Source organism: Ambystoma mexicanum, chromosome 12 (genome assembly GCF_040938575.1).
Source record: "Ambystoma mexicanum isolate Mex_15411 chromosome 12, UKY_AmexF1_1, whole genome shotgun sequence".
Taxonomy (NCBI): Eukaryota; Metazoa; Chordata; class Amphibia; order Caudata; family Ambystomatidae; genus Ambystoma; species Ambystoma mexicanum.
The window spans coordinates 278,880,372-279,024,550 of NC_090936.1; positions in this window are offsets into that span (position 1 = coordinate 278,880,372).

Consider the following 144,179-nt stretch of genomic DNA (forward strand, 5'->3'; position numbering starts at 1 on the left):
CTGCCACTTGGTCTGCCAGAAAAACCGGCAGATTCCAAGTAGTGCCGCAAACACTGGTAAATCGATCTGACGGTATTACCGGCACCAGTAATACCAGCAGTTTTTTTGCAGGTAGGGTGGCGAATATACCTGCAGCTTAGAGCTGGAAGTAAATCCGTCACCCGACTGCCAAACTTGGAGTGTGCTGGTGCGGTAGCGTGCCGATATTACCGCACTGGCACACTTGTAATGAGGCCCAATTATGCTTTACAAGTAGACTAACAAATGCTCTACGCTATCTGCCAACAGTATATTTTAGGCCTTTTTGCATAAAACTAACATTCCATCTTAAAATAAATTTCAATTAATTGTTTACAATAAAATAAAGCCATTTTATACAAAGCTCATATATTAAAACATTTAAAACCATGCCTAACATTTTGGTTAAAGAGATCATCACAGGCAATACCACAAATGTTAAGAATACATTTGAAAATGCAGAAGTGCCTAAATTGCTCTCAACATCTTCAGATTGGGCACATGTAAATTGCATATCTATCACAAAAACAAAAATACATCCAATCTGCATCTATCTTCTTTTCATGAAATACAAACAACAATAGTATTAGAGGAAACTCTTGGTCATCCACGTCCATGCCCAACTCAAATAATTGGACACATCAAATAGCAAAAATGTTTATGACTAGGGCATTTCTAATTGAGCATCCTCTCACATACCTCATAATTGGCTTCAATCAATAATTGTTTGCCTTTCTGGCTAGTGGATAGGTAAAAAGAAAATGTATTTAATACTCTATCACATTTAGGCAATGAGGACAGTTTGAGCCTTCACCATTGGACCAGTGAGAATTAGAAGATGCCAATGGCAATATGCCCAGACGTATCTTGGTAACAGAATCCTCAGAAAAACAGGTCTAATATTATTCAGTCACTCCCCAAACCCATTGTATTTAATAACCAGGTATTGCCATACGCATACCATCCTCTCTGCTACTTAAGGTCTGCTCCTTCAAGTACCACTCATCAAAAACACGAGTTATCTAACCTGTGGTATGCTTATTTATCAGTACAGGGTTTTTCCAGAAGTGCACCCACCAGGTTCAGATCATTGAGAAACTCCCTCACACACTGAAAAGACAGGGAATTTGCTCCATAGGCTCCTCTAATGTCTTCAAACAACCTCCTATAATTCGATAAAATGGGGAGGACCAAGACTTTTGCGGGTACAGGAAAATCTAGTCCTTAAGGGTACAGACAATGCCCAAATAACCCAATTCTAAAAATGAGAACATTGTGGGTGTACTGACTGGTAATCCTAGACGTTTATTTAAAAGCATGTTTTACTAAATTACCAGCAAGTTGACATTATCTATGCCCAAAATCTCTGCTACATGGTTAGTGTGATTAACCCAATGCAGTCATCACTGATTTCCTAGCAGTGACCTCCTCCCATGTGGCCAGGGAACGGCAGCTGCTACCTGATCCTGACCCTGGGGGCGGCTATATGAGGAAGGATCACATGGGGGGAGACAGTCTACAGGGAAATGTCATGGCTTCTTCGGGTGAGACATGGTATACCCCATTTTATCTTGAAAATAACCCTCCCATATCTAATAGCCTCATGACCTATTGTTATTAGCCTGCTCTTTCTCCCATGAACAATAGGGAAATCACCCTCTCCAGTTCCACCTACCATTCATACAAGAATCATTCACCATTTCGGACTACTTAAAATGTCTATTCAAGTCTTCTGAACCAATTCCAAAATGACCAAAGTACTGGGGCGGAGAAGAAGAATCAAGCAATGCAGAATGAGGAAAGCCCCAAGCACAGTGAGCATTCTAGTGTCTGCTCATATGCACCTGTGCCCGGGAAGTTTAAAAGGCAAGTTGAAGCCGGACATCAAGGTCTCCTGCCAGCATGAGAGAGGTGCGTCTCACCGTGAGTTTGAGGATACAGAAGGTCCATATCCAGCATGGGGGAACCAGGCGTCTTACCAATGAAGGAGAAGGCTGCTGGGCAAGAAGGACACACTGTGGGAAAGCCAGGAGCCGGCAAGGGACTCTTGGGCATTCGTAGGTGACCACAAGCAACGCTTTACTTACCGGAACCTGGAGCGAAGCGGACGCTGCAAGTGGAAGCTGCGAAACCCAAAGAAACCTGACAGAAGTGGTCGAAAGAAGGAATCCAACACAGGTGTTTCTCCAGTTGAACACGGGAGAACACAGGAACACCAAAGAAAGCTGGTAAATCTTCCTAGACGCAGTGGGGACATCGGGGCCTGTCAGCAGTCATGCCAAATGCAAGTGATTGAACAACAAACAAGTAGAAGAGAAAGAAACAATAAACTTTACATTAAAAAGGGAAATACATTTCAAATAAAACCCGTACAAGCAGATAGATGTAAATTGTGCGAACATAGGAACAACCAGGACTGGATAATATATACGGAGGACATGTTTGCAAACAAAGTGTGTGTGTAGCTATGGAAAAGGGCAGTCAGCCCATGGGACTATAAGATGCCCTGGCAGGAGAATACACCAGGCAGCCGTCAAGAGTGAATGAATATAAGAATCCCTGGCAGGAGAGTATACCAAGCAACCGTCACATGTATGTGAATCTAAGAAGCCCTGGCAGGAGAGTATACTATGCAACCACAAATGTCTTGTTTGATAAAATTGAAGAATTGTGTTGTTTAACAAAGAGGTCCAGAGAAGGAACATCAGGACCAGGAAAGTATTGTATGAACCAGTTGTTCAAGAGAGACATATTTTGCGGGCCAAGAAAGACACAAGGAACTGTTGAATGTAAAACTTCAGAGATATTATTGTGGGCCAATAATGGAACATGGAACTGTTGAACGTGAAGCTTCAGAGAACCAAAAGGAATCTAGGGGAAGAGAATCATCCTCTGGAGAAAGGACATATATCCTTGCAGAACTCTTGTGTTGTAGCTATTATTCTTTTGTGAATACTTTTTCCCAATCTTCTGAGGTTAAAGACATTTCCCATTTCATCTTAGAGTTCAGTTTTAGGATCAGAATAGAATGTTGGCAACAAAACAGTTTTAATTTTGGACATTCTGACACTGACACATCCTTATTTTCTGGTTCAGGTGGGGGAATTCCTCTTAGAGCAGGGCCAGAGTGGCATTTTCCGAACCCCTTTATTAACAAAAATCATGGCTAACTTGTGTCCGAGTTTCATTCCTGACTCCTCACATTAGCCACAGCAACTGCTTACACTCTATGGGCCTCATTACGACCCTGGCACTAATGGGTTAACAGCGCCGTAAAAGGCTGCGGCGCCGTTAACCCATTAGCGCCTTACTACAAGGTCCCTTTGCGGGACCCTACCTGAACGGCTGGTCTACACCAGCCGTTAAAGTAGGGACCCGCAAAGGGACCTTGGTGCTAAGTACGGTACCACAATTTGTGGTACACTACTTAGCACCTTCCCCAGTCCCATTGAGCCCTATGGGGCAAAAGTGGGAATGGGGAAGGGCCAATGTTCAATGGGGAATTACCGCCCCGCCAACCTTGGAATGGGGTGGTAATTCCCCATTGAACATTGACGGACTTGTAACGATACCGGCACCAACCATGGTGCTAATAGCGCCATGGTTTAGCGCCAGTATAGTAATGAGGGCCTATATGTTTCAATGGCCGGGCTGATCGTCTGTTCGCTTAAGGAGTTTCAGACACTCCTTACATCATTGCCTGTTCTAGCAAGGATCATCTCACTTTCAGCTCCTTTTGTTTTCCATGCATGTGTCTTGTTTATACATACACCAAGGTAATCAAAGATGTCTACTTGTTCCAGAGCTTCTCCTGCCAATGTCATGAAGGGGCTTAGGTTTTTCATCAACTTAATTTGATAAGGGCTCCAGAAAGGGCAGTACAATTCAAAGTCAAAGAGCAAAATGCAAGGACAACTTCATAAAAACATTATTACCCAGGAACAATTTTGCACAAATTTCAAATACAAAGAAAATCACGTTTTCCAATTAAACCAAACTTAAAAGGATGGATCAGGAAAACCAACACGTCCAACAACACAAAACCGATTCCTTATATCCACTAAACATCACTGTGAGGAAACCTTTTCCAACAGCTCAGAGAATATAGTGCAAGACCGGTTTCTGCAACATTCAAAGTTGAAAAGGTTAAAAAATAACTAAAGAGCTTGCCCTGGACAAAATCCAAAGTTTACAATCAATCAATTTCTTCATCTGAAAGTTGCATGTTACCCATTCACTTGACTACTCCTTTAAATAATATATAACCTACCTTATAATCTCCAAAAACACCATATCTCAGAGATGAACAAAACATTGCTGTCTATATTTTAAAAAACAGAATCCTACAAAATATCAGACGCCATACAATTTACTATATAGCGCCAGGCAGGGGGGATAAACAAAGGACCTGAGTCTCCTAAGGGTTTAACAAAAGAGCTGTGTTTGGTCCAAAAAGAGGGATGGTTGGGTTAAGGGTAACACAATTAAGATAGGTTTCCTTGAAAAAGATTAAGGGTTCAGGGCTAACCAGAAAAAGTGTGAAGGATGTTCATAGAGTATGGGCCTAGGCTCCTAACATGCATGAAGTCGTTAGTCCTAAAGTGTGACCAGGTGTCAGTTTGTGGTCAGGGTAGGCTCTTCTGACTGATGCACTCAGTCACTTACAGTTATGAATGTTGTAGGTTTATCCCCACTTGGCTGTTGGTGGCGTAGCATGGTCCTCTTGGGCAAAGGCCACTTGGAAAGCAAATTACAGGCTCTTTATTCACTGTCTGCCCTGGGCTGATTTTCAGGCCACTGTCATTATTGGCCCACGTCAAGGGTTATGTTTTGTGATATGACATTTGGTGTTCATTTCAGCCCCTCCAAAGTCAATGTCTGCTCTGGGTAAACCGCATTCATTGTGTGGTCTTGTATCTGTACGAATGTATTACTTGGACATATTAAAGATATCATTAATTCATGTGCAGTATATAGAGTAGCAAGCTGCATTTCGGTTTGTTAATATTAATCATATTAAAAAGAATAGAGTGACATCGGTTCAGGCCCCTATTTTAGCAATATTTGTAAAAGTAACCACATTGATTTTGGCCAATGATGGTCCGGGCCTAATTGATGGTTGTTCACGCATGTCAGGGGACACTTTTGCAAGGATACATTAGAAAACAAATCTCCCAAACTACCCCCCAAAAAATATATGTTGGACTCTTTGGCAAGAGTGCAATGCTTTGAGAAGATCAGGTGCAAACTCATAAAGTTGGAAGTGTGCGTTGGGCATTTGTAGGCTAGGCCACAAGAAGTTACACATTTTATCTCTAAATTGAAACCCACCCATTTTAACTATGATCCAATTCCAGCATATCTGGCTTGGCAACATACACTTATACTGATTGGGGTTATCTCCACCTTTATAAAAGTGTCTTTAATTCAAGGATGTGTTCCAAAAGGATGTGTTCCAATAGACCTTCAAATATCTTACCTTGCTCCATTACTTAAAAATACAATGCTGGATCATAATGTGTTAGCTAACTACCGATCCATTGCAGGCCTTCTTTGGCCTTCCAAGATGCTGGAAAAATCATTACAATAAAACTTCATAGCTTCTTGGAAGGCCATGGCATTCTTGACACCTATCAGTCAGGATTAAGGCGAGGGTACGGTACCAAAACTGCACTTGTCACTGTCTGGGATGACATTCTGAGGGCTGCCGCCGAGGTTGACACCATCATGCTGGTCATGCTTGATCTGTCGGCAGTTTTCATTACTTATCTCGAGACTGACCAAGGTTGCTTGGGTCTCTGAGGGATCCCTGAAATGGTTCATCTCATTTCTGCTGAACCGTACTCAGCAAGTTAAAACGGGCCTGCACTTCCCTGACTGCCTAACGGTCAAATGTGCTGAGTGTGAGAGAACTATTGAGATCAAAGTGGTCATGCAACAGGTCAAGCTAAACCCTATGCACATTCTAAGGTCTTCAATAGTTTAAAGTCAATCCAAATTGGTCTGAACCCAGCTGAGGGAGATTAATTGAACCTTTTTTTAAAGGGATTTTAGCCCGGCAGAGGGGGATCCAAAGTTGAACTTTTTTTGTTTATGAAAAGGGTTTGAGCCCGGTAGAGGGGGATCAAATGTTGAACTTTTATTTTTGCTTATGAAAAGGATCTGAGACCGGAAGAGGGGGATCCAGGGTGAACACCCAAGTTGAATATTGAAGAGAACATTTATGCGTTGTTTCTAGTACAGCAGGCCCTCTGTGTCAAGAGACTTGCAAGAAGCAAAGAGACTTGGACACAGAAGGTCTTGAACTGGGAAAATGGAACTGTATCCTGGTACCACAGAAGCCAGAGTTTGTACTTTGCTGAAGTGGCCGGCCTTGCCCCATGCTGAAAACATGGGGAAGGGAGGCCAAAGGCCCGACCACCCTGACATATTATTTTGTGAACACTTTTTTCTTTTTCATGAACATTACCCCACATTATTTGGTAAATTAGTGGTAAGGATTGGAAATAGGTTTTTTACCAAAGGCCCTTTTAATTTGACAAGACTCCACTACGACTGCATTATTATTATTTGATGGTCGTAGCTTGCTCCCATCTGTAGATTTAGGTTTAGATAGGCGTTTATCACACCCTTGCAAAAGTTCAGTAAACACCCTTCAACTGTGGTCAATTGTGTCTGTCTTACTATTGCCACAATGCGTTCCATACACAGTTTACTAATGGAATGGAACTCAGAGAACTCTAGGCGATTGTTACGCATGTAGGAACAGCATGGAAGCTATTCAGCATTGAACATTTCCTATTCCTATGCCTTGCCTATTTTGACATATGGAAAAGATCTTTAAAACCTTGGTTCAGGAATATGGGTACCGGTGTGGCTGGTGGAAAGGAATATGGGAAGCTCAACTTCCCCAATAGCGGTCCAATGATTTCTTCCTTAAGTATTTTTCAAAAGTGAACCAAAGAAGTGGTGGTAGACCCCTTCTCTTAAAGGCAAAAGCCCACAAGTGATTGGATGAATGATAGCCTGCTTTAGGGGTCGATCCCTATTCTTAGAGCAAATGGAATTTGCTTTCTGACATCACACCAAAAGTGCTTTGTGCTAAAGGAAGTGGATGGGACAGGAAGGAAAGATGGAGGCAGAGAAAAATCAGATGGTGGAACCTTACTCCAGCTGCAAAGAGCTACTTCTGTCTACACTAACCCCATCTCCTTCCCTCCTTAATAGGATCAAAGGCCTTTAGATATGTAGCTTCCGGTGTGAGGCTACTCCTGCTGTGGATGGGTGTGCTCTTTGATCCCTGTTCCATCGACAGCTTCCTGTGGGGTGAGTGTCTCTAGGGTAGGGTCTTATCTGCACTCACAAAGGAACAAGGAGAAGCAATACCCAAGGTTACACTCCTGCTAGCAGTGGCAAGGTGCAGCCTGTCTGAGGAGAATCCACATAATCGTTTCAACAGCTGAGCTGGCCTCACAGGGGTGACATGTGTGATATCAAATTGCTATGGCTGTAATAATAATGAGAAGTACCATCCGTCGTACCATAACTCAGGTATTGCTTACATTTAAAGATGTATCTGGGCGGGCGCTGTTGCGCGGCTGCTTCAGATGGCTGAGGCCTGAGAGGCTCTGGCCAAGGCCTTTCCATTATGTTTGTTATCCTGCACTTCTGGGGCCCGTTCTCAAACGGTGGATCGCCGGATGATCGTTGAAATTGTGCGGCACCCGCTGCTTTGGGTTTTGCGGCTGCGGGTGTGTCGGGTGCCGTGGGCAAGGAGAGGTGCTGGCTGTGGCCTCGCTGGTGGTGTTGGAGGTACAGGCGGGGGAGAGGGTGCTCCTCGCCGCTCCTTCCTCTTCCTCGCCACCCGCGGCTGCGGAGCTTGGGGCTGCATTGGATTCCTGGAGTTGTCGCCGGTCCCAGCTGGAGCGTCCTCCTGGAGTTCTGCGCCGGTCTGTTCGGCGCCACGCTGAGGCCGTCTGAGGCTTTGATGGTTCGGGCTTGGCCCCGGCCCCTCTGGACTACCGGTCGGGCGATCCTGATTGCGCTGCCCAGCCCCTGCTGCCTGAGGAGGCTCGTCGCCTGCTTAGCGTTGCACCGAGACTGGGAGAGACTTACCTGCAGGCTCATCCTGCGGCAGCTTGAGAGCTGGCTCACCTCATCTGGACCTGCGTACCGGCTGGAGCCATTTGGTTACCCGAGGTTGAGGTGAGGCGCGCCCCATTGTATCCTCCTGGCCAGCAGAGGGGACTCATTCCCTGCTGATTTCCACAACTTCTTTTTTAACAAAATTTTTAAAGAAAAAAATAAATAAAAAAGCTGGGGTGTGCTCCTAGTCACTTCCCGATTGCCTGGTCCTGCCCCTTCGGAGGGGGCCTGCCCCTGGGTGGGCATTCACTGATCCAGAACAACATTTGTTCCCCTGGACACTGAACCGTGCGCCACCTGGGACTGGGTCCGCCTTGGGGATGATCCCCTTACTAACATCACTCCAGTTGGCTGCTCTTTCTCAAACCCAGACTGATAACAACGTGGGACCAACGTACTCCCCCTTGAACTGAGAGATGTGGCTTCCCTTCTATTAACACCTGGCTTCATTATGGAGGGTTCCTGACAGCACTCCTCCTTAGGCACTGTAGCGGCACGCATCTCTTTCCTTTGACCCTGTTGGCCCCTGTCCTCACGAGGGGTGATATCTCTGACCGCTGATCAATTCTGTGGGGGCGTGGAGGATTGAGCTCCCCCCAGCTGTACACTGGCCATAACAACGACAACAAGCTGCTCTAACTGTATCGGGCTCGTGAGCCCCCGGAAACACCTCTGGCTGGCAGATCAACATGCAACCCATTGGCTCACTACTGGCACACCTGGTCCTGCTCGCGGGGGAAACGGTGCATAGGACCCTGACTGCCTGGGCTGCGTGGGCTCCTGTCTTGTGGGACGCTGCGGGGACTAATCCGCATTAGCCAACTGCCTAGATTGCGGGTGATTAAATCTCATCTGCACCTCCGACTGTTGCTGGCTCTGTGTCTCCCGGTTCTCGCCCACCCCACCATGGGGAATCACAAGAAACAGGCCAAAATGGAGCAGTTCACCCGCACCGACCATCCTTCTCGGCCGCCATCTCCCTCCTCAAGCCAGTCCCCATCCCAAATTGATGTTGCCACGCGGAACCAGACTTTGCTTGCTTTAAAGAGCAGTACTGATAGCCTGGGTGCAAAAATAGACTCCTTAACCCATAAGGTGGACACCTCGACCATACGGATCGACAAGTTGTGTGGGGGCATGGCTGAAGTGGAGCAGCGCATAGGGGAGAGCAAAGACAAATTTTCCACACTGGAGCGTGAGGTGGCGTATCTGCAACAGGCTATTAAAAAAATCACGGCCAAGAACGAGGACTTAGAGGGGCGTTCCAGACGGAACAACATACGCATACTTGGTGTGTCGGAATCCACACTAATTGACAATATGGAGAAATTCACAGAAACACTCCTTACTGAAATCCTGGACCACCCCCCGCTTACATTGATGTTCATGGTGGAGCGAGCACACCGTTCTCTTGCAGCGAGGCCTCCCCCTGGCACCATGGAACGCCCAATCATAGCCAGAATGTTCAACTATGGAGATTGTGATATCATTTTGCGCTCTGCCAGGGAGAGGGGGGAGTTGCGATGGGGCCCATCTGTGATTCGACTGTTTCTGGACTTCAGCCCTGAGGTCCAAGATCAGCGCAAAACGTTTCAAGCTGTTAAAACCGTCCTCAATTAAAGGGGATCAAATATGCAATGCTCTACCCAGCTAGGCTTCGTGTTCAACATAATGAGTCCTCGGTCTTGTTCACCTCTCCTGAGGCTGCTGAGCGCTTTGCCTCAGGCCTCCCCGACCCTGTGAGTCATCCGGGACGCTCTCCTTCTCATCCAGCCCAGCGGTGCCGATTAGACAAGTCGCAATGGTGATCGCCGATCTGCGAGGTTGCGTCCTAGTGACATCTCCTAATGACTTTGGAGCGCGCTGGCCGCCTACAGCGCTGCACCATCCCCTGCAGGCAATGCGGTTTGATTGTTAATTATGGGGTTTATGTGGGATTGGGGTGGGATAGGGTTGCCGGTAAGTTCTGGTTTCTGGAGTGGGAGGGTTTTGGGGAAGGGAGAGCCAAGGTTCTGGCTGGGTTGTTCTTTGTTCTGGGTTACCTCAACACTCAATGGGCCTTTTGACCACCCACACAGACAAAATGGGTCAGCATTTGTTGCATGCATATACCCTCCATCACAATGTCCCCTCGGCTGATATGTTCGCACATATGATGGGTGGGGGCAGGCAAATGGCACTTTCGGTCCTATCTTGGAATATAAGGGGATTTACCAATTCTAAGAAGACCCGCTTGATTGCGAATATTTGCAGGAACCATGGGATTAACGTACTTTGCATTCAAGAAACCCACCTTCCTAAGGGGCCCCCCTTCCTAGGCTTGCTGGGTGGGGTGTTCATATGTATGAATCGTCCTATACGTCCCATTCCAGAGGGGTGGACATTTACATTCACAGCTCCTTGCAATTTAGGTTACACAAGCAACTCAGGGATGACGAGGGTAGATTTGTGATTCTGGCAGGAGAGCTATATGGTCTTAAAATGCTGCTCATTAATGTGTATGCGTCGAACACTGACTCCCCAGAGTTCTTCCACCTGTGCGTGCGGCGCACATCCATAAATTCACAGGTTATGAGATTGTCTGGTCTGGTGATTTTAATTTGGCCCTCACGCTGGAATTGGACAGATCTGCGACTAGCCAAACTTCCCTCCCCCTGGCGGCTAAAGCCTGGGCTGCCATCTCCCAGTATCATGGCCTGTATGATGCATGGAGATCACTACATCCTGACACTAGAGAGTATACATTCTTCTCAGGGGTATATGGTAGCTGCTCTAGAATTGACTATGTTATGGTCACTCCCCAGCTCCTTAGGAACACTGTTGTGGCTTCCATCCTTCCTTGTACCCTTTCTGATCACTCTCCTTTTCTGGCATGCATTACCATCCTTACGGATTCCCCAGGTCATTTCAGGTGACGATTCAGGGCTCGCGCCCTGCAGGACGTGGCCTTCCAGAGATAGGGCAAGATATCCAAACGTTTTTTCAATTTAATGCAGACTCTATCCCAGATCAGAGTACAGTTTGGGAAGCATTTAAAGTTTACCTGCGAGGTTGTTGTATCTCTAGGGAGGGCGGGGTGCTTAAGGCCATTAGGAGATCCATACGAGTCCTCGAAGGCAAGATTTGGGAAAAGGAGAATCTGCAGGGCGAAGCTGATAGCCCTGAGCTCCGTCGTGAACTGCTGGCCCTTAGGGAGGAATTACTCCGACTGGCCGCCAGTGAGGAGAGATACATGGGGGATCCTATCCTTGCAAACACATATGGTGAAGGGGATCGCCCGAGCAAAACCCTGGCATGGGCCATTCGAAAGGAGCGTCAATCTACCATTGTACCCGAGGTCGTGGGGCGTGATGGAACCTTGATTAAAGACCTACAGGGAATTAACACGGAATTCCATGAATATTACAGTCAATTATACACGTCGCGCCCACACTTGAGGCATGATGAGCTGACCCAGTATTTGGTCGAGGTGGCACTGGGCTGGTTGGACTCAGAGCGGGGTGCTCTGCTCAATGCGCGTATCACTGAAGAGGAAATCCGCAAGGCTATAAACTCTCTTCCTAACGGTAAGGCTCCTGGGCCAGACAGAATCACTGCGGAATTCTACAAGGCATACGCAGATCTAGTCTTTCCCCATTTACTCACCATGTTCGACAGTGCTTTCTCAAGTGGTTCTCTTCCGGAATCCACAAGGTCAGCTTTCCTGACAGTGCTCCTTAAGCCCGTGCATAACCCCCGACAATTGTCCTCGTATCTCCCATTATCACTTATCAACACTGACAACAAAATCCTTGCAAAAATACTCACTGACCGCATCCTTCCCCACATGCCAGCTTTGGTCCTTCCAGACCAAGTGGTTTTATCCATAGCCGTTCCACTCAGTTTAATTTGAGGCACTTATTTACCTTAATGCACAATGACAATCCAGAGTTCCCAATTGCCATAGCGGCGCTCGACGTGGAGAAGGCCTTCAACTCTATCGAGTGGTCCTTCCTCTTCGAAGTGCTCCGCCGATCCGGGTTCAGATTGACGTTCATAGAGTGGGTCAAAATACTATACACCGCCACCAAGGCAGCAATATGCACAAACGGTATAGTTTCGGAATTCATCTACCCTATGCGGGGTGCCAGCCAGGGGTGCCCCTTTCCACCTGTCTTATTCGCTCTTGCAATGGAGCCATTGGTATGTCACATCCGGGAACAACACGCGTGCAGGGGCGTGGTGGTGCGTACGCACCTAGCTGTGATATCCTTATACACCGACGACATCTTTTTATTTGTTAAACACCCTCAGCAAAATTTAAGTCCCCTAACTCAAGAGGTGGTCAGGTTTGGTGAGCTGTCTGGTCTCGGAATCAATTGGACCAAATCGGAGGTACTCCCCCTGACTCCCTCCGTGCAACAAGCTGATGTGGGGGAAGGTTTTCCTTGGTGCCCACAGGCGATACGTTACCTAGGGGTGAGGGTCTCCACCATGCCAGATGTCTTATATAGGAAGAATTACATACAAACCCTAGAGGAACTAGAACAGAAGGTTGAGGCCTGGATACTACTTCCTTTGTCTCAAGCGGCCCATATTGCATTGTCTAAGATGGTCATCCTTCCTAAATTATTATATATTTTCAACAACGTCCCACTTTGGCCTCCGATGCGCTTTTGGGTTTGTGTCAGGAAAATGATGAAGAGAGTAGTCTGGGCTGGTAAAAAGCCTAGGGTGGCGTATGAAACTCTCGCCCGGCCGTACAACCAGGGTGGCCTGGAATGCCCCAATATGTTTTTATATTATCTCGTAGCATGGGCACAATACATCGCCGGCTGGAGTTCTCCGGGTCCTGAGATCCCACATAACCACCTTGCATCGGCAATCACCTCTCCTAACACACTCATGGGGTTGCTATGGGGCAACAGGAATCCCATTCCGAGGGGTGAGATTCAACCGCTGGCTTTAACATGTAAAGCTTGGGATAGGATTTGTCTGCTACTCGATTCCACTTCCTGTTACCACCCCTCTTTCCCGATCTACAATATATTTGGGGTCCCACTCACACATGAAAAATCCTTTAAGGAACTCTTTCTAAGACTGGGGGTGCAGACTCTTTGTGACTTAGTCCACAATGACCAGATGGTGACCTGGGAGGTGCTTAAATCCAGAGGCGTCCATAATTCAGTGTCTTTACTTTACTACTACAGGCTTTGGGGCACACTTAAGGGTATGTGGCCGGAATTCCCCTGTGCTCCCTCCCCTCATCCGGCCCTGAGCCTTATCATACAACCACAGTCACCTGGTAAGCTTGTGTCAACTATTTACAAATCGATTAGGGCTGGGACTGCATGTGGTAACCGTAGGCATGTGCGCACATGGCAATCAACCCTTGGAGAGCCTTTGAGTGAGGATCAATGGAAGGCAATTGGCATGCAAACCCGACACATATCCTTGAATGGCCGGTATAGGTTGATTCAGTTCAAATTTATCCTTCAGGCCTACTACTCTCCCGCCACCCTTGGCCAGTTCTTCCCTGGGAGATCTTTTGCATGTAAGAGATGTGGGAACACGGATGCAGACTTTTTCCATGTCGCTTAGTCTTGCACTTGCATTAGGCTCTTTTGGTCCGGCATAGAGGCGGCGATGAATGCGATGCTTCCCTCGCCACAAACGTATTCTCCGGAACTGTGGTTGCTGGCACTGATAGAGAGTTGCACTCGCTCGGAGAAGAAACTCTTAAGTATGGCCTCTGTGCTGGCTTGGTATCATGTAGCTAAATATTGGGGCGATCTAATCGGCCCACCGTTACTAAATGGCTGGAATTATGAACATATCGGAGCGACGAGAGACTGGCTACGCCTCCACTTTACCGGCCACCAGCCACCCTCTTGATTACTGGCATCCTCTGAGACGGTACATGGAGGATATGTCCTCAACGGCGCAATCCCCTACCCCCTCCCTGGTCCATGCTTAATAGTGCAAGACTGTGGCCGGCTGGCCTCCTATACTGGAGCCGGGGGGGGGCTCCGGAGTGAACAGTTCCTTCTCCTGTTGTATAGTGCTGACTACCTGGAATTGTATGACTATGTTGGGTGCTAATATATTTGTGTTGGGGTTGGGGGGGTCGGTGGGGGAGTCCGTGGGTGAGAGGTAATCTGTTGTTGTTGTTGTTTGTTTGATATTTGATAACTCAATAAAGAAAGTTGGAGAAAAAAAAGATGTGTCTGCCACCAGGAAAGTAAGCCCACAATTGTAGTCTTGATACAGGGGTGTATAGCTTCAATGCCGCACCTGCACTGGATAGAGTTGGCTGTCACTGCAGCTTATCAAATGGGCACTTGTGTCCCCTGAACCTGTTCTGTGCCACCGGTAGAGCAGACACTGCAGAACATGATACTGATACAGGAGGGCACAGGTACACATTATGCTTTTGGCCTAAAGATTATGAAAGGGGACACTGATCAGCAAATTTTACTTTCCGAGTTGGAACTACCTGCATCATTTTATTAATTAATAACAAAAACAAGAAAGGGCTTCTACACCCTTTCCAGATGGCAATTCCTCAGAAGGAGTGAAAGTAGAAGGGTGTGAGGAAGGGGACTAAGAGGAGATAAGTAAGGGTACGGCACATCAGAGGAGAAAAGAGTGGGACAGAAGGTGTGAAGGAGAGAGAGAGAAGGGAAGAGAAGTGGTACAGGAGTGGGGCAGGTGAGGGAAGAGAGAGGAGTAGTCAGATCAGGAAAATGCGAGGAAAGGAGCAAATGAGAGAGAGAACGAACCAGGGCATCAATTAGTGGCACAATTCTGAAAACATTATTTTATATTTGAGGAATGGCTAGGGAACCCTTAGGAAGTTCCAGAGGGTGAAAGATAGATAGGGTTTCTGTCTGCCTTTAGGCCCTCACCTATTGCTATCAAGTTTTAAGATAGTAAGAGTCACCCTGGGGATAAGGAAAACCAGAACTAGGGTGAGGGCACCCACGGGATGAGAAAGTGATGGCCCTTGCAGTGTTCCCACCTCAACCTTCCCTGAATGCCACACAAGATCGGTACATATATTTAATAGTAAGCCTTGGATTGTCTCCTAGTTTCTGTTGTTTATTAAGGCTATCTGTGACTTAACACATACAGAGGACACACACATATGACCATCAAACCAATTTGTTTGGTCTACCCAGATGGTGTGGATTTTTCAAAAAAACAAGCAACCAACTGAACATACCCATCCCCTCACATAAGCCATGCCTACAACCACCAACTGCATTCAGTCAGGCATTGCCACAAAGTCTGTGGAATACAATTAAGAAAAACACATTTAGTTCCCACTTGGGTTGCACGCAGAATGACTTCCGGGTTTCCCACGATGTCAAGGGAAACTATCCTTCAGAGCAAGTTAGAATTACAGTGCCTCACTCTGAATGGTTATGGGAAAGAACAGCAAGAGTGGACAATGTATCTGCCTGGTCTGAATCAAGGAAACAACCCTAAAAAGTAATTAGCCTGTATGGGTCCACCAGGAAGCACACTGTTCAAATATGGTGCAACGGACAATACACACAGACAAAAGGGAGAAAGATTGCTGGATAACTGAGCAAGTAAACTCTCAGATTGATCTTCTTAAGCATTTGACTGGACACAACTGCAAAACAAACCTTCACAGAACTTTCCAGGAAAAGAACTCGAAGGCAACATTAAATAAGTGATGGTTCAAAACAGGGAGTCAGACTTCGGGTTTAAGGGAATGAGTGGAATAATGGGGCAAAGCTGAAGAGGGTTCTGGCTTAGAAATCAGGGAGTAAGAGCATTAGCAAGAATACTTCAGATTAAGGAATTTAGCTGGAGAGTAGAAACTAAGTATTGGAATCAAGGACAGTGGGCAGAGAGCCAATGGATCGTAGGAAAAGGGACTGTCAGGGAAACGTGCAGAAAGAAACAGCAATAACAAGGTACAGCATTAAACTACTGTTAAAAGTAAGGGGGGCCGGAAACACATTAAGTGCTAGAACAAAGCGCTGCAGGGTACAGATGGTTAAATACTATTTTCCAAGATGAAACCCCAATGTTGAAACAGACAGCTGGCTGCACCTGAACCTTTCCACACAGGGTAGTAATATTCCTCCTCCCCTTCAGCATCTTCGCAAATGAAGGAACAGAAAGTTCCATGGACTTCTTTAGAGAGTCTGGCGCTGTTGTGTTATTTATAGTTTGATTTGTAGTCTGGGTGACTTCGTTTGGAATCAGGAAACCGTTTTTTCTGGATTGTTCGTGTTAAGGTCTTTTTCAAAGTGTGTAGGCATTACTTATTGTAGAAAGAAGAGTGTGCAACTAATATGTAACACACACACACGCACACACCTATGTCTAAAAAGGCAACTGTGAGTGAGGGTTGGTCATGGTGACCACTTTAGATACCCAACTACGTCAGAGAGAATGAAGGCTTGGCATTAGCTTGGGATGTGTGAAGCAAATATTCTGCTGAAGAGTCTAAGTCATATCAGCTTGAAATAAGCAGGAAAATGACTTTGAAGTGGGTGAGTGTTTTTCATATTGTTATTTTGGACACTGCCTCCACTGAGCATCGAGAATTGTTCTGCCAATCAGTGGGAAACCCCATTCACATCATAGAGGGATTATGCTGGTTGCAATGTGCTTCCTTTTCAAAGAGACTTTAGGCCGTTAAAACTACTTAAGTGATCTTGAGAATGTAAAAGAAAATTGCTATATTGTCTATATGTTCAAACTAATGCCAGTGTAAAAGACAAAGAGGGTAAAGGGAAGAAAATTAATTTGAAGGAAGCAGTACACTTTCCACCCAAATGCTAAAACATACTATACAAATGACATGGCAAACAAAGCTCTTCCGGCACGTAGGAATGTGGTCCATACGTAGGCTTTTTTGTGAATTTCGATTGGAAATTTTTTTTTTTTTGCGAGTACTGAAAAATGAAATTAATTTTCATAAAGTATTACTTTAAGTCCTACTGAATTTTGTCATTGATCATTATATTTTGATAACAAATGTAGGCTAAGCAAGCATACAGTGTTATTTATTTTAACAGTTTTATATATAGTGAGGCCAGAGCGCAATACTGGAGTCCAATCGGATCCCATTGGGTATTTGCAATGAATACATACATGTGGTAACATCACAATCGGAAATTGTTTTGTGGAGAGGACATTTCCGCTGCAAAAATCCAGGTGGTCTTTTAGCGAGTTGGAATTTTAAAACTCAGAATTTGGCAGTGCAGTAGATTTGGTGGTAATTCTATTGCTATTACTTTTTTACTGAACCCCTTGGTAAATCCTAATCAGGAGATGGACAACTCACTGTGTTTCGTATCCTTGGCTTTAGTGATATACCAAGACCCTATCTTGTCCCTACAGCTAAACTCCTTCTGCTAAAAGAAAACAAAGTTCAAAAGGGTGCTCGTCAGGATATCGCACAAAAGAAAATCTGTCTGTGTTGTGTTCTGCATCTGGTGCAAGTGACTGGAATCTTGAGATGGAATGTAGGGCTTAGAATGTTTACTCATGAGAGTGTTCCAGGTTTGTCAGTTGCAAGGATGTAAGCCCTGACAGAGGATGCCGGTGGGGGTCCTATGTCCCCTTTTACTTACCTGACTCTAAGAAATGTATATGATGAACCCTAAACTTAGTAAATGAGTTAACTGTTCACTTGGAGTGCAGAGTCATTTGTGGCCAGGGAAAGAATCCAAAACTGGCAACGAGGATGAAGCTGGCTGTGCTGGGGAAACAGCACTTAGGAGAGAACCCCCCCACCCCCTAAGAGAAGTGATCATCTCTCAGGTAAGAGCGCTGGATGGCTGTGAGGCGCTGCAGGCGCAGTGAGGGCAAGCGTGGCCCAGACAGTGGCACTGCAGAGGCAGTGGAATGCTGCAATGGGCAGTGAGGTGCTACATAGGCAGTGAAGAGGTGCTGCAGAGGCAGTGAGGTGCTGCATGAGGCAGTGAAGAGGTGCTGCAAGGGCAGTGAGGTGCTGTAAGAGGCAGTGAAGAGGCACTGCAGAGGCAGTGAGGTGCTGCATGAGGCAGTGAAGAGATGCTGCAAGTGCAGTGACGCTGCAAGAGGCAGTGAAGAGGTGCTGCAGAGGGCAGTAAGGCACTACAAGAGGCAGTGAAGAGGCGCTGCATGAGGCAGTGAAGAGGTGCTGCAAGGGCAGTGAGGCGCTGCAAGAGGCAGAGAAGAGCATTGCAGAAGCAGTGGTGCAGTGCTGTGCTACTAAAGGAAGAGGTGCTTTATGGTCCACTGTGCTACAGAGGCTGCAGGGGCAGTTGAAAGCTGCAAAGCGCAGTTGGTCTAATAGACTCATTAATTGAATTGGCATGCTGCGTTCATGGAACGTCATGGGTTCCTATTGTGATGCGGCGAGAGAGCAGCAGGAGCGCATCGTGAAGCAGAGCGGCATGAAGGGATAGGCGCAGCAAGCTGTGCGACTATTGTGCAGCTATGATGATGATGCGGTTAACAGGCAATATGGCCGGCAGAGGGTGGCATGCCATTGAATGACAGCATTACGGCTGGCAAGAAAGAAATGTTGGGAAACTGTCTTTCATTTCGTTCACCAGAGGGAAATAGGAGCGTGTTTCACCAAAGGTACTTGTGAGTGCTCGGCGCTGGCAGGAGGAGGAGCACAGCGAGAGCGGATAGCACAATGATGAAGTGAAAAGATGTTTTTATTTGTGCAATGTTAACGTATTAGCTTTAAGGGACTTTGTCTTCCCATGTGGGATTGAGGGATGCTGAAAAAGGGGAAAGGGCGCGGGGTGTTGGCGGCCCGCTGCTGATTTCTTTGTCCCTGGAGGGACGCCGTACTCCTGGCCACGCCCCCTCACCTACTTCTGCCGCGGACCCCAGCCCGAACGGGTGAAGCCCGCGGGGAAAGGGCGCGGGGTGTTGGCGGCCCGCTGCTGATTTCTTTGTCCCTGGAGGGACGCCGTACTCCTGGCCACGCCCCCTCACCTACTTCTGCCGCGGACCCCAGCCCGAACGGGTGAAGCCCGCGGGGAAAGGGCGCGGGGTGTTGGCGGCCCGCTGCTGATTTCTTTGTCCCTGGAGGGACGCCGTACTCCTGGCCACGCCCCCTCACCTACTTCTGCCGCGGACCCCAGCCCGAACGGGTGAAGCCCGCGGGGAAAGGGCGCGGGGTGTTGGCGGCCCGCTGCTGATTTCTTTGTCCCTGGAGGGACGCCGTACTCCTGGCCACGCCCCCTCACCTACTTCTGCCGCGGACCCCAGCCCGAACGGGTGAAGCCCGCGGGGAAAGGGCGCGGGGTGTTGGCGGCCCGCTGCTGATTTCTTTGTCCCTGGAGGGACGCCGTACTCCTGGCCACGCCCCCTCACCTACTTCTGCCGCGGACCCCAGCCCGAACGGGTGAAGCCCGCGGGGAAAGGGCGCGGGGTGTTGGCGGCCCGCTGCTGATTTCTTTGTCCCTGGAGGGACGCCGTACTCCTGGCCACGCCCCCTCACCTACTTCTGCCGCGGACCCCAGCCCGAACGGGTGAAGCCCGCGGGGAAAGGGCGCGGGGTGTTGGCGGCCCGCTGGGGGTGTTAGCGGCTCCGCTCCGCGGGGGATCTGACCCACTAGACTGGACTGGACCAGCCTGGATTGGATTGGGCTTGGCTTTTGTGGTGAGTCTGCTGTTGGGGTGAGCCTTAGGTGGGTCTCAGCGTTGGGGGAGCTGCACAGCTACGAAACAAACTTTGAGTGCCTTGGAACTTTTCTGTTCTTCTTGGAGCGGTCACGCAGGGCTTTCCACTATTCAATTCACATGATGGTTGGCCCTCCTAGGGACCCCTCCCTAGGAGCTTCGGACGAAGGAGAAATCTCTTCCCCTTTCTCCCCCCACCATCTGCTTCAATCCACTCTTCTTTCGAGAATCCAGGGTACTCCGGTCCCTCAGGCAGATCGCAAACCTATTGTGGGAAGAAGAATGAAAAGGGGTTTGCAGTGCACGGCTCCGGGGGCTGTGCAGGGAAGCGGAGCGTGTAACGGGAGTCTCTGTGGGAGTGGAGCACCTTTGGACACTGCCTGTGGGATAAAGAGTGCCGTAGAAGGAGCCTTTGGGGAGCCTTTACCTTTATATGCCCCCATCCACAGCCTGTTGGCAGGCCCTCTATCTCGGCCCTTTGGGACTTGTGGCACCATGCTGCCCCCTCCCCCAACTATCAGCTCGGCATGTTCCGCCCGGGAGGGATCTGCTTCTCCCTTAAACCTGCTTACTCCCGGCGGGGGTTTTGACTGTGTGGCCTCTGCTGATCTTCTGAATAATCTGGCTAATGGCTGTAAGAGAATCTCAATGGGCATAATGAAGTTGACCAGTGGTCCTGCTGGTGGTCCTGCCCCTGTGCCGCTGAACCTGCTGACCCCACCCTTGGTCCCTTGCAGCATTCCCTTTTTGGAACTGGCCCCCCTTCATTCAACCTCTGGCCCAGGCCCTGATACCCAAGTTCTGCACCCGACACTGGTTTTTCCCGAAGTATACTCATGTCCGCCTCCCGTGCCCATGACTCTGGATGCCGGCGGTGTGGCTATTGATGGTTTGGGGCCGGGCGTGGAGGTGAAGCCCAGCTCTCCACCCTGCCCTGGGAGCCAGCATATGCGCGGGGCTGGCTCTCTGTCTTGTCTTAGCCCTCTTAGGTCTTCCAAACCCCCCTTGAAAGGAGTACACTCCCCTTCAGTTCCACCTTCCATCGACTCCACCAAGCCGCAAAGTTGTCCCTGTCACCTCCTGCTCCCTGAGCTGGCTGAGGTCAAAAACCTTCTTCTTGTCCTGATTAAGAGGTTGTTGGGGGACAAAGGGGAAGGAGGTGTGGGAAGGGAAGGAATGGGTTCTCCAGGGGTCGGCCCAGGCCGAACGACTCCTGGCTTTGCAAAAGGTAACCACTCCTCGTACCCTGGACTGCCCCATGCCTATGTGGTTAGGCCTCCCCCTACTTTGAGGAGCCGACCAGAGGCAGCCCTCTCCCTAGCACCCCCCGAACGAAGGGAGACCAGTGAATGCACCGGATGTACAGACTTGGGGACCGAGTCCACACCATTGCGGAAATCCGTTAGGAGAGCCCAGGGCCCTTCACGCCGAGCGGGGAGGGAGGCCGGTGCCACAATCCCTGGCCTCTTTAAGCCTCTGTCTGGGCACCATTTACGTAAAGGTTGCAGTAGCTATAAGCTGTTCCTCCATGGTGTCCCAAAACTATCCATCGATTCAAGAGAACCAAGGGATGCCCTTCGGAATAAATGTCTTCATTGGCTGTGGACAGTGGGGGAATGTGGGTTTGTGTCCGGGGGCTCTTTGTTGGAGTGTATCAGACTGCCCAACTCCTCAGGAAAGTTGGATACTGTTAAATTAGTCTTTGGGGACGGCCAAATGGCAAGGGCCGTCTTGGAAAAGTGTAATGGTCACAGGCAGTCTTGGAAAAGTGGCATTACAGCCAGTTTATCTCCCATTCACGCCCACGTGTGGCACACCGTGGACACTCCTGGCAACAAGCCCCTCTCAGGGGCTAACCTGACCACCTTGGGTCTGAGGCGGTCTAGAAACCACCAGGGGTTAGGGGCGGGCGGGGCCTGACCACCTGTTTAGCAATCTGTTTGGGGCCTTTATTAGGGGGGCGGTCTTTTGCAATGCCAGAGGTGCCATGGGAAATGGTTGAAGTAAGGGGTTGGTGGGTTTAGACCATTGTCTCAAAGATCTGTCTAGGGTCTCTTTTGGAGGGGGTGGCATGTTCATATTGCCCTATTGTTTTTCTTAATGTTGTTTCCCTGTAACTCTGTTCCCGATTTGCATCTTTATTTCTAGAATTGTTTTTGCAGGATGTACTTTGATGGTCTTTTTTTTGGCCGAATAAAGGTGTTTGACTGACTGACTGACTGACTGAATAAGGGTGATGTTATGTGTGCATCTGACCTTATGGTGCGCAGTTCAGTTTATACTTATTTCTGGTAGCAATGTTTTTGAAATGTGACTGATGTGCTATTGATAGTGACGGCCCTTATGGATAGGATGGCTTGGGTTTCTGTATGTCAGTGCTGTGAGTGAGAGAGATTAGTTTGAGTGCATGTTGAGGTAAGGGAGTGCGTTGAGCGACATATTAGAAGTGATATATCAGTTGATTAAATTTGATTAGATAAATATGTTAGGTACATGTCTCCCTTTTTAGTTGTGTTATGTAGTTTAACATGTTTTTCTCCACAGAAGGACTTTTGGAATATTAATGCACGGGTGGTCTTTTGATGTTGATAGATGTTTGGAAGTGTGACAAGGTCAAAACTATTTCTGGATTTTCTGTTGTGCTGTGAATTGTTTTGACCAACCTTATGATTTTCAGGTGGGACTTTATTGAACACATTTTTGACTATTTCTATTTTTTTGATCTTGTCACCCACATTTTATTGCTGTTATGGTTGTCCCTATAGGGGGAAGATGTGTTGTGTTATGCATCTGGTGCAAGTGACTGGAATCTTGAGACGGACTGCAGAGCTTAGAATGTTTACCTATGAGAGTGTTCCAGGTTTGTCAGTTCCAAGGATGTAAGCCCTGAGTGAGGATGCCGGTGGGTGTCCTAAGTCCCCTTTTACTTACCTGACTCTAAGAACTGTATATGATGAACCCTAAACTTAGTAAATGAGTTAACTATTCACTTGGAGTGTCAGAGTCATTTGTGGCCAGGGAAAAAATCCAACAGTCTGCTATCTGGAAACCTGTCCTAGCCTCACTTCAGGCCCTACCACTATAAAGAAAAAGAACCTAAGTCAAACCGAAAGCTACCGTAAGGGTCTTCTCAAATGATAGAAGGATGGCTGATTTCTGCCCCCATCGTAAGTTCTCTATAGTAGAAGGGGCTTTTCGCCCGAGGATCAGTTCAAAATCTAGTATCAACAAATGTATTTAGGGCTTCCTCCACAGTATACAGTTCAAATCAAGGCTCAGCAAAAGTACTGTCTTCATATGTGTCTCTAGGACTCCGTGCCAGTAACACAGTTCGAATCAAGTGATCCACAAAAGTTCTCTTTTTCCTCCATAGATAACTCTTTGCCCCTCTTCAGAACCACTTTAGTTCGAACCCTACCCTGGGGTATTGGGTTTCACAACCCCTCTTGGGACTGGACTGCTTTCATCCCACTTGGGCCCCTCTGATTGTCACCCCGCCTTAGTGTCTTGGGTTGCACATCCCTTCTTGGTGTCACTTCTTTCTTGGCCCACTCTGGGTGCTTCTGGCTCTTACTTCGCACTGGGGTCTTGAGTTGCACGCCCTCTCTTCCATGCTTCCACGCCGGGCGTGTAGGCTCTGCCCCTTGACATACCTCCCCATATGAGGTCTCTTAGTCTGTCTTGTTATGGGAGCACCATCAGTCTCTACAGCCATGTGGGCTTCTCCCTTCCTCTCTTCTGGTGCTGTCACGCCGGTTATTTGCCAATTCCAGCGCTGACGTGGTGGGATTTGTCCCCATTCGCCACCTGCGTATACAATGGTGCGTAGGAGGGGTCAGAAACCACACCAGCCATCGGTACAACAAGGGGTAAGTCAATACACACATTAATTACCATGTAACATATATAACTATGGGAAACAGGTAAGCCCCTCGTGGGCTTCTTGGGTGCATAACCACGTTGCCCTGTGCAAGTGCCACATGAAGCAAAATGGAGAGATAAAAACGAAAAAAAAGAAAAAGACGAATTTAAAAAAAATCATACTACTTTACTTTTTAAACAAATGATTGCAGTTTGGCACTTTGTCATTGAATAGCAGCACTGGCCTCCATTCCAAGATGGATCCCCCCTTTTGGCTGTGATTGGGTTCTCTTACTTGTTCAGACCCAATCAGCAAGCTGACAGGGGAATGCCAGCCTGCCTCCCAAAACTCCTGACTGTGCCTGCCCGGGCGTTGTGGGCCAGTCTACTTTTCTCGAACCATCAATATGCATCTTGAGGCTTGGTACCTCATCCGGGAGGCCTTGGTCTATGGGACCCACCCCCCTCAGCTATCACGTAAGTATGGACTGTTTGCTCTATTGCCTGCAGCATCCTCCGGACTCTGTGCCTGTGCCTCTCCTGACAATCTCACTAATCTATCTAAGAAGGCACCTCTTTTCCCAAGCACCAGACCATAAAACGTTTCTTCCTTTGTGGGTTTACATTTCCACTGCCTAGACCTCTGCACTGTTGTGCTGCTATACCTGTAGACCAAAAAGAAATAGAAATAAATCGAATTTAACTGTGTTCACATCCTACGTTGGTTTTGCTGCTCTTTCTAAAATCGAGCTAGTTTAGCTATGTTCACATCCTGCATTGTTTTTGATGCTTGTTTAAAAATCGAATTTAGCTGTGTACACACCCTGCATTGGTGTTGCTGCTGTTTCTAAAATCGAGTTTAACTGTGCTCACTACTACATTGTTTTTGATGCTTGTTTAAAAATCAAATTTAGCTGTCTTCACACCCTGCAATGGTGTTGCTGCTGTTTCTTAAATCGAATTTAGCTGTATTCAAATTCCTCATTGGTGTTGCTGCTGTTTCAAAAATCCAGTTTAGCAGTGTTACATCCTGCATTGTTTTTGATGCTTGTTTAAAAATCGAATTTAGCTGTGTTCACATCCTGCATTGTTGTTGCTGCTGTTTCTAAAATCGATGTTAGCTGTGGGGACATCCTGCTTTTCATGGGAATGTGCTGACTGGTTACCCCCTCTGCCCTCTGTTCTGGTCTGTTATCTGTTCCCTCACTCTCTTAATTTCCCATTGTTTCTTCCCTATCCTGTTTGTGTCTCCCTGTGCGCTTGCTCCCTCCTTGCCTACCTCCCTCCACGTACCTCAACTGATCTGCCTGGTTTAGTGTACCATACTCTGTGCCCCTCACCATGACACTTTCTATCTCCCACATTTTCTCTAACTGCTTCTCCATCTCCTATCCTTCAACTCTCACTAAGTCTGGCAGGAAGAAACTCATGAAGGACATACTGGCCTTCCTATCGCTGACACCTACGTCAGTGCTCCTGCCAGAGAGACTCTCACCGACATCCTCTTTGCCGTTCCTTCTCCTGACCTATGGACTCTCCATATGGCCGCTCTGCTCTCTCCCTACATCCGCACACATAAACGGTGGTATCCACTGGGAGGCCCTTCTTGTCTCCTTTTCCACCTTCAGGGCCATCATAAATGTATACCGAAATGGTACCATCCTGGTACAATGGCCTCAACCCAACCTCTTACTTTTTTATAGGCTTCTTCCTAGCCTTATCAACATTCCTCTTTCCTCCTCATGGGTTTTCCTCGACCTACCTCTACGGCCGCCCAGGCTCTCTTGCTATCTATGCCTACCTTGGCTACCTTGCCTACCAACCTCACCACCTCCCTCACAACTCCCCCTTGTCGCTTTCAACTGTACAGGCTCCCTTGCCTACTCACACTACACTGACATCCTCGTCAACCTCTTCCCCCTGCTGCTCTGGCCACCCACTGCCACCTCATCAGGACCTCCATTGCCTCCTGCAGACCCTCCCACACTAGATCCCTTGCCATCTTCCAATATCCTGGCTCCCTTGCCTGTCTCCTCCTCACTGACACCCTTGTCATCCCTGCCTCCTCTGTCTCCTGCTACCCCTATCTCTCCGGCACTCTTGCTGCTTACAGGGGGACCTCTGTCCCTTGCACCCCCCGCCTCCTGTAAGTTCTTCAAAAGTGGCAACCTGCTCCATGTTGCCACAATAAACTCTCGCTCTGCTGTCAAGCACTCCTCCGACATCTACCACCTCCTTAAACTCCTGGACTTTGATGTTCTTGCTCTTACTGATGGTTCAAGGACAGCTCTGTCACACGTTTTGACACACTTCTCCCTGAATGCTACACGATCCTCTCCATACCCAGGCGCAATAGGCCAGGAAGTGGAGTAGCCTTGATCTTTATTAATTGGATCCCTGTTTCCATTATTCCCACTCAGGTTTACTCCGCCTTTGAATGCCTGGTCTGCAGGCTCTCTCTTTCACCTGTAGCCTCTCTTACTCTGGCCACCTTCTATCAGCCACCGGGCCAGTACACCATCTTCCTCTTGGAATGGGCTGACCTGGCCTCTTCTCTCCTCTCCTTTTCTTCCCAACTCCTCCTACTGGGGATCTTAACATCCGTCTTGACTCTCAGGACTCTTCAGGACCTTTCCGCAACCTGTTTGACTCCCTTTCTCTTTCCATTCTACCCTCTGATCTAACGCAGACTGCTGACCACACCTTGGATGCTCTCATCTCAACAGACACCCCACTCTCCATTCCTTTCACTACCTCACTCTCATGGACTAATCATTCTCTTCTCTCTTCTCACTTGAAGCTCTCTTCTACATTATCAATGGCACACCCACCTGCCTTAAAGGTCATCCGACCCATGAAAAGAGTGTCAGTGGCTGCCTTTGCCCCCACCTACTCTGCTCCTTCTACTGCTGCGGCTGACTCAGACCCTGATACCCTAACTTTCAGCGCGTCATCTCCAACACTCTTGACATTCTTGCGTCCTTAAAAGTAAGTGCAGAGCAGCAGAAAGGAAATGGGGATCTTCAGGTGCACCCTCTGACAAACTGGCCTGCCGCCTTCTTCAAAGGCAATAAAGACAATGTATTCGCTCTAAGAAAAGAGTCTACATTCAAGCCTGTATCTCCGCAGCATCTAACACGGCAGAATCTATCAAAGTCTGCAAGGAACTGGCCGACCCTACTGCAGCCGCATCCACTACTGCACCTACCCAGGCCCTTTGCTCGGCCCATTCCGCACATTTCATCACCAAAACACAGGACATCTTATCCTCTCTCTCTCGTCTGCTCTCCCTCCTGCACCAACAGCTCTTGGGCCCCCTTTGGCTGCCCCAACCCCACTCCCTCTTCTCTCCTCCCTTTACCCTGTCACACTGGATGCGGTAACTAGACATATGAATCCCTCTTCCAAACAGGTGGACCCATGCCCCTCCAAAACCATCAAGGACAATATTGACACTGTCGCTCCAGTTTTGGTCGACCTGTGCAGCCTCTCTTTCACCACTGGAGTTTTCCCCGTTCCTTTCAAGTACTCGCTTGTGCACCCTCTGCTCAAAAAACCCTCTGACGACCCGTCTATTCCGGAAGACTGTTGCCCAATCTCCATCACCCTTTCCTGTCACAACTCCTGGAGAAGCTGGCTTTCACTCAACTTACCCTCCACACTGAATCTGTTGGTGGTCTCCATTACCACAAATCTGACTTTAGAGCATCCAGAGGCACGGAATGTGCTCGTCTGAACACCTGTGAAGACCTGCTCTCAAATCTTGACTTTAACTCTCCCTCTGTCCTCATTCTTCTTGACCTCTCTTCTGCTTTCGATACGGTAAACCACAACATCCTGATCACTCATCTCCATGATGCCCTGGACATCACAGATCAGGCCATGGCATGGCACGCCTCCTTTCTCTCTGACCAGCCTTCCCAGGTGAACCTTGGGTCTTTTCTATCCTCTATCACTCTCTCTACTTGTTGTTTCCCCCTGCTTTTTCAATTTCTACATTGCCCCCTTGGCCAACAGGATCTCTACCTTTACCACTAACTTTCAGTGTTATGCGGATGACACGCAGCTCTCTTTCAGGCTACCCTCAGCCTCCTCCTCCTCCTCCTCCTCCTACTTGCTCATCCCTGACTGTCTATATGCAATTCAGTCTTGATGTGCTGCTAATGATCTCTGCCTGAATGCCAGTAAGACAGAGATCATCCTCATTGAGACCCCTGCTCCCGCTTTCCCACTTTCACACTGGCTGGCCTCTCTTGGCCCTGCGCCCTCACCTACCAATGAGGCAAAATATCTAGGAGTCATCTTCGACTCCATTCTCTCCTTCTCTTCTCACATCTCAGACATCTCCAAAAGGTCACACTACCAATTGCACCTCCACAGAGGTATTCTACATTTTCTCACCTTCCACCAGAGGCTCAAGACCTAGAGAGCCCTGGCTCTCTCTAGGCTGGACTATTGCAATAGCCTCTTTCTCAATCTTCCTACCTCTACTCTACGTCCCCTACAACTCTTCCAGAATCGTAAGACTTATCCTTCACCTCAAGCCCAGGGACCACATCTCTCCAGTGCTGAAATCCCTCCACTGGCTCCTGGTGGCTGCAAGGATCAAGTTCAAGACCCTCTGCATAATCCACAAGGCTTTCTGGGGCTTTCTGGGGCCGCGGCCTGCACTATCTACAATGCTCTCTTCCTAAATACTCGCCTTCTAGAGTCCTCCGGTCGTCCTCTTCGAACTCTCTGCGGGTGATCTGCTTTCACAAACACAGATTGTGGGGGTAAATCTTTATCCTCTGCAGGTGCCTCCCTGTAGAACAGCCTCCCTGCCTCTCTTTCCATCTTGAGCCGGAGCACCTCAAGTTCCGGAAACTCCTCAAGACCTTGCTCTTCTCTTCACCATTCTCTCTCACTCTCCCCTGCTAACCTCTGTTATTTTTCTATCCACCTTCCTTCCTCCTTCTCCTCCCTAACTCAGTTCAATTCTTTCTGACTGATTCCCTGGTTCACCTCCGGAGCTTTACAGGTCCCAGATCCCCCGCCAGTTTTTTGCCCTTGCCTCAGGCCCGCTGCACTATGTTCAGCATTACTTTCTGTCTTGTGTTTTTATTTTACATAAACAACCATGAACATGAACAATCCAATAAACATACAGCCAATCAATAAATAAGCAACGTATCACAACCAATTTAAAAATAATCATCAGCGTACTAAAAATAGAACCGGTAGAAGAAGAAGAGAGAGAAAAAAGGAAAGGAAAGAGATAGGAAAAAAGAGAGCCAATGTAGGAGAGAAGGACCAAGAAATTAAATTACATGAACCATACAATAATTCAATTATAAAACAACCAATGGACATCCTATAAATGACATACACACAGCAGTGCACAAGGATGTACATACATAGTCCCAGATCAAAGTTCAGTTTTTACCCATAGGTGTCAAGAAAACAGCCCCAGATGTCCCAAAACTTGTCAATGTCATCAGAAAGTTTGTAAATAGCTCTTTCATATGTCGAAATTGTAAGAAGCTCCTCCACCCAATCATCAATGTTGAAAGAATTACTCGATTTCCAGGACCTCAAAATGAATTTTTTAGCGACCATACATGCACGTAGCAGCCAAACCTTCAGTTTACACTCCATGAGCAGTGCAACCTCTTTGCACTTAACCATCCCCGCACCCTCGTCTGGAGACATGCATAACCTAAATGTACTAGGACTAGTAAGTTCGCCTGCCCTGCCCACTCCTGTCCTTTTTTTCTTTGCCCCCCTCCCTAGCTTGGTCACAACTGTAACACTTAATGCACTTGCACTAGGGGAAATGCTGTCAGGCCTAGTATGCTAGTTTTTTCTGTTAGATCATTCAGAAACTTCAAGGCCTAAGAATGATTACTGTACTACCTTGTTCCCCCCCGCCTTGAAGCACTTTGAAGTACTCCACCTGTGTATAAGCACTGTATAAATAAGCAATTACATTTACAATTACAAACCTGGGAAGAGGGAGGATGACACTTATCCCTATTTAGGGATGGCATGTCCTCAAAGGGGGTGTCACCACCAGTGGGATACCCATTGCACTGTCCCCTAGTGAGTGTTAAGCTGAGCAGGCCCAATGCCATAGTCTCAAAGAGTGTGGCTTCTCCTATGGGAGTGGTGGTGAAGTCCCTGGATTCGTCCCTAAAGGCAATATGATGCCTATACTGAGGGAAGAATCAGAAAATGAATGAATGTAAAGCGAGAGGACATGCAATACAACAAATCAAAGCTATCTGATGAATTTGGCAAAGTTATCACTTCTTTCATGGGGGAATCTACCCTGACATGGCCAAGGTGAAGTAGGTTCTCTATGACCTGAACTTTGGGGGCAGGAATGCGAAGGAGAGTGGCTTGACCAGAAGCTAGGTAGTTGAACTCAGAGTGTAGCCGTAGAGTTCTTCCTACCAATGTATTCCTTTGTACCCAGAAACTTAAACACAAAGGAATCAATTAATTGAAAGATAGATAACACCAGAGGAGACACTGGAGGCTGCAGAAGGAGAAAGATCAGTATCACCAAGAATACTAAATCAGAAATGTTCAAATCTAATCTTATAGGAGGTCAGACTGGAGATTAAACCAAAACTAAACAATGGCAAGCAGAATATAGAACAGAAACAAGGAGTTGCAGAAATATTACTGGACTTACCAAAGTTAGAGGATGATGGATGCGTAACCAAGGTGACACTCTGCACAACCCAACACTATTCCTAACGCACGACGGCACAAGGATGCCTAGACTGAGTGCAAGAAGTCTCCAGTCCAAGTGCCTGTCCCGACGAAACGAGGACGCCTTGCATTCTATGTTCCAAAGGTGGCAGTCTCCAGTTAGCGCGCAATGTTTTGGGGTCATGCAGAGTAATTCCCAGGTAACAACTTTCCTTCCTCTGGGTACTTGGTGTACTATTATTTCCAGAAAAGGGCATAAAGTGGAAATGTGGGTTCCCACAATCCGAGGAGAGTAGATGTAGCAGTCTGGGTTGTTACCGTGCTGACTTTGCCTTGTTGTATTCAGTAAACAGAAGAATGGTCGATGTGGCGGTCCAGGTCGTTACTTTGCTGCCTCTGCCTTGTTTAATTCAGAAGGGAGAAGAATGATTGATGCAGCTGTCCGGGTCGTTACCGTGCCTGACTTAGCCTTTTTGTATTTAGTAGACAGAAGAATGGTCGATGCAAGGGTCTGGGTCATAACCAAGGGAGTCTTCTGAGAGTAGGGTTACAAGGGCAAGGAAACAGGATTCACAGAAAGAAACTACCGAAAAGGTACACAAAAGCACTAGCCTGGATTCAAAATAAAAATCAGAAGCAGTGAGTGCGGCAACCCGGAAGCTTTATAACGGGTGGCTGCGAGCTCGCCTAGCCCCGCCTCTACGAGGCGGCGTTGTTAAACGGGCATAGAGAGGACGCCATAATCGCCATGGCAACCCTGCAGCGTTACGTTTCGGGGAGCGACAGAAATAGGAAGGAGGCCCATGCTGTGTGTATGTATTACGAGTGGATAGATCTTTCTTTTGGCATAATATGGATGATCTGCGCGTTTGACTATTCAGAGAAGGCACAGCAAAAGAATGCAAAGGCGGAGCTCATGCTCTAATCCTGACAGAGAATCATGGAGGTGGAGACGACCCTTATGGAGATAATGGTGACTTGCCAGAAAGGACATGCTATACCACTTTTTTTCCCAAACCTGGTCACTCTCTTGATATGCTACAAGGCCTTATAGTATGCTATAAGGTAACACAGCAACACTCGACCAAATACCAATCTGTAGGTCATTCCCCCAATTTCCCTTGAAAATAATCTTCCCATGTCTACTGCCCTCATTGCCCTGTGGAGAACAGAGAAAACCTTTTCTCCAAACCTGTAAGCTAACCTTCCAACATTGGTCTGCCTTGTGAAACCTATGAAGCTGCTTTCACCAGTTCCACCTATCAATCATCCAGGACTGATTTGCCATTTAAAACCATTGAAAATACTTTTTTTAAGTTCTTCAATTGAATCTTCAAAAATGGACATCCTTTCCCAGAATTATCGAAATACTGGGACAAGGAAGAGGGATCAAGAATGCAGACCTGAGTAGGTCACAAGCCCAGTGAGCACTCTAGTTTTTGTTCCCATACACCTGTGCCAGGGAAATGTAAAGAACTGAATTAGAGAGTCTACAGCTGCTGCCACTGCTGGCAGGAGTGACCTGAACCTCTCAGCGAGGTCCATGAAAAGGAAAGGCTAAGACCGGTGTGGTGGAGCCAGGCAGCCTACCAACGAAGAAAGCTGCTGCTGTAATAGCAAGACATGCTGAGGGAACACCTGGCGCCATCGAGAGACTCCTGGGCATTTGGAGGTGACCAAAAGCAGCGCTTCACTTACTGGAACCTGGAACAAAGCAGGCGTGTCAAGTGGAAGCTGCGTGAGACGGAAGAACGAAGAGAAAGTGGTCATGAGAAGGAAACAGACGGAGAACTTTTACCAACTGACCATGGTAGAATCCAGGAATGCCAACAAGATCTGGTGTGTCTGCCCAAAGACAGCAGGGACAAGGGCGTATCGGCGGCCACGTTGAATTAACACAAATGTAAATAAAATTACAGAGAGAGAAAAAGTGAAAAGATTGACTGTGAAAGGGGGAATTGAATCACAAGTAAAACACTTGGAATTATATAAATGCTTGCAGTGCAAGCACAGAAGATTCCCGAACAGGATAATATGTCAAGCTGACACATTATCCCATGAAATATACGTACAACTCTGGGAGAGTGTTGAGAGCCTGTATAGTAGAAGAAGCCCTAGCAGGAAAGAATACCAGGCAATTACAGGTGTGAGAAGCCCTACCAGGCCACTACAAGTGTATAAATACAAGAAGCCCTGGCAGGAGAGTATACCAGGCCCGCCATTACAAGTGTGTGAATCGAAGAAACCCTGGCAGCAGAGTTTACAAGGCAGTCATAAGAAATATACATGAAACAAAAAGGTTCCGAGAAGAACCATCAGGACTGTGGAAAGGATTGTATTAAACATATCTAAAGAAGTCCTGAGAAGAAATATCAGGACTAGAACTAGGAACTGTGTGAACAATATTTCAGGTGTACGGTGTACTGAGAAAGACAAAATTACAAAGCTAAACAGCTTTGTCTGACAGTGTTGTTATTGGTCAAGAAAGACACAAGAAATGATTGTGTGTGTAAAACATCAGGGAGTAAAGAGAAATACAGGGGAGGGAATCACTCTCTGGAGCAGAGCCTAAACACCTGTTTTCAATCCAGGGTCGCGGTACCTGCTGAGGGGGCTTTGTTACCAAGTGCTAAGGTAAGATGCAATCTTGACAGATTGTGACACCTAGAAGTGTCTGCATCCATTAATCAATTCCAGGAACTGGTCAACACCATTCAGGGATTTACTGCTGAGATGCAGCAGGTTAAAGCAGAAAACGCTAATCTCCGACAGGCCCTGCACAATCAAGACCCAATTCCACGGCATGCCTTACCTGTTTACTCAGCCAATGAAAAATTCCATGGAGACCCTAAAAAGGTAAAAGAATTCCTATATGCTTGTCTAGTTATGTTTTCTTTTCATCAGACTGATTTTCCCAATGACCAGGCTAAAGCAGGCTTTATAATAACCCATCTCACAGCAAGCGCATGAGCCTGGGCCACAGCATTGATTGTAGCTGCTGATCCCATCTTGGGCAGCTATGCAGCCTTTATTGATGCCTTTAAAGCCATGTTCGACAAACCCAAACTGACCTACACCAGCCATGACACCCTTTTTGATTTTGTACACGGTCCCTTTGACACCCTGGCTTGTACTACCAAGTTCCGACAGCTTGCCCAAACCACAGGTTGGCCTGAAGAAGCTTGCTTTACTATCTTTCGTAGGGGAATGAGCGACGACTTGAAGGATGAATTGATCCTACAAATGGAGTTTAGGATCCAAGAGAGGAAGGCTGAAAAGAAGCAAGTTCTAAGCATGCCTCGTGCCTTTCCTCCACCAATCCTGAAACAAAATGATACCACAGAACCTATGCAAATAGGATCCGCAAAGGGCCTGCTGTCAGATGAATAAAGAACCCGACGAAGAGTAAAAGTCCTGTGCATGTACTGTGGATCATCTATACACCTACTTTGAGACTGTCCAATGGCCCTGCTTAGGCGTCAGGGAAACGCCACCTCCTCTCCCTAGAACGGATTGCTGGTTTGTGAAGTGGTGAAACATCCCATATATTCTGCAGATTGGTTTGTTTAAGATTTGCCCCACATTTACACTTTAGGTCTTTATAGTTCATTGGGGGTTGCACTTTGCCTTTTCTGAATTCTAACAATTCTTCAATGGTGTTAGGTCCAAACTGCTGTTGGCACAGTTGGGGAGGTGAGACTCGTTGTTTAGTAGAGAGGGGAGAGTGGTGGTGAGGAGGGGGATGGGATAGTCATAGTCATGGTAAAGTGGAGAGGGGTGGAGTGGTATAGTGGAGAAGAGTAGTGCAGCAGAGAGTGGAGTGTAATAGTGGAGTGAAAGTACAGAAGAGCAGCTCCGTGAGAGGTACGGAACCGAGGAGGCAGAATTCCCAGCAAGGCAGGAATACTTAGACGGAGAATTACTCGGCGAGTAAACAAAGCGCTGACTAGTAGAGAAACAGATACAACGTGCTGAGACGGGGGCGTGGCTAGCATTTAAAGGCTATGCCGCCATGTTGGATGAGGACTAGACTGATGTGTCAAGTTCTCTGGGAACCATTAGAATCGGCAGGTATTCCATAACTTCCATGGGCGAATCCTGACACCTCTAGGGGTGACCCATGTAGAAGGGTCCATGGTAACTGCGGCCAACGAGCGAGGAACTATAACGAGAAATGTGTACTATTTCAAGAAAATAGACACCAACCAGCCGGAGGGGACTCTGAGGACGTACGAAGAGGTGGACCCAGAAGCCAACCAGCCGACAATGCCACCAGAGGAAGAAGGAGGCCTCGCCCCACCAGAATTACCTGTGCCGTCCCCAGATGGCAGTCGAAGGTACCCGAGCAGAGAAGGGCGCCAACGCCCCTCGAGGTTCCAAGACTACTTCATGGATCCTGTGTCCTAACAGGCTGAGAACAGTTTGTGTTAACTTATGTTGGGTTGTTGAAATGGTTATTGTTTAATTGTTTTCTTGTTTAAAGAAAAGGAGGGATGGTGCATAGTACGCAAATGTTGTGAGCATGCGCGAGCCTCGTTCCGGCTCGCGCATCTGTGTGTATAATAAACGAGGTCCCGCCATGGCAGTTGCCGCTGGGACCCCATACCGACAAGACGTGTCCTGCCTATGTTCACCTGGCATCTGTGTGTATGCGTGTGGGGCGGCCTGGGGCATGGATCAAGGCTAACACAAGGGTCAGATGAAGCAATGAGCAAAGGAGATCAAAATAGAATGTCAAATGTGTGAAAGAGAAGGTAGTTTCTTAGAATCAAGAAATGCTTTGTAAGAGGTATTCTCTTGGGAACTACTCTTGAAAAAAAAACGTCTCCTTTGAAACAGTTCTGAGAACAAACGTGAATAAATGGTTGCCCGCAACAGAAATCTAAATAGCTGCTTTACAAAATGATCAGTTTTACATTCATAATTAATCATTTGTTTTTTACCTAATGTGTTTTACATAGGACACACTTACATAGATTAATATTATTACCCAATAGAAATTGGACCTCGGAAAGATGAAAGGCTGAGTTGGCCTTGTCCAAATTTGAACCTGCGACCTGCAGGTCAAAGCAACTAGCTGTTTATTCCGCGGAGCCATCTCAACGGCTAACAATTGCGTTATTGAACACTACAGAACACAGCAGGGAAAATATACTGTTTTTTCGGTGACAGTGTCACATTTCTTACGATGCATCCATTACAGGAAAGAAAAATACGCCTATGGTATTTTTAGCAAACCACAATAATGAGATCCATTAACTGCCCCAGCATGACGTAAGTGCAGGCGCTAGAAATGCCACCCGAAAGCGAGACCATTTTCAGCAAAGAATAATGCCAGGGCTGTCGATGGAAAAAGAGATCACCAGCCATGACAAGTGTGCATTGCAGACCCAGGACCACTGCAGCAAAAGACACTGCAGTGCCATTTCCAAAGTGTGTGTGTCAACATTAGGCAACGGCCGCTAGTTCTGGCCATCCTAAGGCCATTGGACCAACCACGAGCTGATTTTGGCAGCAATTAGCACCGTTTTCAGACTATATTTTTTTCAGGAATTCGGATTATCAGTGGTAATGCAGTTTACCATCATTGGAAACCCAGCAATGTGAACTTTACGTTTGGTCCTTGTTGTTCCTTCTGCACTGGTACATCACGCCTATGATAGTAATTACCAAATGCCAACGGCGGGATGCCTTTTCCTGATGGAAAATGAGACACAATGAGACCGACCCTCTGCCAACAATTAGTGGCTACTGTGCCAATCTCTGGCCACTCATTACGCTGCACTGTTTGGTGCAGGATGCAGAGATGGGCAGGCCAAAGTGTGGGCTGCTTTCAAAGGAGCTGACACAATAAAGAATGGAGTTACCATTCACATGTTATTCGCATAGAGGAAAAGGAAACAGAGTTTTGTGTCACCTACAATATTGGACGACAGCCAGATAGTACAACGAAGAATGTGGACGGTCACATGATATCCCTAGCTTTACCATTACTACCACATTTGTTATACCTGCACTAGCAAGTTTACCAGTGGGCCCGCAGCCAACGTAGCCTATGCCACTATAACAATGAGGTAGGGTTACTGTAAGGCACTAAAGACGCCCCCTCTCTGGATAGGAAAATCTTACTCCGTTCCCTCAATCTGTCTCCTTATTCAAGTTGATCGTTCCCTGGTTCCCTGGTTTCACTGGAGGAGATTCTGATGTTAAAATCATCTTTGTGACAAGGCCATTAGCCCCCTCTAAGTGAGGGGAGGGAGGCCAAGGAGAAATCCAGAGACAGTTCTGCACCTGAGGTGGATGGTAGCAGTTCAAAGGGCCACAATTCCTGCACCCCCCCTTCTGCCAGCATGTTTTTATGCAGATCACTGTTATCTCAAGCCATGCCTCAATTAACAGATACTTGCCAGTTTCTTTCTATTTATTGTAGGAACCCCACATCATAGGGCTGTGATACCTCAGGGTCTTGGGAGCTACCAACAAATGCAATAAATAAATTAATAAAAAATACTGGTGTACCTGCAAAGAAACTGAAGTCAGAGCTGATCTAGCGCCGCACAACCAGCTAAAGACACAGCACACCTTAGCACATCCGATCAACATCCAGACTCCTCACCGAGGGAGAAGCCTGCGATAGACAGAGAAGAAGCAGCAACCATGTGGTCTAATACCTCAGCACATCACGCAGAGAACTAGTGACAGCAATCACAAGCCAGCATCTCAAACAGCGGGCGAAGCAGCCGGCTTCCGCTTGAAACCCTAGACCACCAGGCGCATTCAAGGGGAATTTCGACCCTTCCCACCTCTGTACTTGCTTGTGGGGGCCAAGACAGAAAGCCCCATAAACTGCACTTGGACATTTGCCCTCTGCGGCAAGCCAGAAGACATGTTTGAATGCAGTTTCCAAAAAGGGAGTTCCCTTCCTAACCAAACTAAGGTGCTCATCTATAGTCAAAAAATTAAAAAGTCCTCAGTCCAAACCTATCCACTAAACTGGCCCTACCACTTAGCAAAAACGTAAAAGAAAGCAGAGTGCCCGGCACTCTTGGTTCTTCGCAAAGTCATTTCTGGCTGTTCCAGGAGTTCCTCCTGGGTCTGGATCAAATGTTTAGCAGTACATAACAGATCTACTCAAAGAAAACAGTTCTTGTCAGTCCATCAAAAGTTCTTCAAAGTTTCTTAAAGTTTGAACAAAACGTCTAATTTTCCTGGAAAAACAAAATATACCAAACTTCACTAGGTGGAGTGATATTTGGCTGATCTCTTTCCATCAACTTGGTGAATCTCTCCCTCCTTTGATGAACTGTTGGTTGCCTCCACTCTCCATTTGTATCTGTTTTTCACTCTACTTATTGTGGTGCTTTGTGTGGGATATATTGACCCGCTCAACGGCATTGACTCCCATCACTGAGCTGCCTGTGCGCAAGAAACAGTAACCTGGCTGTGCTGGCTCCTGTGCGCACCAGGACCTCAAAACTGCTTTTGGCAGCAACAACAGAAAAATGGCTGCACCATTTTGCCTCACACACTTTGGGCAAAATGGAACAAGGGGACACACTGAAAAATAGGCCAGTGTGGTCTGAAACATATATGGAATCAAGTGGAAAGGAAAGCCTGCCATTGATGCAGAAGCCAAAATCCCCTTCAAAATGAAACCGTTTTCACCCTTTCAGAATGCTGCTGTGATGCCAATTTCATCTGTCATTCTGAAACCACTGTGAGTAAAAAGGCCCAGTGAAAACCAACTCTCAGAGAAATCAAAAGCAACTCTGTTTTCATTCGCACGGGAAACACGCATTTATTTCTTGACAAAATGTATCCAGGCGCAGCAGCTCAAAGAGACATTTTACCCTCTGAGCCAGGGCAATGAGAACTGTATCTATACTTTAGATAAGATTCCTGCTTCAAGAAAAATGACTAGAGCTGCCAAGACAGTGGCAATCTGAGGAGCTGCAAACTGAATTAAAGTAAGAAATTAAACAATTTAAAACACATAGGCTTGGGTTGCAAACTCTCAGAAACATGTAATTCCAGTTGCCAGCTATGAAATTCCTCCTAGCAAGGGAGATACACCCTAAATCCAGGACACTTAGGTGCAAAGTACCAGCTTGAAAAACTTTGAATGGGATAGGACAATGACAGTTCACATGCTCATCAGACATTCATCTTTGCTCCAGGCTGGGACAATAGCAGTCCTGGGACTCTCACCTGTCAAGAGTGAAGGGCAATAAAACCTTCAATTAAGAGAGAGGCCCCCCAATCCTGCTTGGAAGAAACTGCCAGTTGGTGTTAGCTGGGAAGAAAAAAAATGACTGACAATGACCCCATTTGTCTTAAGACTATTTTATAAAGAACTTTAAAAAGACTTATATCTCAGCTGTCAAAATTGGTAAAAATGTGGAATTTTCACAGTGTAAAAGTGGAATTGTGGGCTGTGTTTGAAAACTTGGTAGAATGTTGTGGCACACTCTGGATAGAAACAGTGATATATGTTGTATTGCCAGAAAAGCATCCATGTTGTAAATGTCAAATTGTGTACATACATCCCTGGGGTCAATTTGCACCTGTCTATAAAATTGGGGAATTGTGGGGCAAATCTTTAATGTGTAAAATTACCAAAATGTGTCATAAAGGTGACACAAGATCGCACAGACTGGAGGTTTGGACTAATCTGTGCTGCACAATATATGTAACCTGTGTATCTGATTTACTAAGAGGTGGCAACTGCATAAATATCTGTTTTTGGCAAAATCGGATTTTCAGTAAAGGAAATGTGGGAGTTTCTAGATACAGTAAAATTCACCTCATAAACATGACATCACTTTTCTGATTGTTAGGGAGAATTCTCCAGAATGGCTAATTGCCCTTACCTACTGAGTACCTCAGCAGCTTTGCTGGATTTCTAGGATTTAATTTTTTTACCTGGTAAGAGTGTGAGCCTTTGTTCCCACTCTTACATGTGTTTTGCTGTGTGTTTAACATTCTTGTGTTCATAGACTGTGGAGCCTCACCTACTCCATAGGCATCATCTTTTTACTGTGTATCACACATCACATTTAGTGCAGTGACACAAGGTTGTCTTTTTCAGACTTCCCACTTTAAACTCCATTTTCTGGGACTGACTACTGTCTCCCAGAACATGTAAAGTTGCCATTGACTTTATTAGTCTTTTTAAATTCACAGACCCAGTACAAACTATTTTACATAGAGTACTGGAAAGGGTTAATAGTTATCCCTTTTTGTCTGTCTCTCAATGAACATTATTTTGTTCCCCTTTCTTTAAGATTTGTCTGGTGGCAGTGGCATCTACCATATTTTTCCTATCGCGGTCTATGAAAAAACCGCTGGACCCCATTTGCTTTTATTTGGTTCCGGCTGGGTTTATTCGCCATTTCTTTTAGCAAAGGTCTTTCTTGTGTTTTACTTTGCGTGCCAAACCAGATTTAGTTCCTTTGTTCACCGTCCTTTGGCTGGCCTCTGCACAGGAGCCCTCCTTAGTCTGGGTAGACAGGATGTGAGGGATGGGTTTTAGGCCCCCTGCACAGGGTCTACTTGGAGACCCAAGGCACACTCTTGTTTGATTGGCTAGGTGACTGTCCAGCCAGGACAGCCTCCTTGCTGTGTGGTTGACATCCAGGCTGTGTGAATGAGGGAAAACTGCATAAAAAGCAGGTCTCTGGGACTTGGAAGTCAGAGTCGCCACTGGATCGAGAGACCCGAAGAGAAGCTGAAGGAAGAGGACTGATGCAACTACTGAACCTCCCGGTGAAGCCCTGCTGCTGGTCCGAATCTCCTAAACTTCGACGACAGAGAAGATCTGCAAGGAATCCTCTTCCCTTGAGCTGGTGGGACCAACTAGTTTGCCAAACTTCAAGCAAGGCCTCCCTCCCCTAGTCGAATTTGCTGTGCACAGCTGCAGTGAACTGGATAGCCAGGAGGACCAGACCATGTTTGGGTTTTAAGGAGCACACCTTTTATTCGTTGCTTTGCTTTGCTGCTGGTTTCTTCCCAGGGCAGTGCAGGACCCCCCAGTCTTCCTCCTTTGTGTCAGTCTGACAGTCACTTCAGGAATTGTGAGCCTACAGGATCTGCAAGGAACTGCTGCCTCAGCTACAGCATTCTTCTTCTAAAGAACTGTTCAAACCCGGTTGTTTGTTCCGTCCCACCGCGGTCAAAATGTTTCAAATCTTTCGCCAATCCGAGGGCTTGTTCTTCTCTACTCTTTTAAGTAACTTTTCTTCTGACCAACTTCGTTTCAAACTCTTGGAAAAGACTTAACCGCTAACTACTCTGAACTGTGTGATCCTCTGCAAAGACTCTGAACCATTAACATTGGCCCAGGCCTATTGATTTGAATCCTCATGGTAGTAAGCCTTTTCTAGATTGCCCTGCCTACTTACTTGTTGGTGCTGCTTAATTTTGTATAACCTTGTCTTTCCCTCCCTTTTTAAATTGCTGGAGTGCCATTTTGCTCACTCTTCATTTTGAGCTTACTTGTCCAGAATTGAATGGGTGCTGTGTAGTATATTAAGATTGTGATGTTTCTGCTGCTTGATAATAGTGAATTGTTTTATAACTGATTGTGTAAATAAATGTATATTCTTTTACTCAGTGACCTTGAGTAAGTGTTTGTTTCAATTGCTGTCCTTTGTGTAACTTCTGATACTGCTCACTTTACTCTTTAGAAAAGCCTGGCTGCTTAGCCATGGCTTCCACTTTACTGTGTAGTACAGGCTTGTAGGAAGGTGAATTTGTTCTTACACTTGTAGTCTTAATTATGTGTCGTGTTCCCAAAGGGTACTGTATATGATTCTGCCTAACACTGATATCCAACCAACTGTGAGCAAGGCAGAAACCATGCCCTTGCCCAATCCTATTGTTAGGGGTATGGGTAGTGAATCCTGCCCCTGTCATATACTGTAATGATGTCATCTGGCATTATACATAAGGTCCCCTGACTAGCACTCAGGACACACACTGATTCCTGATTCCTACGCCGGCGTCCTGTTCCTGTCTGTTCCTGTCTTCATCTTGCATCTATCCATCTAAACTCCAGATCCCAACTACAAGGCCAAGCAATCGCCGATCCTGCTTCAGCTAGGTCTCAATTCTAAAATAATCCCCATAATCAAGGGAAGTGCTCTGGTGTTTTGGGGAAGCATCTGGAATGTACCTGGCTTGCTGCCTCACACTGCTATCCTGCTATCCTGATGCTCTATAGGATTCAGTAACCACAACTGCCAGTACAGAAGAACTATCCTTTGGTATCCAGTCCCTGCCCATCTGACTCTGCCCCACTGAGTTTGTCCGGCTGCCCTGTGTTAGATCAGATCTGTGTGGTGATCCAGAGCGCTGACTGTCAGAAATCCAAACTAAAAGTGGACTGTGAGTATCAATAGGAACCATAGAAACATAGTAAACCTTGCCTTGCTTTGTTCCTTCCCAATCTCTAAGTCATCCAATCCTTATCCTGATAACTGTAATATTGTCACAATCATTCTTGAAACCCTGCCTTTAATTCCTTGCGCTAGTGCTAACTTCTTTAAGAATATGTCTTGTGAAATCCTAAACCCGTAATCCTCCCTCGGGTAATCGGACTGGGTCCACCAGGGCAGCACGGAGGTGCTAGAGTTGATTCTGTGGTTCATCTGTGGTGCTTACTGTGTCTCAATCTGGTAGCCTTGCCTGAATGCCCTAGTGTAGAGTGAAACTGTCCTTGTCAAAAATGATTTCTGTTCCTTTTTCACGCCTTTATTTTCCAAAAACGCACCTCACTAGATCTTGCATAACTCACTCAATTTAACAGCTAGAGACCTCATTTCACTTTCATAATGCACCTAGGATCCATCCCCAACCCGAAAATCGCATGCAATAATACACCCGTTTTTATTTAAAACTGTTTGGTTAATTTCAGGCGGGAATGAGCATTTTTGCTAAGTTTTACACGTGTTATTTTTACTATCAATTGTTTTAAACTTTCCATTCATTTTAGAATTGTATGCTTTTGCTCAATCTATTGCTTATGATTGCTTGTAACTTTCCAGTGTTGCTCCCGTAGAGAATTGTACTTATTTAAGGATTTTTGCACACATTCATTGTTTTATTCAGCCATTTCCGAGTGTCATTTTAACAGTGTAAGGGTTTCAGATCCATTTTTCTGTTTTTCTCTCTTGTTTGGGGAGGGAAGGTTGGATATGAATTTGGTTTCTTATTCCTCATTCCTGATTACCTGCTGCTTCCTTATATCTATTTAGAATTGCTTATTTGTGGGTTGAGGACTATTGCAGGGGGAAATCCTAACTTGAGTGCTAGCTTTCCCAAAATTCAAAAGCATCTCTATTCTCTGGTGTTGTCTATCTGTGTTGCTAAAGGGTTAATTTAAATGCATTGATCACATTCCTATTTGTTATTATCACCCCATTGGTGTGATTTTCTGGAATTTTAAATAAATAAATAAATATTACCTTTACCAACCAGCCTGGTTCCTGGTCCATTATTACCCGGGGTATTTGGAAAGAGGGTGTTATATTAGTTGTGTATCTCTCAAATATGGAACCTATAAATATAATAAAATAAGCATTTCAGTTGTGTGCTGCATACTTGGCTGAGACCAGGTTGTATTGCCTGATTGAAATACTTAACATTTGGCTCTGTCATAAATGCTTTGTTGTAACGTGTCTGTCTTACCTATCTCCCTGGCATGCTGTTCAGGATGTTTGTTTGCATGTATGACATAATGAGTGCCCAGAGTACGAGATGCTGTGTGAGTGAGCTGCTTTCCCTGCACTACTCTAAATTCTTTAATACACAGTTATGAACCCTTCCAATGGTATGTATTTTGCCTACCTCTGAAGCCTGAAAATTAGTTTCAAACAGGCTTAACATGTGGCTAACTTTGCACCAGACCTGGAAATGCACTGTCCTGCTGTTAAATCTTAGATTCCAGTTTAATGGCATCCACTACAGAGTGTAATTTGCTTTCTGACTTTGAGAACATTCAGACATAAAATTGCTCTTTTGGTTGGTGTATATATGTATATATTTTAAATGGAAACTCCTGGGCTGTTTCCAGCGCCATGTGGCTCTTTGTTTCTGGAGTGGCTCACTTTCTTGTTCAGGCCTCTTAAAAAAACAGAGCTTTCTACAAGTATAAATAAGAAAAAATAGGAATAACAAATAATTTGTCTTTCTAGAATTCATTACAATAATTGATAGACTCATTAAAGGTTTATCTCAGGCACACTTCAGGGGGTGAGTCACTGATTTAGTCTGTTCCCAAACACCTCAAATTCACAATACAGACAAAAATCTCTAAAAATAATAAGCCTCCATTTCGTACTATGGGCCTCATCACGACTTTGGCGGTAACCCTTTAAATCGGCGGTAACGCTATTAGCGCCGATTTTAAAGGTCCGTCGGATCACAAGTTCAAATACCGCCGGCGCCATTACAGCCGGCGCAAGTACAGCCGGCTGTACAAGCGCCGGCCATAACAGCGCCAGGAAACATTTGCGCTAAAACATCAGCAATCCCGAGTCCGGCGTAGGCGCTATTAGCACCAGAAAAGCGGCAGACAATCCGCCAAAAATACCTCCAGCAAAAAGCTGGAGGTAACAGAACACAGGCCACAGCAATAAGGGCCCAGGTGGAACCACTGCAAATCAGAGGCCTACAAAGGACCCACCCATGCACAACACACCCTCCCCAACACCATTACACCAGCAGGAGCAGGGAGGAGACAGCAATAAGGACCCAGGTGGAACCACTGCAAATCAGAGGCCTACAAAGGACCCACCCATGCACAACACACCCTCCCCAACACCATGCTGCCATTTGGAGCCGAGAGCCTTGATGTTGACTTCTACCTGCTGCGTCTGGAGCTACAGAGGCGAGCCAACCAGGCCAGGGCCCTGGGAGTGCAGGGGGCAGTGCGGATAAGGAGAAGGAGGAGGAGAGCAGCACCAGCAAGGCAGCCAGCCATCCCCAGGGTCAGGCCAACACCCTGGGCCCTGACTGATGGTCAGTTGGTGACAGAATATCGGCTGGACAGGGCAACCATCACCCAGTCGCTGGACACAATCCAGGGTGACATTGCAGCCGCATAGCCAGCAGCACGGCAGTACCTGCCCTAGTGAAGCTCGTGTCTGTGCTTCAATTTCTTAGGACTGGCAGCTACCAACATACCGTTGCCATGATGCATGGAATGGCCCAGTCCACATTCAGTGCCATGCTGGGACAGGTGCTTGATGCACTGTTGAATCATGGGAACGAACACATTGCATTGCCAGCCACACAGGCACAGCTGCACCAGCTGAAGGGTCAATTCTATGCCATTTGCCAAGTCCAGAATGTAATAGCAGCCCTGGACTGCACACATGTGGCACTCATACCACCCCAGGCACATGAGGCTGCCTACAGAAACCTTAACCAGTACCATTCCCTCAACGTGCAGATGACATGTGGTCCTGACCTCACCTTCACCCACTGCTGTGCCCGCTACCCAGGATCCACCCACGACTCCATGGTCCTGCGCAACAGTACCCTGCCGGTGTACATGGAAAGGCATCGAGGCCAAAACACATGGCTACTGGGTGAGTACAAATGTATACCATAAAACATGTCAATCCACAACAGATGGGGCCTGTTACAGAATCTATTATTCCCAATAGGCAGCAGCATTACTGCTGCATTCACATTCAAGCACCTTGCACGATAAACCTTGGACATGTACAACACAGCAGAACACACCCATGCAGGATGTAAGACATGTGGCGGCACAGTGACATATGGAAGCCCCTCCATAATAAAGCCTCCTGTGTGCATAGCACCATGGCTCCGAACACTGACACAGTACAGAAATCCCACCCTGCCCACCCGACAGTAATGAAATTCTAAACCATAAGCTCGCACATCCACAAACGCACCACACATAAGTAGGCCGAATAATGACAATGTACATCCCACGAACACTGTCCCCAAAATGGCCAGGGAAATGCATGGAGAACAGTACAGAATAGTGACGACCAGCAAATGCAACATTAGCCAAATGGATTTGCAATGACACATGAGGCAGCCACTTCTGTCATGCAGAAGTAGATGGAAGGGCCCCCTTATCCTGCGACAAGTGAATGAGTGCTGTTACATACAGATACATAGGCGTACCAAGTGGAGAGTACCCCATTGATTCAATCGTGCCCGTAGGACAGCACACTCCACAATGTTATAGGCCAAATGATGAAAATGGCAAAATGACACTGATGACAAAGCTCTGGACCCACTGGACTTACCTTGTCCCCATACCGGCTTTCTCTCCCCTGCAGGTGATTCTGGATATCCCCAATACACGTGGCTCATGACCCCTGTGCATCACCCACACACGGCGGCGGAGCGGGCATACAACCTTGGCCATGCCCGTACACGGATCTGCGTGGAGAGGGCATTTGGACTGCTGAAGGCACGCTTCCGGTGCCTTGACCGCACGGGAGGGGCAATGATGTATGCACCAGAAAAAGTTGGCTAAATTGTACTGACATGTGCCATGCTGCACAATATCTGCTGTTGCAGAAATGTGCCACTGCCCCCTGATGCTCATGTGCAGCCACCTGAGGATGGTACTGAGAGCGATGAAGTGCCAGAAAGTGTTGCACATGCACAAAGGATTGGGCTGAGGGAGGGGAGGTTGGCCAGACAGGACTTGATGATGGATTCTTTTAGAAATGGGTAATTGGTAAATTGGAAATATGTCACTTCAACATATAAATTGCATTAGTAACAATCACTACTGACCATGCATTGTGATTATTCTAAGGTGATTTATTTTCCGTACAACAAACCCCCCAGTGAACACCCAGCACACAATCCCCCCTCCCCCCAGTAAACACCCAGCACACAATCCCCCCTCCCCCAGTAAACACCCCCCACACAATCCCCTCCCCCAGTAAACACCCAGCACACAATCACCCCTCCCCCCAGTGAACTACCCCCAACTGTGCAGATAGGCACATGTGTCTCATCAGGGCACCAACAACGATGCCATGCACCACTAGGATGGTCGCGGGTGCTTTCCTTTTCCGGGCCCCTCTGGTGTGCGTGTCCTTAGGTGGCGCATAGACCGGCGCCTAGGAGATGGCTCTAGGGAACCCTCTGTGGGTGTGGTTGATGTCGAAGGGACTGAAGCAGTGGCCATCATGTGCTGTGGCATGAGGTTGTTTCCCTCCCTTGTCTGCTCAGCAAGTGCTGAGACTGCCTCCGTCAACTCCCTCACTCGTTGGCCAAAGCCTGTCAGGGCATCGGTACATTGTTCAACGACACGGCGTGTGCGCGCATTGTCCTGCGCTATGTATTTGCACCCATGCCGTATAGATGCACTCACAGCCTTGATGTGCCGGCCCTGCACCTTGGCCATCGATTCCACCATGGCCTGTTTGGCCTCAATAATGTCAAGTCGGCCCATCACTGCTGCCCCAGTGACAAAGGGCACCCCTGGTGTGTCATGTGGTGGCCTGCGACTTGTGTGCTGTCGGGGGTGGGGGAGGGCTGCACAGCGACATGGTGCCAGCTTGCAATGGGCTGCCTGGCTCAGAGTGCCGGTCTTCAGGGCTGCCATATGATGGCGTGTCCATGTTCCTCTGCGGTGTGCGGACACGACGCACAGGCACATGTCGCCTTTGTGCATGCTGTGTGCCTGGGCTTCCCTGGGGTGTGATCATCCCTTCGGCCTCACTGCTCCGGGAGAGTGTTGTCCTCCGGCATGATGGCCACGTGGAGGTGTTGCTCCCACGTCAGGCTCCGATCCAGACCTGTGTGCCTCAGCATCGGGGCTGTAACTGGTGGCTTGGGGCGAGCTGGCGGTCGCCTCCCTGTGGCCATGTGGCTGCTGCTGCTGTCTGGTGGTGCTGCCTTGGGGTGAAGTGGGTGTTGGCCTGGATCGTCTCCCTTCCATGCGGCCTCTTTGTGGGGTGCTGGTGCTGGTGGGGGCACGCTGCTGTGGGCGCTGTGTTGGTGTGGCCTCCTCCCCATCATCTTCGTCCCGTTGGGATCGACGTGTGCCTGTGGGGTACATAGGGTGTGGTTTGAGTTCAATGCTACATATATTTGTGTGATTCAGGTCATGCCAACAAGTGTGATTGAAGACAGTAACAATGACGCATTCAACTTGCATTCTGTTCAGTCGCCATGTGGTGCTTGTTGTGAGTGTGTATGGAGGTTCACTGCATGGGAATGTTGGAGTGACAAGATTGCATGCGTGGTTGGGGTGCACTGCGCTCTGGGTTTTGGGGATGTATTCATGCACACTCAAACTCTACGTGGCTGTCCTATGGCTATGGATGTCTATCCCCTGCCCCTGTCATTCATGCACTGCACGTGCAGGGTCATCTAGGCAGCACTACGGTTCAATGGATGTAGGCCTCACTTATTGGTGTATGCAGTATCACACACACATTTCTTCGCATTCATTCACTCAGGGTCTGCATGTGTGGTTCTTTCAGCTGCATGTATTCGGGGGTGGGACTCACCTGCAGTTGGGTCGATGCCAGTGCCTGCCTCCGCTCCACCAATGCCCTCGATGGTGCCAACATCTATCAGGGCTGTCATTTTCTCCTCCCAAGGTGTGAGTTCGGGTGGGGTTGGGGGTGGGCCTCCTCCAGTGGCCCTGCTTGCACTCCTGTGCTGTGACAGGATGCCACGGACTCGCACGCGCAGGTCGTTCAGGCGCTTGCGGCAATCCTCCCCATCCTAGGGCGCGCGCCCCACAGCACTGACCCTTTGGCTGATGGTTTGCCATATTTGTGCTCTGTGCTGGCCACTTGTTTTGCGCTGCTGCAGCTCCTCGTGGTGTATCTCGGCCTCCTCGACCAGTACTGCTAGCTCCTGGTCACTGAATTTGGGCTTTCTCACCCTGTCCAGGGCGGTCTTTCCCCTAGTGCGCTCCTGAAACATGTTTTGAGCTTGGATGGCGTGGATGGCTTCCAGGGGCTGTGATATCCGACGGATTGTGATTTCCAAGATGGCCACCGCTTTATTTCCTGTTCCTGTGGTGACACGTTTCCCGCGCGCTCATATCGCGATATGGCGGTAGCGCACGGTGCACCAGATTTAAAGGTTCGCGCTATTCGTGATAACTCCATGGACCGGGGCGCGTGCACGATAACTCATGATCTGGTGGATTATCCGCCGGGGGCCTTGGCGTTAGCGCTATTTACGTCTGGCGGATAATCCGTCGCATTACCGCCGAAGTCGTGATCAGGCCCTATCTATTTTTCTTTTCTCAAGTTGTAGTTTTTTTCTGCTGTTGTCTCTGTTACCATCATCACAAAACATTCCATTTCGGTGTCCTTGGTCACTTGACAAAATCCTTGTGCCTAAAATCTTGCGCACACTGCAGAAATATCTGACCATAGTAGTGTGCTGCGGTGTGTCTGTGTGCACTCTGCAGGTTCGAATCCAAGCAGGGCCAACTTAGCATTTCATTCTTCAAAGGTTGATAAATGAGTACCAACTCAGGTTGGGTGATAATGTATGTGTTTTCAGGTGCAAGCTCAATTTGATGATATTTAAGTTAACTTTTGAGAAAACAGTTGCTCCATTAAGCAAATGGGTCTGAATTTTGGAGCATAATGTCTTTCACACTCTATGACCACATTGGGTAGTCTCATATCGATGCTTATATATATTTGTTGGTCAGATCCTTTCTTGAGGACTGGTATGATTGTAGACACCCTAGAGAGGAGCCTGTTACTGGCTCAATTATCTCTTGTTCAATTAGGGTTTCCAGTTTTTTCTCTACTTGGGCTTGAATATTACATGGTATGCGTCTGTGCTTGAGAAGAGAGTTGGATTGAGGGGGTCGAGTCTATTAATTTTGTGCCACCACAAGAGTACATTTTCTGTTAAATGACTAAAATATCGATACTAATGCAGAAGTGAAGGGAAATGCCCATCCATCAGTTTGGCAGCAGGGATCACTGAGGAGCATCAGAGCCTGGGTGTTCAACAGCCTTCATGAGAAAGGAAGTCATTTTAGAGAATGTGTCAGTAATGACTGCAACAAAAGAGATGGGACCTTTATATTGAAGCCCCTCCCCACCTCGTACAATGGTATATTCCACAGGAGAAGGTGGCTCTTTACTGTGCATGCCAAAGCGCTAGTTCAGTTTGAGTAAAGAACCTTCAATTCAGTGGCTCTTTTATCTGGAGACTATCTCGAGATTTTTCTGGATATAACAGCCATTTTCTACATATCTTGCCATTGTGAATGTGCAAAAAATGGGTTGACTTGATTTTCTTAAATGCTTAATCCAAATGATTTATTAGTTTTATTGCAAGGCCAAATAACGGCTCCCTGGCCATTAATCCATTCCCGCCAACTAGCCTACCCCTCCCTCCAGGTCCATTATTTGTATTCCTTCTGGGGCACTTGACTCTGAAACCGGGAGAGCTACTTCATAGGCTTTCCAGCATGGTATTCCAGACTCCCACCTAAAACACAGTCCCTCATTTTTTAGGAAACATAGCCAGTGTCATTAATCTTCATGTCAAGAGATACCACATGATATTGTACTTCTGGGTAAACATGGGTGAATGCAGTTCCAGTTGCGTCCCCTAACATGAGGGGCTTAGGGCCCCCCACCCTCCTGACAACTTCCACTTTTGATGAGAGGTCTATTGTCTCTGCCGGTCTCAGCCACCGTGATCCATTTGCTTTAGTTCAAAAACCTTGCCCTACTGCACACAAACAGGCCAAGAGCCTGATGTCAGAGCTTTAGGGACAGACACACATGGACAGTCTAGTTCATAGTTCATGATATGCCTAGAGCAAGTAGAGGTAAAAGTGTACTCTAACAAAAGTAAGCTAGGGGAGAAACGAAATGACAAACACTTGAAACGAGAGAATCTCATGATGGACGGGTACATTACATTTATGACCTGGAAAAAAAAATCTTGCCTCCCCCCTTACTTCATGTTATTTTTATTAGACTGGCTTCTGCGTTTATCTTCTTCTGCTCCATGTCAATGTCATCAGCTCGGATAGGTTTATTCACAGATTCTTCCATTTATAGCACTTTGTTGTCCCCTACTGTTTTCTGAGAGATTAGGATTAATGGCTGGACATAATATAGCAGGGGTCTGTAACCTTTGGCTCTGCAGATGTTTTGGACTACAACTCCCATGATCCCGTGCCCGTGACTTTGCTAGCTAGGGCTGATGGAAGTTGTAGTCCAAAGCATCTGGAGAGGCAAAGGTTGCAAACCTCTGTAGCATAGCATGCATTGAATATCTAACATCACCACGTAAGATTTGGTTTTATATCTTGACACCACCGGTCATTTTAAGTGGGACTGGCCTTCGGGAGCCCTGTCGGGATATGATAATATAGTTAAATTAACTTTTGTTTCTTTATTTACTGCACAATGTGTACAAACTATGTATATATGAGACTGAATGGCTGTTCCTGTGATGCTCTGGTTATTTCCCTTTCTCCTCATCTGGAAGTGTAGGGCGACCACACACAGTATAAATCAGTACTGTACTTAATGTTAATGTGTTATGACTATGCTGGACCTTCTAGAAGTATGACCTACACGTTCCTAAGAGACATTAGTTCACTTTTGCCAAGGGACCCATTCCCAGTCCTCAAAGAATGAGCGGCAACGCGCTTGTGTCTTGGAAGCAAGACCAGCAGAGCCGCGCTTAGAAACCGAACTAGGGTACAATATTGGGTGTGTTATGAAAAACAATCAATTAAATAAATAAATGCAGTGCATTTCCTACTGCAGTCTTCAGGCACACACGCCCATTTAGGTCTGCCTGCCAGGGGCAAGAAGGAATGTCCATGATAGAACAATAAGAGAATCATACAGTTCTCAAAGACGTATCACTGCACACAAAAACATGCGTTTACTACTGCGAGAGCTTTGCAGAAATGGCAACATCTGACACACATATAGTGGTATCTCTGAACTGTCCATGAGCATTGGACATTCACTACACAGCCTTTAAACATTAATTTTCCTGAATAATGAAGGGTTTGCACCATTTAGTTTGGGCAGACCCTGCTTCAGTTATAGATTTATTGTAGTACTGGATTTAAGAGTAGATTTCTACATTAGAAAAGATAGAACCCGGTTTGACACAAGGTGGCTATTTCGATACAAGCAATGCTATTGAAAAAAATATATATTGGCATTTAAAAGGAATCGATTTACTTTTTAGTGCAGAACAACTCTGTCAAATAGATGCTTAAGAGTTTACAAGTGCGCTTAAGTGACGCAAGCGTAGGGTTTTTAACTAAGGACAGTTACAAATGTAAGAGTTGCTCTGTTCCTTTTCAATGGAAGCAGCACATTAGAACATCCAGACTAAACTTTCTCTGTGTGCACAAAAGAACTAAATAAAAGAAGTAACTCGAAATTGTAAATGCAAATAAGAAATCAAGACGATGCACAGGTGTTTTTAGCCATTGAAATATGGTACTGCCAGGGACGTCATTTTGGGGTCACCAGGGGTCTCCCTTGCTACCACTCTGGTCTCCCTTGCTAAGCCTCAAATAAGTTTACAAAACATTTTTTTTTTTTTTTTACAAATTGAAGCTCCTGGGCTGTGGCCAGTGCCATGTTGCTCTTTGTTTCTAGAGTGGCTGGCTTTCTTGTCAGGCTTCTTTCAAAAACAGGGGTAACACAGTGACCCTAAATAAGAAAGAATAGGAATAACACATTATTTGTCTTTCTGGAATTCTATACAATAATTGCTAGAGTCATTAAATGTTTATTTCAGACACGCTTCAGGGGGTGAGTCACTGATTTAGTCTTTTCTTAAACACCTCAGATTCACAATGTAGACAAAAACCTCAAAAAAGCATTTAGAGTAGAATAAGCATCCATTTCGGACTATATATATATTGCTTTTCGCAAGTCTGAGTTATAGCATGTTTTTTTCTGCCGTTGTCTCTGTTACGATCATCACAATAGGGTGGATTCCATTTAGGTGCCTGCGGCTTCTTGACAAAATCCATGTGCCTAAAAGCTTGTGTACAGTGTAGAAATGTTTGACCATAGCACATAAAGTGGCCCTTGATTTCATTGTGCCACAATGATTGCGTTGTTGTAATATGTCTATCTTGACTATCTCAATGGCATGCTGTTCAGGATGTTTGTTTGCATCTAGGAGGTAACGAGTGCCCAGAGTACGGGATGTGTGTGAGTGCGCTGCTTTTCCTGCGCTACACTAATTTCTTTAATACACAGTTATGAACCCTCCCAATGGTATATATTTTGCCAAACTCTTAAGCCTGAAAAGTAGATCCACACAAGCTTGACATTTGGCCAACTTTGCACCAGTATAATACAAAAAGGAGTCATGGGGTAACCATGCACTGTCCTCCCTGATATGCTGTATCACAATAAAGACAGAACAACTTAATAAAAAAGTTATTCCTAATGCTAGGTTCTCTTACAACTGAGTGCACGTCCCTATAAAGAGTCTATCATTCCCTCAGAGAATTTTATATCCCTAGATAGCGCTGTGGTTAACGCCTATGAAAAGTGAGGAATAGAAGAGAGACTCCCCCTAACTTTCTCACTACTTTCACTATGCTAAAAATATATGCGCACACACTGGAAGTCGACTAAATGACTTTATTTGTATCGCTTCCAGTATGTGTGTCTTAGTACTCTAAAATATTCAGAGGGATTATTTTCTTTTCAACTCTATTCCACAAATTACGGCGTGTGATCTTAAAAGTATATGCCTATAATATTCCAAAAACAGTCTGCTGTAGGTTAATTATCACCAAGCTCACACTAAACACGTATGTGGGTCTCGGGGCTGGGGCCAGCATGCCCAAGTCTGTTCTTTGTCAACCGGTTTCAGTGGGGTTTTTGACCTTTCTGTTTTCTTCAGGACATAATAGTATAATCTTTGCAACAGACCTGCAGATGAACTGTCCTGCTGTTAAATCTCTGTTACCAGTTTAATGGTATCCACTACAGAGTGTAATTTGCTTTCTGACATGCTCATTATATTGTAGCCGGTGAGCTAGCTATAGCCGGTAAAATAGCTCAGGGGGTTGAGCGCTTGCAGCTGCATGTGTGTGTGATCTGCAGGTTGCAGGTTCGAATCCCGGCAGAGCCAACTCAACCTTTCACCCTTCTGAGATTGATAAATAAGTACTAACACAGGTTTGGAGATATCGCATGTATATTTGTTCTATATAAAGCACTTAAACATAAGTGCTATATAATAGATCAAGACATTTGGACTTGGACATCTGCTTGCATTCACAGTAATTTGGTAATATGGGCCTATACACACTGATATTAACGATACAAATGGTGATGTATTCTTGTATGAAAAGTATATCACATTACAGTGATATTGTAACTATAGTTTCCGTAGTGTACTTATGTACAATGCTATGTGATGCCACTTCCTGTTTTGTCAAGTGGTGGAAGGTCATGTTCCATGACTTCCAGTGATGTCACTTCAGGGTGGGGTCTAATGGCATAACTTGCTGTGATGTCATCAGAGGTCGAGGATTGTGTAATGTCACTTCTGCTGCCCCAGGCATTTTGGTGAAATGATGTCCCTGGGTACTGCAGGCCTTCTTCCGGATGCAAAGCGTGCAAGGGATTCAGACGTCTAGTCAAACACCTTTAAACTTCTTGGTAGTCAAGTTTTAGATTAATCAAGATCAATCACACCATGTTCGCACTTTTCACCTCTTGAAATGGACGGGTGTACAAGACCAAAACAATAAAAGCTTTCAGCTAGTATCAGTACAGAACACAGACTGAAAACGGTATGGACAGCTAAAGACAGAGACATGCAACTGCCACAGAATTACAATGACAACGGACTGTTCGAAGGTTTAGCAAACAACTATATGTTTTTTTTGTCAGAGGAAGTTTAATGCTGTTCAATGTATTATGCTCATATGAAAAAATAATCAATTTCCCTATTTTGGAATGTGCAAAGTCAATATCCAGGAACATATAATTTGAGGCATCTTAATTACCTGATAAAAAAATTCTTGGAAAAATGTCACAACACAGTTTTGTCACTTTATATAATGTGGCTTTTGTTTTTATACTAACTTATCGTTTCATTAAGCTTTATTCGACGTAAGTCTTCAGCACACATATTAACTTATGTTGTTCAACACCACAGTGAATTGAGTCTAACCTTTAAACAAAGTAGAGGTTTGTATTTGTGTGTGCCCCGACTGATTTCAATGGGAGTGATGGCCTAGGAGCCGAGATTGACATGCATGTGCTCACTGACTTGTCATTAGGACATGTACCTTTCGACCTCAAAGTAAACACACTATTTTTGCACATGCAATACAATATATCAAGTGTCTATGAATAAATAAACATATATCATACTAAAATGTAATCTCACAATAATATACAAACTGCCAATAATTCATCCTATGATCACACACATATAACATTAGAATGTAAAAGGGTGCAATGTCATAATGGGTGTGTTAGTCTTCCTTCTCGGGAGCAAGCCCCAAAACAATATCACTTTCGGCAACCAATAAAATAAGGTTACTCCAATGATATAACACACAAAGCAATGCATTTTTATGATGCTGAATCAATTATATAATAGATCACAACAAGGCTTACTTGAGGAAATATTTTCATGACTAACCCGTTTTCCAATTCTTAAGGCTACGGTTAAGTACAGGTATAATGCCCTAGACACTGGCGGGTTACCAATTAAATTAAGATAAAACAAGGCAGAACTACATGTTCTAAAATCTGGTGATTTTAAGATACATTTCAAAGTTGTCATCTTTATATTCTTAAATTTAGAACAAAACTGAATAAAATGAAGCATTGACTGCTCAGTGTCCAGACAAAAAGAACCAAGTTATGGAATCTTGTTGACTATCCCAAATCGGCAAGGTTTTGCCTGTTGGGAGTTACTGAAATCTAAAACAAATGAATAAGTGCCTTCCTGAACCTTCGGGGTCTAATTCAGGTACTGCTCAAGGGGCACAAATCCATTCAGAGGATTCCTTTTGAGAGGATTAAAGGTCTAGGTTAAGCCAATTCAGTCAGGCCAATGTGTAGTCACTGTGTGATGAATATCCCTTCACAGCTACACTTCATAGTAGATACTGGACTAACGGCTTCTTGTGACAAGCTCCACCCCCACTGCGTAGTGTGACGCCACTGCTCTCAGCTGCTGCATTCACTGCGACGTGCCTTCTGCTGACCACCATTTCAGCCACCCTTGTGTTCAGCCACAGAGTTATTTCCTCCCGTTGACTAACTTTTCCCTCCATCCTTTGGCCCTGGACTAAGGGCTTCCAGCGAGCGATGGGCTACAACAGCACTGCTCCCAGATCCATATCGACAAGGCTGCATCCATATCGACAAGGCTGCTGCTGACTTCCCTCATCTGTATTTCTGTGTCTTTAACTTGTGAAGGCCCAAATCAGAAAGATTTGTGTGGCTGCAAATCAATTTGCCACAAAATACAACCAGCAAGAGTGCACTTGATTCACAACTAAACACTGAAAAAGCATGCCACATACGTTGCTGAGCAAATGTGCAGTTTGCATAGTCGCACATTGGGAGTGTGGCTGCAGAAGTGGGAGTAATCATGCGTGGGCCATGTTGCATGTAGGAAAGGCAAGTGTCAAGAGATTGGCATCTAAAGTACAATGCACACTAAGGTCAACACTCAAGTCCCACACACCCAATACTGATTAACTAACACATTTGCACCAATTGCTGGGAAATGTGCCTGTTTCAACTTACACCTGTCTAAAACAGGTGCACATTTCAAAAGGGGTAACCCATCTCATGTCTACTGTTGGAAAGTGGCTGCTCCAGCTGTAGGGGACGGTTCTATGGGATTACAGAGAATACATAACAGAGAATGCTTTTTCAGCGAAAATAACAACACTGACAAAATATCGAATTTATTTTTTTGGAGGGGTCCCCTAACAGGCCCCACATTTCTCTATGTGCTTAAACACACCCAAATCCATTCCCACCCATTTTAACCCTTTTACCCCAACCCCATATCTATTTTAAAACATGTTCAATGTTTTTTTCTCTGGTTTTGTTGCTCTTTTATAGCATTCTCTGTAACTGTATTCTCTATTATCACTGCATACCATAGTTGTCCATTGTCCTGCCGCTCAGGTGAAGGAGTAAGAGAATCTTTCGTCACAGACAAGTTGTACTTGGGATTCGTGATGAGAGGGGATGGTTTGGTATCACTTTCCACCACATTTCAATGGCCATTGTGCTGGGGTGCGAGGGCATGTTAATTTAACCAACATCCCATACACAGACACACATTGGAAGTTGCTTTTCCATTTCCAGTTCCATTTCCTAAGAACCAGTCGATCTAAACGAAAACTGCATTACAGCTGGTAATTTACAGGCCTACCAGCCATGCACACTTAGTGATTCCGAAGGTATTAATTTTCCTTAAAGGAAATGGGGAGGTGTTTGTGGCTGCAGCCTAAAGGTGCTGCACTTTAATGATAATTTAAAATCACTTTTATTACAAGATATTGGAGCAATATGCTACACTCCGGGGTCAATGACTAACAAGTATTTGTGATCCTGAATGTGCGGGGTCTCAACTCCACCCAAAAAACAACAGTCGGTATTAAGATTAAGGAAACTAACAGAATTGAGGTCCAATGTAACATTTATTCAGGACACCCACCCATCTGTTTATAACAGGGTGAAGGAAGATTGAAATACAGGGAGTTCCCGGTGCAATACTTTGCTTCTAGTGGTGAAAAGAAGCATGAGATGGCGATTCTGATCCGAGGAGGGATAAGGATCACAAGACAATAGATTTATAGAGACCTAAAAGGAATATTTAAAATGTTAAAAGGGTTCTGGAGGGACACCTTATCCCACTAGTATCGGTGTACGCTCCAAATGATCACCAAGATTATTATTTGACTGCTCTACTGGGGAATGTAGAGGGACGTTGTGAGGAATATGTGACGATTGGAGGGGATGTCAATTGCCTTATGGAGCTAGAGGAGGATAAAACTCTTCCTCCCACAGCACTCGATCTACGAAATAGACATGCTTTATGCCATGACTGTTTAGGGAAATGGGGTTGGTTCCGAGGGATCACTCCAAAATTGATATGATTTTAATCTCTTCCATGTTGGCCCCAATAGAAAACCCCTGGCCTGGATGACTTTGGTAACACCTATTATAAAACGTTTAAAACATTTTTGGTAAAGCGACTAATGCATGTATTTGATACCATTGCAAAAAGGGGCTCGGTTCCACTAGGCATGGTGCAATCAATTACTATTTTAGTGCTTAAACCGGGAAAGGACACAGGTGGTTGATCAAATTATCATCCCATATCGCTCCTCAATGGGGATGTGCAGATATGTGCCAAGGTATTGGCCAGGCATCTAATGTTGGTACTCCCGGATATATTACACCTGGACCAAGCAGGTTTTTTCTTGGAGAGATCTACCCATGATAATATACAGAGGTGGTTGACCTCATAGACTGGGGAGGAGATCAGGACAGCAGATATCTTTTGTGGCGCTTGATGCCCAAGGGGCGTTCAACAATATGGACTGGATCTATGTACCGTTAGAAGTGTTTGGGTTGGGACCCCGATTTAGAGATATGGTATTAGCACATTTTAATTCCTTGTCGATGAGCGTTAACGTCAATGGAGAACTTACTATGACCATCAACATGATGAGAGGCACTCCCAGGGTTGTCTGCTGTCTCTCCTGGTCTTTGCAATGGCATTCCAGCCACTTGCCTGTCTGATACAACAGGATGAGGTGATACAGGGCATAACAAATATGGATCAACAACATAAGCTAACGCTAAATGCAGACAATGTCCTCTTGTTTCTGGAGGATACTCGAAGGACATTAGCCCGGCAATGGAGACCCTGCAGCAATTTGGGAGGGTTTCAAGTTTCACAATTAACTATATGAAACCTAAAGTGGTTAATATTACTGGGGATCCTGACAATGTGAGAGGGTGGAAAGGGGAATTCTCTGTTAGGTGGGAAAACACAAGGTAGACCACTTGGGAGTGAAATTGATGGCGTACTATAGAGACCTTACTAGAATGGTCAAGGGAAAAGGGAATCAAGTGATGGAGAGATGTAGAGCAGGGAGCCATGTCTATTCCATTATATAAACTACCCTTCTTGGATGGGGTGGTGAGACATCCCGGCGGTAGGCTACTGGCCTTGACAAACTATTCATTAAAGTACAGAACTTTGAAGATAAGAAGAGTGACGCCTGTAATAGGGCCCTTGTTTCCGATTACCCACAACACAGAGTTTACTCTAGGAATGATTAAAGGCTACTTGGATAATTGGGAAAGGACTGGTACAATACAGCTGATTGACCTGTACAAAGATCCTTGACGTTTGTAGATTGTAACACTAAATACAAGATGAGGGAACTGGAACGATTTAGGTATTCTGAGATTAGTGTGACAGGGCCAGTGCTGTGGCCCTGTCAGGGGGAGGGAGACCCCCACCCCAAGGCCACCCCGACCACCGTGCACGAGAGCAGGCAGACCACCTCCACAACCCCACCTTACCTGCAGTAATGGTGCCACCATCGGGATACACTGCTGCAGCAGACCGTGCAGAGCAGTGGTCCACAGAAACCCAGGAGGTGCCCCAACGTGGCAACAGTGGCCGCTGACGGATGTGGCAAGGTTGTACGCAGTACCAGGGCCTGCTGTGACAATTAGAACACTGGCGCAGATCCAGCAGACTGTGTCTGCTGGAGCCTGCATGAACAGGAAGACCACTAACACACCAGGGAATTTTAATTACGCCACGATGGATCAATATTATAATACAAGGCGCATGGAGACCTTTAATATCCAACGTCCCAGCACCCCATTTGGGACCACGTTGGAAAGGTGCGGGACTTACAAGCCCTTTTAAGCCTTCACTTATCACTGGCTATGGCACACCTTCTGGGGCCAGGTAAGCTATTGGTTAAGGTAAGTGGCCAATCCTGGATGGAGTTGGGTATTTAAGTAGGTGCGTGTGAATTATTCTGTTTGGGTGAGTTTGGTGAGGACAGGAGGTGGAGGAGAACGTCTGAGAGGTGAGAGCGAAAGGAGTGTGAAGGCTGGTTTAAGGAGGGGGTCTGTTCAGTGTTTGTGTGTGAGAGGAGAGAGTGGGAGTAGTAGAGATAGAGTAGGAATTGCAGAGTGGTAGTGATAGTAGTGACAGAGGTAGCAATAGGAGATGGGAGTTAAGCTAGTAGGTAGTGGGAGCAGCAGAGTAGCGAGTGAAGGAAATAACCTGCAGTGGTAGATGGGAATAGAGGGCGGTAGTGAGCGATGGTGAGTAGAATATACTGACAGTAGTAGTAGTAGGAAGTAAAGGTAGTAAAGGGACAGTGTTAGTAGTCGAGTAAGAACAGTAATAGAGGGAGAGTAGGAGAATGGGAGTAGTTAGTGGTAAGAGTAGAGAGAGAGAATAACATAACAAGAAGAATAGCAAAAAGCAAGGAAGTAGAGTGGGTGGAAGGAGGGAAGAGAAGATAACAGAAGTAGAGGGTTAGTTGGTGGTAAGATCAATAGTAAGAAAAGAAATCAAAGGGTGGAGGTGGAAAGGCAGAGTGAGAGATCAGAGAGATAGTTACGTGATGGGAGGAGAACAACTTAAGAGACCAGTATGGTGCAGGTGTGAGAGGAGTGAGAGTGACACTGGGCGGAAGAAGAGACCATCCCTAACTCTCTAGAACAATAAGGGTGCTAGGTGAGGGGAGAGTTAGAAGACCCCTACGGAGTCAGGTGGCTAACGCCTTAGTTAGGCCACACTTAGCCCCAGGAAGAACGATAGACAGTAGGGGTCCCCTGGCACTAGTTACTAAACTCCCATTATAGATGCCTGCATTAGGGAGGCGGCGACATGGCCGGAGAAGACAAGCTAGAGAGGGACGGCCTTAGCATCAATTTTCATTAAAGACCCAGTAGACCTTGCAAGCCACTACAATCTACAGCCATCCTATCTGTTATACAGTTCCAATAAAGACCCTTGGAAATACTTTGAGAGTCAGAATTGTTATTTGTTGTGGGCCAACCCGTCAGATGAGGCACTGGATTACGAACGTGCTGGTGAAACGAGTGGGAAATAGGGTCCCTAGAGGTATCAAGTTATCACTGAAGGATGGTATTACACTGGGAAGGATTTCAAAATTTTACAAACTACTGGATAGGGATGCCCCGGAAGATAAACAGGCTTACATGATATGGTGGGAACCGGATTTGGGGGTTAACATCACACAAGCGGATTCGGAACACATCTGGGAAAAAGTGTATAGGGCCTTTAAATGCAGTAAAATTAAAGATACAATATGTAAAACATGTTATAGATGGTATCTTGCCCCACAGAGAATTAACAGGATCCCTCCTGATTCGTCACCACTCTGTTTGAGGGGCTGTGGAGAAATGGGTAGTGTGAGGGGTCCAAAATGCGAGACGGAAACGACGTTGAAGTTTTCTCAATGTTTACCATTTTATTAAAGTAAAAGAAGGGTGTTTGTCCCTATTCTAACAAGGATGTCCCTCCCTTGCAAACTAAAACTAAAGAAAGATGTCCTAGTGTCCAAATGTATGTGACCCTCACACTAATACATTTAACAAAATCATGCAAGGAAAATATATCTGTTTTCAGTTCAACAAAACAATGCAAAAGTCCAAACTTATAGTTTCTATAAAGTACTCACTGTGACCAGGTTTTGACTCCTTCGCCTGGACGAATTCAAGAAGACATTTTAATACGTTCTGGAACAACAAAGTTCAGTTCAATGGAAATGTCTTTTCTATCCAATACGACTTCCACTTTGGGAAGGTCGGGCCTCATTACAAGTCTGGCGGTCCGGAAATAAGGGTGCTGGTTGCAACGTACCGGCACCCTTTCCAGTCCCCATACAACAGGAATGCCTGCATGGGTCAGTGCTCCCGACAGGTCTGACCTGCCGGGAGCACCGGCCCCTGCAGTCATGGTATTCACTGAAGCACCGGCACCAATAGCAATGGGACTCCACAGGAATGGGGACTTACAGTTCCTACTGCCTGGCATCGCGGGCTGCCGGGACTTGTAATAGTCCAGTGGCATCGGTATATCAGGCCCAGAAACGGTGTTACGAGTTTGAGTTTTCTCTTTTACAAAACACTTCTTCAAAAACCAAAGCAACCATTACTTCCACAATCACAATTATTCTCTCGCTGAAATACTTTCAGCAGAGCAGCACCACAAATGTCTTTTGTGTTACAACAGTTTGTCAGGATGATAAATGTTAATAGTCTCTTTTCCACCACACTTTTTACCACAACCACATTTCTCCAAAGCCACTGTTTATTCCCTGCTCCACTCACATAAATCGTGTACATTAGATGGACTATGGGTGAGGATTGGTTCTTCATGTGTGCAGGTAACTTCAGTGTATACATATCTTTGTATGCAAGGGTGTGCATTGTTTGGCTGCATGATACATTGTTATGTGCTGATTGATTATACAGGGATTATACAAGGAAGGGCAGAGGGCGTGCATACAGTGGTGCCTGCCAGAAATGACACATTCATCTGTCAATAAGCAAACATCAAATGGAAAGTGCATGTCATAGTTATATTAGAAGTTAGATTTGCGATGGCTTGCCTTGGAAATTTGATCAGGCCATACATGTCTTTGTTCTTTGAGTTCTACTGCAATTAATGATGTGGAGCAGTGAGATATGATTTCCTTCGCAACTAAACGTACATCAATAACTGCATGCAAAATGTGAATCGTGCAGTAAGTGCCACGTGCAAGCCTGGATGCACTTTATTGCTAGAACAGTGAATCACCTGAATTGCATCGAGCAGGTTGAACTTTGGCCAATCTTTTTAGAAGTGTTTTCCAAACTTCCAGACATGGCTGAAAGGGAGGCAAATGATGGAGCTCTTTTTAGTCTTAGGCGGATTTCAGAGCAGCGTGAAGTCATTGCTGGAGGCAGGCTAAGGAAACTTAGAGATGGGGGTGGGGGGGGGGACTGTTAGAACAGTAGAACAACAAGAAGGGTCGGTAAGTGTCGGTAAGGACAGGTAGTGAGTAGTCCGGTGACCTAAAGTTAGATTCAGGTTTTTACGTATGAAGCACTGCATGTTGCATTCAGAGTGGGCGAACAGCGTGCGTGCCATCTGGTGTGTCTTTTACAAGAGATTATGCCTCTATAAGAAGCATGGGTGATTGCAAGATATACAGTGGCAATTGGCTTAGTGTGACACCTGCAGACATCTGGAGAAAATAGCAGTAATTGTTGGGGACAGGAGTGGAAACCAGGAATTCACTGTCATGCTGTAAGACCAAAAACTGAGAGAGTCACATTTGCATGATTTGTTGGGAGCAAGTAGCAGGGATTCAGGGAGAGGCTTGCTACACCAGTCAGAGAGAGAGTGACAGAGTGAGAGAGAGTGAGAGAGAGAGAGTGTGTGTGTGTGTGCGTGCGTGCGTGCGTGCGTGCGTGCGTGCGTGCGTGTGTGTGTGTGTGTGTGTGTGTGTGTGTGTGTGTGTGTGTCTGTCTTGCAGTGAGAGAATGAGACATATGCCATTGGGTGACACCTGGGAGGAGGACGGAGAGATGGATACCCCTGAAGGCAGCTTGTGGGAGAGTCGCACTGAGGTGATTGTGGTAGCAGGAAGTAGCAGAGACTTGGGGAGAAGGATGATACACCAGTGAGTGAGCAAACAACACATTGGGATAACATGTCAACCCCCAAAATTGGCAGAGGCACGCAGAGACATTCTGTTAATTGCTGTTTTTAACCCTGCAGCAGCACTTGTGGTGTGCACTGGGGGATGCAGGAAATTCATGTAGTCAAATGAAGGCATAATTTCACTCAGGCACCGCCCCCGCCACAAGTTGCAAAAAAACATCCACGAGATGAGAAGGTTGCATTTTCAGTTCCTTTTGCCATTGTAGGGGCCGAAGGGCCAGGGGAACAGATCTTACCTATAAATGGTCAGGGAATCACAGCATATAGTGTAATTGAAAAGTGGGAGGAGATTAAAAGTACTAAGTTTCCATTTCTACCGCCCGAACCACTGACAAGTCAGACACTAGTGATGAGGATGATGACAATGTGGATGATGATCAAGACAAATATTATAATGTATTATCATCCAGACAAAAACAGGCATTGCCGCCGGAAAGCAGTGATAGCGCAGAAGAGGAGGACACCATATATACAGAGTCAGTGTTGTGGAAGTGTTTGGGCGTTGTGGAAAATATGATGGGATCCCCCCCAAGAACGTGGTCTGGGACACTTCTCATGTGGCCAGGGGAAGGCAGGGGCTCTCTGGTCAAAGTTCTGGTATTGGTGAACTGCAGAAGTATCAAAGGTGGGGGAATCAGGCCAGGAAGACTAGGAGGAACCCCTTTTTAACTTTCCCAATGATTGTGCCCTTCTGATGGAATTTTGCCAAATCAGAGAGGTAAAAAGATCTAATTTTTGTAAAAGGGACTACATGTCCCAGAATCTCTCAGAGACTGTGATAAAGAAAAGGGCTAAAGAGGCATGCAGAGGTAGAGAACAGACAGGAAAGCCTAAAAGACTAGGGCAAGGTTAGGCAATTAAGATTGAGGGTCTGCAGCTAACACTAATTAGCCCAGCTGAAGGGAATAAAAGTCTGCTGCAGGAGGTGTCATAGAAAGAAGCTGGTGCAGGAGCTGGAAGGTTGGCAGCAGTAGGAGAAGACACACAACTTGAGGCTGGCACTTCACAGATTTCACCTGTAGACTGAGTTGGTCCTGTGCTCACAAACCCTGTCTGGCTGTGGCTGCATTGGAAAAGACTGGATAAAGCTGGCAGTCTTTCCAGGTGCGCCAAATTGTTGTGAATGCATAGCTGAAGTCCTGTGTTTTACCTAAAATCCTGTGTGCAGAAGCAAGCCCCGGGAAGCTGAAGAAAGGGAGATTCTCCGTTGATGAGGCCAGATCTGAGACACCTGTGTAGAAAGATGGTGTGGATACTGAGAGTATGATGGTAAATAAATACATTTTGATATTATTTTTGTGAAATAAACACGTCCTCTGGACATGTTTTCAGCATTCTTTGGTACAGTAATACTCTGGTCCAGAGTGTAGGGTCTTCCTGCGTCTTTCAGGTTTCGTGGATCCTGAGAGTGCCTGTGGTAGCAGTAGCAGAGGAAAAGAAGTCAGGAAGTTGAGGCGGCCCGCAACCGCTGCCATTTTGGAGCCGGTAAATGAAGAACTGTACTATAGAGCAGCAGAATCTCCTTGCCGGTAACTGTAACAAGCTGAACTTTATTTGCGTTGAAGGTAAAAAGAGTCAAAGTCTTTGTGGTTGTGGGTAGTCTTGTCAAACAAAAGGAAATTAATCACACGCTTACCCAGTAATAACTGAAGTGCTCATCTGTGAAGAAAGTCTTTCTTTTCCTATTTTAATTTTCTTGCCCGAAGCAGTCGGTTGCCTCCTATTAAGAGGGAGACCGGTAGCGGTAATGATCACATAAGCAGTAGCAGACTTTCCCATTCAATTAAAATGGACACATGACTTCCAAAAGGCTGCATAAACAATATTGTGTTTCCTGATCATTGTTAAAGACGAAAGCTGCCCTGTAAAAGGGAATGCAAGTAGTAAGTTGAAGTTTACCATCAAGAAGTCATTGCGTGTGCCTAAAGTTGTTTTTGAACTGAACCTTAACTCTTGTAATATCCTATTTAAGTATTTCAGAAGTTGTTGGAGTTGTTGAACTTAGACTTAGAAAACTGGGAGAGTGGCATTACAGCTTTGGGGCAAACCCTGGAGCCACAGAGACTTGTAATGATAAATAATTACGCATCAGTAAAGCTGACCCTGTGGCACTCAGGAGCTGAAGCAGATTCTGTGGTAGCTACAAGACTTAGAGTAAAGGCAAAGATGCTGCCTTTTCTAGTAAAAATGTAAGAAAGAGTGCCTTGCTAACCTGTCGAGGTCGTAGAGTCCTGGTTAAGTTACCTATTAACATTTCCACAATATCAAGTTGTAGCAGCAGAAGTTGAACTGTGGTTGTCTAGAATTTTGTCAGAGCTATCATATGTTGAAGAAGTTGAAGTAGAAGCAGTCTATGAGGCAACACTAAGAAGAGGAAATTGTCACAAGGAGAGCAGTCTCCTTAAAAGAAGCATCCTTACAGGTTGTATACAAGACGCTGCAGAAAGTAAAGTTGTTGTTAAAGTGCAAGTGCCATTTTTGTTCTGAACCTTATCCAGGATTACCATTGTTGCTGTTTTTCTTTATGGAACTTTGAAAAGGGAGCTTTTCATCCAGAGAAGAAGAAACTGTTACCTGTGGATTTTTGTTTGAGTGACTTTTTATTTTCTTTTGAACTTTTCAAGAACTTATCTGAGACACTGTTATTTTACTTTGATTCGTTGTTTAGTGTGAGGATTAGTTTTGTGTATTCTAGGAAGTTTTCCTTAGATCTTAGAATAGGTATGGTATCCCCTTGTAGAGTAGGATTAGTTAGGGTTTATATATTGTTTCTTTTCAAAATAAAATACCAAGCCTTGAGAAAACAAAACTCAGGCGTGAGCCTCACCCTACTGACCCCTCACAGCATGGACAAAAATATCCCAAGTCGCATGACAGGCAGTGCCTGCTCTGTGCTAACGTTGCCATGTTGGCAATAGACATCTTTCCCATGTCACATGCCTCATTAAACGCACAACTACTGACACCAGAATAAGGTTTAAAGGGTTTTATTAAGCAAAAGTAAAACATAAGACTATTGCATGGAAATGGTGTCAGGATGGCTGAAGTAAAGGTTCATGGGAAACGTAGTCCTTGAAAGCAGGATTATATGTGTAGGGAGCCAAATAAAAAGGCACACAGCAAGTTCCAAATGGGTAGGTCTCTTGCTTAGTTATTCCTAAAGCTCAGTTCTTATACTTTCTTCTGGGGACCACAAAGTCTCTGGGCCTTTCTCAGGATTTTAGGGCTTCCTCCCCTTGTCAAGTGTTCCAAACGTCCTCCCATTCACTGGGGATCTCCTTCTCTCTGTTACTTACTCCCCTCTTCTGGGGCTTCCCTTCTGTTACACATCCCCTCTCCTGGGGGTGCAGTATTCATTCATTGCCCGTTTTTTTCCCACAGCATTTTTGTAACAAAAAATGGTGCCCGAAAAAAATCATTGCGAAATATGGGGATGGCGGGTAAGGGCATTTAAGGGGTGGGATGGAGTGGGGAATAGGGAATACATAATAAGGCATGGGGCATGTGAGGGGGCACCCCCAAATAAAATAAACAATTCAATTAGTTTTTTTAGGGCAAACATATTTTCAGTAAAAAATGCAGTGAAAAAAAACAGGGGCTCAATGAACATAGAACCGCCTGGGGAATCAAACTTACTCTCTCTTTTTCTCTTTACTGTAGCACACCCTTCTTCAGGGTGTATGGGGCAATCACCCCATCAATGGAGCACACCCCTCCTCTGGGGCTGAAAGGGATCTCCTCCCTTCTGTTACACATGTCCTCTTCTGGAGATCAAAGTCACTTGCTCTCACTACAACCCAGGTCAGGGATCTCATTCTTCTGGTCTCAAGGGGTTCTGCTCCGCTCACTGGATCTCAACATTCTCCTATGTTTAAAAGGGCTCTTCTCATCCTTACGGGAGCACACCCTTCTTTTTGGTCTCAAGGCCTCTTCTCCCTTCACTGGAGCCAACCCCTCCTCTGGGTACAAGTGGTTTCCCTTCTCTGGTGGTCTTCAGCTTTCTCAACAAATCCTCTCCTCAACTCCGAGTTCAGAGGCTCTGTGGATCTAAGCTTCTAAAGGGAAGACTTTAAAAAGCTTGCTGCCATTTTGTATTTCTTTCAGTTTGTTTCCAGTGCAGGAGCTGGTGTTTATCTGCTGCTCTACTCCTGCCTTGCCACCAGACTCTACCCCTGCACAGAAGTTCATTTTGTGGGGGTTTTGGTGTTGAAAGACAAGGGACAGTAAAACCTCTAGTAAGTTTCCACCTGTGCAAAATTGTGTGTCCTTTGGCGGAAGGTAGAATATATCTCTTTATATATTGTTGCTGCAGGAGAGTGGGATGGGGTAGGGCGAGTTATTTTTTATCCTCAAGGATTTGCATCGGTTTACAAGGAGGTATTTCTGTAAGTGCTAGTGTTGTGCTAATATTTCCTCATAGCATATGTTTTCCTGAATTGCTGAAAAGACATTCCAGAATCTACTCCAGGTTTTGGATATGTAAACCTGTTGCATCTTGGGAGATGCAGTCCCGACCACACTGTTTGTTGAAGACCTGGTCATTCCTAACTAACTGCTCTTTCAGGAAGTTCAAGAATAGTTCATGGCTATTCGGCCAGTTCCACTCATTGATGGACTGAGGGTTAAATGCAGTGTTGGCACTGTGTCTGTCACACTGACTAACTGTGGAAAACCAGTGATTCCAATGGCTTACGGTAAAGATCTTTTGCTGCTGGAAAGTTCTTTTGCAGGTGACACTAGAATTGTAGAACGAGGCTATAGCAACAATGGGGCGGGTATTACAGCAGACCAAGGGACAAACAATCCACTAGACCATAGACATGTCCACCAGCGGTCAGCACATTGACTGCAAAGTCATCAGAGAAAACTGTGTGGCCATGAATTCCTTTACCAGCCAAGAGGGATACCAGAGTAATGCAAGGAAATGCAAGTGCATGCAGTTTGGGACTAGGCAACATTGTGCATGCAAGTATTTCAGGGCAGAAACCACAGGGGGCTGGACATCTGAGAGAAGGTGGAGGTACAGTGTTTATGGCCTTGTTATTTGCAATTGGGCTTTGTGGCAGCAGATTATAGACCAAATGTCCAAATGAGCCACAGGCTTTGTGCATGTACTTCACTTCTTTTGTGTTCACATACTTCAGCAGCATTTGCTGTAAAAGAACTACCCTAGCCCAGGCTTCCTTATTTCCCCCCATCGATTCAATTCAACTATTGATCGGTACCCCCTATTGTCCAGTATAGCCGATCCTATTGGTGAGGGCTTAAAGACTGTAGCCTTAACTATATTACTCCCATAGGTACTTTCTATAGGTTCCCTAATCTGATGCTTCACACTGTGATCAGTGATGTTTAGGAGGATTCCAGCCCACTCACACCCACTTGTTTTTTTCCTTTTCCCCCACTCTCTTTTCCCTCTACCTTTCCCCTCCCTCTCTATCTCCCCCTCTCACCCTCTCCCGCTCTCTCGCCCAACTCGTGATCGTCACCTTCTTAGATCTCTCCTTTGTTCTTTTCCTACTCACACCTCTTTCCCCACCTCTGATTCATCCGTCCTTTCACCTCTCTCTTTTCAGCATGCCACCCCCTTCTCTCCGTCCCTCCATTCTTCTTACACTCCTCTCTCTCTCGCAAAAGTCCTCCTTTTCCTGCTAGTCTCTCCTATCTCTGACTCCCCCCCCAACACCAATCTTTTCCCGTTTTCACTCACACTTCCTCTCTCCCTTTCAGCCTATGGTGGGAGGCCTATCACTGGAATTGCCAGAGCCAATTCTGCCCCAGAGCAGAGTTGGGAGGACCCAAGCTCTTGTCCCTTCTTTGCCTGCATGCTTGAAAAGAGTACCACTATCAATCACCCCATACCTGCACATAACCATTCTGGTAAGCTACTTACTCCAGGTCACGAAGGGCCCCTGTTTCCCCCTGAAGAAAGAGTCAATCCCCTGACACTATCATGTATTATAGAACCATAATGAATAAAAAACTGTGCATGGTCGTTTACCGCGAACAAGGCAGTAACAAAATGTTCCAGACAAAAAACTGCGCACAGCAGGTCCGGGGTTTTGGGGGAGTGTGCCCCACTTCCTTAAATGCGGTGCACACAGGGAGAACAGGTGTGGGTGTTGTATGGAGTATCGCTGTAGAAATCAATAAAGCTTTGAAGAAAAAAACACGCCTCTCGCAGGATTTGAAACAAACGCCGGAACAGATAAAGAAACGCGAATGGAGCCTTCGAAACCAGCCAAGTGAGACGATGTGAGATAAGGCATAGAGAGAGGAGGAGATGACACGGGTCTCGCCAAAGGCACCTTTGGTTTGGCATAGAATTAAAGGGTGTTACTACATACATGTGTAACGATCGTCTGATCCAAAGGGTAGGGTGCAACATTTTCGCGTTCCAAAGCTTTTGGCTGTGCTATATTGACACGTGTTCATTTCTGTTTTGAAATTATCACGTAGATCCACACCATCCCACTACACATAGTTATCACACCAGTTTGAATGATGATGACTTGTTAACCACTAAACGTCAGACACAGAACACTGCAGCAGGGTTGTTTCATGGTGCATGTTGGTGGGAAAGAGATAGCTGTAGTAGTGACTGAAAAGTCCTGACTTACACTTGCTCTTGTCCACACTGCCAATCATTTTTGAAATCCTACTATTGTCATGGTCACTTGCTGGGCTTGGCAAATGTTCTCAGGCACTTTCAAAGGGCACAGCAACCCACGAAAGTTGGCAGGCTCTCTCACAGAACAATGCCAGTGTCCTCCATTAATGTTCACAAGGTCTCCCACAGGCTGCTGCCTCTCTCACAAGTGGGGAGTCTATGAGGGCAGTCCCCTCCCCATGACTTCCTCATTCCTTGCTTCTGTACAGAGCCCTCCAGAGGGGGGGTGTGGTTTAGCTACATGCGTCATTCCCTCTTTGCCACCACTACAGAATACTGCAGCTGCAGCAGCTTACTTGCACAATGCAATGCAGACAATAAGTGCCAGCAGGCCCGGTACCTATTGCCTGCATTGCATTGTGCTTGTTGCTATTTACAGCTATGTGTGCCTGTAACACTGAATGGGCAGTTCCGCCACAGGGGAGGCATGCCCAATGTCTTGTTACACCATGGAATTGATACGTACTAGGTGCAGCATCCTCACCATCACAGAAGGGGGCAGTTGTGGCAGCCAAGTCTCTAGTGGACCCAGAAGAGATGTTGCCCAGTGTGCTTATTTATGACAGTGGAGAATGTGGCTTCTCATTGCTGCCATTCCAAATACCTTGCCTCTCTGCTACACATCACCTTCTAACTACAGTACTCCACCCTTGAATGGCCTCACACTTCTCCATCCTTCGGACTTACCCAGCAGCAGTGCAACATGCTTCCACACCCACAACCAGGATCATGTTCGTTTTTGGGTGGTATAGATTGGCAGTCCCCAGGGATGCAATGGCAGGCCCATGGTCAGGTTCATCCACCAGATCGCTCAAGTGCTTATGAGTTCAGAATGGGGCAGTTCCTGTCTGGGTGGAGGCTATTGAGGAAGCACTGTTCCTCACCCCGCGTGGTGCGGTGCTCAGGAGGGTGAGGAGTAGTACAGAGAGTGTCAGTGCGAGTCTCATGGGGAGGACCATCCTCTGGATGGCTGCATCAGGAGATGGACCTACCTGAGGGGGAATGAGCAGTTGCCCCCTGGTCCAAGTTGCTCGTCTACTGACAGTGCCTCTGTGGGAACCTCCATGGGAGGTTCTGCCTCCTTTGAGGCTGTGCTTGGAGCCTCCCCCCAACAGCCCTTCCTCTTCTTCTACTCCACTCCAACACTCCCCTAATGCACCATGCTCCCCACCAGCCGAGAGGACCAGCGATGCTGCGTTCCCTGGGCACTTGCAGCAGTACCAAAAAAGAGCACAAGGTTACTTCCATCTCGATTATCAGTGAACCCTCCTCCTTTTGCAATGAGTAGTGGAGCAGCTCCTCCTAACTTCCCTTTATTTTATTAGTATTTAGCTTCAAAAGAAGCTTTTTACCAGTTACAGTTTAAAATTCAAAAGAAATTCCATAGCAACAAAAACATATGATACAGCCATTGCGACCAATTACTACAGAAAGAAAAGAAAAGAGAAGAAAGATGAAAAAGAACAAGAGGAGGAAAAGAAGAAAACTATAACCAAACAGAATTAATTACTCCTACTGTCCAATTGTACAAAAGTAATCTTCGTTGTCACTTCTCTCCTTCAAGCTTTTTGAAAATGATAGACACCATCTCTAACAAGGCAAAGGTTACTGATAGCCTTGAAACCTGTAGCAATTGTAGCCAAACATCTTTCTTTGTTAGAGTTTGATTGTTTACAAAGAATCTGCCTAATAGGTTACATCGAATGTCCTTAATGCCCTGACATCTCATGATGAGGTGGCGAAGTGTTTCCATTGGGTGACCACAGAGACGGAATTAATAGTCTCTCGTGCTTTCCAGTTTCCGGGCTTCAAGAATTTCTTTAGTCAGAAGGATGTTAAAGCGAAGTCTTAGAAATTACTGTCGCAACACAGCTGATGAAAATACACTCAAATACAATGGAGTTAGACCACGTTTGTTTAGAGCTGCACAGTATTTTCCATAACATTTGTATGATTACGCCAACTCGGAGGACTCAATCCAGTCATACTCATACAGCCGTGTTTCCACAAAATCTGGATTTTCAATGAGTAGGTTCTCTGTAGTGTTGATTGAGTCCAGCAATCCCAAGCATTGGGTGCTCCATTCAACGAGTAAAGGCTCTTTTTCTGTTTTAAGTGCCTGACCCAGCAACCCAAATCCACTGTCAGGTGGAGGCAGTAAACATTTGAAATAAAAGGATAGAGTTTTCCAGCTAACATTAGTGATGAGAGAAGTCAGTCCAAACTCTTTTCTTATCACCGCCATGGGCATACAGTTTGGAAGATCAAGTACAGCTCTCCAGAATAGACCCTCTAGGATTTGTCATATCTTCCAACTCAGCTGAAGAGAGCACTCAGCCCCATAGATCACAATAGGAACTACCTTCATGGTGTAGAAACAGAGCAAGGGTGCCAGTGTAAATTTGGAATATCTCGGTTTGATCAGTCTTGCCTGGGCTGTTAGCATCTTCAGTTTACGCCTCAGCACAATTTCTCTTGGGGCTTCACTAAAGCTTGCGTTGATTGGTATACTCAAGTAGAGAGGTTCGGTTGTCTCTCGAATCGGCTCACCATTTATATACCAACCCTTGAACTTCATAGATTTGCGCCTTGACTTCCCCAAAATGAGCACCGCTGATTTGGTAGCATTAACTCTTAGATCGTTGACAAACAGAAAAAGTGCCAAGGCATCCAATTGGCGCTGAAGCCCAATTGGAAGAATGACATCATCCGCGTGTACAACAATCTATTCATTGTGGAGCCCGCGATACAGGTAGGAAAACACCTAATATCCGTAAAGGCGTCACCCATGTCAGAGATATACAGTTTAAAGATAGCTGGGGCTAATCGACACCCTTGCTTGAGGCCCACTCCTGTTTTAATGGAGTTTGACATATCACCCTTTTGATTTAGCTTGATATGTATGCTTGTATTGGTGTGAAGGGCCTCCGTGGCCTCGCGTAAATCCGCAAGAAAACCCCAGTCCTTTAATTTCTGCCAAAGCTTCTCTCTATTGACTGAATCAAAGTCTTGTGACAAGTCCACAAGGTATACATTTTTACTGTTCTTTTTTACAGTTCTCAATTTCAGGTAGTTGATTAGAAAAAGGTTCAACAATGTTCCGATTCCTTTTTCAAACCCAGCTTGCCAGCCATCCCGATGTTTGGAATCAGAACTCCAGGCTGTGAGATGATTCAGAATCAAGGCCACAAAAAGCTTCCCAATAACTTCCAAGAGGGCGATAGGTCTGTAATTGTTGCCACAGACGTATCACCATTCTTGAAGGTACAATGATAGATTTCGTTCAAGTGGGCAGGATGCTACGTTTTGGTTTTCACCAAGAGAAATAGGCAATGTAAAAAAGTTGCCCATTCCTCAGGATGTTGTTTTAGTATCAAGTTCGTGAGGCCATCAGGACCTGCGGCTCTGGAATTGCTGGACGATTTAATTAGGGCAAGGATATCCTCCCATTCAGTTTCAAACTCCCAGTTTAAACATGAATTTTCTTCAGCCTTCATAGCTCGAAAGTTGGGCTTTGAAAAAAGCTTGTAGACAAAAGCTAGTCGTCCATCCTATCCTTTGCTGAAATAGGGTTGTGATGAAACTCTGCTGGGGGCCGCCCAACATGTTAAAGATTTGCCACATTTCCCTCGAGTTTTTGGATGCAACCAGTTCTAGCATATATTCCATGTTCGATTGCATTAGGGATTGTCTGTACTGCTTCAACCAGTTATTGTACACTGTCCTAGTTTTCATGACAGCCGCATATGACGTCAGGAAAGGAGTTTTCTTATGCACTCTTTGTGTCTTTTTTAGTTCCGTTTTTCTTGTGTCAACTTCATGGTCGAAGTTATATTTGTGGCAAAATCCCTTGGATCTTCCTGGCCCAGATTTTTCACTATAAATGGCCAGTTGTTAAGACGGATTTCTGAACTCTGTCCTGGAGGAGCAGAGGTTCAGAAGGCCAGCCTAGTTTCTTGGAACAGGGTAACCTCTGGACAAGCAAGACCAATCAGGGTAGCGATCGCAGCGGTCAAGACTAGGTCTCAAGAGGGGTGAGGGTGACTGAAAGCCCACAATGAGCACACAAAGCAAGGACACTTACAAATTACTCCGAGCAGGTGTTATATTAAAAATATATACACATTTATTACAAGGCCTTTGTAACATTGACCATAGCGAGAAATCACAATAAAACTCAAGTAAACCAACACATACCAAACCAATACAATATATATATACAAATACAAACGAGTCTAACGAGTTAGACGCACGAAATGTGTAGACCACCTAGATGGGGAGGAAAACAGGCAGTGCGAATAATAATTAGACCCAGTCTGCCTTCAGAGGCACCTAACTAAAAGGAAGTCCAAGCCCTACGAAGAGTGGAGCCATGTGCTCAAAAGTACCTGCACATGCTGGTGCCAACGGGCAAAAAGGGGAGTCTCTTCGAGGGAATCAGGCAGTTTAGTTCGGTGAACAAATGAAGATGAACAGAGCTCCGTGACTCAAGCGCAGCCTCCACTGTGGGCAGAAGCAGAGTGCGAGTACGGAAAGGCGCGCTGTTAGACACAGCGGGGAAAAGCTATGGGCTCCTGCAGGAGGGCGACCAGTTCCTAGCGATGCTACTCAGCGGTCCCCGATGCAAGCAGACCCAGCCTTCTCCGCGTCAGTTTCAGTGCTGGCAGATTCAGATATGACCAGGGGACGTCTCTGCATCGTGTAGATTCCGCAGCAGCAGAAGTTGAGTTGAGGATGTCCCAAACGCAGTGAACCCGCACAGTTTGTTACCACAGCAGGGCAACGGAGCGGCCGTGTGTATTTCAGCCAAATGTACACTACTCACTTCAGACCTGGGAATGCCAAGTGTATGAATCTTGTGAGAGTGACAAGGACTCGTAATACAACACAACCTGACGGCGGTTACAGAGCAAGACTCCTGGGTAGGCTGGTCAGTCTGCTGGGTGGCCCAGAGACACTTCCGAAGGCTTACGTGCAGGAGATGGTGAAGATGCCGAGAATAGTTGTTCCCACTATTCCAAGGGTCGAAGTACCAGTACAGGCCTTCTCGTTCGATCAGAGGTAGAAAGGGTTTCACCAAGTGACAGCAGTGCAGAGGAGCAGTCCTTCAGCGGGTCACCAGCGATTCCTCGCTTCAGCCTCGTGGTTGCAGGATACTTGGCTCCTGTATTCCTTCGTTCGTGAGAACTCAGGAGATCGACATGGTAGTGGTGTTTCCAGCCCCCTCCTATCCACGGTTCCCTTCGCACCAAAACGGAGGGGACCCAATGGGAGATCTGCTCACAAAACAATCACACCATACGTGGACCTATCACGGACCACAGAGGTCCCAGGCATTCACACCACCCTAGACTCTCTGGCACCCAGGATGTGTATTGGGGCCAGACATCCCAGCCCACATCCTGGAGGCACACACAAGGCCTGTAGAAGCCCGCGAAAGCATCTGTGTTGCGGGGGAAAGTACATGCCCAAATAAGGAAGGCCCCGGGTCGGCTCGACCTGGGGAAGGTGAAGGGGGCAAGACGGTCAGAGACAGGACAAAGAGCATCGTGGTCTGGCCATTTTGGGAGCCAGGTCACCATTTTGGGCTAAGCGCGAGAAATGCGCTTAAACGCCAAAAGGAGCTCAAAAACACAAGAAACGATCGCTGCCACCAATCCCGTCCGTGATTCACTTGCACCGTTCATTTACAATCCAAAGAGAGTATCTAGGGCCTGTAGAAGACTAGAGACCCAAGAGAGCAGTAACTTAGCTTACAGTGCCCTCTTGTGTCATGTTGCGCGAAAGCTGCAACATGATAAAGAAACTACGGAAAACAACGTTTCCTGGTACTAACTGTCTTAAGGGCATGTCAGTTTCCCCGTAAGAATGGAGCGAAATCCCAGAGGAGTGCAGCAGAAGGCTGCACTTCTCTGGCAAAGTCTAGATCCTGGTGAAAACACCAGCAAAAAGTTTAGGGGTTGCCAAATGGAAGGAAAATTACCCACAATTAAGAAATCTTTCCTAACACCAGTGACTGCGTATAATCTATGTCTTCCGCCCTGCAATTATCTCTTAGATATCTTGATAGTCTTGTTACATGATTACTCAGTAATCTCAGTCTATTCCTTCCTGGCTGTACTTCCAGGGTGTTTCCGTCTGAAGTAGCCTTTGTATTCATGCCAAATTCGAGGCTTAATTTCAGCATATTGTGATCGCTCCGTGGGGTTTCCATGACTGTCAAGGCCACTACTTTGGAGTGAAAGTTATTGGAAGCAAGGAAATAATGTAGAATATTGGATTCGGACCCTCTCTTCCAAGTGGGGTTTGGCAGAGTGTCCCCTGGTGTAATGCCATATAATAATGAGATATTTCTCAACTGGAATTCCTTCCTAAATGACAATCCTCACTTTTCAACTTCTTGTAGATTACTTGCATAATGATTTATGAGAGCACCACAATTATTGAAACATTGAATGTTTAAATCCCCACATAAAATAACATTCAAGTTGGAGTTATCAATCAAAGCAGCGTCGACCTCCTCCAACAACTGGTCCATGAAGTTCTTGGCTGCTGGGTCATTACAGTTCCAGTACAGATTACACAAAAGGATCTGCCTCATGGCATCCTCTTTGCCGGCTTGGTATGCCAGAAGGTTAACCTGGATAAATGATGAAATGTTCTTCATCCAGACTACTCTTAGACCGCAACTTTCCTTATTGCAGTCAGTAGACCTGCCATTGGTCTACACTTTGGTCCTTTTAATGCTGGGTTGATAAGGACAACAAAACCTCGATGGTCGGTTGGACCCGCAGCCACGTCTTCTGGAGACAAATGCCATCAAAGCCTCCAAATTGAATGCTGCCTTCTCCCAGCAGTTGTTTAAAGCCACGCGTGTTCTAACAGCCCAAATGGACATAGGGCGGCGGATAGTTATTTCCTGGGCTCTGGCATTATGATATTCGAGCCAATGAACTGGTCAGCCAGTCCCAGCTGTCGCCAACCTTGTTGCCGGTGCACCGGATATACTCTTTGACGATTTAGGGTTGTTGATCATAATTCTGAATTTGCCCTTATTTTTGCTCAGCCCTTCATCACTTAAGGTTTTATTTGTGCTCAAAGACCAATTACCATCAACATTACCTTTCTTCCCACTGCCTGGGCCTGAATTGTTGCTGTTGGTTTGGTGAATTTTAGCAGGCATCTGGACATACAGTTTTTCCTCATCTCTTCTTTCTAAGTCCGTGGTTGCTATGGCTTTTAGAGAAAACCCCATGTTTTTCAAGGGTCAATGTTTTGCAATAATAAAGTTTTCACCTCTGTGGATGCAAGATGCATTATGACTTTGTCGTAATTTGATTCGTACAGAAACTCTACTAGTGAAAGATCCTTTGTATTGAGCCCAGAAAGTGTGTTGATGCTGTGAAAGAGAATCAATATATTAGCTCTATTTAGAACAAGATTATCTTTAATACAAAGGATTCTACTTAATTGCATACAAATGGGAGCTGAAGTAATCTCCTTCCAAGAGCTGTTCTCGTGTTTCCTGTTGACCACGTTGTAATTCATGTTCGACCCCTTTGATTGCTTGTCTCTTGCTCTACAATTTTGTTCAAGCATCATAAATCTCCTTCCCACCAGTGGCCGTGTATCCTCTCTAAAGGATATATTCATGTGGACTCTAGATGCAACTCTTGTTTTAAATCTAGGTTTTGTAGTCATATGCAGAGGCAGTTTTTGTGAGTACTCGCAACCAGAAATGCTTGAAGACTTGCCATCGATACCTTCAAAATTAATCGCCTCCAGTAGGATGCTGGTTGAAGATACCCAAGCATCGTTTGTTATCAATGCCTTAAAGCAATCTTCAAAGGAGGTGTCGATCTCGAGGACCTCGTCCCAGTCAGCAGAGTACACCGACAGGTTCATCAGATCCTCTAAGTCCACTGAATTTGAAGTGTTTTTTGGCTGTGGTTTGAAACAGTGGAGGACTTTCTGATTTCATATATGTCTGCATCCCCACACTTGTAAAAGAGTCTTCCTTTGCTTTGGTTTGTTGGTATATTTGTTTTACCCCTTTATTATTGGCCTGATGGTAAGCCAAGTCCTTAAAGTTCTTTATCACTGTAGATGGACGTTGTTGTTTACTTTTCTCGAATTTGTTAGCAAAATTCCCACGTTTAATTTGTTTGTTGGACTGGGTACGTTTCTTTCCAGAACCAGAGCCAATTTTTCCGACGAGGCTTTTTCCCATATCACCATTTGTAAATATGTCATACTTTTTCTAGTATAAAAAAAGGGCTCCTGGAGGATCAACCCTATTCTGTCCAGGAGGGGACTAGTTTATAAAACACAGATGAAAGGCTCGAGAAAAACCAAATAGAGAGCTTCACCCTTGCTGTTCATTCAAACATTCGCACATCAAAGTGAAGGAAGATAACACCTCAATTTCAAACAAAACTCATTTTTATATAGTTTGTGATATCTACTATCTCTGTAGTTTAGATATAGTACTGAACATCATTAATTACGAAAAACAAGCAACCAAAGTTTGCACAGTAAGACAAAACAGAAGCAAGGTGGTTCTCTTGCACAAAATTCTATACACTGGACATAGTACAGTTTCTACTGGGACGACAGGGGTGAAGATCCGATAGACAAGTGAAAAACAAGTATATAATACATGCATTACTGTAAAACAGTAAACATTGGTAACACTGTGTTTGGAGGAAAAATATGTCTACACCCCGTGTTTTGGCCCTATATCGGGGCTGTGGAGAGCCAGTTTCTTCTTAGGGCCTTCGTCAGGACAGAGGACGACTATGTAATCTGGATGTTCAGATGGTGCTCTAAGATGAATGAGGGATAGTGAGGTGAAACTCCAGGCATAATAGCAGGGAAAACATGTGAATGAATCACTTGATGTCTTTCATGTGGTAGATGGACATCACTTACCTATGGAGAGGTGAATGAAGCCATAGGCGTAAAGATAGGAATCCCGAGGCCAATGGGGCCTTTGGGTAGGGGTCACAGAGGGCACCTAATTGAAAAAAATGTGGAGGATGCTGAGTGTATTAATGAGCTCAGTCCAGACCATTTGATACATATTGTGCAACGCACGAGTTGCGGTCTTACCTATATTAAGGCAGCCGCGGAGTAGACTTAATCGTATTCTGCAGCGTCATTTTGATAGATGTGCCCTAGATGAAGTGCAGAAAAAACAAAACAGCATCAGAATGTGAGTTGTTATGATGATGCAAGAAGTTATTTTGTCCTGATTGCACAAAACACCATATGGTGCATGTTACAAAAATTTACAGAAATTAACAAAGCAGGCTTACCTATCTTGTGGTAGCCACGGAGCGCAATTGTTGACCGCTTTAATGAGTATCGAAATAAATTTGAGGACATGCCCTGGGTGTGGAAGCACATACGGGCACGAGTCAAGGTCTATGTAAATACATACGCGGGCATCGGCATGTATACTCAAAGACATGCTGGCGACAGACGGTGTGGGCATTGATTACATACCAAGTGGGGATGAACGTGCATTAGCCCCGGTAGCCGATTGGATCGGCAGGAAAGTGCCTCAATGATCTGATGTGGACACGGGGAGCGCGAGGTGTGTAGTCAGCAGCTCCGCTTACTAGCACGGTAACCCAGCAATGAGGACGCCATTGCTAGGAGCGACTGCTATATATAGCGGCAGCCATTTTAGAATGGTATCCTCTTATGGAAGGACACTTAATCCAAAACAGAGTCTGTAGTGCGAATATCCGGGTACTGAAGAATTGCTGGAGGAGAGATTATGAACTACACAATTGTAGTGTACTTTGTACAATGTGTTTGTACCCGTTACCATGGTAACGGTGCCCATAACAAAACGGACACAACTGTTGTCTAAATACACTGAAAATGGCTTACGATCTGTGATGGGGCAAAACGTTGTGTCGTGACCGGGCTGAACATAGCTCAGTGAAGACAACGGCCATTACGGATCATTGATGGATTTAATATTAACGAGCGCTGGTGCATATGTGTTAGCCCGGCACGGGAAAAATGCACGACGGGCCATGACCCGTGTGGGAGACAGCCGTGTGGCAAATGTCCAAAACCCAAATATGATGCTAGAGCACAGGTCCTCCTGTGGCAAGGATTATATCCAATGTGATGTCAATGGGGCCAAAACCAAGTGATGGTGTGGATCTGAGAACGGGGAAAACATGTAGGGTTGGTCCATCCGTTATCACTTATGCATTCAATTAGGCTAAACATACATGAGTTGTACAAATGTGTTACACAGCTTATTTACACAGTTTTACAGTATAAATCACAGTACATGACTAATAGTGGAAGCATTGAAAAGTAAATACTAGATCCAGCTGAGTGTTGCCTTACCCAGGGGAACAAATTTGATTAGCCCACCAATTGTCTCTTATGCACTGTGTTTCGCTAGACTTAAATGAGTTGTACACAGATGATTCACAACTTATTTTATCAGTTTTTAGTATAAGTCTCAGTACATGAAGTGTTGGTGAATAGACGAATAGACACTGGGCCAAAGAGAATGTTGCCCTACCCAGGAGGGTTGTGCTCTGGAATAGTCTCATCTTTCTCATTTTCTGACCGATGGGTACAGTGTTTCCCCCAAAATCAGTTTTATCACAGGGAACAAACATCAATTCATAAGAAGGATTTCCATTCCACAGATATGTTGATACCTGATTGTACCGTGTCTAGTCTATGGACCCATCTCTGTTCTAATTGTGTTAAAGCCTTGTTCAAATCCCCTACTCTCACAGTGGATGCAAGTTTTTGAATAACAAATCATCTGAGGTCCGTATCTTTGTGTTTCTGTAGGCAAACACATCGCGAAGGAAAGCAAGGTTCAAGGAAAGAACCTCTGGACGTGCGACGTGTAGCATGAGAAAACCAGACAGCAAACTTGAAGAAAAGGGAGAAGCCAAAGATATCCAGAGAAACACCTTGAGAACTAGTCAACTTTCTATAGAAGAAAAATTATTCACCACTACCTGGCAAACCAGCACAACAGCAAGTGAAGAAATAAAACAAAAAACATGACAGGGCAGTGCTTAATTTGGGTAGGTGTCTGCTAGGGCTCAGCCCTGGTACTTATTTCTGAGCCCCAGCACTTCATACGGAGCCCCAGCATTTATTTACTTATTTGAAAGCTCCTTCAGTAGATGTCATGCAACAAGCAACAACAGTGTGCACTGGGTACCGTCTCTTCGTCATAGGCTGGCTCATTGCTATTCATGAACATGAGGACCCATGTGGGCAGGACAGTGCTAGTTATCCATTTTCATGGATAACAATTAGTTGGCCGGTGATACTGCTGGATTTATGTGCTGGCAATACCCACACACTGCTCCAGTCATCCCGCATAGCATTGGTGCAGCTCTGCTACCGTTGGAACAAGCAACACTACCATAGCAGTGTGGGTTGACAACAAGAGGTTGGTCACCAGCCAGCAGCACCAACATAGGGGAAAAGCCAAGGAAAGGGCCACTGCCTAAAAGGAAGTTCTGTCATCATAATCATAAATAATAGTTTATTTTGGCTTATGTCCATAAAAGCAATACATGAAAACAATGTTAAACGTATAAAAACACAGATGAAAATCAACGCCCTCTAGTTGATCTTAAATACAATTCATACATAGTTTCAAAACATCTCGATATAATACACATCTATGCAGGATTTACATCTAAAATAAGCGATTTCACGAAGGAGGGTGTAAATAGTTCTGTACTGCATAGATTTAGGGAAACCAACGAGAAATTATTTGAAAAATGAGGCTGGTCACCCTGTTGGGAGTATGGAGAAAGAGTCATGCTTAAGTCACTCAAAAACTGTGTGGAGAAATGGGACTGGGTCAAGATCCATGAAAAGGTTGCTACTATGAGGTCCTTGAAATTCTTCTCTAGGATGTTATTTATGTACAAACAGCCTCAAATGTATCTAAAGCTATTGCCCTCTTTGGCCATACATAGTATATTCTTGAATATTAGACTAAACCGCCCGAATAGTCTAGAGATCAAGGGTGCCTGGATGTGTACTCCAGTAGAAGAAAGGACGTGCAGAATGTGTCTTGATAGGCATACAGTTGAGTTTGCCAGACATGTCCTGACAAGCTCCCCGACCATGAGACCGGTACATGAATGCTATTTTACTAAATATGTGGAAAATCTTGAATGTATCACCAGTGAACTATTCTGGTTTAGGTGTTTGTCTGGCCATAGCCGGGGCCTTATAATCGCTATTACACAGGTGTGGAAGAGTATAAACAAGTACTTGATGAAATTTGAAGAGGAAGTAGAATAGAAATCAGATCTCTAACTCTCCGTTCCTTTGAAGTGCTATGATAGCCTCCTTTTTTTCTTTGTCAGGTATGACTATGTGGAAGCCTTATTTGTCAGAGCTACTTCAAAAGTTTGAGTTCAAGCCTATGCCACATCACAATATTCTTTATTAGATGAATTTAATAAGTGTTCATATATTGTTTGGGATTGATTTTAATCAATGTTTTCTTTTTTTATTATTGTTTTTCTTTGTTCTTTTGTATATATGTACATTTGGATTATTTTATTTTCTGTAAATAAAACGAGTGCCTAATTATTTTACGTTTCATGATATACATGTGTAAACTTTGTTATATAGATTTGTGTTAAAGTTTTTTGTAACTATATACACAATAAAAGAAATGTAAAAAAAGAAGGCTATGTGTCCCTGTCTTTCTTCGCCTCCTCTTCCATGCCCTAATCAAGTAGTTTGATGCGGTATAAAACACTTCAGCAGAAGATGAATTTGTGCACAGAGTTTCTGCAGCAGATGGGGTACGAACATCAACATTCTTAAGGCACATTTTGAGGTTCCCGCCTCGAATTAGGGAGCACCCCGGTTAAACAAACATGAAATGCAGAGTGGATTTAAGCTGTTGTGGGACAAAACGGACAACAAACATTTCCGGTCTTATGCCAGGCATTGGTGAAAGGAGCTAAAGGTAAGGCGTTAACGAGCGCGCAAACGCCAGCTCAATGTCCTTTCAATCATTTTCAAGAGTCCAGTTCGCTCATGAATGCCAACCTACACACACAGTTGTGCTGCAGTGTTTGACAGGCAAGTTCATCAGTTCAGCAATGAGCTGTCCTACATTTGTCAAACAATTTACCATTGGAGGTGAACACGTTTGACCTTTTGTTCTGTGGATAGATGGTCAACATGTTCCACTTGCTACCTGTATAATCGGATCAAAATGTTAACAATGATGATGTGCTTAAAGAAGAACTCAAATATTTGCCTTGAACTAGTATGTTATGTTATGTTATGTTATGTTATGTCGATTGGTATCTGAAAGTTGTATATCTGCCATCACTCACAATTGCCGGTGAGAGTGGAAGCTTTAACCCTAAATATACTGACAATGTGGGGAGCAGCCATAGGTAGTGGCAATGGTGGGCCAGCAGTGGCCCGTCCCCATGTGTCCCAGGTGTGCTAGAAAATAACCAGTGTGGCAAATCAACTGGAAAAGGGAAAGAAATGTTGGTCTTGTTTAGGATTGTTGTGATAGGATCAATCATAAGAACGTTTCAGGCGATTAGAGTGGCAGAAATCCACCACTGTTATGCTTCACGTGGTCCCCAACACACTCCCAGCTAACAGGGAGACGCCAGATTACAGAAACTTTGCACCAGTGCATGTGCAAAGTTTGCACGGCACTAGGCCAAACGTTGCCCTGTCTTTAAAAACTCTGGTACACATTAAAACAACCACTACACCTCGACAAGTGCAGTTTGTCATATTGAAAACACCAGGGAAAAAATTGCCCTAGTGCAAAAAAAGAGTAATTTTAACTAAATGTGGGCACCAGGGCAAGGTTTTCCCTAGCGCTAACACGGAATGGTATTAGCACTAGAGCAAACTTTGCGCTGATGCAAAAATGCATCAAAAATTTATCTTTTTAGCATTAGGGCAATTTTATCCCTGGTGCTTTCAATGGTTTTTTAATGTGTCCCAGAGTTTTTAACAATAGGGCAAACTTTGCCCTAGTGCTAATACCATGCAAACTTTGCACTTGCACCGGAGCAAATTTTCTGTAATCTGGCCCCTGCTGCAGAATGTGCAATTCCCTGGTGACCATGTACAGAAAGGCTCCCACGAACATTCTCGTTCCATGATGTGCCTTCTCCCAATGTCAATTTGTGGAGTACCACTTTCATTGTTATTTGGGGATCTGCAAATCATCAAAATTCCAAGATTTTGAATTCACTGATAACCCAGTCATTTAGGTACATTCACAGTGGAGGTTCAGAAGGAGATGCCTAATGCAGGGGTCTGCAACCTTTGGCTCTCCAGATGTGCTACAGCTCCCATTAGACCTAGCAATCATAGTCAATTATGGGGGATCATGGGAGTTGTAGTCCAGCACATCTGGAGATCCAAAAGTTGCAGGCCCCTGGCTTAATGTCTCTGACGACCAGGAAACAAGTGCCATATTTCAGAGCTAGCTGAATGGTGAATGATAGTGCGAGCTGTACAGCTGACCTCTGTAACTTTGTAGTGTCAGTTAGTAAACGCAAGACCAGTGCACTCCACAAAAGGTGCACCCGTTTTCATTGCCTACTAAATCTCGTCCATTTGTGATCGTTACTCTTTGGATGTCCATGCCTTCGGGGTGTGCACTCTTTTCTGTCAAGGCGCATTGCAACGTTGTTAGTATGCCTGTTGGAAGCAATTAGACTGGTCGGGCAGCAGTCACGCAATGAAATACATTAAATCTGCTAAGGAAGACAGCCAATTTACATATTAAAATACAAGTGTGTTTAGTCAAACTTAACACTGAGCATTAAGCATATTAAATAATTTACAGTGCACGATTTCATAACATTCAAGGTACTATGTTGATGAATCACATGCCATCTAACCCTGTCAAGCACAAACATGTTTGTGTGTGTAGCAAATTCTGCCAGGCAGGCAGGTAAAGTGACCTTTTCAGGGAAATTATAGCTATTGAGTAGAAATGATTTGTGATAGCTCACGCATACCGGGAAACCTATTGCCAGCCGGAAAAACGCAGCGCCTGCTCCTTGATCTTTGAAATACCTGGTGACTAGGATAACAATACAGCAAATCAGTTTGGCAAAAAAGATTCCACAAACTATTGTCACATAAGTAAATACGTATTGACTAAAAGTTATAAGGGACCAGCACAGCCGATGGCCATATCATCTATGGGAAACTAATGCGTTTAGAATGTCGGCGAGTGATTCAAAATGCCATCTGTGGCATCTCCTTTGTCCAAGGGAATACCCCACCTAATCCATATCTACACCTCTTCCCCTGCCCCCCTTCATGAAGGGAAAAACAGGGATGTCAAAGTTGCCATTTTTGCTAAATCGCATTCTAATGCCAGCATCAAGACCCAGAACCCCGGCCATCCATATGAAAAGCATGGATATGCAGGATTGTCAATACTCATTTCCACAGGATAGTCTTAATGTAATGTTATATGGCATTTGTATAGCACCTAGTGCCATTGATATGGCCTCAAAGCAGGTAGGTGAATGCCCTTGGAGGACCAAAGTCCAAGGTGTGAGAAATTGGTAAGAGTCTTTAGAATGTGTGTGTGCAGTTTATCCTGTACAAAGGCAGGTGGAGGTTGCTGAGTTCCCTGCTAGCGACCCAATGAGACCTGGCTTGTGGATGGGTGCTGTGATAGGCTGTCGGGAGAGTATGTGAGTCATGCAGACTGGTTATGTGCTCGGCTAGACCACATTTCTTTCTTGGGACTTAGTTGCATTCTGTTGGAACAGGTGATGTGCAATATTAGATCAAGCAGTAGATGATTGGAGGTGTGCGATGCTGCAGGTCGTGTCTTGGAGGGATATTGCTATCTTCCATTGAGATGCAGTGCGATACATACCGTGAGTCATGACTGAATATTTGTTTCGATGACGGAGTGCAAGTCCCGTCATGCAGGTCTACGGGAATCGCTTCTGTGCGCGCTCGGTACTGCCTTGACGTTTCCTCATGTGACTCATAGATGCCTACCTGTCTCAGGGATGAATTAGGTCAGTCAGGATGCAGATTGGCAGAGCCAGGTCTTGAGTGCCAAACGGATGGCGAGGTGATCCTCTATGCAGCGGGTGCCTTCACATTTGGTGGCGGCCAGCTTATTCTTGAGATCCTGCTCGTCCTCAGAATGACGAAGCTGCTGTGCTGTACATGGGTAGGAAGCCAAGTTCTCCCTGGCGGGCCACAAAGCAGACCGGATGGTACTAGTGGTCGATCATCACGAGCTGTGGCTTCTCAGGGTTCACCATCTCTTCGGAAAGGCTCAGCTGATCCTTGGAATGGTAACTTTCTTTTTGGTGATATTTACTTAGGGGCGTTGTTGCACTTGTCATCACGATGGGAACAGTCTGAAGGAGAGATCTTTTCGTACTTCCTATTTTTATTCTCCTTCCTCAGGCCCTGTCCTTCTCAGAAAACAGGCATCTCCTGTTCTACAAGACCAACCAACTGCTCCTTTTCTGACAACTGGGTCGGTTTTAAGGTTTTAAGGTGGTTGCAGAGCCCACAGCGGGAGTCAGAAATGTTGCAATGTGCCTCTTTCCTAGTACTCCTACATGCTACTTGAGCTTATGGTTGTGTGCAAATCTTCGACAACACGAGAGGATGCAGCCAACTCCTGAACAGTTATGCTACAGAAAAAGTGCATTCTATTAACACACTTATCCCATTTTGTCTGAACCTAAAAGAGCATTCTAATGTAAGAACACAGTACACCAGTTTACACTGTGTAGTTTTGAGCGACCTATCCCACCTGTGCCATATGTGTACTATATTAAGACCCTAAGAAGTCAGAATGAGCCCACATGCATTGAGAGGACACTTCAGGACCAACATTCTCCTGCAAAAAAGACTAGTAGATCTGATCAGGCTTTCAAGTGCAAAACAAGTGCTACTGCTATATGAAGGTTGACTTTTTGTGAACAGTAAGCCTGGGCGAATCTCCCCAAAACCTCCCCATGAATCGATGCATTCTCAAACGCCAGATCTGGGTGCCTCTGCCGGAGCCTGCCAAAGAATTGAGACATTCAAATCTCTAATGTCAGTGTGGCCGAGTTTAGAAAGCTCGTACATAGGTGTGGGTATGGCTTAAGAATTCGGCCTTCAGAGTCATAGTGATATCAATTTGGGCATTCTTGCAAGGATATTGGCAAGTTCTTAGGCAGAAAATCTATTCCAGAATCTATATAAAGAAAGAACCTGTTTCCTCTGTGTTTTTCGTTTGGTTACAGGGAAGTCAGGCATCAGGAGGAGGCACAAAGCCCAGGGAGGGTTCAAGGAAGGCATTGGAGTTCCTATGAAAGAGCAGGTAAGATAGTTCCCTCCCTTTAGCCATAATCTGCCTAACCCTAGGATTACTTTAAGGGGCCAGATGGGGTTTCAGCAGCCGAGGCTGGATCCAATGAGTGCACCATTTGTTCAGGGCCATAGACCATTAGTAGGGACGGGATGATGTCTGCAACCAATTTACTGGGTCAATAGCCCTCCTGAAGCAGCTGCAGCACTGGAAACGGGATGTGTGTGACACATTCCACCCACCTCATTCCCATACCAGTGATGACAATAAGATCGCAGCAGGAACCTCCCAGGAGGAAACAGGGGAACAGCAACGCAGCAGTTAAAAACACAGACATGTCTCAAGAGTGAGGGGGTCCTGCTCACAAGGGAACTGGATGATACCTACTCACAGAAGAGACAAGCAATCTCAGTAGCGATTACATGGAATGTGGAAGACAGGGTCAATGTCTCGGAGTGCAGTACAATGGATAAAATTGCCCAGGAGTAGGGGCATTATGACTAGTACGCGGGAACGTCTTCAGCAAGGGAGAATTGGTGCATGAGACGATAATGGCCAGTGCACAGTTTACTTCTCTCACAAAAATAACAAAACAATGAAAATTATCAAAATGTGCAAACCATTTCCAAAAAGTAAAAAAAAGTACCCAAAAAACGACATGTTAAAGTTTGTTCAATTGAGTTTGGTGTAAGGTTTTGGGTGTTGAAGAATAAACATTCAATTGAGGGTAGACATTTGAAAATAGGGCATCCAACTTCAAGATCCAGGATAGAATTCTTTTGGATTAGATTTGAATCATATGGCACTCACTGAGGCTTAGGTCTCTCTATCCTCTTCTCAGTAGGAGGTGCGCCATTCACATGTCTAGTGAGAGAGCCTGTAAATAAGCACCGTTATCTTTCCTAAAACAACAAACACTAATACTTCGGTATGCTTGAGAGGCTACCCTGTGGCAATAGTCGTGTATCCCTTGCTGGGACTGAGAAATGATGCTTTGCAATGAACCCCAGTATATGAAGGTACTCAGCTTAGACTTGACAGGGTCATTGTGCAACTCTTCTCTGTTCTGACTCATGTCTCCTCAGAGAGATATACACATTCATACTTTGCCCCCCACCCCTCCGGGAAAGCAGATATGTAAAAAATGTATTGTGAGCCCTCATTTCTGCAAGACAACAGGGATGTAAAATTTCAGGCTGTGTCCCCACGCCTGTGAGACAGAACAGATGTTAAAGTTCAGTGTGTGGCTGCACCTCTGTGAGACAGGAGAGATGTAAAAGTTCAGTGTGTGGCTGCACCTCTGTGAGACAGGAGAGATGTAAAAGTTCAGTGTGTGGCTGCACCTCTGTGAGACAGGACAGATGTGTTCAGTGTGTGGCTGCACCTCTGTGAGACAGGACAGATGTTAAAGTTCAGTGTGTGGCTGCACCTCTGTGAGACAGGAGAGATGTAAAGGTTCAGTGTGTGGCTGCACCTCTGTGAGACAGGAGAGATGTAAAAGTTCAGTGTGTGGCTGCACCTCTGTGAGACAGGAGAGATGTAAAAGTTCAGTGTGTGGCTGCACCTCTGTGAGACAGGAGAGATGTAAAAGTTCAGGCTGTCACCCCACCATTGCAAGAGAGGAGAGATGTAAAATGTAAAAATACAGCTGTGCCTCCACCTCCCCGAGGCAGGAAAAAAGTACTAATTGTGTGTGCCATCATCTCTGTGCGACAGGAGAGACCGAAAATGTCAGGCTGTGCTCCCACCCCTGCAAGACAGGAGAGCCGTAACAATTGAGTGTGTGCCCTTATCTCTGAGACAGAAGGGCCATTATAATTGAATGTGTGCCCCCAACCTTTTCAGAACAGGACAGGTGTGCGAATTCCTTACTCCAGTAGGAATGGAGATATGTAAATCCGGAGTGTGTGTCCTCACCACTCCAGGAAAGGAGTGGCATAAAAATGTAGTGTGTCCTAATCCCGACAGGACAGAACAGACAAAATAATTGAGTGTGTGCCTTCATCCATGTGGGATAGGAGGGTTAGTAACAATGGAGTGTGTGCTCCCATCCCGCCACGACAGGAGAGACGTATACATTCAGGCTGTACCCCTTCCCCTGTAAGACATTAGAGACATCAAAATTGTGCATGTGAATGACTGTTCAATCATTAGAACAACTATGGTAAATTGATCACAAACACCTATGTTATGCTCTGATAGTAGGCAAGAAAATGCAGCGCACTTGGTATGTCATTAAAGTGATTGTTCATCATCACCTTTTTCACCACCATCCATCACCACCACAAAACAAATAAATCTGGAGAGCCTGAGCTAGAAGTATCAATGGAAACCACAGTAGGACCTGCCTGCCCTGTCTTCTGGGGCACAGGAGGTCATACTTTGTATCAATGATGATCTGCTGCAGACTTTGCTTTGTCACTGTGCTTCGTGAGAAATCCAGGGCAACTGCCTCTTCTCCACCAGGGAAAACTACCACCTTTGGGACTAGGAAGCTGGGCCCACTAAGCGTAAAAGGGGTCAGGGCAAGCGGGATGCCACTGGGGATGACTCCCCCTTAGTGAACAAGGAGTCCCCAGAAAGGGATTTTATTCACCCTCCCCATTTAAAATGACCCCCTGTGTTTCTTGGCTATATGGGGATTGACACATATAATTGTTTAAATGGACGGTGGGGTTTCTGACCCACTTATCAAACACCTGTTACATGAGAAACTGTTACATGAGAAACAGAATCAATCGATCATCCAGTCTCATTTCAGCTTGGCCCATAAAGACGCCAGAGGAGCAACACAACAGGGGAAGGAGAAGCAATAGGGAGTCCTGCTGGGTGAGCCACAAGAGAGGACCTCCTTCTGGAGGGTGGAAAACTAAGGAGCCAGTTGACCACTGACTGTTATGGAGTCAGTTGGTCTCCACCGACCGAACAGATGAGAACTGTCTGAACCAGAAGTGGTTAACCGGAGCCTACAGTTCACAGCACCGACAAACCGAGCAGAGGTGGCTCACAAAATGAATTGGCGTGGGGGAATGCTAGAAGAAGTTGAACCATGGTTCCACGACAGCCGACGAGAGCACTTCCTCCGATGAACAACTCTATGACACTGTTCTGTGGAGTGGGAAGAAGGGTGGAAAGAGCGTGTAAAACCCCACAGTGGGGTGAGGAACCAGGAGAAGCCAAGAAGAGGTAAGAGATTGAATACCCCACGGTGGGGTGAGAAATTGGAAGGCCCTGTGCAGGGTGAAAGTCAAACAACCCCAAACAGGGGTAAGAGATTGAAGACTCCTTGAAGTGGTGAAAAACCTGAAGACCCTTTGCCAGGTGAAAACCAAATGACCCAAAGAAGGCTGTGGAAGATCAATTACCCTACGTTGGGGTGCACTCTGGGGTGCAACACCAGAAGTCCCATGGCAGGGTGAAAGCCAAATTACCCCAAGAATGGGTGAGAGAGATAATACCCCACAGTGGTATGCAAAACCAGAGGACCCCAGGCACGGTGAGAACTAAATGACCCCAAGCAGGGGTTAGAGACTCTCTATTCTACGAAAGGGCAAAAATATCTGCACCCCCAAAAAAGGGGTGACATAAGCAGGACGAACAGTGCTAGACTGCACCACCGGGACACCGGGACTTTCCCCGGTAGGCCTCGGGCTATAGGGCCTCTTTTCTTGCTCGAAGGTCTTGGGGGAAGGGTACAATTATTTTGGCCACAAATTCAACAAAACATCCATGCCAGCCTTGGTGATTCCCAAATCACTGGCTGATTCCTGCTGTATTTCTTTTCTGTCCGGTGCCAACGAGCTGTGCAGGCACCCTGGCTCACGTCTGCACATTTGTGATGGGCACTGCCCAGGGCCGGGCATCAACCGTTACGTGCTCTGCTGTGCTCGCATTATGGCATCACACAGCACAGCCCGAACTGTCCGTGCCGACAGTGCACTGCTGACTGAGTGCTCGCCTCGACGACGCAGGCTGAGCACAGGTCCTGCCATTTCAGGTACGTGGCGCGCCCGCGTTGATTGGGATAATAAGTCTTCATTCAGAGCTGTAGTAGGTGATGAAAGTTTGCCTGCCTGCCTGTCTCGATGCTACACTAAAAGAGTGGGGTAACAGCCTGAACGCACACAATCTAAACTATATTAACCGGGCAGGGCCTTGATAATACTAGTAAGTAAGGATTGTAATAATGGCATCATGATCAAAGACTTTAAAAACAGGCTTGATTAAAAATGCAAGGTAGACTGGCTAACAGTCAGGCGCGATTCATTCAGAGCAGGAGGGCAGGGAACCAAACGGTGTTAACATGCATACAGACTGTAGAGATGTCGCGATAGCCCCGCTCTTGCGAGACCTCGCTCGCGCCCACAGCTCCGCCCCCGCGCGCTACGCGCGCATTACGGGACGAGCTGGGGACACGGACAGCTGCTTCTTCCCGGCTCCTCCGAGCACGGGATTAATTTAGTATTAAAGCTGCGACTTTGAGGCTACTGCAGCCTGGCCCCAGTTGGCCACGTTGGCCTTTGTTATTCCGGGCACTGTTGAAATGCGAACTGTTCCAGAATAACCAGGAGAAATAAAACACTGGTGAAACCACTGCCTGGCTCCTGTCTTCCTTCCGGCATCAATATGCAACATAAATTGGCGACGAGGATCACCACAAGAAACCGCGCAGAAACATGCAGGGAGCCACACCGCCGCCACCCTTTCTACAAATGCCAGGTAGGCCTACCATTCCTTGGCCACAATGGCAGCCCCTGTTCATGACGTACGTGGAAGCTATGGGTGGAGCAGGATTTTCAGCGGCGAGACGCAGGGCCATGCTACTCAATGCTTTAGGGGTGGAAGGGAAAAGAATATTCGAGGGCCTTACCCCGATTCCGGTAGATGATGACAATGATGATGTGTTCAAGGAGGCGGTTAGAAGAATCATTAAGAGGTTCGCCAGCAAAGAGAACACAGTACTCCATAGAATAAGGTTTTACACTCGAAAACAAGAACAGTCCGAACCCGTCGATGACTATGTCACTAAATTAAGGGAACTAGCAGCCCTGTGTAACTTTGGCACCAATGCGGAAAACCGCATATGCGACATGCTAGTTGTCCACACCAACAGTCGGAAAGTCCAAGATAAGTTCATCCTTGAAAAAGAGCTACAGTTAGAGAAAGCCGTGGAGATCGCCAGAGCAGTAGAGGAAACGGCGGGAAGAAGGAAGGAATTCACAGGGGCCCAAGTTCCCACTGAAATACAAGCGGTGGGATTCCGTCCAAGAAAGGAAAGGTTTGCACCGGACACGAGAGAAGTGAGAAACAGCAAGAAAGAACCCCTCAAGTGTCATAGGTGCACCAGCACCAAACACCTGGCCTTTGACAGAGAGTGCCCACCCAAAGACAAGGAGTGCTCCGTCTGCAAACGCATAGGACACTTCTCGATAGTGTGTTGATGGAGGAACAAGAAAGTCACCAGCCTTACCACAGATCACACAAGGGAAAGAGAATCCTCCTCAGATGAGGAGGGAAGACCCACAGTCATTATGGTGAACAGCACACGAGCCAGGAGAGAGAAGCCCCACTGCGTGATCAAAATCGATGGAAGAGAGACAAGGGTCATGGCAGACTCCGGTTCAGACCTCACCATCTTACCCCTTCGGACATACAAAGAAATGGTGGGTAAAGAGAAAGTGGAAGTACTCACCACACGACACAAGCCCACGGTGTTTGGTGGGGCCTCAGTCGAACTGCTAGGGTACATCAACGGCAAAGTCGAATTCAAAGGAAGAGAAACCATCACCAGGGTCTACTTCAGCCACGAAGGCCCTGCAGTTTTGGGCTGGGATGATCAGGACAAATTAAAGATCAGACTGGATCCCAGCACAGAAGATCAAGTTCTATCAGTCAATACGAGGAGCGGATCCGTTGTCAAGAGCGATTACCCAACATTTTCTCGGAGGAGCCGGGGCACATTAAAAGTTTTATTCACAAAATTGTGCTCAAAAGAAATGCTGTCCCTGTCAAGCACCGTGTGAGACCAGTACCGGCCACAGCAAGGGACACCCTTAGACAACAGCTAGACAAAATGAAGAAGGAAGGAGTGATAGAAGAAATTGAAGCGTCCGAATGGCTGAGCCCAGTGGTCCTGATAAAGAAACCCCAATCACAGGAATTAAGAGTGTGCATAGACCTACGCAGCCTCAACTTAGAAGTCATCACAGACAATTACCCGCTCCCAAGCATAAACGAACTCATTTTACTAATGAAAGAGGCCAAAATATTCTCCAAACTAGACATGAGAAATGCATATCACCAAATACAGCTGCACGAAGAATCGAAACCCCTTACGGCATTTATCACTCCATTTGGCACATTTCAATTCACCAAAATGCCTTTCGGGTTGTCATCGGCCGCATCAGCCTTTCAACGCATGATGGACGTTCTGCTAAGAAAGGTCAAAAATGTAGTATATTTTCAGGATGACATATTGGTTTATGCAAGGGACAAACAGACGCACGATACCACCCTCAAATTGGTTCTCAACAAGCTACAAGAAGCAGGAGTGCGCTTACGCTATGAGAAATGTTCATTTGGCGTAAAAGAAGTTGAATATCTGGGGTACAAGATTTCGGAAAAAGGCATCAGTCCAAAACAGAATCTTATGCAAGCCATCATCAAAGCTCCAGAACCCGCCACCAAAGAAGAGGTGAGGTCATTTCTAGGATTGGCTGAGTACTATGCGAAATTCATACCAAAGTTTTCAGAAACCACTTCACCCCTACGCGATCGACTCAAAAAGGGGACAGAATTTGTGTGGGAGGAACCCCAGAAAAGGGCGATGGACACCATAAGGCAACATATCATGAAAGCTCCATGTCTCCAACCTTTTAACCCAGAGTGGGATACGGGCATTACCACTGACGCCATTGCGTACGGACTAGGAGCGGTGCTAACGCAGAGCAGAGGTGACACCGAACATGTGGTGGCCTTTGCGTCAAAGGCACTATCAGAGGCGGAACAAAACTATTCTACCATTGAAAAAGAAATGCTAGCATGCGCATGGGCAGTCGAACATTTCAGAACATACGTGTGGGGCACAAAGTTCAAGCTGATGACAGATCATAAGCCGCTCATCCACATGCTTAGTCCAGGAGGCACCAAAGCATCCACGCCCAGACTAGCTCGCATTGCAGCAAAACTACAGGAATACACATTTGAAATCCATCACATCTCAGGCTGGAAAAACTCGCAAGCCGACTGCAAGTCGAGACTGCCAGAGAACAAGGAGAGGGCTACCACATTCCTACACGTTCAATGCATTGTTGCATCCATCGCAGACATAAGGGCTCCAGACTACCTGGAACTCAGTGAGAGACACTGGGAAGATGAAGATGAGAATGACCCAACCATGGCTAAGATTCGCAAATGGATCAGAGAAGGGTGGCCAAATGAGAAATTGCTGCCAGAAGGCATGAGACCATATTGGAAGGTGCAAGATGAACTGTCAAACAGAGGGGATAATCATGAAAATGGACCAAATCATTCCCCCCACAGGAATGAGGCGCACAATTCTCTGCAGGGCCCACGCGGGACACCTCGGGAACACAATGACCCGCGGCAGGGTGAGAGAAGCTTACTGGTGGCCGTCGATGGACCAGGAAATACGCTCCATGATAGAGCGCTGCCATGAATGCCTAAACAGCGACAAAAGACTGAAAGTTCGCCAAGCACCTCTCATACCCACGGAGATACCAGAAGCAGTATGGTCCAAAGTGGGCATAGACTTTATAGGGCCCCTGGAGGCTATGGAAACGGAACACAAATACGGCATAGTGCTGGTCGACTATCTATCCAAGTGGGTGGAAGCCGAGTTTGTCCCAAACATAACCACGGAAACAGTCATTGGAGTACTCACTGAAATCTTCCAAAGGGAAGGCCTCCCCAAAGAAGTCGTCACAGACAATGGGGTGCAACTAGTATCCAAAGACATGGAAGAGTTTTTAAGAAGGAACCACATCAAACAAAAGAAGGCGGCCTTGTATCACCCCCAAGCAAATGGACTTATGGAGAGGGCGAACAGGTTCATAAAAGGGGCCATCCAACTGGCAACAGCGTCGGGTATGGACCCCCTCAGAACCACCAAAGAAGCCATAGCGGCCCACAGGCTCACGCCAAACGGAATTACTCAAATATCCCCATTCAAAATGTTGAGAGGGAGGAGCGCAGCATCCACCCTCATTCCACCATGGCTGTCGAAAGTAAGGGAAGACGAAGCAGTTGACATGACTGAAGTGGTATAGCGCATTGAGAGAAACAAGACACGCATGAAATCGTGGAATGACGAAAGAAGAAGGACGAAGCAAGCGCCCAACATAGGAAAAGGGGACTGGGTCAAAATCAAACTACCAAGAAAAGATCAAGCCACAGGATCCCGGTACAGTCAGCCCATAAAGGTAACTCACAAAGGAACCAATCATATTCGCACAGAAGACGGGCGCGCGTGGAACTTTGAAAGAGTAGCATTATACCAGCGAAGGCAAGAAAAAGCGAGGACCCCTGAGACACCCCGTATAGAAACCGAAAGGGATGACGAGAGAAACGAGGAACGAGAACCCGAAGGAAACGACGGAGAAAGAGATGAAACCGAAACAGCACGGGAAGAACCGAATGGGAGTCCAGAACCGGTTCAGCAGAGACCGTGCCCTACAACCAGTGAGAGGCCCAGAAGAGAACACAGAAGACCGGTGAGATACAATGACTATGTGTTACAGTGAACCCGTTTCGCATTGAAAAAGGGAGGTGTGCAGAGATGTCGCGAGAGCCCCGCTCTCGCGAGACCTCGCTCGCGCCCACAACTCCGCCCCCGCGCGCTACGCGCGCATTACGGGACGAGCTGGGGACACGGACAGCTGCTTCTTCCCGGCTCCTCCGAGCACGGGATTAATTTAGTATTAAAGCTGCGACTATGAGGCTACTGCAGCCTGGCCCCAGTTGGCCACGTTGGCCTTTGTTATTCCGGGCACTGTTGAAATGCGAACTGTTCCAGAATAACGAGGAGAAATAAAACACTGGTGAAACCACTGCCTGGCTCCTGTCTTCCTTCCGGCATCAATATACAACACAGACTTTCATAGCTGTAAGCAAGGGGCCCCCAAACATCTTTTTGAAATGGTCTTTGCATGCCCCTGAATCAATGAATCGAAAACATACACCAGAATACTTCATTGCTATCAAAGCGTTAAGGATCTGGCAAGATAGCTTGATGAGAACTCTGTGTGCACTGCGATCTGTGAAACCAACAGGTCATATAATCCAGGCGAGCCTAATGCTGTGGGCCATTAGCACCCAGGACCTGTTCCATCTCTGATATCTGCTCAGCGGGGGAGGGGGGGGCGCGTTTCCCAAGGATACGTGAAGAGCAGCGCCTTCCCACTGCCCTCTGAGGGACACAAACATCAGAGATAATGCGTTTATCTGTGTCACTAAAGTGATGACTGGTGTAGTTGGTGTGGTGTTCACACGTGCCTGAGTTAGGGGGAGCCCACCTCACGTGACGGGGCAAAGATAAGGAGATAATAAAAGACGGCAATGACCGGAAACGGGGCAGAGCCCAGTGCGATCTAAACGTGTGTGGTTGTGAGTTATTAGTGCTCCCTATCTCGCACAGCGTCCCCCATCCCCCCGACCTCTCTGCTACCATCCGGAGGCTGGGGAGAGAATATCACAGTTGGTATAAAACCAGGGATTGGATCGAAGTCCTCAATGCAGCGTTCCCGCTCAATAGGGACTAGCCCCTGTTCAAAGATTGCTGAAATGGGCCAAGATGTCAACGCCCGAGATGATCAGAGAATGTATGCCCCAATTCTAGTCAACATTAAGGCAACCTGTAACCCAAACAATGGGCCTCCCTCGGTCTTGGAGGAGTTCCAAAAATGTAAAGTTAACTTTCAGCCGTATGTTTCGGTACCTGGGGCCAAATTCAAAAACAAATCGAAAAGAGGGTGGTATGGTTTTACGGTTTTTGTAGAGCTGCAAAAAGAGCCAATGAAAGGTGCATCAGCGACCAATGGGGATTGACAGATCAAATCTTTGTCTCTTGAGATATCACTAGAAAAGCCTAATCCGCGCTAAAAAGACCGAACACCTAAAGGGGAAATGGGAGGGCCTTTATGGAGCCCATAATCTAAGGGACAAGCCTCATTATGAGGTTGGAGGTAGCCTTGCTGGGTTTACCGGCAAGGCTACCCCCAAACTCGCATCCGGCTTCGGCACCCGCGAAAGGGGAATCACCGGGCCATTCTGACCTCGGCGGACCTGGTAATTCACCTTGCGCAGGTGCCGGAGCCGGTACGTCCCAATTCCCATTTGAGCCCCCATAGGGCTCAATGGGAATGGGGAGGATGGTAGCGGCGTTACCGTTCATAATGGTACAGTTGCTCCCATCATGTACTGCTTGCTGATGCTGGGTTGGCCACCTGGTCAGACCAGGTGGCTGCAAGGGCACCCACAAGCAGAAGTCCTAGTATGGCGGTACGGTAGCAATGGTGCCGGTAGCAATATCGGCGCCGTTGTTGGCTTACCGCCATACTCCTAATGAGGCCCAATGTCTTGCTTTGAAAATTGGTTTCTGACAGTGATCATAAGGGGGACCCTCAAGTGGCTTGTAGCATTGGGGGGGACAGATGGAGGGCACATTGTTGTGATCTTTATGCAGACTCTTCTTTGACCTGTCCCTCAAGTACATACGGTAGAACAATCTCTAACAACCCATGCATCACCCTTCAGGATGTAGAGGACGCGATAGCTTCTACATAAAAGAGCAAAGCGGCAGCCCCAGACTTCATCCCATCATATCTTTACAAGGACTAGGCTCCCATCTGAGCCCCTAGATTGTGCCAGGTTTTTAATGGAGTATTGCTTTTGGGCAGGATCCCAGACTCATGGCGTAGGATGGTTATCATCCTGGTATATACGAAGGGTGGTAGGGACAGTTATGCCAATTTTAGACCAATCTCCCTGTTTAGATGGGGCTGGGAAGTTGTTTGGAAAAACAATTCTGAATCACCTCCAATGATGGGTCGAACAGAATAGTGTGATTAGTGTCCTGCAGAAAAGTCATCTGTATGTTTTGTTTGTGGACCTCAGGACATCATTCGATTCTGTACTCCGAGGACAGCTATGGCAGGTGCTGGCGAAGCATAAAGTACCAGAGTGTTTGATTAGTATCATATTATCACTCGATTCAATACTGTGTCTTTGAAGTGGCTCTGGGTGTTAGGCAGGGCTGTACCCTGGCTCCCCTCCTACTTAAACTCTACATACAGGAGATTTTAGACACACTATTAAGGGGGGCCAGGACTGCCCTAAGATCTCTACAACCAAATACCCAGCATATTCTATGTGGATGACGCTGTCCTAATAGCAATGACACCGCAGGGCCTGAAGGAATCCCTTTCAATCTTTTTAAGGAAATCTAGGGATCTGGGTCTCCGAATTCATGCTGCAAAAACCAAGTCAATGGTAATAAAGCCAAAATATGGGAAGAATGTCTCGTAATTAATGATCGATGATGTTTTAATTGAACAAGTTGATAGCTTTGACTATTTAGGCGTCAGACTTCAGGCAAGTCCAGGATGGGCCTATCAGATAAATAGGGCTGCCGTTACACTGAATGCATTTAGTGTGGCTATTTTAACCTTTTTTTACCTATCATGGGAGTGGTGCAATTTCAACCGCACTAGAACTTTACCAAAAGCAGGTGGTTTCAGCCACCCTTATGGTTCAGAGTTATGGGAGTTTGAGAATGTTGAGTCGATTCTTATTAGGGAAAACAACTTCTTGAATAAATTGTTATTATTACCACTTAGTGTTCCGATCGTATTAGTTCATTTGGAATACGGCACCCTCCCTCTGAGCACTGGTATTATGTTTCGGCCTGTCTCGCTATGGGTCAGAGTTTGGTCAAAACCAGCTCTGAGACCATGTTGGGACGCAGTTTTACATATCATGTCCCTTGAAGGAGTCAGTGGCCTGAAATGGCTCTCCCATATAAAAACCATATTATTCTGTCTGAAGATGAGTGAGTTTTGGAATGACCCTAGAAGCCATTGTGCATAGAGCTGGAGCTGATTTAAGCCTCTTATAAGACAGAGAGCAAGGGACCTGCTCCTCCTCGAAGCTTCAAATCTAAAGTTGGGCCTGGACTATCTGGATAAGAGACACTTAGAGGGTTTTAAAGCCTGTCACCGTACTGCTGGAGGGGGTCACGCCTTAGAAATTTTGCTCCAAAGCACCAACCCCTCAATAGCATGCTCTGTGGCCCGCTACTTGCACAGAGCATGGTTGCAGAGGAGAAGGAAGGCAGCTCTATAACCGGGCTCCAAGCTGCGAGTATTTTCCTCCTGATACCCTAACTGCTTTTGGGTATGATAAATGAGGCGTTGTGTTGTTGTAACAACCCTTTTTAGTGCTACATTTTAGTTTTGTATCTAAGTTCTTTAGCTGTGGCATTTTAACTGTATGATTTTCTTTTGTTGCATTTTACCCATTTGGTAATGTGTGTCGAATAAAGGTTTTGGAAAGTATAAAACCTGCATAACAGAATGTCTTTTAAGTTACATAGTGAAGTGGCACTGCTTAAACCCCTCCGTCTTCCTCAACAGGTCGACGGGTTTGGACACAAACACCATGTTTGGCTACCCAGAGTTGGTGGGTGGGTTTTGGACATAAACACTATGTTAGGCTAGGTTGACAGTTGTGCTGCTATTTTCAACTGCTGGCTATTAGGGTGTGCAAAAGCTAAAGTACCAACAATAAGCAAAAACGATTGCAATGAACTAGACCCCAACGGGAGATGGGTTGTGGGGAGGAACACAATGGCTGTGGGTGTTGTTTGATTATTATCCACCCTGTAAGTGTCCATGCTAACGCAGATAGCCTTTTCCACCCACTACCTCCCCCTCCCCACCCACAAAATTACTGGGACCTCTTGGAGCAAGCTCTGTCACACAGCAACGTCAGAATGTGCACTGTACAGGGAGTGTCTGTGTTATTTCTGAGCAGGCTTGCTGAAAGTGAATTACTCATTTGCAGTTATAAATGGGCACTTGATATAATAAAAATGCATTACCCAAGTGTGCTTTCAGATACTTGATTTAAAAGCAATATTTGCACCCTCACTTCTTTTCCATGCACTGAAGTCAATGTAAAAACAAGCATTGGCAAAGCCAAAAGGTGTTCCCCTTTTATGGTCAAGTAGTACCCTTGTGGCAGTACCTGGTAAGTATCTATCCCATGTATACACAAAAGCCAAAATGACAGGCTTTGCCAAAGCATAGATATATATTTTTTTATTTTTACCCTTTAGTCACAATTTCAGTTTAGAAGTCAGCTTTGACTACCACACAGATTTAGGCTACCCAAATGACACAATGGCCCTCATTACGAGTTAGACGGTAAGGTACGGCCCTTACCGGCATGGAGCAAATACTGTGTCTGTGTTGCCACAAGGCCGCTATTAGAGGGCGATTACGAGTACGCAGGCACAAGCTTTGCGCCATGCCGGTAACAACCTTTCCGCCCTGCAATAAAAGGGCGAAAAATTGCCCTTACCGGCATTGACAGATAACTCCACCGCCATCCAATCCATCGGCATTAGCGGTGACTGCTATTAGCGGTGACCACAATTAGCGATCACCGCTAATAAGCGGAACCGGAAGTAGCGTCATCGCACAGGAACGGGAAAGAGCACGGCGGCCATCTTTAAAAACACAATCCATTTGCCATCCTCTGTAACCAGGAGCCATCTCACCACCACACCTCTAACACACCTCTACCACTACCTGCAGCATATCACAATGCCCAAGGCACTCAAATAAAGTGCAGAGCGCTTTCGCAAGGAGTGCTTCTCAACAGAGGAGTTGAACATGCTGGCCAAGACGCTGCAAGAACATGCAGATGTCTTCTTCTCCACCAACATGTCTCGACCTGCAGTGCAGCGGAAGAAGGAGATATGGGCGGAGGTGGCGCAGAAAGTGAGTGCCACCCCCCGCACTCCTAAAGATGTCCGGAAGCGCTGGGACGACCTGCGTTTACGCGTGTGCAACATCAGGCGATGGCAACAGGTGGAGGTGCGGACTCCCCCATAAAGATGCAACCCTGGGAGGAGATCTGTGCAAGCACCATTGGGATGGAGGCTATTGAGGGAGTGGGGGACATGGAGTGAGGAGCCCCGTCATCGGCTGATGCAGGTAGGTGTCCCAAATGTAAAACTGTAAAGACCAACACGATGATGTCCCCCTGGAAAGCAGGGTCCACCAGACACATATTTGCAAGACTGCCTACAGCACCATCTTGTCCACATGGATGATGCACCCCATATATGTCTCATCCCAGATGCATCCCTGCATCACCCACCCAAAAGCCAAGCAACCCATATGTCACTACCCCAATGCCAATCAACTGCCATTCCATATCAATGCAGCTACCCCAATGCATGCCTGATGCATGCAGACCCATCACTAATCCTCTCCCTCTCTTGGTCCCCCACAGGCACGCCATCAGACAGCGATGACCAGGACCCCAGGGAGGATGCTGCAACACTACACAAGAAGGCCAGGGGCATGGAGGGAGAAAACCAACCCTCTACATCAAGGGGAAGAGGACAACCTGGAATACCGCGGAAGGGCAAGACAACCCGAGAACCCACAGCAGCAATCTGCACGACGGCCGCCACCACAGCACCCACACCAGCCACCAACACACAGGAGCCAGTGGCTGAAGGCCCTGTATCAGCTGCCAGCAGTACTGTGGGGAAGACAGCTGCCACATCAGCAGTGTCTAATGACGAGGCAGATGTTCTGCCACATGGCACAACCACCGCTACAGGCCCCCCGCATTCACCACACCTCTCCCCATCCAGCATACACAACAGCAACAGCCATGAGCTGTCTCCTGGGCAGTCATGGCCCGGTAGTTTCAGCCCCACGCCAACCGTGCATGAGGAACCAACCATGGCGGTAGCACCTCATACATCCACCAGTGTCCTGAACAGCCAAGAGGGGATAAGGGCAATCCAGAAGCGGCAGGAGGAGCTGACAGGGCTGTTGACACAGCACATCATGGAATGAGGCCGGGCAAGGGATGAGATAAGGGAATGTGCTTCATCCCTCAAATCTGCAATTGAGACCACCTCAAAAGACATATGCAGTGAATTGGCAGCAGTGAGGCAGGTCCTCACCCAAATGGTGACAGCAATGGAGGCCATGCATCCGGCACAGGTGGCAGAACAACCTGGGACATCCTCCAATGCCAGCTCCACTAAGTCCAGCCCCCTGCGTAGGTCTGGCCGGAACCTGCGCAGGTCGGACAGGGGTCCACTTGCTGCCGGAAGAGGAGAAGGCCATGTAGGTTCAGACAGGCATTCTGGTTTCATGAAGACTTATGGTGCATGCCAGTGCACACCATGTGTAGGGAAGTTGAGGGGGGGAGTGGGAGGGGGAAGAGGGTGTGTGGGAGAGTTGAGGGGGGAGGGGGAGAGGGTATCTGAGGGAGTTGAGGTGGGAGGGGGAGGGGGTAGTGGGTGTGTGGGGTGGAGGGCTTGTGCACTTGATATGTTACATATTCTGAATACACCTGTTGTGAAATCTGAATTCACATGTGCGGACATTGCTTATTGTGTCCGTGTACTTTATTGGTGAACAGTCTGCAGTGTCCATGTCCCTGACACACCCAGTGCCCTGAGTTCCACCTCCATGTCACACTCCGCATCCATGTGTGCTAAAAATATTGGTCAATCAGAGTCTGAGACATGGCACGTCCCTCCTGTGGATCGCTGCCTCCCTGAAGTGCAGCCCCATCTCCACCCACCTCATCCACATCGTCAGGTGGTTGCAGTTCACTGTCAGGGGGCAGAGGCACATTCTGTCTGATGCACATATTGTGTAGCATGACACATGCCATGACGATCTTGCCCACCTTCTCATGGCCGTACAGGAGTGCCCCACCAGACCTGCTGAGGCAGCGAAACCGTGCCTTCAAGAGGCCAAATGTCTGCTCAATCACCACACAGGTACGTGTATGCGCACGATTGTAGTCCTCCTTGTGCCTGTTCTGCAGGTTCCGGACTGGGGTAAGGAGCCACCTCTTCAAGGGATAGCCTGCATCACCTGCATGTGGGCAACAATGATTATGTGTAAGTCCTCACATCATATGGGACCTGTATCAATGACACCATAGCAAGCATTTATATCCTGTTTGCACCCACAGATCCATGCATGAATAGAGACACATGATGTGACTGCTATGTGTATATTCCTCTTATAGACAGGCGTGCGTGCCATCGTCTAGTGGGCGCAGGGGGGGCCAATTCCTTGTGAGTGCTCATGCACTGTGGTAGTCCACACTGGTTGTCCCCATGATCTGGGTGATGTGCAGTGATTTGTATGCTTTCATCCGCTCAACGTTGATGGCAGCCTCATGATGATCTCACTATGCACGACAAATGGTGACATGCTGTTTTGGTGGACCTCAGTGTTGGTGTAGGGATGTGTTCATGTATTTTGCCCTCATGTGGCTCCTTTGTACGCAGTAATGGAGACCTGTGAACCATACAGGTGCTAACAAGATGCATTCAAGAACAGTATATTTTAATGATACAAATCGCAGAAAACTAGTATTAGGATATTGAATGATATACAGAAGTCAGTCACACAAACATACCATTCACACATTACATAACATTACACAACAATCTTAAACAATATATGATTCTAAAACTGTAAAAGCTGTATGACAAAAATGCTGAAGTGTCTGTATAAAAATCCTACTCAATATATGAAATAGTATAATCATACAAGATTGTCACAACACAATAAATAATGTTACCAGTTGTAATACTTATTATTACCAACACTTTAGTCTGATAAAGGTCTAACTGTAACAATATTCTTGCTATTGCCTACTAGTTATGACTATGGCCACAAATGTTTGTTGACCACGTCTAGAGCTTGAAAGAACTAGTTTGGACATTTTACTCAGGGTGCGTCTAGAGCTTGAAAGAACTAGTTTGGACATTTTACTCAGGGTACGTCTTCAGGGCAAAGCATCTCCAACAAAACAGAACATCAAATATAATTTCAAATCCCTGATTTCATGTGAATAAATCATACCTACTTTGACCAACTTTTTTGGGCAACACCGTGTGCAGCCATCCAACAGGAAACATCATGTTAAATAATCCTCTGTGTCTCATGCTGACATTCTTATATTTGGTCATCTCCTGTGCACACCGCCAACCACATTGTAGCTATCACCTGTACACACCAAAGTCCTCTGGTATTGAGGAGGACTGGTTGAGAAAAACGCTCCAGACGTAGGGATTCATTCTCCTGGACTTCACTTGTTTTCTCGACCATGGACTGGGAAAGCCACCCCAGGAGAAGGGAGTCATTATCCTGATCTTTAGCTGATTTTTTTCTTCCCCTTATTGGTAGGGTCAGCACAGTTTAGTTTTGAACCGAGGATAGACTTTGCTTTCTGGACTTCACAGACTGACAACGAGAACACTAGTTTAGTTTTGTTAGTCAGGGAAACTCCTAGAATAGGGAAATTGAGGCATTTTCTTATTCTTTATAATAAATATTTCTGGAAATGGGAAATTCTTGTTCGTCTCCTTCTTCTAACCTTCCACACATTCTAAGACCTTCTACTGAGGTTGGTGCATACCTCTTTTTTAATTTGAGTCTCGGGCGTGTTGAGGGAAACAAACTCATCTCATTTTCGGTGAGGGCAAAAAAAGGAGATGTATTAGTCTGACTGCAAGATGAATAGACAGCATCCCATCCAGTAACCCATTCCTTCCTGACTAGCCCGACCTAGCCTCCAGACCCGTAATTTTGTAGGGCTACGGCACATGACTATTGAATCTTCTGAAAAGTGTAGCTAATGCCTTCTAACACGCTATTCCCACATCTCACATTGCACAAGGAAACCATACAGAGGCTAGACCCATCTAATTGCTGATAAAGAATGATGTGCAACAGTACTGCTTATGGTGCAACATGGCCATCGCCATAGGACTTATGGTCTCACCAACTCTGGCAATAGCCGTAGATCCTCTGCCCCATGACCATTTCCGGCCTTACAGAATGACTTAAAGTCAGAACCAGGTTGTGAAAGTGTAATCCACAGGACTTAGTCCAGTGACCATGTCCCAACAACCTGGGATGGTCGGAAAGCTCATTTAGAGGTTCTAGTGCACATGCGCAGTCCAGTTCATAGAAGATACAACTTGTCCGCTGCAACAAGGGAAAGGGTTTTACCAAACAAAGTCCACAAAAAAAGAAAGGAAAATAATAAACAATAAGCACTGGGGCAGAGACTAACGTCTTAGGGTAAATGGGGCAGAATAGTACATTAGAGAGATACCTCCCACCCCTCCACCTGCTGCCCTATTGCTCATGTTTGTATTTATTTACTAGTGTAGCCTGGGGACTGCACACTACCACAGACATAAACTCCACCAAACAATGTTTTTATCCCCATTGAGATCGTCACAAGGGTTTCCGGTATCTTCAGAGGAAGCATACTAAACTAACAATTCATTCTCGTTATCACTGCCATTTTGACAATTTGGGAGCCCCCCAGCTGAATAAATGAGGCAAATTCCATTTAGTTAGCTCTTGTTGTGATTTGGACCATGCCACCTCTATGTTTCATGTTTCATCATGTCAACCAGGCCCTGGTTCAGGTGCAGATAAACACTAACCAATGTGCTATTTAGTCATGTAATCAGTACTTTTCCTGCTAGTCCACATATTCATAGTGAAGTGGGCATTCCCATCTTCTGGAATATCCAAGGCCTTTCCCAAAGCAAGAACGACTGCATCATACAATGCAGGTACTGTCTTGGATGTAAAGTAAGTCCAGCTCAGAATTTGACAGCAGATATCAGCTCTCTGAAATCTGTGTTTTTAATCAAGGCGTATGGCAGAAGGTCTACTGCAAGCATTTTCAGCAATTAAGCATCGAGCCGCTGTCCTCTTGGATGAATTCAATGATATTTCTGACTGTGCTCAAATCACCCACTGAGGCTGGGTTGACACTAGACATTGACCCCCGGACGTTACTTTGTGTTTAGGTGCTGCTGGTGCGCATGGTCGGCATGCTACTTTGCTGTCGGACTGGCACACCAGTTCTAGTTTCAATACAGAGGAAGTTGCAGCATTTTGCTGCGTGTTTGTTGGTTCCTGGGGGTATGCAGTGTTAAATGTTGGTCCCACTCTTGTTCATGATGTTGCTTCGTATGCCTCAGAAATTATGATATTGCCAGATGCATCCCTGCCTTCCCAAGGTACACAACCTTTCTATAAAGAGAGCAGGTGGAAAGAGGCTGCTGTTGGCCCTGTGCAAAGAAATTTCATACAACAGATGCGCACTTTCGGTTAGCAGAAGGTTTCATTGGCTGCTGAGCAGAGGCTGAAAAAGGAAAATGATGCTCTACAATGCACAAATATGCCAGAGGTGGTACTGGTTTCTGTGATGGTATGGTAGGTGCTGTCGATTCCCATACATGCCACCTCCAATCCTCTGAGTTGTCACAATGGGAGTATTCAAAAGAAGAGTAGTTTGTGGTATTATTTCTACACTCTGAGCCCCTGCAAGTGGTTGTGGTGATAGTAGGTGCCCTTTCAGGATATGTGTTCCTCCAACTCTCCCTCTAGGTCACTGCTGGTGTTGGGCGCAATCACAGGTGTTGTTAATATACCTTCTAGCTGATGGGTTTTAACACTAATGCTATTTATGTGGATGATTCGTCGTTTACATAGCATGGAAGAAAACATCTGACAGTAATTTTAGTTTGCATTGGCAAGCTATGCACAGCATCCATTTTCCAAGCAGCGGCCTCTTTGAGATGATCTTTTGAGTTAGAGGGGCTTGGACTATGGTCAAGGAAAAGATTTAAAAACCCTAACGAACCCAGTGTATTCTTTACAACAGAGAGCCATTTGAAGTATTTGGCTTTTTCCAATTTTGCTAGTTAAGATCCTTGGATTGGGAGTGCATCAGAAGAACTCACCTTGTCCAAGATCCCTTGGAAGGGGTTTCACAGTACCAGGCAAGTGCAAGGGCACCAGGAATCTTTTTTTGCCAGTTTGAGACATTTTTTAGCTGCTTCAATCACGCCTGACACCTTTGAACTGCAACATGACCAGAAATGACCTGTTGGAAGACATCAAACTTGCCGTCACAAACACAACCTAGAAGAAACCATAATCTTGCCAATGACTTGACTGCTACTAGAACCATTAAAAGACAGGGTTTTGCTTTCTAGAATTCCGACTTCGCCCTTTGGGAGCTTCCACCATCGTACCGACACGACACGACACCCATTGGAAGCTTGACCTCGTTAATCGAATGATGCAATTCAGTATCCAAGGCCTGAAAATAAACAAGTCTTATGGAAAATTCACGCTCACCCCAGTTCTAATTTTTTATGCCCAAAAGGTTCTCCCGGCAATTACCTTTGGGTCTGAATCGGGTTGGAACATCGAACCCCAGTTTTGGCAGAAGTTAGAAGGCATATTCTGGCGCCGGGTACTGAGGCTGCCATTTTACACCCCGATGAGCTCACTCCGTTATGAACTTTCATTAAACTCCATCCATACTTGTGTTATGTGGAAATAACTGATGGTGTTGTGAAAGATGAAATTGAATCCCTTGATCCCGTCGTATCGAATCTTTGAACAAATTCCAGGTCGTGGGAGTCCAAGTCTCCTAGACGATTGGCGATCGTCGTTAGAGGCAGTCTTAGCCAATGCTAATTTAAATCTAGCCGATTTGATTTCACAACCCCAATATGTTAAAAAGAAATTCGAGTCCTGGGGCTGGATTCAGAATTGCGACTTGCGACAGACGATGTCATCTTCATTGAAATCGGGCGTAAGTGAACACAAGCTCAATGTCTAGTCTCGCTATTTAACAAATTGTCCATCGTGACATCATCGCGACCAATTTTTGTGGCTGCACCTAAACCTTTTGAAGACCAGGGAGATGCAATTTCGCCGGCATTTCAAGGAAGTAAACGACGATCTCTGTCGCTTTTGCAACATCGAAATTGAAACCTTAGAACACTTAATAACTGGATGTCCTGGGATAACCTCACAGCGAATACGCCATCTAGGAGACTTCCGACCCGTGGAATCTGATGATCAGAGTTGGTGGTCATACACCATTGCGGGTCATAATGTCAAACTAACTTGTGCAATAGTGGACTTCCTGGACTCTTTACATCTAAACGAGAATGCTGTCTCAAAACAAATAATAACGTGAACCTTTGCGGATTCCCTAGAATCAGAATGAGATTGTTGGTTGTAACACATTTTCTTACTTAAATCTTTGCAATGGTAATGGAGTCTTTTTTTCTAGCCTCATAAATGAAGCCAATGTTTTTTTTATGACTTGCTGACCAACCTGTTTGTAAAAGAGGAATAAAGTTGGGAGAATCTGTCATAACAAAAGTTTGGCGTCCTGTAAGCTTGCTTTCAGGGTTCGCTGAGCTGGTGTTTTAATAAAAAAATAAAACATATGGGATTGCATCGACTCTAACAACCGCAACATCAGCCTGACTACAGCTAAAGCACCCAGAAGCCCAGATTGACACTGCCGCACCTCGTAAAGACAAGGACAAGGTACTGTTAAGAGGCCATGTTTCCCTGGTCCACTTTCAGGGACCAAAGAGACTTGTAAGCCCCATTTGCCACCTTGCTTTTCAAGCATTCATTTTGAAAAGTGGGCTTGGTACAATGTATTGCTTGATCATCCCTGCCAAAGTACCTAGTGTGCATATTATGTGTTCTATTTACAGGGGTGAGTTTTTGCTTGTTCTTAATTAGTTGGAAGCATTTTCATTGTTTAATTAAAGTATGTATATTTTAAGATGACTTCTTTTTTTTATTGAGCATGAAGTTCCTCTCCTTGATTATTTTAAATGTATTTGTGTTTTTACAAAGACTGAGTTCATGATTATTTGTTTTAATATCTTGGGATGTATTTTATTGCATTTTAATGCTTTCCAAATTTCTTGTTTACTTCATGGGTCTTTTGGCCTGAAATATCAGATCAGACCTACTGTGATGAATCAGAGGTGATTATCCCAAGAGTTCTGGCCTTGAACCCTTCTCATGTGACCAGGGAAAGGCAGACGCTTCCTGATCCTGACCCTGGGCATGGTGTTCTGCAGGAGGATTACATGTGAAGGGAATCAAGTCAGGAGAATTGGGAGAACCCTCTAACTAACTTCCCTAGAGAGCATACAGTTTTAATGGCTTATTGTAAAATTGAGGCTGTTGATATATAAAGTAACCATGGCATTGGGGACTTCAAGTCCCACAATGTCTTAAGTACTGGGACGAGGAAGACGGGCTCAGAGGCACAAAACTGCAGCATGCAGTCTAGTGTTTCTAATGACCCACACCTGAACTGGACTTTTGAATATTTAAAGCCCCCTCAGGTGAAGGCCATTAGAACAAGAAGGTGGGGCAGCAGCAAGAGTTGCCATCTGCAGTTGCAGCAGCAGAAGCAGAGAAACGAAGACATCACAGCTGCTGCTGTCTTTGAAGCGGATTGCAGTCCTGAGAGGGTCTTCGGAGTGGAAACCTGAAGTGCAGAGGTCGCGTAATTGGAATCAGAAGTTTTCCAGGCTGTCCAATGGGAGAGAGAAGTTCTCCTTATTTCGTGCCTGGTCCCGGTTGCTGGCGAGCACCGGAGTGCAGGAGGAGCAAGAAAGGCTACTTTCCCGATCGGCACAGACCCGCGAGAACACAACCAAAGCTGTCAGACGTTCAGGAATCAACAGAAGAAGCAGTGGCCGCGTTTTGAGCGGGTACATGTAGAGAGACTGGTGAGTTGGCCTGTATTGGGTAACTCCAGAACGCGCCATAGTCAAAACGCTGACTGCAAACAAATATTTTGAAAACTGAACTAATTCAAGAAAGTCTTATTGGCATCATAGTCACTTTGAAGGAAGGCCTGAAAAGAAAGGTTATAACTATTATTGCCAAGACAAAGCAAAGAGGGGGCAATATTGAAGCAAAATAAAAACCTGCATTACCAAAGTAAAGAGGGGGCAATACCGAAGAAAAAATATAACCACCAATGCCAAAGTAAAGAGGGTGCAATACCTCAGAAAGCATATAACCCACATTGGTAAAGTAACAAGAGAACAATATTGCATACAGATTGTAACCATTATTCCCAGAGAGAGGAAGAGTCAATGGTTGAGCAAGACATCAACAAGCGTTGCCTAAGCCAAAGAGGGGCAAGTATAATAGGGACATTGTCAGCAGTTACTTGATGCGAAATTAAGAAATCAAGAGTGGCAGGAGAGAAGCCCACATTGTAAGAGGCATCAAGGAGGAGAGGAACATAAACTACATTGCATGTGGCAAATAAATCAATGGAACAAACAACACCAATCTCAAAGCTGTTGAAATTCAAAATCTTTTCTAAAACCTTCACCACATAGTACTTTTAGCAGTGTTAGGAGTTTTTATCCTAGCAGGTGAGTATACCAGGAAAGCGGTTGTTAGTGGTGTTCCTGGTAGGTTAGTGGACCAGTAAGAAGAGATTGAAGTACTGTATTGTAGTTGCCGGTTGTAATGGAAAGAAAGTGGCAAGGCCACTTTTATGTTTGATGAACTGGTAAAATACCAACCTGACAAAAATATTGTGGTGAATCAAGAAGAATTGTGGAAGTGTTTGTTTTCCAAGAAAGAGAAGTGACATTAAGATATTGACTATGAGTTGGAAGATAAAGACTTTTCTTTTTGTTTTGTGGAAACTTTGTCAAATGCCAATTGAAAGACTTTTGGAGTAAGAAGATCTTCAGCAGCAGAACTTGGCTACAAAAAGGAACTTTCTTATTTAGAACTTTGATTGGAAATCCTACTTTGCACCTGGTGAAGGGGATCTGACCCTGGTTTTAAGGATGAACCGTTACTAGGTTCATGTTGAGCATAATTGTTATCTCTGCTAACCCTGAATTGCCATACCCTACCTTTATGAGTTTAATGTATGTATAAGAAAAAAATGGCTACTTGTGAAAAACATTTACCAAGTTGTCCAGCTCGCATTTCTGACCCCTCACACTACTCATCCTCTGGGTTAATGGCAATTTGGAATCAGTGCTCTTCTTCCTTTAAACCATGGGGCAAGGATGATGGATATGTATTACTACAGAGAGCAACCAGGGCAAGGGGTTGCAAGGAAGCGAGACTACTGGGGTGTAAGACGAAAATGTATAAACCTATTGTCAAGATTCGCCCCTAGAAGTTGTGGTAGCACTAGCAGTCATGTTCTGCCTTTAGTGAAGGACACGGTCTAGTCCTCACCCAATATGGCCGTCTAGTGTTTATCTACGCTCAGTTCCCTAGGAACGGTGCGTTGTATCCGTCATTTCCCTTTGGACTTCGCTGCTGTGCTTGCACAGTTCCCCTTTGGTTTCAGCTCTCTAGTTACTACTTTGGCTGTTTACCGTAGCCTCTTTCTGCTCTTTGTTTGTTTTGACATTTATATGTTTTCCACTCACTCAGTTCATCTGTCCCTTCCGCGTTCCTGTGAATGCTGTCAGTACTACCATTGCATGGTAGTTATCTCTCTTAACTGTTCTGTGTTTTCTCCTTCTTCACTACTGTATATCTAAAATTTACCTTGGCTTTTTAACCTAGTTTCAGCAATTCCATATCTTTCTTACCTGCTTGCTGCTTCCGCGTACCTCGCGTTCACTCTGTGTATTCCGAACTTTCTTCTGTCTCTGCCTCTCTTCAGTTGCGGCGAGAATTCTTCCTCGGCCCTGGTCAGGCGATCTTACTCTATCTACCTACTGCTATTTTCTTTACTTTGTTACCGCAGCTACGGTAGCCCTTTTTCTACACTGTCCACCGTACCTTTACAATGGTTGCTTTACCGCTTACGTTCTCTTCGCATGCGGCTATGGTGGCATTGTCCTCACAACCTTTTCATAGTCTGGCTATTTCTGGATTATTAGACTCATCCCTGGGTCCTCTTGAAGTGGATTTGTGGACTATCTTCGACAAGTTATACTGGGGGTTTCTTCAGACTCTGGTTCAACTGCTACCTGAACTTTTGAGCCATTTCCAAGATGCAGTTCGTTTACCAGGTTGAACCATCTTATCATCTTGAGCCCTCCATCGAGCAACATCTACAACATTTTCCAGGGTTTTTTGGTGCCCAGTGGCTTTTTCCCTGGTTTAGGGGTTAACTCTTTGGAGTTCTTTGAGATTTGGTTCCTATATCAGTCAAGGTGGCCTCTGAGGGCGCTAGACCTTATTTGCACGAAAAGAAAGACAAGAAACCCAAGGAGAAGAAAGACCCAGATGCAAGGAAGACTAGAAAGAAGAAGCAGACAGACCCCAGAGACAGTTCTTCAGAAAGTCAAGGTGAGGAGGAGGTTCGGGAGGTTACTCCACAGCCTGACACCTATGAATATAAAATAAGATCACCAGAGACACGGAAATAGATAGTAAACGAAAAACACAGTTTTATTTTGCATGTGTTGGCTCATGTTCAACACGTCCAAAGGAAAGTAGTGAAGTTAGCTCAATTACAATAGAGGAATCTCCCTTTTATACACAATGGAGCACTGACGCTGTCAGTCGTCTATACATTTTACATCTGGTTACTGAAGTCGTCATTGCATTTCAGGAAACATTATTTGTCAGCAGTTTGCTTGCAATTACATCATGAGTATTATAAGTTCATAAAATCTCATGCAGTTCCTGAACCAAAAAGACATTCTCAGGTATACTATCTTTGTTTTAGTAACCAAAGTTTACTGTGTGCTGAGAATAGCTGAAGGTCTGCCAAAAGACACAGTGCCTCATTACAAGTCCGGCGGTAACCTGCCGGTTTTTCCGGCTCGGTTACCGCCGGACTCGTCTTACCATTCCGCCTCCGTGATTCCCGGAATTACCGGGGCATTACAACCCCGGTTACCCGGGAATTCCAGAGGCGGAATTCGGTAAATACCCATTCCCATTGAGTCCCATCGGACTCAATGGGAATGGGGACCATGGAAACATCTCGTGATGGTTCCGGTGTTTCCACGTCCGCCTGCAGGGGGGGAGGTGTTAAACCAGCCAGGTCAGACCTAGCGGGAATGACACCTCCGCCTATAGGACTCGTGATCACCCGGTATGGAAACAACGGTGGTGGCAGGTTTACTGCCACCGTTATTTCCATACGGGTGACATGTAATGAGGCCCACACTCTTCTAATAACATCTCTTCGCTTGTGTTCAGCTGCATTCAGTATTTATCATGAACACATTTCCCTGCGCACTCAGCAAAGTCTGATTCATAATGGACAAAAACAGACCACATTATAATATGGAGTTTATCTGAATGAACAATGTAGTAGCTTAGGCTAAACAGAATGTGCCTCATTATGACCCTGCCGGTCCGAAAACAACGGTGGCGGTAAATCCACCACCACCGTTGTTTCCGGACCAGCTGATTCCGAGTTCTGCAGGTCTGACCTGGCGGGAGTAACGCCACCCGCCTGCAGGCGGAAATGGAAACACCGTCTCTGTCATAGACGGAACCAGTGTTTCCATTGTCCCCATACCCATGGAGTGCTATGGGAATGGGGATTTATGGGATTCCACCTCTGGAATTACCGGGTCACTGGGGTTGTAATGCCCTGGTGATTCTGGCAATCAAGGAGGCGGAATGGTATTTCGGGTCCGGCGGCAGCCTGCCGGGTTTTCCGGCACACCTACCGCCGGACTCGTAATGAGGCCGATTATATGCAATTTAACAAACCCTCCTTTTTGCCTAATCTAAACCATTTCTATCACAAAATAAAATCACTTATAAACTTGAAACTCTTTACAAATAGGTCACTTTTTCCTTTATGTAAATGCCATCAATGTTTGTATTTCCATAACCTGCATAATGAGGGCATTTAATACCATGCAATAATCGCAAATCTCTCAAATAGTATGACAAGTCGATAACACTTTGGAATTCAGAAGATGGAAAGAGAACGATGCTGGGGAAGTTACATGGTGACCAGATAGTGGTGAAAAGATAATGGAAACTAGAACATCAACATGTTGCAGACAGGAAAACCTTATCTTACATCTTAGCATAGTAGAGCTAGGACAGCAATGCTGTCAGTAAAATAGAGGAGACCGTACAATGACATCAGTGAAGTTAGATGACAGAGAAGTCAGAAAAACAGGGATAAAAAGAAGGAACTGTAGCTAGACACTCATGTAGTAACATAGACAGGGGATTAGTGATACTGGGGCAGTAACCCAATGGAAAAGAGCATAGTAAAACTCTATTAGTAGTGTCCCGGTGAGAGAAGGTAAACCTTTGGCAATTTACCATGATGGCTGGTAAGTGCGTCAGATCTCTGGAACATGTACGTTGCTTGGAAACTAAAACAGAGAAGCATTGTATACAGGGGCAGCATCCTAGGATGACACCGGCAAGCACTGCAAGGGTGACAAAAATGCTGGTGCTGTCATTCTATTTACCTGAAAACACTACTCTAAAGGATGCAAAGCAAGCTGTGGACAAAAGCAGGATATATATATCTCTACCTGGTGCTCAAAATAAAGAAGATCAAGCGTGTCTGTGTACTTGAAAAGAAAGCACAGCATAGCATAGTAGGTGGGATGGACGTGGGCAACAGTTTTCTGAGATGGTGTGAAGTCTATAGTACCCAAAAGACAGTTATTATTATCATTACCAGTTATTATTAGACCAAGTATTACATGTTACTTTCTGGCTGACCATGGTCTCCTGGACCTGATCATTTCTGTGGAAAAAGTGTCTGCATCCTCACTTCTGTGCAACCCAAAAATTGGCATAGTTTATCAGTGTCTGTTAAGAAGCTTCACTGATATAGGCTTTATAAGTTAATTGGTGGGTGGCACCTGACCACATGTCCTTCCTTAATTCAAGTCTTCAGTAACTGGCCCCCCTCTACCCCTAGGCGTTTTTGGGTGGCTATGGATGGAACGCACGTTGGTTTCTTGTGGGTGCTGCACAAATTGCTGCAACACTATCTTACCACAAATGTTTTTTCCTTTCTTTCCTTGGTACAGATTGTTTCGTGTCACCCCGGGCCAGAGTGATCTTTGAACAAGCTAGGTATGTTCTCAACGGACCCTCATGTTGCTCAAAACCAGGGTCGGTATTTTTTTTTCTGTCACTGAAAGGCCCACCGGGGTACTATTTGGGACGTATTTCTCTGTCCCCTACCCCCTACTTAACCCAGTTGTCATAGGGCAGAGGCAAAGGTGCTTATTTCATAAGTGCAGCGTGGATCCAATTTCTTTTCTTCTTGCCGTCCAAGTGAACAGCTTGTTTAATGTATGTATGATAAACATGTCCATTTCGAAGAAAAGCAGGGAAGTACATCTCTTAATTGCAAGCAGTTTCTGTGAGCATCTTGCACCCTTGGGATCAAGCCAGCAGCATCATTGCTCTGTACATTCTCAGGAGGAGCTGTTATCATGCCCGGCACTCTGAGGAATTACGCATTGCACAGCTCTGCGGTCGCTTGGCTTGGGTGTTCAGCCGTAGCCCAGTCTGTATGCCAATCAGTAAGCCAGTCTTCCTGCATCAGATGTATCTCAAGAAACCAAAAAAAGTGCAGTATCGGGTATGGAAGATATGGTTGAACTGTTTTCAAATGAGGCAAAGCCATTAATTCCTGTATTAAACTGCATAAACACTCCCCTTGACAATTTCATACAGTCTGAAACCTGTTCTAGTCTGTGTCAGGGACAGCAATGCTAGGAGCTGGATGTCAGACCATTCCAATTTACTATATGTTAGTTCAGGAAGTGACAAAGGTGTGTCAAACAAATCAATTCTTTCTTTGCTCTCTTGTTCGGTGTTTTACACACAATCATGTCGTCCTCATTCCCATCATTTTGCTCAGGGAGAGGTAGCAACTCAGCTGCGCTCAAAAGGTTACATCTTGTGCTCCTAATGTGTGCTGTGAACAGAGTAAGTTTGTATCTGGTAAATCAAGCTGATTTGACATGTTTGGGTCTGTGTTCTGTTTAGTAACACATCAACTGAGTGAGGCACCATGGTTAAGGATTGACCCAAAACCATGCCTTCACTTTGTTTGCATGATGCAGAGGCTGTAGCTACTGCTCTAAGACATGTATGTAGCGCATAAGCAACAGGACCCAATGTGAAGGAAAAATATCCCCACTGTCTATTTTTCCCACCATGTTCCTGGGTTAGTACTGCTAAAGCACATCTATCTTTTACACATACAATCAAGACAAACTTTTTAACATAATTACAAGTGCCCAAAACTGGAGCGCAACACGAAACAGTTTTTAGTGTGGCAAAAGTGTTCTGACAGTGAGTGTCCCTTTGCAACATGTACTCTCAAGAGAGCAATGCTCCTACCCTCATTCAACAAGAGGTACCCTACATAAACTACCTCATGTTGACAATTTTGGAACTTTTTCAAAGAAACTTTGTGACCTGTCTTTGCAAGATCCTTTAGTAAACCAACAGTGCCCTTCTTGCATGCTTCACAGGAGTCTGCTGCAACTAGTAACAATGTTCAGTATTGTGGTAAATGTAATGTATCTACCTGTTCCTTAAGAGCCCTACTGTAAATGCTAGTACTCTCAGTGTATCCTTGTGGTATTCTAGTAAAGGTAAATAATTCAATTCCAGAAAGGTATGTTCCTTGAGCAGGGATCATGGTCAATTTGGAGGTAATCTCAGAGACAATTGGAAATTGTGACAAAACTATTTTGCCAATTGCTCTTAAATCAATTGCAAAACGGTAGGGAAATATGTTGTCATCCTTTTTATAAATTGGCAAAAAGGTGCTGTTACAAGTACTCCCTGATATTTCCTTAATTACACCTTACCTCACCAGATGTGAGGAAACATTTTTCTGCGGGGACATTGTTAAGTATACACCATCAGTGCTGCAATGAAACATTGTGTACAATTGTTTCAACATATTTAATCCCAATAGGTTCTCTCCACAACTGGGTGTTAGCAAGAAGTGGCATTTATCTGTAAAGGGACCAACAGTAATGGGTACTGCTGCGACACCAGCATAATACTGGTGTACCTGCAAACCCTACATAAACATTCTTGAACTGGGCGTCCCAGCCCCTCATAAGATTTGACATCTGTGGATCAGGCAGCAGAGACAAGACACTGGACAAGGAGGCAGACGGACACCCAGGTTGGTTCAAAAATCATCTTTATTACAGATTCAAAGAAATCAGAAGTGGCAGCACTGAGCTCCTGAATCAGCTGCCTTTTATACCTTTATCAGGCTGATGTAACATTACATATTATTGCTTAATACATTTTGATTGGTTCCTGTAATTAAAAGCAAACCCTACTTATTTTATTATTGGATGGCTTGACTGCCACTCACCAAGCCCACATGACTTCTCTTGGCAAGCTTTATTTGACTGACACATAGACTAATTAAACTTGTGTGAGATTCAGCCGTAACTCATTATAAATCCTTTATCACCTGCCAAAAAACAGCACTTGTCTGATCATCCAGACCTGTCAACTTGGAAGGCGATACTGTGGAAAAATGGCATGAGCTCAGCGTATTCGTTGCTAGTTTAAGGAGCTGTTCTGTCTAATGGGTACTTTTCCCAGACTATTAGCAGGCTTCATGATCCATCACTGTCAACGTTGCCCGTCAAGAAATTCTAAATGTACAATACCACATATTTGTCTACAGTGAACTGCTGCCAAAGAATATTCTGGATTCACAATGAGTCATCTATTTTAACATCTGGGGCTTCATTACTACCCAGGCGGTAAGGGGTTAACGGCTCCGTAAAAGGTGGCGGCGCTGTTAACCCCTTACCACCTAATTACAAGGTCCCTTTGCGGGTTCCCACCTTAACGGCTGGTTTTACCAGCCGTTAAGGTTTGGACCCGCAAAGGGACCTTGGAGGTAATTACGGTACCGCAATTTGTGGTACTGTAACTACCACCTTCCCCATTTCCATTGAGCCCTATGGGGGCAAAAATGTGAATGGGGAAGGACTAATGGTGAATGGGGAATTACCGCCCCACCAACCTTGGAATGGGGCGGTTATTCCGCCATTCACCATGGCGGAATCGGTAAAATACCGGCGGCAACCATGGCGCTACTAGCACCATGGTTACCGCCTGGGTTGTAATGAGGCCCCTGGTCTACAACCCATTTTGTTTCCGGCATCCAGCTTAAATTCTACCTGAGCGTGTTTATCCTGAATGTTCTGTTCAGCTACCAATGGGGAGTTGGTTATTTACTTTGGTGAATATCTCAGTTTCTGTTCAGTTCTCAGACTATATTTTTAGATATTCATGATGTATGTATAATACCTGAGATGCCCTCCGCCCCCTGGGACATTCTGACCCCAAAAAAATATATGTCACCATAAAACACTATAATTCTGATTTTTGCAATACTGGAACCATTGATCAACCTATTAGGTTTTCTTTATTCATTTTGAGAGGGGCGAGGGGGTCTAGCACCTCCTGTACATTCTGTTACCCTGAGAAGGGAATATCTGGAACCAATGAGTGATCAATGGAGCATGTTTGTGACCCGATATCTATAGAAAATTGGTGTGCCCCGTGTAACTGCTGTTCTTGGGTGACCCATATCTTCTTATTCTTTTGAACTGACTGGTGTACTGACTGGGGGACCACATACCAATTGTCCAACATACTCCTAAATTTTCCCAGTATTGCTCTCAGTTCACTGAGGTAGGGGGTCATTATTATTTAATTTTCTAAACCAGTGGGTTTTTTCTTATCATAACAAATTCCGCACAACACCTGTGAATTTGTTCTAACATCAGGCATCTTTATAAAAAACTATTCTAGCCTGGCAAAATATATGCATATTTTTTTTCAAACTAACAAACAACTTGGAGCAAGCTCATCTAATATCAAAGAGAGAAACGCTATCTTGCATGAAACGAAAACTCGATTTCCGTGCTTGGCGATCTTCAAAAGATGCAAAACAGCATCACAGCTGAAATAGTTCAAAACCCTTGCCGGAGATGATCACTTGGCCAAAACGTGGATCAGGAGTAGCAACTGCAAGGACTTTGTTCTACTTGGCAAGGATCCCTGGTACTCTGGTCCGAAAGCCGTCCTCGATCATCCTTGGAAGGGTGTCTGTTCGGGCGCTATTTGACACAAAATTATAAACCTATGAATATAAAAGATCACCAGAGACACAGAGATAGATAGTAAACGAAAAACACTGTTTCATTTTGCATGTGTTGGCTCATGTTCAACACGTCCCAAGGGAAGTAGTGAAGTGAGCTCAATTACAATAGAGGAATCTCCCTTTTATACACAGTGGCGCACTGAGGCTGTCAGTCACCTATACATTTTACATCTGGTTACTGAAGTCGTCATTGCATTTCAGGGAAACATTATTTGTCAGACGTATGCTTGCAAGTACATCATGACCATTATAAGTTCATAAAATCACATGCAGTTCCTGAATCAAAAAACATTCTCAGTTATATTATCTTTGTTTTAGTAACCGGAGGCTACTCTGTGCTGAGAATAGCTGACAGTCTGCCAAAAGACAAACTCTTCTAATAAATCTCTTCACTTGTGTTCAGCTGCATTCAGCATTTATCATGAACACATTTCCCTGTGCACTCAACAAAGCCTGATTCATAACGGACAAAAACAGACAACATTATAATATGGAGTTTATCTGAATGAAAAATGTTTTAGCTTAGGTTAACAAGAATATATGCAGTTTCACAGGGATGCCGAAGTCCAGTATGCAGGTTTGAGATTGCGTGGTGAAGACTCCATAGGAAATGTTGTCAATGTCATTACTGTGTTGAGGTTTTTCATAAGGAGAGCATCAGTCAGGTCTGGTAGGCAAGTTGTTGAGAACAGGATGAGACACTGAGATCAATGGTAAAGAGCAGAGGAGGTGGTAGTCCCAAGACTGCTGGAAGTGCTATTCAAGGGTGCCTGGGTTCTTGGGGGCAAGACATGAAATAACGAGGTACACGTCCTGGTCATGGGCTTTTCTCAGAACTGTGCACTCAGAAATGGCATTTACATCCCTTAAGGACCAATATGCACTTGCTAAGGAGGATGGTAAAAAAAAGTAGTACGTCGAGGGCCCTCCCACCGAATGGTCGCTGTAACTTGGTTTTTCATGGCTGTTCAAGTTTGTGTGCCAGAATATTATTCAACTTATTTAAAGTTGTTTTAGCCTCGAAACAGTTTCCGGAGAATTGGAGACTTTTGCATGCCATTCCAATATTTAAAAAGGGCAATAGGAATGATCCTGTGAATTACAGGCCTATCGCCCTTTTAGACACTGACTCCAAGATCTTTACCTCACTTGTTTTATAATCAGTTGAAAAGTTCGGCTGAAGAATTTGATATCTTGCAACCCAACCAAGTAGGCTTTAGAGCAGGAATAGGTACGACATTCGCTGGGGTGGTGATAGTTTCAATTCAAAAACAGACCCGGGATAAGTCTTCTTTATCAATTTGTGTAGCAAATTATCGGATAAATTAAAATGCTGGGGCCTTTCGAATAATCTGGAATCAGTGCTGAAAGGTTTGTTTGAACATAGAAGGTGATTTTACTTGTGTAATGCCAACGGCACATAGTTCACGTCAAGGGTGCCTCCTAGCACCATTCCTTTTTTATATTTACATGGCTGAATTGGGGAAGACATTGGAAAGGGGTGTCTTTTATCTCCCTAAAGGTTTTGGGGCACAGCATTTCATGGGTATCACACACCGACAAAATCTTTTTAATGGATTGCTCGCTGATTGGGTTACAAAGATTGTTAAAAGCATTTCAAGACTACTCCACTAAGAAGGAGTTGATAATAAACGCTGCCAAAACTCAAGTTTTTCTTTTTTTCGGCAGGTGTTAAAAAGAAAATTAACCAAATAGTGAATCAATGATAGTGAAGTGGAACTGGTGGACACATTTAAATATCTAGGCCTCCATATTTTCACCCGTCCTCGCAACACAGCTCTTATCCAGCACATAAAATAGAAGTCTAAATTACTGGCCTCCCAAATCAGACATTTCACTTCAGATTTGGGTGGTTTTCATCATTGTCTGTTCTTAAGTTCTATGAAGCAAAAGTAATGGTGGGTTTTATAAACGGCCTACAGATTCCCCACACCTTGCTAACCTATGATTTTACAGGAGTGGAAGGATTATTTTAGAAGACTGCATTATCTTTGCCCCCATCTACATCAATGGCTGGGATTCGATTGGAGTTAGGTCTAACTTCTGTTATTATGAGAATTCATTTCAAAGCGCATTTGACTAAGTAAAGAGTTTGAAGAAGCGCCAATCAGCTCCTTATTTGAAAAATTTGAAAACGCCGAGCAAGCAGTTTTTAAATGCCCAACTGACCACTGCAGGAAAACGTTGACTGTGTGGGGCTTTGCTTACTGTATGGTTTTGCAAAACCTGGCCTCATACAACGGCGGCAGTATGACTGGTGTCAATCCAGATGCGAGCTAGAAAGGTATAACAAAATACATACTAATGCAGAATTCATAAAAGGTTAGGTGTTTGCGACCCTTACTTGGAGCAATTTCCTTCTAGAAAGTTTGGTCATGCTATACTAATGTTTAGAATAAACCTGTTACCTACCAAAGATAATTGTCTGTTATGGAAAAGAGACAATTGTAAAGCTGCAGTGTGTCGGTACTGTCAAATGTGAATGTTTTGGAAAATACATTTTAGAGCTAGGAATTTCCTCATGGAGCACCTTATCAACACATCTGCAGGATTTAACATCATGGATGTTGCGTAGGCATTGTACCTGTTTTTAGTAAGATTGAACCTGACTTCATAGTGAACTGCATGCCTTAACTTTGTCTTTGTTGCGTGAAGAGCTGCTTAATGAATTAGAGGACCTTCGTATTTAATGATGATTTTAATTCAATTATTGCATATGTCTTGCCGGGGTGGATCTTATCTGTTTTAATTACTTTGTTCATGGGATACATTTTATTGTTTGTGCGAGTTTTTAATATGTAATCCAAATGCACAATAAATATATATATATATATATATATATATATATATATATATATATATATATATATATATATATCGAAAAAAAGGAGGAAATGGCGAACCACACTCCCGCCGGCCAGGCATTAATAACACACTCCAAGATTCCAGACAGAACACAGAAAGACACTGTGTTGGAAATACGGGTGCCTTTAATGTTTTTAAAAAAAAGAAAAATGCATTGTACAAAATAATATACAATACACAAGCAATAACATAGAGACAGACAGAGGCAGGACGCCGTGGTGCACAGCCTGCAGACAACACGTTTTGCGCTACACTGAGCGCTTGGTCACGTGAGGGGAGGAAGGGTTGGCTAGTACAAATACACACAATGAGAGCAGTCCTTTTACCATGTCTGTAGCTTCAATAGACTATGGCTGTATAAGAGAATAAGGGCGGCCATGATGGAAGGGGGTAAAAATGCATGGGGAAACATAGTGCAAATGGTAAAAGCACTGAAACATACCCTCATTGAAGTAAGAAATGAGGAGTAAAACCGCAGACTAAGTGCAAAGTGCACAGACAGTCTGTATATATGTAACAGTGCAGCAACAGGTTATGATAAAGCAAAGTCTATATAGAGTTAAAATATACAGTCCCGACATCATACCAAATGTACAAATGAATATACAATTAAATATACATAGTCATTGAATCGGGCAAATGTATCATCAAGTATAACAAACAATTCATAGATTGCAATATACATGTACATAAAAAACAAACCCCATACCCCATATTGGCAATTAGTTGGTAAAAAGATGACAATCATACAACATTAAAACCATCAAAGCATAAGAGAGGCATGACCGGAACCACAGCATAAACAGTGGAACCGCTAGAGGGATAATAAAGCTCGGGCACACCTCATCATATACAGAAAATAATAATACTACACCCATTAATCGAACATTAGGGAACCAGCATAGGCTTTTAAAATAGTCAATGGTCACTGCTATTGTAATAATTGAGGGCATAAGTTATGTGTCGAATAAAGTGCAAGTGCAGGAAAATTTCCTAAATAAAGTGCAAAAATAGCAGCAAGACAACAGTGCCTCATGATGGCAAAGCTATACTAAAGTGCACGTGCATGAGCAGCAGGACCATTCCCAATTGGTCAAATGCCACAGTTTGAAATAGCAGTAGACACATAACATTAAAGGCCCAAGATGACATAGCATAGTTAAATCGAAAGCTGGAGCTCGCAGGACCAATTATAAAAACACAGTGAAGAAGAACAGTAAACAAAAGCCAAAGATATGAAGGGACCGCACATGAGCCTCAAAGTAGGATAAGAATTATATGTGTACCACTCCCCAAAGATTGCAAAATACACAGCTAAATCAAAGATAAAACAAAATTAAATAAAGGAGGAAAAATAAAATAGTCATCATTAAGCCACAAAACCAGTCCTGGCCATGGGCTTTTTTGCAATAATATGCTCTAGGACTATCATCGACAGAGCCCCCTGCTGCAGCTTGAGCTGAGCAGCCAGCCCCCATCCTCTTGCACCGGTCTCCTTAGCAAGAGCACACCGTTCCTTAAGAAGTGTAAATGCCAATTCTGGGTGACAGTTCTAAGGAATCCTCTACATCCTATCGTGCAGGGTGCAGACGAAGCCCTGCAGGTGCTCGGCTTCTTTGTGGGCACCTGGAAGTCATTCACATGATTGACATCCCTGCACTTGTTGAACATCAGCCCCACTGTTGTAAAATGCTTGAAATGAAGACAGGAGTCTCCGAGCTTGCAACCGCTGTATTTATTCTATCACAGGTTTTATGCAGGATGCACACAACATGTGTGCTTCAATAACAGAGACCAACAGGCCTATAGTGACTGGGAGGCAGCTACCTCTTGTCTGTGTCCAAGATTTATCAGGAGCGGGCCCCGTGTGAGGAGGGCTCAGCAGGACGCGCCTTGTTGCGTCCTCCGCTCATCCCGTAGTGCGCGCGGAGCGCGCGGGGGCGGAGCTTTGGTACACGACGAGATCTCGCGAGAGCGCGCGCTCTCGCGATATCTCTACACATCTCCCTTTTTCAATGCACAGCGAAATCACTGTAAAACATAGTCATTATATCTCACCGGTCTTCTGTGTTCTCTTCTGGGCCGATCATCAGTTCGGGTGCAATTCTCCTGTTGCTCCTGATCGGGATCTGCACCCAGTGCTTCCGGTTCGACCTCGGTTTCCACCCTCTCTCTGTCGTCTCCTTCTGGTTCTCGTTCTTCACTTGCTCCGTATTCTCTTTCGGTTTCCGTTCGTGATCTCTCTGGGGTCTTCGCTCTCCCGCGAGTCTTCTGGTATAGTGCCACTCTTTCAAGATTCCACGCTCGCCCGTCTTCCGTGCGAACATGATTTGTTCCTTTGTGAATCACTTTGATGGGTCGGCTAAACCGAGACCCTGTGACCTGATCTTTCTTCCACAACTGGATCTTTACCAAGTCTCCATTTCCTATGTCGGACGCTTGCTTGGTTCTTCTTCTCCTATCACTCCATAATTTCATGCGTGACTTGTTGCTTTCGATTCTCCAGACTACTTCTGCCATGTCCACCACTTCATCTTCTCGTATTTTCGACAACCATGGTGGAATCAGCGTGGATGCCGCACTCCTCCCTCTCAACATTTTGAACGGGGATATTTGGGTGATCCCATTTGGAGTGAGTCTGTGGGCCACTATGGCCTCCTTGGTGGTTTTGAGCGGGTCCATGCCCGAAGCCGTTGCTAATTGGATGGCGCCTTTTATGAACCTGTTTGCCCTCTCTACAAGGCAATTGGCTTGGGGGTGATATAGGGCAACTTTTCTTTGTTTTATGTGGTTCCTCTTTAAGAATTCCTCCATGTCTTTTGAGACTAGTTGCACTCCGTTGTCTGTAACTACTTCCTTGGGGAGGCCTTCTCTCTGAAAAATTTCTGTGAGTACTTCTATAACGGTTGCCGTGGTTATGTTCGGGACGAACGCGGCCTCCACCCACTTGGATAGATAATCAACCAGTACTATGCCGTACCGGTGTTCAGGTGCCATTGCTTCCAAAGGCCCTATGAAGTCAATACCAAGCTTTGACCACACGGCTTCTGGAATTTCCGTGGGTATTAGGGGTGCTTGGCGAACCTTAAGTCTCTTGTCGCTGTTGAGACATTCATGGCAGCGTTCTATCATGGAACGAATCTCCTGGTCCATGGATGGCCACCAGTAAGCCTCTCTCACTCTGCGTCGGGTCATGGTGTTTCCCAAGTGGCCTGCGTGGGCTCTACATAGGATGATCCTTCTCATTCCTGTGGGAGGAATAATCTGATCTGATTTCATAATTATACCCTCCGTTTCAGACAGTTCGTCTGACACCTTCCAGTAGGGTCTCATGCCCTCAGGCAACGCCTTTTCAGTTGGCCAACCTTCCTTGGTCCATTTGCGAATCATGGCCATGGTGGGGTCTTTCCCATCTTCCTCTTCCCAGTGTCTCTCACTGAGTTCCAGGAAATCTGGCGCTCTCAAGTCCATGATGGATGCAACTATGCATTCTCCATGAAGGAACGTGGTGGCTTTATCCTTACCCTCCGTCAGTCTCGACATGCAGTCAGCTTGTGAATTTTTCCAACCTGAGATATGCTGGATCTCAAACGTGTACTCTTGCAGCTTGGCTGCAATGCGTGCCACTCTGGGTGTGGATACTTTTGTGCCGCCCGGGCTGAGCATATGGATGAGGCGCTTATGATCAGTTACTAACTTGAACTTGGTGCCCCATACATACGTCCTGAAGTGTTCCACCGCCCATGCGCAGGCCAACATTTCTTTTTCAATGGTGGAATAGTTCTGTTCCGCTTCCGATAAAGCCTTCGATGCAAAGGCCACCACATGTTCAGTGTCACCTTTCTTTTGTGTTAGCACTGCTCCCAGTCCATAAGCACTGGCGTCGGTGGTTACGACTGTTACCCACGCCGGATTAAACGGTTGAAGGCACGGGGCATCTATGATGTGCTGTTTTATATTCACCATCGCCGTCCTTTGGGGTTCTTGCCATACAAATTCCGAGCCCTTTTTGAGTATGTCGCGAAGGGGTGCCGTGGTCTCGGAAAACTTCGGTATGAACTTCGCATAGTATTCAGCCAACCCCAGAAATGACCTTACTTCCTCTTTGCTGTTTGGTTCCGGTGCTTTAATGATTGCTTGCATGAGATTCTGTTTGGGACTGATACCCTTTTCTGAAATCTTGTACCCTAAGTATTCCACTTCTTTCACTCTGAACAAGCATTTTTCATACCGTAACCGCACACCTGCTTCTTGTAGCTTGTTTAGGACAATTCTTAACGTGGCATCGTGCGTCTGCTCATCCTCCGCGTACACGAGGATGTCATCCTGGAAGTACACCACGTTTTTAACTTTCCTTAGCAAGACATCCATCATGCGTTGGAAAGCCGATGCTGCTGATGACAACCCGAATGGCATCTTGGTGAATTGGTAGGTGCCAAATGGAGTGATGAATGCCGTGAGGGGTTTCGACTCTTCATGTAGCTGTATTTGGTGGTATGCGTTCCTCATGTCCAGTTTTGAAAATATTCTGGCTTCTTTCATTAACAGAATGAGTTCATTTATGCTTGGAAGGGGGTAGTTATCTGTGATGACTTCCAAGTTTAAACTGTGTAGATCTATGCATACTCGGAGTTCCTGTGATTGGGGTTTCTTTATAAGCACGACCGGGCTCAGCCATTCAGATGCTTCGATTTCTTCGATGACACCCTCCATCTTCATCTTTTCCAACTGACTTCTGAGGATGTCCCTTGCCGTGGCTGGTGCAGGCCTCACCCGGTGCTTTATAGGGACCGCATTCCTTTTGAGCACTATTTTGTGCAGAAAGCCCTGAATGTGCCCCGGCTCCTCCGAGAAAAGTGTTGGGTAGTCGCTTTTGACGACAGGTCCGCTCGTCACCCTGACCGACAGGACCTGATCTTCGGTGCTGGGATCCAGTCTGGTTTTTAGCTTGTCTTGGTCGTCCCACCCTAACACTGCTGGGCCTTCGTGACTGAAGTAGACCCTGGTTGTGGTTTCCCTTCCTTTGAATTCTACTTTGGCTTTGATGTATCCTAACAGTTCTACTGACGCCCCTCCAAAAACCGTGGGTTTGTGCCTCATCATAAGCACTTGCACCTTTTCTTTTCCCACCATGTCCTTATATGTGCGAAGGGGAATGATCGTTAGATCCGAACCTGAATCTGCCATGACCCTTGTTTCCATGCCATCAATCTTGATCATTCAGTGAGGTTTCTCTCTCCTTGCTCTTGTGCTGTTCACCATGATGACTGTGGGTCTTCCTTCATCTTCTGAGGATGATTCTTTCTCTGTATTGCGATCTGCATTAAGGCTGGAGACTTTCTTCTTCCTCCACCGACACACACTGGAGAAATGGCCAATGCGTTTACAAATGGAGCACTCCTTGTCTCTGGCTGGGCACTCCCTGTCAAACGCCAGGTGTTTCGTGCTGGTGCACCTGTGACACTTTAGGGGTTCTTTCCTGTTCCCTCTCCCTTCTCTCGTGTCGGTTGCCGGCCTTTCTCTTCTTGCATGGAAACTCACAGCTTGTATTTCAGCGGAACTCTGGGCCCCAGTAAGCTCCTTTCGTCTTCCCGCCGTTTCCTCGACTGCTCTGGCGATCTCGATCGCTTTCTCCAACTGCAGTTCCTTTTCCACGATAAATTTATCTTGGACCTTCCGACTGTTAGTGTGGACGACCAACATGTCACATATGAGGCTCTCCGCATTGTTGCCAAAATTACACAGCGCCGCTAATTCCCTCAGCTTGGTGACGTAATCGTCTACTGGTTCAGACATTTCTTGCCTTCGCGTGTAAAACCGTATCCTGTGGAGCACTGTGTTCTCTTTACTGGCAAACCTTTTTATGATTCTCCTGACTGCCTCCTTGAAAACATCGTCATTGTCGTCAGCCACCGGTATCGGGGTGAGACTCTCGAATATTCTTTGACCTTCCACTCCCAGGGCATTTAGTAACATGGCCCTGCGCCTCGCCGCTGAGAACCCTGCCCCACCTAGGGCCTCCACATATGTCGTGAATAGGGGCTGCCATTGTGGCCAAGGGATGGCAGGCCTACCTGGAGTTTGGAGAAAGGGTGGCGGTGGCGTTGCTCCCTGCATGCTCTTCGGTGAGTTCTGGTGGTGATCCTCGTCGCCAAATTATGTTGTAAAATGCTTGAAATGAAGACAGGAGTCTCCGAGCTTGCAACCGCTGTATTTATTCTATCACAGGTTTTATGCAGGATGCACACAACATGTGTGCTTCAATAACAGAGACCAACAGGCCTATAGTGACTGGGAGGCAGCTACCTCTTGTCTGTGTCCAAGATTTATCAGGAGCAGGCCCCGTGTGAGAAGGGCTCAGCAGGACGCGCCTTGTCGCGTCCTCCGCTCATCCCGTAGTGCTCGCGGAGCGCGCGGGGGCGGAGCTTTGGTACACGACGAGATCTCGCGAGAGCGCGCACTCTCGCGATATCTCTACACCCACCAACAAGAACCACTCCTTCCACGTCCACCTGTCACCATGATCACTGGCTGCTTCGTCTGGTGCCTGAACCTTTGCCCACATGTTTGTCTCATCCAGTGGGCAAGCCTCCCCGAGATGATGGCCAGCAATGTTTGGGTAAACAGAGGCGTTGGAGCTAAGTAAAAGAAACATAAAGCATGTTAATGCCATGTGCTCTTGCCAACGGGAATAACACAAAAGATTGTACACTTGTCCCATGTCGTAGCACAATGAATGAAAAACATGCGATCGGGAGCACTGTCATGCGAAAAACACTATTGACAAGACTGTACCCATATACAGTAACAAACTCTTCCAATCGCAATTGACAGTTGTCAGGAATCGAGGTGGGGTTTCCATTATTCTGTCTCGTTCCCCATGATGTATGCTTGCCAGATCACGAGATATAACTTCACAGTCACTCTTACTGCCTTGCAGTACACAATCAAAGAAAGTCTTTTTCCAATCTCGTATTATGTACAAGAAAACTACGCCCGTGATAAGACATCCCTTTTTTGCTGTGTGGTGGTGGTTGCCATGGAGATTGGGACGTAGATATTAACTCTTCTCTACGTCATGCGCACGTTATGGTCATGTGAATTTAGGTTCTTAATCCTCTTCCTAGCGTATGACCGGTGCTTCTGATTGTATGAAGTGCGCTACATTCTTTTGCTCAAGTTCTAAAGTTTCCTGTTTTTATGGCCATTGTCTCGTTCCATGAACTTTTTTTTTTCTGGTTTCCTGCCTCCTACGTTACTCATTGGACTTTATACTCTTTAAGAAGTCTGGTGGTTAATGTTTATGTACTTTCTTTAAGTTTCAATCTCCTGTCTACTCCTTCTTGAAACCAAGTTCCTGTTGCCGACCCGGAACTCTATAAGGATTGCCTCTGCCTCACGTTTCACTTCAAGTAAACAAACTACTGTTGCAGACCCGGACCTCTATAACGATTGCCTCTGCCTCACGTTTCACCGCAAGTAAACAAACTCCTGTTGCCGACCCAGACTTCTCCAAGGCTTGCCTCATTTCCTGGATCCTACCCGCTATCAACGATACCTATTAAGACCGAAGGCACTACTGTCCCGACTTTACCCCGGTACGGACTAGAGACTTCCTGCGTACCTTACGGGGGTGAGTAGGGAGCGTCCTCGTTCCGTCGGGCATTGTTCTGGACTTCCTGACCCATAGGCGTTCATCTGCCGTCGGGAATAGTCGTGTCCCTTCTCTGTGCCTCGAGTTCTTATGTGTAGCTTTCTGTCATCCTTGCTGTACGGCATAGCTGCTCCATCTCCGCTCGTGGTAAGGATTATCTGACTATTCCTTTCTATTCTAATGATTTCACTTAATTCTTGCTATACTTATTTCTAAAACTTTTTCTGTTGCCACAGATACTTCATACCTCCCATTTATGAATGTTGATGTTGTCCAGTACCAGTGTGGTGTTATACAATACTAACCATCAACCGTGAGGTTAGTCATATTCATGCTCACAATTATTGTTCTTGTTTAACGGAAGGGTTGTTGCTAATTTGCCTTTCCTTTCCGGTTCTAGGAGGTCTGCTGCACGCGTTTGGTTCCATTCTTCCAAATCATTGATCCCTTGGTATTGGTTTTCAATCCATACACAGAGTTACATTGTTGGGTAGAATTCGTCATCTACACAACGTGGGCAAGTTTACGAGGCAATCCTGACAACAGTGAAGGAGCCACTCGTAATGGGAATAACACAGTAGACAGGATTGTATCCCTTCCAAGCCAATAGAGAATTGAAACAAATGGGCTGTAATAGGCAGAACATAACAGACACGAATATACCCTCGGGGAGAAAGAATAGCTCGGGGGCAACACATTTGTCTTGGAAGCAAGAGAACGGAGCACAACACAGGGTTTACTCCCGATCCCGCGCTTAGAAACCACTCGCTTGTTATAAGTTATGAATGAACAATAAAACAAATAAAAAATAAATAAAGTATCAAAAGCTCTTGATACCAAAACAGAAATGAAAATTGTAAGGGGAACAGTCAGGAAAGAGACACACTGAACTCTATAGGTGAGTGCAGTCCATTGCCCTTTGTTTGAAGCAGACCTTAATCTTCATCCGAGCATCTGCGATTTACTTGATCTCTGGGGCAAATCCTCCTTCACCTACTGAGGTCTCTTCCATTGCATGGCAGGAACCTCATGTCCCAAAGTTGGGTTACTGATTAAGGTGAGCTTTTGAAGGGCATTGTCCACTTTTTGTTGTAGAACCTACTGTTCTACTTTTAAGAGGTAGGCACCATTAGGAGGGGTCGGGTCTTGGAAAATACAGTGTTCCAAAATAAGCCAGCAGTAAAAGTGTACTTTGAAATCACTCCCTCAGTTTTAATCAGTGCATTGGCCAATGTCAGATCAGCAGAAGCAATGCTGTATTTCCACCATGGTATGGGGTGGGCCATCTCGATGGCACTGATCACAGTCCCCAGGTAAGGCATTATAATGCCACAGCATAAACTAATCTTGATTTCCCTGATGTGTGCCAAAAACTCCAGGCTCTGGCTGTCAGTCAGGTGTGAATGGTTGAGGTGGGAAGGGCTGTGTGACGAATCTAGCAATATCGTCACTGTCTCGGTGGAGGGAAGCTTCTCTTACGTGGCCGGCCAGGGAAAGGCAGAAGATACCTGACTCCGACCATGTGGGTGGCTATATGCTGGAGGACCACATAGGGGAAGACAAACTCCAATAAGGTAGGAAAACACTGAATCAAAATAACCTTGCCGCCATAAGTCCACATGGCACCCATGTACCCTTACAACATACCTGTATGGCCTATTGTGACATGGATACTAATTTCCCAAGTTTTCCCAACCAATCATCCTATGTACCTTCCTCCCATCCATTTAAGAACTGAGATGAGGAAGAGTGATGGAGCAATGAAGATGATCAGAAGCAGTAATCCAAAACCACATTCTAGTCTAACAAAATATGGACCAATGCCAGGATGTTTTAAAACTGCCACAGCTGACATGAATATGAAAGAGAGGCAGAGTCAGAAGCTGTTTGGAACTTTTTCTGTTGCTGATCAGGGACCCGCAGATGAGCTGATTGTAAGAAGCAGCACAGAAGCTGACACCAACAGTGTGCAGGGAGACCGCGCTGAAAGAAGCTTACCGGTTGATGACCGTGGGCAGCTGGAGCCACCCGGAGCAAATGAAAGCAAACCGGGAGCTGTCCGGCTGACTGGACGCATGCCTAGTCAGCAGACCGGGAGAGAAGCAGAAGTAGAGATGTGAGAACCACCAAAGTCACACAGTAAGCCTATGGAGAATAAATGTTTTACCGAGGTGCGGCAAGGCAAATGTCGCTCGCAGTGAGAATGCGGGAGATCCCAAATGAACATATTAAAGAAAATGACATGGAGGAGAACATTGTTAAGAAAGGGGCGGTAACCAAGTATTTCAAAGAAAGGATTTATACATATGCAAACAGTGTTAAAGGTGGGTCGCAGACCCAATGTTTGAGAGGAAGATTTGATACACAAGTGAATAATGTTGAGAGAGGGTCAGGAACCAACACATGAGAAGAGGAATTAAAACAGAGACAGACTTTGTCAAAAGAGGGTCAATAACCCAAAATTGGAAAAACATTGTCACGTGGATGAAGGAAAGAGTTAATGGAGAAAGGACAAGCCCTGGCAGGTTAGTGAACCAGGCAGACAGTGAGTCTGGGACTCACTTAATAGAGGAAGACAAAAGGAAGTGAAGTGATATTCTGGCAGGAGAGTAAACCAGCAGTGAGAAAAGGTAGTGCATTGATCCCATGGAAGCAGAGTAAACCAGGACTGAGAAAGGGAAGTGATGTGATATCCTGGCAGGAGACTAAACCAGGAGTGAGAAGAGAAGTGAAATGATATCCTGGCAGAAGAGTGAACTAGGAGTGAGCTGAGACGTGAACCTGAAATTGTGAATACAAGAGGGAATTCATACCCATTTTAAGGATCATTAAGAAAGCCACAAATACCCTGGCAGGAGAGTATACTAAGGATAAAAAGAGGTCAAAATATGAGAAATTTAATATTGTAAAGAACTGTGCTCTCTCTTAAGAGCAACTTTGGGGAAAAGTAATACTCCCTGAGTAAAGTTGAATTGTGGAAGTAAGTGAAACCAGTGGAGGAATTCAAAAGGGAAGATGCATTCCTCTGGTGTGAAGTGGAAAGATGCTAAAGTATTGAATGTGGAAAACAGAAGAAGTTTAGGGAAATAAGTATTTTCCTCAAAACTGTGGCAGTATACGAAGTGGAGGACCTCAATGGAGAAGCTGCCCTCCTTCAAAATGTGGAGTGAAATATTGGAGAGTGAACTCCCTCGTTTTGGTGAAGCAGTGGGATATTATTGACTTTTATCCAACAGTGCTGGATAAACAGTGAAGGATCAGAGAAACAATAGGGGAAAGAAGAGAGGCCTCTTTCCTCTACTAGATCTTGTATTGCTTTTCTGCACCTTAAGAACTTTATATTCAGAACTTTAAAAGAAAGTTACAAGTACCAGAATTCCCTTGAGCACATTATACTGAGTTTCGAGTGTAAGGGTCAGTTTAGGATTTTTGGGCAGAGGATACTCTGTTGTTTAACATCCTGAAACAGACGTTCCCTAGTTTTGTTGAGGCAGGGAACCCCTTTAGGATTAGAGATAGATAGGATTCATCCCAACCCTTTTAATTTCTTTTCTGTAAAAATATAAAAATGAGTATGCCACTGTTTCCGAGTCTTACTCCTGATCCCTTACAGCTGTTACATCTTATCAGAGAATTCAAAGAAGCATTTGCTGTGAGGGAGGTGGGAGAGGGGAGGGAGATTCATCTAGAAGGGCAGATTGTTCCTTTATATCAGATGCTTTTCCATTATCAATATTTTCCCTGCATTCTGGGACATGCAGCCCTAAATCGCTAATGTTAAACGTGAATGCAACTGTGAAAGGTGTTATTTACCACAACACAAGACCTGTTGTCTCAGCGATTGGTGAATTTACTGTATTTATTTGTATATGTCCTGCACATTGAGAGCTGTGCCGCATTTCTGTTTTGCAGTGACTCTGGGAAATAGTCATGTGTGCAGTAATTAGTTTACACTGTACTGTGCCTTCTAACAGGAAATAATGCATTAATAACAACATATAACAGCCAATGGTCAGTAGGGCTGACTATGTAGGATGACAAAATAACAGTGGTGGAGCAGATCGAAACCTGAAACCCAATCGATTATGGGGGTCACCAGGATTGAACCCTGGCTCACAATCTATTTTGGGGACATCAGAAGGGTGCTCAAACTCATGTACAGCCAGGTTACAGTGTGCCCCTGAATACCTATGTACTTGAAAGGGTGTCTATATTACACCATCCTCTTCTTCCCAGTGAATTTGTAGCCAGGGCCAGCCTAAATTCATGCAGGTGCTTCAACCTGGTTGCTTGATAAAGAACCACCCCGTGGTGTAATGATAGAGCGTCTCAGAAGAATGTGTCTGATGTGTATCAGAGAAATATTTGGCTCAAAATAGTGCCAAGACATGTTGGTGAGATGGGTGATTTATCCAATAATAAAGGTGTGATGTGTACAAATGATGCACTCAAGTACAGTAAGTGTGTGCCCATTTAATGAGGCATGTGATGGCGGAACAAGCCAAACTAAACCATACATTCAAACTTCACCTAGGCAAAAGATCACCTGGCCTTAGCAACGTAGTTAGGCCTGTGGTGCACAAAGACAGGATGGATGGCACCATTTAGCGCCTTCTGGAGTCTCCACAGAGAATATGAGAGGACCACGCATATAGGGCATTGGCCTAGTCAAGTAACTGTTCACTTTCACCTCAGCCACTAGGGCTCGGTGATGGGGAAGTAGAAGAAGTATTGCACGGTTAGCATTTTGTGTTGGAAGTAACTAATACCTACCACTAAACTAACCAGAGGAAAGATAGTCACGATGGCAAGTCACACCGGGTTGAACACCTTAGTACTCCTGTGGAGGGGATACTAAACAGGGGCCAGACATTTACCCTTCAGGTGTTTTCTGTTACATGACATAATTTCAGTTTTGGCTTATTTTAACTCTGGTTTATCGTTTCTAATACAGGCAGATATTATTTGGAGGAATTCCTACAGGGGTTGAAATTCATCCTCCATGCATGACACCACTACATATATCTGGCTATTATCTGTCTAATATAGTATAACCACATATAACAATTATAGTATGTTAAAAAGTGGTTAAATATATGAATAATAAATTGAACCAAAGAGAGTGGCGACCCCTGAGCTGCCATGCACATAATAGAACAGAAGAGGCCCCTCTGTATTTTCTGTCCTTAAAAAAAGACAGAAACCAGTCATATTTTTTGTATACTGGTTTAATTGAAGATTACTAATGTGGAGAGCAGCACATTAGTATAACGGGTAACATCTAGAGGCCTGAGCATTCCAATTTAATTTATTTATAAACAAAATTTGTTTTCCCTTTTTTGTTTTATTTTTTCCCTCCGCCCGCTTACCTGCGCACCCTGCACCTGCTTCCGTCCCCATCCTCTCTCCTTGCAACGTCCCTCTCGCCCATGCCCGCCTCCCTTCCCGCCCTCCGCTGGCTGATTGGTGTTCTCTTGCGGCCTGCTGACCACCAGAAGCTGCACTAGAGTAAGGCCTCTGCAGCTGAGTTCCCAGGAATTCTTTGTGAACCGGCAATTGTGTGAGCAACATCTAGATGACTGAGCACTCCCATTTTTGTTTATTTATACACAAAATGTTTTTCCCTTTTGTTTTATTTTTCCCTCTGCCTGCTCACCTGCGTACTCTGCGCCTGCTTCTCTCCCCTCCTCTCTCCTCGGCACATAGCTCTCACCCAGCCCGCCTCCTTTCCCACTCTAAACCGGCTGATTGGTGTTTTCTCGAGACTCCTCCTCGACCCAGTACACATCTTTAACGACACTCCCAGGGCAGCCCCCTGCCTGTGCAGCTCCATTGGCGAACGACCCAGAGGCTAAGGACAGCCCCAGTGAGGCAGTACCCGTTGGTGTCTGCTGGTGTCCACTGGGCAAGCAAGAAGCCAGCAACCATCAACCTGCTGCGACAGATCAGGATAGTTAGATCTGTATTTATAAACTAGGCCTTATGTCCTCTTTTTAGGAAAGTTGAATCTACGTGTTTTACATTACTGCTTTGTTTATAAACTAGGCCTTTTTTCCCCTTTTTAAGAAAGTTGAATCTGGGTTTTTTACAGGTTCCATGTGTTAATATCCCCACAAAAATATTGCCATACAAGAATGGCGCCATATTTTTGTGGCGATATTAACCCATTAAACCTGCGGGGGACACCCCGCAACCCCCATATTATTTTAAAGGGAGCAGGGGACACCCCCGCTCCCATTCACCCCAAAAGTTATTCCCACTAATAATATCGCCTATGGCCGTTCCCGACGACCATATATATGTCGATATTATTGGTGGGGATAATATTACCTGATACCGTTTTGGATTGCTGCTGTGTTTATAAACTAGGCCTTTTTTCCCCTTTATAGGAATGTTGAATCTGGGTGTTTTACAGTGTGCTATCTGTGGCACTGTTACCTATGTCTCATTAGAATCTCTCCCACTCTCTAAATCTCACACCCCGGCAAGGGATGATGTTGTACTGTTGTCAGTCACTTGTTTCTCCTCCTATGTTTTCCCTATTGTGTCTTCCCCTTTCGGTTGTGTGTCCAGGGAACCCCCCCCCTTCTGCGCATCCTGCATTGTGTAGCGCAGGGCTGTGCATCTATCTCTCTCTTCTCTCGTGCCCTTCTCCCACCTTCCTCCTCCACACACTCTATGGTGCTTTCTGTTTCTCCCATCTTCTAGTTCAAGAGTGGCATCCTGGATGCCAACCTGTCCTCCGTATTGCTGATACCTACATCCGTGCTTCCCCCAGACAAACTCTCACTGACATCCTCATTGTCATTCCCTCACTGAACCTAAGGACGTCTCATATGGTCACGGCTCTCTCTCCTATCTCTTCCTCTCCCATTAATGGAGGCATTCAGTGGGAGGTCCACCTGACCTTCTTCCATTCCTCCAAACCATAATTAATGTCTAGTTGAATGGCACCATCTTGGTCCAGCGCCCTCAGCCCAATCTCCTCCTTTTTGATAGGTGTCTCCCGCATCGTATCAACTTCCTTCCTTCTGCCGCTACTTCCACTCGCACCTCTATGGCCCCTCTGCACCTCCTTCCTATGCCCCCACTCTGGCATCTTCCTCCCCCTCCGCTCCGGCTACCTTGTCACCATCATCTCTGTCCACTCTCGGGCACCGCTATCACTTCGCGGGCATACCTCAAGCCTGGACCCCTTCCCATAAGTCTTTCAAATGTGGCAACCTCCTCCACGTTACCACTCTCGCTCGGCTGTCAAACACTCCTCTGACATCGACGACCTCCTTGAAGTGCTTCACCTGGATGTCCTCGCTCTTACTGAGACATGGTTCATGGCCACCTCTGTCACAAGTTTTGACACTCTCCTCCCTGATGGCTACAAGATCCTCTCTGTGCCTAGAACCAACTGACCCGGTAGAGGAGGAGCATATTTATTGAGTGGGTCTCTGTGTCTGTCATTCTGATGCAGGCCTACTCCTCCTTGAATGCTTGGTCTGCAGGCTCTTTATCTCTCCTGGCCTCTCACTCACTCTGGCCACCATCTATAGCCACCTGTCCAGGCGCCCTCTTCTTCTCAGAATGGGCAGACCTCTCCACATTACTCCTTGCCTCCAGCTCTCAACTTCTCCTCCTCGCAGACCTCAACATCCACCTAGATGCTTCTGAGGCCTCCACGGGGCTCTTCAGCAACCACTGCGACTCTCTCTTTCTCTCTCTCCATTCTACTCTCTGGTCCAACACACACTGCTGGACACACATTGGATGTTCTCATCTCCTCAGACATCCTCCTCACTACTCTTCTCTCTTTGACTGACCACTTTCTTCTTTCCTCTCACCTGACACTCTCTGTCCCCCAAGCTAAGCCCACCCATCTTTGCCACCTACCTTCTCGGTCATTCGGCCCATGAAGCGTGTGTCAGTTGATACCTTTGCCTCCACCTTTTCTGCTCCTCCTGCTCCTGCGGCTGACTCACACCCTGACACAGCCCTCTTTAATCTGCATCTAGCCATTTCCAACACTCTGGACATCCTCGCCCCTGTCATGAGAACCCATCTGAAGCCTACCTCCAAGTGCAACTCTTAGTATGACACCAACCTTGTCGCCTTGAAACGCAAGTGCAGGGTGACTGAGAGGAAGTGGAGGGCTTTGGGTGTGTCCTCTGACAAACTGGCCTGCCGCAACCTCCAAAGGCAATACAGACTCTCTGTCCTTTCCAAGAAGAAAGTCCACATCCAGGCCCGTGTCTCTGCGGCTTCTAACAACACGGCCAAACGCTTTAAAATCTGCAAGGAGCTGGCCAATCCTTCTGCAGCCTCCATCTCTACTGTTCCCTCTTCCTCTCCCTCTACCGTTCTTGGCCTGCCTCTGGCCACCTCTCCCTCTCCTCTTTCTCTCTGATAACACCTGAGGTATTTCTAGACAAGTGTGATCTATGAAAGTGTCATCCAAAAGGTGCTCCCCTGCTCCTCCAGAACAATCAAGGACCACATTGACACCCTCGCTCCAGCCTTGGCCGATTTCTCCACTTGTGCTTTCCCCTCTGTCCTCAAGCACTCCCTTGTGCACCCCCTCTTTAAAAAGCCTTCTGCCAATCCTAACAGTCCGGAAAACTATCTCCCGATCTTTATCACTCCTTTTCTGGGCAAACTCCTGGAAAATCTGGCTATCTTCCAGCGTACTCTCGACACTGAAACTGTTGGCTGTCTCCATGACCACCAGTCAGGCTTCAGGGCAGCCAGATGCACAGAAACCGCACTTCTGAGAATCTGTGAGGATCTGCTCTCCAATCTCGACACCAGCACCCCTTCTGTCCTCATCCTCCTTGACCTTTCCTCTGCTTTCGACATGGTCAATCACACCATCCTGATCAATCAACTCTATAAGAACCAGGGCATCAGGCCCTGGAGTGGCTGCCCTCTTTCATCCTGGACTGACCCGCCAAGGTCCAACTTGGGCCTTTTCTCTCCACCACTTCTCTCTCCACATGTGGGTTTCCCCAGTGTTCTAACATCTCACCCTGGCCCTTCAACCTCTATGTGGCCCCTCTGGTCAATTTTATCTCCACCTTCTGTTCTAACTTTCAGTGTTATGCAAATGACACTCAGCTCTCTTTCCAGCTCCATCCAGCCTCCTCTCTCGCACATTCTAGACTGTCTATCCACAATTCAGGATTGGTGCGCCTCCAATGATTTCTGCCTTAATGCCAGTAAGACAGAGATCCTTCTCATCAGGACCCCCGCTCCAGCGTTCCCGCTCTCACTCTGGCCGTACTCCATGGGACCTCTTCCTTTGTCTTCCTGTGTGGCAAAAAACCTTGGCGTCATCTTCGACTCTACTCTCTCCTTCTCTCCTCACATCCTGGACCTTTCCAGCCGCACCTCCTCAGAGGTACTCTTCCTTTACTCATGTTTCCCCAGAAGCTTATTGTCTCCAGAGCCCTGGTTCTAGGTCGGACTACTGTAACAGCCTCTTTCTCAATATGCCGTCCTCTACTCCCCACCCTACTAATCCAGAACAGGACTGCAAGACTTATCCTTGGTCTCAAGCCCAGGGACCTTATCTCTCCAGACCTGAAATCTCACCACTGGCTCCCGGTGGCAGCAAGGATCAAGTTTAAGATGTGCTTCATCATCCACAAGGCTTTCTGGGGCTGGGGTGTGCACTACATTCAACACTCTCTTCCTAAATACCTTCCTTCTCAAGCCCTTTGCTCTGCTGCCTCCATCTCTCTGAGGGTCAGACGCTTCTCCAAGCAGAGAGTAGGGGGCAGATCACTTTCCTCTGCAGGTGCCTCCCTCTGGAACAGCCTCCCTCCCCATTTCAAACATTAGCCGGACAACCTGAAGTTCAGGAAGCAGCTTAAAACCTTCCTTTTCTCCTCTGCTTTCTCCCCCTCCCTCCCCTGTTGACCTAACTGTCTGCTTTGCCCATTGGTTGCCTGGTTACCCTCAGAGTCTCACTGGGTACCCAGCTCCTCTTGACCGTTCTCCCCGGCATTGCCTCCTGGCCTGTCATGCACTAGGGGCTGTAACTGTAACCTCTACAGTACCCCGCCTCCTTGCACTCACCCAGAGCTGCGCTGCCCTGGCTGCACCTACTCGGAGCAATGCAGTCCTAATTGCACTTTCCCCAACCCCCTCCTGCACTTCCCCTGTTCCCCTTCCCCTGCACTTATGTGATACCGCACAATTTGAATGACTTAAGGCCTAGAAAGATCGTTTGTCTTGTCCCCCCTCCATACCTTGCCTTGTCTTGTTGCTCCTAGAAGCACATGTGTACAGGTGCATTATAAATGACTTATCATATCATATGTGGCCCTTCTCCACAATCTCGGGAGGATAGCTCAGGGGCAATGCGCTCACCTTGGAAACAAGACGACGCAGAGCAACATAGGTTCCATCCCCGGGTCTGCGCTTAGAAACCTCTGGGTATTAAGTGGGTTATAAATACCCATACATCATCAACAACCTAAGTTCTCATCCCTAAACTGCACGAGAGAAGTCTATAGCCATGGTCCTTGGTAGAAACTGGGTTGTACGGGGAAAATGCCATCATTTATGCCCAAACATGTTTGCTGTTTACTGAACACCACATTTGCCATCATTTTAGAGATTAGTGGTAGGTTGATGAAAGGTCTGAAATTAGCAGCGACAGAGGGACCTAGGCATTCTTTTTTTAGATTAGGGAAAATGGTCACTGTTTTCATTGATTGAGGGACAGATATGAATTTAAAGCAGAAGTTAATCAGGAAGGAAAAGAACTTTGAAAAAAAGGACAGCGTTCCAAACTGTTACTTTTTCTGTTCAACATCTATATGACTCCACTCATTAGCCTATCCGGCCTCACCTGCTACAACTATGCAGATGACACTCAAATTATCTAAAAACTTCTAAATATCCCTTCATTTAACTCACCAGATCTAAAAAGAGGTCTTTCATATGTGGTTGCATGGTTGATGACAAATAGAGTAAACAGAACTCATGCTTTGCAGTGCAACCACATAAACACCTCCTCAATTCCTCGGTTAAATGAGGTGGGCCCAGCACCAGCATCCACAATAAGGAACCTTGGGACAACAATGGACAGAAGCTGAATGCCTAAACCACAAATGAGAGCAGTTTTTAGACGTTTCTTCTTACTTTGCAGGCTACTAAGCATACTGCAACGTGAAAGGTTAATCTCCCCTCAGTTGGGCGCTCTGTACTATGTCTTGTCAGAAAAAAATTAAATACACTTCGGAATGGGTGTTGTCAGTGTCTGGTTTATTAATCAAACAACCAGGGAAATTCCCTCATACCCCAAAATTACGCATATATTTATACAACCTGTAATAATTGTCTCAAAGGTCACCCATTTGAATGTAAATGCACAAACATATTTGTACAACCTGGTAGCCCCCTGACACCACCTTGCCCCCAGTGATGGCTGTGTTGATCCCCCATCCTCCTTGGTTCTCTCTTGATGGTGTGTTGGTACCACCCTTTCTCCTTTTCTCTAGCACCTTGCTGTCCATACTTCCTCCTTCCTGTATCTCAGCTGCCTGTCTGCACCCACCCCCTATTTTTGCTTCTTCTCCTACCCCTTCCCTCCTGCCTCTTTCTGGCCTATTACATTGGTCGCCTTGTCCTTCTCCTCCTCCTCTCCCCTTGCCTCCTCTTGTTAATTTCTGGCACTACCTCAATTGCCATCAGGCATAGTAATTGTAGTCGCCTGTCTTTCTCATCCACCTGCCCTCTCCTCCTCCGCCCCCCCCCCCCTCTTGTTAAATTCTGGCACTACCTCAATTGCCGTCAGGCATAGTTATTGTAGCTGCCTGTCTTTCTCACCCACCTGCCCTCTCCTCCTTCCCACGCCTCCCCTCCCCCTTTTAAATTCTGGCACTCCCTCAATTGCCATCAGGCATAGTAATTGTAGCCGCCTGTCTTTCTCATCCACCTGCTCTCTCCTCCTCCCCACCCCTGCCCTGCTCCTCCTCTTGTTAAATTCGGGCACTACCTCATTGTGTTATGACCTAAAGGGTGAGTGCCCACAAGCAAATGCACTGTTTTTTTTCTGGCCTTACTAGTTGCCCCTATCTGTAAACCATAACCCCCCCCCCCCGACACTATCCTCTGCTATCTTTCTCTTTTGTCATATTGAAAAGCTATTTGAACGGGGCCTATGAACAGGACAATCTTGAGTTTACCAGCTTCCTGATATTGTGTGTGCATCATGGTGCCAACCTAACAACCAAGGGGAAGTGTCGGGCATCACAATCACAAGGCCCAGTGAATCACAAGCAGGAGGTACAGCGGCCATTACACATTATTTTTTTAGGCCTAAGAGACAAACAAAAAGAAAAACAAGGAGAGGGGAAAAAGACCTCAAAAAGGAAAGAACAAGTGAGTGAAAATCTCTTCATCAACATTTCAAGTAAAGTGCTATCGAGTGGACAACTGAACATATTGAACCGGGTTCTTTAATTTATCCCAACTTGTAAATACCTCGTTATTTGAAGAAAAGGTTTGCCTACATTTGGTTATTGAGGAAATTACGACTAAAGATGTTTTTTGAGAGTGAGCCAGACAGTGAATCCATCGAGGGCGCTAGAGGGCCGACCAAGATGGTGGCTCCCTAGAGAGCTCCGTGCGGCTCTGAATTAATCCTGAACATTTATCGCTTCTGTGGCAATTATCCCGCTGTGCGCTCAGGAGGCACCATCGAGCACTGGCACTTGCACTTGAAACAGGCCAAATATTCCGACAGACTGAGCCAACCTCACCTGTGTCCCCGTATCAACGGAGCAACGCGGGAATATCGCGACCTCGACCGCGATCCGACGTCTCCACAGCCGTGGCAAACGAAACCAGTGGCGGATTCCAGCAGCACCCTTCACTAGTGCCGGAACAGGCTGGTCACCAGAAATCAGGGCACACCGCTCCAGGTCTCCGCATAAACCATCTGCAGCTGTCGCAGAGGTCTCGCCCAGCACCCTCAGCTAGGAGAGGGATGCCCAGGAGCGGGTCTGACCCATACGCCCATGTGGGGCACGGGCAGACCAGACATCGCTGGAACAGAAAAACTCCCCACGGCTCCTATATCTCAGTCTCGCCCTATCCAGCCCAGCAGAGTGAGGGATCACACGACCGCTGCACCTGAGTCCAGAGACACAGGTAAGAGTGGCGAAGCAAAAGCGTGACGTGAAAGAGGCCCCCGCTCCTCTTACCAGAGCTTGGTTGATGCAGTTCCTCAGCACCAGCGCCCCGACTCTCCTGCGTAACACAGACAGTCCTCTAATGCCGGCGCTCTGAACCATGCACCGGGGAGAGAGGACCCCCCCCAGGGAAACATACAGCCTGCCCAACATACACGCCAGGATGAACAAGGGTGTAGAAAGCTGTGCCCAATGCCAACAACCCCCCCATAACATCAGTCTGCAACCAGGCAGCAGGGCACAGCTCCTACCGGACTCTTACAATCTCACTCTCTGCTCACCCTGAGATCCCGGCAATCACAAACCGCACCGCTGATCACTGCTTCACAGACCATCTGCAATTTCTGCAATAAAGCCGGGAAACACATACCTACAGCGCACGAAGTGACCTGCGGAAATTAATGGCCCAGGCATTCGCTCCAATGTCAGCCTTGGCGCTCCACAGCCACGGGCCAAAAACCGGAAGCACCATAATAAGCGCCTCCAGTCCGGATTCATAATCGCAGCATCTCTTACAACCGCCCATGCATTTGAGCCACAATCCCAGCACCCTGCAGACAGGTGCCCTACCGACAACCAAGTGGGGCACTCCGAATGGGGACTCAGCCCACAGCCTGCAAAAGGATCCGGCTCCACTTTTGACACCACTGGCTTAATCAACCTTAATCTGGTTGACGGCACAGGCCAACCGTGATTGAGTTCTCCCTACGCCGCCCTGGCAACCCTGTACAATAGAAGCGGCGATCACAGAGAGACCGCTCTGTCAAGCGTTGCTGAACCATCGAGGCCACTAATAGTTGCAAATGTCAAGGCCTCCCCAGGCATAACCCTACCAGATCATCCACAAGACTTTATCACCACGCAACTAGACACTCACGGTACCTGAGCAGCAAACCTACGACATCCAGACCCAGGCAGCCCGCCAGTATCCTGCCCAGCTACTCCTACACTACCAGCTGCCATAGCCACGGCCCCTGCTGAAGATCAGCTCTCAGCCTCCCGAACCACATC